Below are 144,179 nucleotides of genomic sequence, written 5' to 3' on the forward strand. Positions count from 1 at the left end.
CTATTTCTGTATTTCTCAAAATCAACAACATTACCCATTGATCCATTTACCAGACCTCTTTCTACATGTAAATTCCTTCTCAAAATGATTCGGCAATTTAAACACACATTCAAAGTCTTTTCAAAACCCGCTGTTTTAGATATAGTCTTCTCTAATGAATCCAATTTTGATTTCAAATTGTCTGACAAAATAATTGTTGATCCCATATGCTCTAATTTGTCGATAGCTTCAAGTTTCACAATCTCTTGCTTTTCTAAATTCAACATTTTGTTGTTGAAGATGGCACATTCTGCAAGAGTTGGCATGAGACATATCCCGGATTTCTTCTCAGTAATTTTCTGAAAAATATTCTCAGGCACAATCTCTTGTTTGGGATATAAATTTGACAGTAATCGTGCATTTAAAGCTTCTTTCCCATGCTCGGTCACTTTTCCAATTCTAATATCTTGTAGAATATTCTTGTAATCTTCATCCTTTGCCTGACGCATATTTTGATGCAGTTCAGCATAATTGAAGTTTAACCATATATTGACGTTGCCAATGCTCCCTAGGCACTTCCTGGTATCTTCATGCGTGAGTATTTTGAACACAGGTTGACCTTTTACTGGTGTCAGCTGCAGAAGATCTCCGAAAACAATGATGTGTTTGCCACCAAATAACACATCATATTCAGTTTTAAGTACTTCTTGCATTCTCAAATGCACAAAGGCAAGCATGACATTGGAAACCATGCTTACTTCGTCAATGATAAGTAGTTTCATTTTCCTCCAGACTCTTGAAACTTCACAGCAAGCATCTCCAGATAACTTGTTGTATTGTAATTTGTTGTCATGCTCCACCGGCAGCATCAGTAGACGATGCAAAGTAATACCTTTAATGTTATGTGCTGCCAGTCCAGTAGGAGCGGTGACAACACAAGACAGCGATGACTCAGTCCTTTCCTGCAAATAACAAGAAATTGCTTTAATGAGGAAACTCTTTCCAGTTCCCGCTTCTCCACTCACGTACAGTCGGACAGGCTTCAACGACGTACATGAGCACTCTTTCATCTCATGACTTAATCCGTGCTCAATTTCCTTGGTAACTTCATCATATATTTTCCTCTGCTCAACGTTCAGTTGTTTTTCCAAGTCTTCTAAGTTAACTGAATCCTCCTGAGCATGTGCCATGGCTCTTTCCACTTCATTCATAGCAGTGGCAGCTTCATTTTCGATAATAGGTCCTCCAAGTGGATCTTGACTCAATGAAACAGAACTCTGACTGTCCTGAGAACTGTCTCTGGCAATCTCGGCTGCAATCGTTGCTTCCTGCTCAATTTCCAAAGTTAGCATTTCTTGATATTTAGGAAAAGCAGGACATGCTATGGACTCCTTGGCTGCATTAAAAGAGTCTTCGTAACAGAGGAAATCTCCAAGCAGTTCCTCTTCTGCACGCCAAGGCTTGAAAAGTTGCAAAAGTGCTAAATAGAAAAACTCCTTTTTTTCTCGAGATTCACCACTCAATTTTCGATGGTTTACTAATTGGCATTTTCTTTGCTTGACCAGGCATCCCTCACTTCCAATTACAGCATACACTCCTTTCTCAATATTTTCTTTGATGTTCCTCTTGAATATATAATTTTGGAGAACCTCATATAGACAAACATTCTCAAGGTGACTGCTTCGATTTGGATAATATGTATCCAACATGTTGGTCTTCAAAATGTCGGTACTGTTTGGCTCCTTTTCCGCCAAATACTCAATTTCCCGGACAGGTTTAAGAACTCGATTTCGCGTTGCAGCAAGACCAAGACTCGCCCAAACGATACTCCTAGATTTGGCATAGAGACTTGCTGAAGACAATCGATCTGAACATTCGTAAGCTCCGATTTCTCGATGCGACAACATCTTCAGACTAAAACTGTACAACTTCTTGCTGAGGCTCTTTTCATGGGAAATGTCCTCCCACATATCCTTCAGTTCTGTCTTTTCTTTTTTGGTGATGTAAGATGTCACATACCGAGCCACAGCCATGCAGTTGTCACCCACAAACTGTATATCCATGTTAGCATTCCACATGGACAAAATCACTGGGTTGTAGTCGTTGATGTACTTGGACTCTTCGTTCCTTTTCAAATTGTATGTATTTTTGGGTGATTTCCTCGTCACATTATGTCGTAGTGAAGACATCAAACTGTTCACTTTTCCTTTAGAAATCACCGGCCGTGGAAAGTTGAAACGACATTTGGTGTAGAACTTGTCCTTGTTTCTGAATTTACGACGACAGTACTTTCCACAACGATGGCTTTGGAAACGTAGAACTTGTTCTCTTAGGCTTTTCTTCTCCGTTGCATTTGGAACAGCACACGTAGAATACTGTTCTATGAAATTCATCACTAAGTGATCGGGATCTGTTCCAAATTTAGGTGCATCCTTGATCCACAACAACATATGTATATGAGGAGCACCTCTTGCTTGGTACTCCTTTCTCCAGAAGAAATCCAACACCTCTCCAAGAGGTGGATTCTTCTTATTTGTGATGAAAGACATCATAGCTTCAAATTTATGATTGAAGTACCTGCATACATTCACAGGATCCAAAGAACACAGTTCTCCAGGTGTCTTGAATTCAATGTTTTCAATATTTCCATTTGCTTCTCGTAGAAATTCAAGTAAGTCTTCCCAGCCATACTCGGCACAGCTCAGAGTGAGGAACCATGTCGGAGTTCCTAAGTTTCTCAGCATACATTTTAAATCACCATGACGATGATACCAGTACTCATTAGTACCACGCTGACACGCCATGAGATTAATTAAGTGAGAATCCAAAATACTATCTTGGACATTGACTTTATGCATAAAGTCCCTTGCCGAGATGTTTCGCAGCTGTATACCACTTTTTAAGATGTGGTTCACTGCATATGACAGTCCAGACAGATCGCTTTCAAACAGGAGATGAAACAAATAGGGAATGCATTGACGAAACCTAGGATCTTCTCCATACAATCGTAAAGTCCGGTATTCAGACGCAGGAATTTGATGAGATCGCTCATCATATCTTCCTCCTCGACCTGTGGGAAATAGCTGTGGAAAACACCGAGCTTCCAAACTTTCCTCCCAAACACTAATGGGACTCCCTTTGGCTTGTTTCATTTGAAACAACTCAATAGCATTCCCCATGACTTCCTTGGAATGCAAAGGATGAACACTATAATGTTCATATATTTCTTCACTTTTAGAGGCCTCTACTTTCTCAATTTGGCCAGCACACAAATCGCTATCCTCTTCATCACTTACTTCCTCTTCTGCAACATACACATTCTTATAATACTTATTATTTTTCTTCAAATACACTGTTGCCTTTTTGACTTTCCTAACATCCACTAAATCTTGCCATATTTTCTTATTCTTTGTCGGAACCCCATTAACCAAGATAACCAGAGGTTCCTCTTCCACTTCCTCTACTCCAATTGTGTTAATGTTTTTATTCAAATCTAAAGGCAAATAAACAACTCTTCCCTTTAATCCTCTCTGTAAATCTGCTGGAGGCAACTTCCCTGTCTTTGGCTCCATTCTTACAATAGCCTGAAAGGGATGGATACTTTGAATCAAAATAGATTCATAAGTATTTAAATCCTTCAATTCAGAAGGAATCTCAACCAATTCAAGATTATTATGAACTGCCCTAGCAGGCATCTGGTTTTGGTTTAATTTATTACAACAATAAGTACACACCTGTTGATCCGATCCCAAATCAAAATAATTTTCTACCATCAAGTATGTGGCCAAATCCTTCCATTCACTATTATTTTCCCTTTCAGTTTTTGCATATAAATCCACTACCTTAGTCTGATTCTTATAATAAGTGCGTCGACAACAAACACAAGTGAAATTAGGCCTCTCACTTGATTTCATCTGAAACGTGGCAATTTCCTTCTGAAAATTATCTGTACTGTAAACCTGTACATTATCTTCCACATTACTCTCTACTTCAGGGTCAATTTGAACATTCTCATCTTTACTACTAAAGTAACAAAACTCAATTTCTTCACAAATATTCTTCACATCTATTTCAGAACCATGCAAAAGAGCAGCACATAATTGTTTAAGCATAATTGCTGGACTCTTTGCATAATACAACATTCTCACTAATTTTCTCACTTTATTATGATGCACTGCTAGCATCCTGAAGTGATGAAAAACACTCTGGCATACTCTCCTGGAAAGACAAGCCAGTGAATGACCACGCAAACCTGTTATTTGTCTCACTCTGCAAGGATCTAAATCTTGCAACAACTTCATTTTCTGCTTCAAACTTTTCTTATTAAATGTCCGTATAAAATCACAAAGCAAATTGATGGAAACCTGTCTCACACTGCAAATAGAACTACACTTCCAAATGAACACAGGAACCTTAGGACGTCTTCCTAAAACCTCATCACTTAGCGCCTCTTCTGTCTCTGTTGTCACAAGTTTTTCTTTTTCAACTGGACAACCATCCTTCACTTCATAAGCTCGACCACTGATGTCAACTGCATGCACCAAATCATTATCCTGAAAATAAGTCTCCTCATTAAAAAATGCCTCAGAACTTGTACTATGCATCCATTCTCCGGAAAAAACTTCACAAAAGTTAGTACGATTTACTACTCTCTTCCATCTACTGTTTGTTTTGAAATCAGAAATTACCTTGCTTAGTTTCCTAATTCTATTGATTACCAAAATAAACAACTTTCGCTTAATTTCAAAAGCATGATCAATAATTTTCTCGACATTTTTCTTCTTCTTATAAAATGCCGCTTTCTGTTTGCATTTCTTAATATTTTTCATTAAATTAACTATTATCCTATTACGGAACATTCGTTGTCGAATGTCCCTAAACTGTTCTTTCCTTCTACTATCATGCACAGAGTTATCTCTTCCTCTACCAGTAACATTTTTCATGGGTCTTTGCTTTCCATTTAAATTACTCTTGTTTTTCTGAACTGAAACATTTTGGCGAGAAATACTTTTTGTACTACAAATATTTTTTAAGAAAGATTTTGTGCTCTTACCCGGAGCTTTCTTGGTGTTTTGATAAGTATTTAGGGAAGAGGACTGCTGCAATAATTATTATTATTATTATTATAGGAGCTTATAGAGCGCCTGGTGACGTCTCTCGACGTGTCCCCGCGCTATGGAGAAGAGTGTTGCTTAGATGGAACAAAGCATCAGACTGTTTAGGTGGTGAAAAGATATGTTTTTAGATGTTTCCTAAAGGATGTTTCACTTTTTTCCTGTCTGATATTCATAGGAAGGGTATTCCACTCCTTAGCTGCGAGAATGCGGAAGGATCTACCTCCAAGTCTGGCTTTTTTTGGGCGCATGATCTTAAGCAAACCTGTTCCCTTCGAGCGTAGGGATCTGGAAGGTTCATAGGGTGAGGCTAAGTCAGACAGATAGGAGGGGGCTCTATGGTGAATGATTCTGTGGCACCAGAGAAGGGCCTTGAATATTATTCTCTTTTTTATGGGCAGCCAATGCAGAGTATCCAAGGAAGGTTTAGAAGGAGCTCTTCGCGGGAGTCGTAGCACAAGGCGTGCTGCTGAATTTTGTAGGACCTGTAACTTCCTAATGTTTTTTTCTGAGGTGCCCAAAAGAAGCACATTCCCATAATCAATACGGGATGTGATGAGAGCCTGCGTCATGGTGCGCCTGGAACTCAGAGGAAGAAGATCCAGGGTGCGACGGAGCGTCTTCATCACTCCGAAGCATTTTCCAGCTGTTTTTTTGACATGACTGTCAAATGAAAGTTTGGTGTCAATCCAGACACCCAAGTTCTTGGCCTCCTGACTGGGGGTGGGTAATGATCCCAGACATGAGGGCCACCAATCCTTGGTCCAGTTGGTGTTGTTCCCACCTATGACGAGTACCTCTGTTTTTGTTCCGTTTAATTTGAGGCAATGCTCGTTCATCCATGTAGCCACCTTGCACATACATGAGTTGAAGTTATCTGCCTCAGAGGAGGGGGATTGAGACAAGGAGATCAAGAGTTGAGTGTCGTCGGCGTAAGAGACAAGCTCTACGCCGAACGATTGGACCACCTCTGCCAAAGGAGACATATATAAGTTGAACAGGGTGGGACTCAGGGCAGAGCCCTGAGGTACCCCCTGTTCTAAGATCAAACTGTCAGAGAGATAGATCCCTCTTTGGACCTGAAAGCTTCTGTTGGTTAAAAAAGCCTTCAGCCAGCCTAGAGCCTCTTTAGTGACTCCCGCTCTGTTTAGACACTGTAGCAGTATGGAATGAGCTACAGTGTCAAACGCGGCACTGAGGTCCAGCATGATCAAGGCCATAGTTTTGCCTTTGTCAGCTCCCTCCCGCAGAGTTTCAGTAGCTCTTAGAAGTGCAGTCTCTGTGGAGAAGCCTGTTCTGAAACCCGATTGTGATGGGTGAAAGGTTTTTTGGGTTTCGAGATGGGTCATTAGTTGGGCGTTGACCACTTTCTCGGCCAGTTTGGCAAGGTAGGGGAGTAGGGAAATTGGACGGAGATTCTCCAGTATGTCTTGACTTAGATTCGGTTTTTTCTTAATGGGAAACACTATGGCTTGTTTCCAGTCAGCAGGGAGGGTGGCTGTGGAGAAAGATGTTTCCAACATAAATCTAAAGTGCGGCTCCAGGACCGGGAGGCTAGCATTTAGTATTTTCGGAGGTGCGGGGTCGCGGGGTGATCCAGATTTAATCCCCTTACAGATTTTTTTCAAGATTTCAGTTGGAGGTACAGAGAAGGCACACAGGTGGATAGAAGTGCTGATGTAATCTTCATTCTCTGAAAAATCATTGCCAGATTTTATATTGCCAGAAAAATTAGCGTATATGTTGGTGATTTTGTCAGAAAAGTATTTTGCAATTTTATTACAGGTATCCACTGAGTCTTTCTGAGAGGTAGGGTTGGACTCGACTGTGGAGATCTCTTTATAGATTTGAAAGAGCTCTTTAGAGGAGTTCTCAGCTTCCAAAATGCGTGTGTTATAGTAGGAGGCTTTGGACGTGCGCACCAATTTGTAGTAGTTTTTTTGAGCTGTTTTATATCTGATTTTTGTTTCGGGACAGAAATTTACACGCCAATCTCTTTCGAGTTTTTTGCATGCTGTTTTAGCGATCTGGAGCTCTTGACTATACCAAGGGGCAGTTTTTTTGGTTCTAGTGGCATTGGTAATAGTGCGGTTGGGGGCGGTCGTATCCAGTGCTTTAGCGATATTATTTTGTAAATGAGCATATACAGTCTCACTATCATATCCTTTTGGGGGGCCGGCAGCCTGGATTATGTGAGAGAAGGAATCTATGGAAAAATTTTTCCAGCTTCTACGCTTAAAGCGTTGAGAGCTTTGGTTATATAGCTCCGCCTTTTCTAGTTGGATGACTATCGGCACTATGTGATGATCAGACCAGGGGATTGGCTGAGGATCTAAGGTCTCAATTCCCTTCCAATTTCCAAAAACAGGATCTAATAAATGTCCATGTTGGTGTGTGGGGGCAGTGTTTTTTAACTCTAGTTCTAAGGTGCGTAGCTCAGATTTGATGTCCGCCGCCTCTTTATTAAACGAATCGTCAAAATGGACGTTTAGGTCACCGAGTACTAGGATACGTGATTTTTTAATCGCCAGATGAGTGATGGCTTCAACCAGAGTAGGGGTGAAGTCATACAATTGTCCAGGGGGCCGATACACCAGGATGCCAGAAAAGGAATGATTCGGACCAGTGGTGATTGTAAAAGTGGCCGCCTCACTGTGATCAATCAAGATAGAGGAGAGGGTGCATTCTAATGGAGTCTTAGTGGCTATCGCAATGCCTCCCCCTCTACCATCTTTCCTATCCAACCTGGTAAGAGTAAAACCAGGTGGAAGAGCCTGTACGATATCGGGCTCTGAATGTTCATCCAACCATGTTTCAGTCAGAAACAGGATTTGAATATTGTCTTCCTCGAGCAGATGGAAAATTTCTAAGCTGTGTTTGCGAAGAGATCTGCAATTAAGCAGAGCTGCCTTAAGTGTATTAATGTTACTGGGCAAGATCTGATTGGTGACAGGGGCAAATGTGCAGGTGGGGCAGTTTACTAGTGATAGGGCGTGCATCGAGTGTTTATTACATGTCGGAGAGGTTGGACAGATATCCAGCAAGTCTTGTCTGCCATACCTTATAATTGTCGATATGGATGAGCCAGGGGTTGTGGCCCCGGGCCCCGTCCGGCCGCGGACGGGCGCAGACGGGCTTGACTTTGGCTCGACTTCGGCGCGCTTCCGGCGCGCCCGCTGCACGCGTCCGCTGCGCGGTCGCTGGCCCATACACATTTATAAGCCGTAGGGGCCACTAGAGCGCTGACCTGTCCGCCTGAGCCCGGAAGTGCTAGGCTCCTCCTCACCCTCCGCAAACAAACGCCCAGCAATGGACGCGGCGGACCGGGGCGGGAGTCGGCAATCAGGTAAGCAAACAAAAGATTTTGTACACACCGATGTATTTTAAAAATTAGCTATCAGTTGCCAGAGTAAAATTAGCACTATGGATCAGCACTAACAGTAAAACAACGTTAAAACACTCAGCGCAAGCGGATGGAGCCTGCCACTGCCACCGGCAAGACTCCTCTCCACAGCGCGAGTGAAAGAAACAGTGGGTTAAATACACAGCCGCCTACAGCGCCACTAGAGCGCTGACCTGTCCGCCCGAGCCCGGAAGTGCTAGGCTCCTCCTCACCCTCCGCAAACAAACGCCCAGCAATGGACGCGGCGGACCGGGGCGGGAGTCGGCAATCAGGTAAGCAAACAAAAGATTTTGTACACACCGATGTATTTTAAAAATTAGCTATCAGTTGCCAGAGTAAAATTAGCACTATGGATCAGCACTAACAGTAAAACAACGTTAAAACACTCAGCGCAAGCGGATGGAGCCTGCCACTGCCACCGGCAAGACTCCTCTCCACAGCGCGAGTGAAAGAAACAGCGGGTTAAATACACAGCCGCCTACAGCGCCACTAGAGCGCTGACCTGTCCGCCCGAGCCCGGAAGTGCTAGGCTCCTCCTCACCCTCCGCAAACAAACGCCCAGCAATGGACGCGGCGGACCGGGGCGGGAGTCGGCAATCAGGTAAGCAAACAAAAGATTTTGTACACACCGATGTATTTTAAAAATTAGCTATCAGTTGCCAGAGTAAAATTAGCACTATGGATCAGCACTAACAGTAAAACAACGTTAAAACACTCAGCGCAAGCGGATGGAGCCTGCCACTGCCACCGGCAAGACTCCTCTCCACCATAAAACATCACCGTGCTGTCTTTGACGTTTTCGAGCCTTTCTAATTCTATTTCTGGTAGGCATTTTCCAAACTATGAAAGAATCTGCAGTTGAATCTGTTGAAAAATTTAATAAAAAATGTTAATAACCACTATTACCAAACAGTAAATGAATAACAGTCATCAAAAACTTAATGCCCTACTTATTATTTAACATAGCAAATCAAGGCATATGACTGTGTATGATGTTATTTTTCTTTTTTAAATGGAAAACGTTCTTCATGGTGCAAGTTTCTTGTAAATACGCTCCCACCTGCGAAACGGAACTTTGCGTGCAGAAAGCTGATTGGCTCTCCGGTGTCTGTCAACATTCTAAACAGTCCGGAGCGGCCGCCATTTTATCTCTCGGTAGGATCGAGAGAGAAGTAGAGGTGAAAAACGAAGGGGAAATTTAATGAAAGGGGGCAAGGTATACCCCAGTTGACCTCCTAGGAATGTTGTTGGGATTTTTAAAGGGTCCCCTGGGGAAAATAAAAAAATATATATTTTTCACGATAGAACCGCTTCCCAAACACCGAACTAGGCCGCAAACTGCACGAGAATACGCCATTTTGTGCTTCGTTTTAATTAAATTACTAGGAATAAGAAGGTGCGGGAGACGTATCCTAATCCCTTATATTTTCTGAGGGTGGCTGAGGAGTCTCATATATGTTGATACATGTGTTCCAGCGGCTGTGCGTGAGCTTCTTTTTATTTTTGCTGCGCGACGTCTGTTAACATTCGATTCGAAGGAAATCAGGAAGTGTTGACCACCAATTTCTCAGTGCGATAAAATATTTTGGGGCATATTATCAAGCCTACGCGCTAAAATTATCGCCGATAAAGCGGCGACAATGGGCTTGATAATATGCTCTGTGGAATTCCAATCGAAGCCCATTTTAGATGTCTTCACATCTAGCATGTGCTTCGATTTGAAATCCATAGAGCATATTATCAAGCCCATTATCGCCGCTTTATCGGTCGTTTTCGGCCGATAAAGCGGCGATAATTGAAGCACACAGGCTTGATAAAATACCACATTGTTATAAATGAATCCTTATTGAGGCACAATGTCTGCGCCAACTTGCCTTTTTTACAATGCCACAATTTTGTCGTGCACGGTAGCCATTTTACATGCCAGGCTGGTCTCAGCCTATCACCTAGCCCTGCGAATGTAGGGAAATATTATCAAACCTGTACACTAAAATTATCGTCGCATTATCGGCCGAAAACGGCTGATAAAGCGGCGATAATGGGCTTCATAATATGCTCTGTGGAAATCCAATCGAAGCCCATGTTGGATAACATGGCTAAAAACTACTTAGCACCATTGTTTGGACATTATTAACATGGCTATGTAACTCCCATAATCAAAATTTAAATTTGCCAAGAACACTTGTGTTACTGCATGCCAGAATGCTACACCGAATATGCAATTACAATTTCGCAAAGTAACAAAATCTATTTCTATATCACTACAGACAAAGCCACAATTTAAAAACACAGCTTTCTTCATCATTTTCTCCTTAGCGATAAAAAGCGGTAGCAATGCATGAATATCACGCTGAAAAGTCAGCGATATTCATGCATTATCCTGCAAATGCTCTTAGCCATGTTATCCACCTCCCATTGGATAACATGGCTAAGAACTGCTCGCAAATGCGAAAAAAAACGGCCGCAATGCATGAATAACGGTGAAAAGTCAACGATATTCATGCATTATTCAGCAAATGCTCTTAGCCATGTTATCCACCTCCCATTGGATAACATGACTAAGAACTGCTCAGAGCCCCATGAGGAACGCTTTCCATTTAAAAGAGAAAAAATAACATCATAGAAAAGAATCGTTTTTAAACACAGCATATAAATCAATTGTATACCTGCATTGTATACCACATTTTAAAAACACAGCTTTCTTCATCATTTTCTCCTTAAATCATACTATTCTCTTTCTAAATTAAATAAATCTTTTCTCACCTTAGCAAATACTTTTTGAGTTTCAAAACAGTCTCAGAAATACACCAAATTGTCTTGAGCAGATCAAACAGGATGCACTCCAGAGGCTGCAGCTATTGAAAGCACAGAAATACAGATATTCTTTTCACATATCTCTCATATTAGCCAATCATAACTCTTCCCTCACTTTTTTCAAATCAAAACCCTTCCCCCCTCTGCCCTCTCTGCCTTTTTTCCATAGCAACCACCTCCTGGAAGACCTCTCATGTTTGCAAATTCACACAACAATGTTTCAATTGAACTCTGAACTCTCAGTGCACCTGCGTATCCAGTGCAATCTTTCATTAAAAGTTTCTTCCTTGACCATTGAAATTACATCTTTCAAAGAACACATCCATGCACCCTAACTTTCTGTTTTCAGAAATGGAAATGCACCAATCACTGCTAATGAATCATTAGCATTGGAAATCCACAGTTTTTTTTCTTTACAAACTCCTACTGTTTCAACTGCCCTTTTATTACCACACTTCATCTGACTGCAGCACAACCTCCTCCCACCATGTTTAACGTCTGGATTGTTGGACATAGTTACATCCACTGGGCTCAAAGGTATGCTGACAACAGAAATTTACACAACCTCAATTTACAAGATGTGGAAATTAAATGGTTGGGCCTAAGAGGATTAAAATGTCACCAATTGATACCATTGGTGAAAACCTTTATGCATTTGCCAAAACCTGACCTGTTAATAGTGCATTGTGGAGGTAATGATTTGGGCACTTTAACAGGAGTAGGTCTGGAAATGCTTTTAAAGGACACCTTTGAGCAATTAATGGCACTTTTTCCTCAAACTGCCTTGGTATATTCCAATATATGCCAAAGACAGAAATGGAGGTGGTCCAACCAATTTGGTCCACAAATTGAGAAAGCGAGGAAGCATGTAAGTAAGTAAGTAAAATATCTTTATTCGATTGTTTACATGTAACAATCATAAAAGTGCATATCATAAACATTAGTCACAAAGTACAGTTTGTGCAAAAAATAAAATATGTTACCACATCAACATAAGCATGAGCACAAGCGGAAATTTCAATATTATAGTTTAAAAACAGTAGAAAATTTACAATATAAAAAAGAAGAGACACACCGGGAATAGAGTTGATTAGCCTTCCATGCTTTTCCTGTGTTTAAGTGCAAGTTTTAAGAAACTACATAAAAACAGGGTGCTGTCGCTATTTAGCATTTGAAGGTAATAAAGTGCCGGTCTGTATTGTGCAAATTGGAGCCGTTGTAGTAAGGGTTTTAAAAACAATTTACGAGGGACTATATAATATGAGCAGAAGAATAAAAAGTGTGCCAGATCTTGTGGAGACTTATTGTCGCAGCCACAAGCTGGCAACACTTGGCCCCTGTGTGCCCCACTTGGTACAGCTAGCAAAAGATGGAACATGTCAAATCGGAACCTTGTGAGCAAAAAGCGTTCGTGTCCCGACAAGGGCCAGACTAGGTAGGGTTCTATATGGAGGGTCGTTTTGGTGAGGGCGTGCAGTCTCACACTGTTTTTCGCATACTCTCTTTCCTCCCTTGCTAAGTACCTAGATGTCATAAAGGTATTCTTCACGAAGATGACATCGTATTTGGTTATATTCTCTGGGGCTAGAAAGAGGTCGGGCCGGCCTAATTCAGAGAGGCATCTTTTAATATATTTTAACCATGGGATCTTGTACTTTCCTTCCCACTCTAAAGCCTCTTGCAGGATGTTTCTAGTGAGGGGTATATCTGGATTTAGCCAGCTGTTTAGCCAGCATAGCAGGGGGTTTACCGCAATCCTGTCACTTAGATAAGGCATACCTAATTCTGTGTGGACAGAGAAGTTTGCCGCGCCCCTAGGGAGCCTTAGAACTCGCTTTAAACAAATCTGTTTCAGCTTTCATGAGAGACCATGGAATGGGCTCCCTGTACAATAATAACTTGCGTTACTACATGCAAGATATCTACAGAGGAGATGGAGTTCACTTCTCAGATGAGGGCAACAGAATTTTCATTCTGAATTTAAGACTGTGCATTGGTACCTACTTATAAGTACCTAAATGGAACATAAACCCAAAAGCTCTTCTCAGAGCTACCCTTCATCTGATCACGCACAATTAATACTTTTCTCTAACTTATTTCTGTAATTTTCAACAAACTACGCTCAAAGAGCGCTACCCGGTACGCGAACTGGAAGCTAACCGCCGAAAATTATTTTTAAAATGTTTTTTCTACGCACATATGGTCCTCCTCAGCCACCCTCAGAAAACCTGGGGGGTCAAAATACTTGTACCGTGTCCCCTTCTACCCTTTCTGAACATTATTTAACCTCCATTTTATATGTTAATTCGACCGAAACACAAAATGGTGGACTCTCGTTACGCTTCTAGTTCGCGGACTAAACTGCTTCCCGGGAAGCGGCCCAAAGAAAAGGTGGGAAAGTAATTCACAAAAAAAAAGAACTGGAGACACTCTCACCAAATATAGATTAGCTCATACTACATAACAATCCCTTTCATTTTCACAAATTTGATTGAAATTCCATTTAGCCATTAAGCCTGTAGAACTGTCTAAATACCTTGAGGTAAATTACTTCACAAAACACATCTGAAGTGTTGGAATTGACAACCAATAAAAATCTTACTTTCATTTTCTACTTTTATTACCTGATATTTGATTGGTTATATACCTGTATATATATAAAGGAACAGAAGAAAACACAGCCATTTTGACTGCTACTTCTTGTTGTACATCACATTACAAAACTTACCTAAGACTTCAACTTGTTTCTGAAGGTAAGTTGTTATTTTTAAAAATGAAGTATATTGTGCACTATAACTTGATATGGTACACTTTTTCTTAAACATATACACTATCCCTCTGTAGTAGTTATGGATTTAGATAGACTTCTCTGTTATAGTTAGGAATGGAGTTAGGCTTCTCTTCGTTAAATCACATACACTTTTTTATAGTCCTATTTCCACTCTGATACTATACACTGCCAAAAGACAAATTCACTGATAAAAACTACCTATCTAAAATTAATCCCAACAGTGCCCAATCTCTACTAATATATATTTTTTTATTCAAAATTTCAGGCAAAATGGAAGGCGAACAACAAGTTACATTTTCAATTGAACTGAAGGAGAACAGCCAAGACAAAATTGATGACTTTATGGATGACAGTAGAGACCACGAACTTCTACAATGTGTTGAAGCAGTGGACAACCTGCTTCAAAATGAAAAAAAATTACACCCTATAATAAATTATGACATTTCTGACAATGAAATGTTAGAAAATTTAATAAAGTATGAAACACAATCATAATAAAAAAAAAAATAAAATAAAGAAAACAAAAAAAACCCAACAAAAACAACAAATAATTAACATACAGTATTAGAAAAGTCTATCATTCCTTTATCCTTATAGTACGCTGCCCAGAGCGCTTCCCGGTTCGCGTACTAGGAGCTCACCACGCATAAATAATTTTTTTTTTTTTTTTTTTTTTGCCCTGCAGAAACCTTTTACAACCTCCACATAAAACCTAGGGGGTCAGGGAGGATCTACTATGCCCCCTTATCAAAATTTCCCCCTTTGTTTTGGCCTCCTCTTATCTCTCGATCCTACCGAGAGACAAGATGGCGGCCGCACCGGACTGTTTAGAATGTTGACAGACACCAGAGAGCCAATCAGCTTCGCTTCGCATAGTTCCGATAAGCGAAAAGTACGCGAACCGGATCGCTGCCCGGAGCGCTGTTACAGATATATATCTTGATTTAAACGTTAATTTCTCAAAATCCACTGAAGCACATATATTGAGACCTAGCAAAGGCACATCGGGCTAACAGTCCCTACAATTTTGCCAAGTTTCGTGCAAATCCATTCAGCAGTTCGAGCTAAAAGTGAGTCCAACCGCCCTATGGAAAACTCAATGCAAAAAACGCGTTTTGGGACCCCCCTTTTTTCTCGGCCCCCCCTTGACGAAACCCCCCCAAATTGTCAGGAGCTGCTCAGAAACAAAATGTGCCATTTTCCTGAAAATTTCAGCCGATTCCGTCCACAAACGCCAAAGTTATTAGACATAGAATTTTCAGAAATCCAATAGGGAAAAAATCCTAACTATATATACCTACTGGCGACCGCCAGTAGGTAATATATATATATATATCTATATATCTATATATATATATATATATATATATATATATATATATATATATATATATATATGAGGTACGTATAGTTCCCAGTGCAGCACAGCGCAGCGCAGTAAGCCACACCGTCAATCAGGAACAGGCAAGACCCAAACGTGGTGCAAATAGATTTATTTAGATGTTAGCCCAGCACCAATCCGCCATGACGCGTTTCGGCTAGAGATAGCCTTGATCACATGACAAACGTCACGGGGGATGACCACCCCTTTTAAAGTGCAATACGTGTCATCACATGTGATAGAAAGCGAAAACATACTCAACTTTCTAAGATAATACAAGATAGTTTGTACAATAACTGCATAAATGCATAAGTCGCACAAAAGGCAATATCAACATTCATTTGATTCATATTGTTGGGATTCATGGCATGGCTCATACACAAATAAATAAATAAACTTATTAATAGTGCAAAAAGTTAAAAGCCTATAAATAATTTTAAATAATTATATTGCCATAAAAACTGTCCCTCTGCAAATTATGTACTTGTCGGGAGAACTATTTTCACCATTGATTATTAACAAGTACTGCAGTATACATAGTACATGCCACAAATCGTATGGTACTAGGGTATCAAACAAGCTGATAATTCAAGTAGAAATACTGCCCATGTGAGCTGCTACAAGATAAAAGTTTTTTAACCGCCTTTCAATCAGTTGTGCAACATAGCTTTTTCAGAACTGTCACATGACACGATGACAAAAGTGCTACCATAAAGTGAAAAATGTGCATAAAGTAATGTTAATTCATTAATTTTTCAGAAAGTTAGATTAAAAACATAGGTCAAACAATGTGAGGGTCCAGGGCTCATGTTGAATAATAGCCTCAATTCTTATTCCATCTTAGATTCAAAATACAGGACACATAAACTTAATTCAGGTTAAACTGGAAGACATTGACAGTATGGGTATGAACATGTTATAGATGTGTGTAGCAATCCTCTCCCATATTGAGACCCTGAGGTGTCTTGGTGTCGAGGGAGATAATATAGCGGGTCTCCAGCTTTCTTAATTGAGACTCCCTATCACCACCTCTCCTTTGTGGGGGGATGCAGTCTATAACAAAGTAGCGCAACATCGAAGCATCTTTACCGTGCGCTAGTTCAAAATGCCTGGCTACTGGGTATGTAGGATCAGCATGTGCAATTGCACGAAGATGTTGTAATATACGCTTGTGGACCTGAGGTCGAGTGCTGCCTACATACCGAAGCCCGCATGGGCATTCTAAAACATAGATCGCAAACTCTGTTTTGCAATTTAGTTTTTGTTGGATCTTAATTGGTGTGGGAGATAGAGGTGTAACTACCTCGGTTTTACTCACACCATGCTTACATGCTTTGCAGCTAGAACATCGTAAGAACCTTTTGCTGTCGTCTAACCAGGAGCCAGTTACGACTTCTGGGCTACTTGTTACCAGACTATCTTTCATTGCTCTTGCTTTTCGGTATGTGATGCTGGGATATTTAGGCAGTGTAGTGCCCAGTATAGGATCCGTTGAGATTAAAGACCAATTGTTTTGATTATTTTTTCAATTGATCTATGCTGGTTGCTATACCCAATAATCAATCTGGTTTCATTGTCGCCCACACTAGCAGGGACAGTTGGCTGGCTATCTTCTCCTAAACCAAGGAGTTCTAACCTATTCGCCCTGTTGGCCCTAGTAATGGCCAGGGTCCGACTAATTTGCATATAGCCAAGTTCTGAGCTGGGATGGTGCAGTGAGCTAAAAAACGGTGATGGATCAAGCCCTGATCTTTGGACTGGGTAAGAGTGGTCTGCTTAATTCAGACACTCTGTTCATCACCACCCCCTTTTCTGAATCATTTTGTCCACCATAAGCGTGGAAGGGTATACTCAGATGTGAGTCCCTTGCTCATTGCACCATCAGGATTCAAGCAAGCCGGGCCGAAGACGGCTGAAATGCCAGAAACCGGTCCCCGGTAGCTTGTTTCCTTCCCAGTATAAGAATTGGCTTGGTAGTTTGGTCTGCCCTGTTCCCATGATGCACTGGGCCAGGGTCCGACTAATTTGCATATAGCCAAGTTCTGAGCTGGGATGGTGCAGTGAGCTAAAAAACGGTGATGGATCAAGCCCTGATCTTTGGACTGGGTAAGAGTGGTCTGCTTAATTCAGACACTCTGTTCATCACCACCCCCTTTTCTGAATCATTTTGTCCACCATAAGCGTGGAAGGGTATACTCAGATGTGAGTCCCTTGCTCATTGCACCATCAGGATTCAAGCAAGCCGGGCCGAAGACGGCTGAAATGCCAGAAACCGGTCCCCGGTAGCTTGTTTCCTTCCCAGTATAAGAATTGGCTTGGTAGTTTGGTCTGCCCTGTTCCCATGATGCACTGGGCCAGGGTCCGACTAATTTGCATATAGCCAAGTTCTGAGCTGGGATGGTGCAGTGAGCTATAAAACGGTGATGGATCAAGCCCTGATCTTTGGACTGGGTAAGAGTGGTCTGCTTAATTCAGACACTCTGTTCATCACCACCCCCTTTTCTGAATCATTTTGTCCACCATAAGCGTGGAAGGGTATACTCAGATGTGAGTCCCTTGCTCATTGCACCATCAGGATTCAAGCAAGCCGGGCCGAAGACGGCTGAAATGCCAGAAACCGGTCCTCGGTAGCTTGTTTCCTTCCCAGTATAAGAATTGGCTTGGTAGTTTGGTCTGCCCTGTTCCCATGATGCACTGGGCCAGGGTCCGACTAATTTGCATATAGCCAAGTTCTGAGCTGGGATGGTGCAGTGAGCTAAAAAACGGTGATGGATCAAGCCCTGATCTTTGGACTGGGTAAGAGTGGTCTGCTTAATTCAGACACTCTGTTCATCACCACCCCCTTTTCTGAATCATTTTGTCCACCATAAGCGTGGAAGGGTATACTCAGATGTGAGTCCCTTGCTCATTGCACCATCAGGATTCAAGCAAGCCGGGCCGAAGACGGCTGAAATGCCAGAAACCGGTCCCCGGTAGCTTGTTTCCTTCCCAGTATAAGAATTGGCTTGGTAGTTTGGTCTGCCCTGTTCCCATGATGCACTGGGCCAGGGTCCGACTAATTTGCATATAGCCAAGTTCTGAGCTGGGATGGTGCAGTGAGCTAAAAAACGGTGATGGATCAAGCCCTGATCTTTGGACTGGGTAAGAGTGGTCTGCTTAATTCAGACACTCTGTTCATCACCACCCCCTTTTCTGAATCATTTTGTCCACCATAAGCGTGGAAGGGTATACTCAGATGTGAGTCCCTTGCTCATTGCACCATCAGGATTCAAGCAAGCCGGGCCGAAGACGGCTGAAATGCCAGAAACCGGTCCCCGGTAGCTTGTTTCCTTCCCAGTATAAGAATTGGCTTGGTAGTTTGGTCTGCCCTGTTCCCATGATGCACTGGGCCAGGGTCCGACTAATTTGCATATAGCCAAGTTCTGAGCTGGGATGGTGCAGTGAGCTAAAAAACGGTGATGGATCAAGCCCTGATCTTTGGACTGGGTAAGAGTGGTCTGCTTAATTCAGACACTCTGTTCATCACCACCCCCTTTTCTGAATCATTTTGTCCACCATAAGTGTGGAAGGGTATACTCAGATGTGAGTCCCTTGCTCATTGCACCATCAGGATTTAAGCAAGCCGGGCCGAAGACGGCTGAAATGCCAGAAACCGGTCCCCGGTAGCTTGTTTCCTTCCCAGTATAAGAATTGGCTTGGTAGTTTGGTCTGCCCTGTTCCCATGATGCACTGGGCCAGGGTCCGACTAATTTGCATATAGCCAAGTTCTGAGCTGGGATGGTGCAGTGAGCTAAAAAACGGTGATGGATCAAGCCCTGATCTTTGGACTGGGTAAGAGTGGTCTGCTTAATTCAGACACTCTGTTCATCACCACCCCCTTTTCTGAATCATCGGCCCTAGTCATGGCATCATCTAAGATAGCTGGTTTGTAGCCACGCTGCAAAAAACGCTCCCTACACTGCAATTGTGCTACACGGCACTGATTCTCACTGCTGCAGATTCGTCTGACACGCAGCATCTCCCCATAGGGGATGCTGCGAATTAAGTGGGCGGGATGATGGCTGTCCGCATGCAGCAGCGTGTTACCAGCCGTAGGCTTTCGGTACAACTTAGTACTATATTCACTGAAAAAACCATAGGTTTTAGCCCATATATAGTTAGGGATTAGCATTTTCAAAACCTTAATTTACTCGCACAAAACCATAGAAATTCGCACATATAGTTAGATGCAATAACTATATATCGCGCACCCGCAACCCACTGCTGATGATGTCACATATTACATCATTCATGACATGGTCAGTGACATCACTGATGACATCACTGATGACATCTCAAATTACATCACTGATGACATCACTGATGACAACATCCAGTGACTGTAAGTTTCTGTAAAGTTAAAATATGTCTTAGATATTGAAGAATGAGTGGATGTATAAGTGTTTGGATGAAGGATTTAGTAGGTGCATGACTGACTGTATGAGTGAGTGATTACATGTGTCTCACTGAGTGCATGGGTTAGTGACTAAACTGTCTAAATTTGTGCATCATTATGTCTGTTGTTCTGTAAACTGCTGCATGTGTTGATCAGTAGCTATATGAGTAACTATATGGGTTATTGAATGGTTGCCCAAATATTTGTATGGGAGAGTGAGTGTGTGAGTGGGGGTGGCTGGGAGGTGTGTGACTCTGTGCATAGATGTGTGAGCAGTTGATTCACTAGATGTATGGGTTCAAAAGTGCATGTGAAAACAGCTGTATGGGCGGTTGACTATCAGCATGAGTGCATTGGTGAGTAATTGGATTTATCAGTGCTATATGTCAAAGTAACTACATATGTAAAACACAGTACATGTAAGAGTTGACATATATAAATAACTGTGCATACGAGCCACTGAATGTGTGAGTGGCTGTATGGATCATTCTGAACTTGTATCAGGGATTGTATAAGAGAGTAAATATGTGTTAGTATATGTTTGATTAAGTAAGGTGTGTATAACTGTATAGTTGAGGAAATAGAGGTGTGATTGATTCTTTGCATGACTGACTAGGTGTGTGAGTAACTCCATGGATGAGTGACAGTCTGTAAGAGTCTGTTTACACTGATTGTATCTAAGGTTATATTAGAGTCTGAAGAGGTTGATCGTATTATCACATGAATGATATCATCAGTGATTTGATCAGTAATGACAAATGAAATGTTATCAGTGATGTCATTAGAGATGTCATCAGTGATGTCATCAGTGATGTCACTGACCATGTCATGAATGATGTCATTTGAGATGTCATCAGTGATGTCATCAGTGATGTCACTGACCATGTCATGAATGATGTAATATGTGACATCATCAGCAGTGGGTTGCGGGTGCGCGATATATAGTTATTGCATCTAACTATATATGCGAATTTCTATGGTTTTGTGCGAGTAAATTAAGGTTTTGAAAATGCTAATCCCTAACTATATATGGGCTAAAACCTATGGTTTTTTCAGTGAATTTCAATGGTTTTTTAATAGCAAATATCAAAAGCTGTAAAATGTCAAGTACGTGATAGGTAAAAACTTTTTCGTGTTTATGCATGCTGATGTGCTTTGAACGCTGCCCCCCCTCCCCTCTTTTCTCTTAGTAGTACTCTCTCTTTGCAGATAGTGAAGGGTAGTTAACGCAGGCCTTTACCCCCGTTGTAATCCGTCGTGCCTGCTTGTCTCTCCATTTGATTGATTGTTATCCAAGCATTTACTGTTTTACAATTGGTTCTCTTTGGTTCATTCTCTATTTACAAACAAGCACAAAGTCACAATACTCTGTTTAGTCTTTGCAGATTGTGAAAAATATTGTAAAAAAATAAAAGTAATCGAGCAAAATCAGTAGGCCACTAATGGAATCTCTTTTTGACCTCGCTAAAATAGAAACATTAGGAACAACCCTTCTGAGAAATACGAAAATAGTGAGATGAACTGAGCTCCACACCATGAGAACTGCAAGACAACTCGGCTCCGCCACCCACCCCGCCCAAAATAACGATAAACTCTATGCAAATATTATAAATATATACAACACACCAGCAAAGTAACAGGGTAAAACATTTTATTAAATAACTATTTACATAACTATTTTATACTTTTTGTTGCCTGATCCGGCTAGCTCAATCGATCGAGTATGAAACTCATAAACTCTGATAGCAAGCGTTGCTGCTGATGCTAAGCAGACAAAAACTGGTTTTCAGTTTGTACATTCATCAAGATTTTTCCATCCAAGGCTGGTTGAGAGTTTGTAGAACGATAGCTTCAGATTTTCAACATACGGTGTGGTGGCGCGGACTGGGAGGGGGTGCTTGGCTCCTGCCCCCTCCCTAAGTCGTGTTGCCCTGATGTGGCCTAAGATCGCCCCCGACATAGGCGGCCGGCTCCCGGGGTCCGGCGGAACTTTTTGCCTTTTGATGACTCATCCATTCTGGACCTTGTCCCACAATCCGTTTGACCTGAAGACACGCTGTAGTGGGGCGCCCCTTTACCGTTTCAGTTGCCATTCCGCTCGCTTTTGCTACACTGTGCCTCTTCCGCCATTCAGCTGTTTACCGCCCGCTCTTGCGACTACAGCGTCTCGCTCACCATGTAGTTGAGTTGCGCCCACTCTTGCGGTGCAGCGATAGGCGGCTGCCACAAGACTCTCAAAATGGCGGCCGGCTCTTCAGATTTGGGCGTGATCCACTAAAATGGCCCTGGGACACCTTGGAACTCGGACGCTTGTCTGCTAGGGCTTGGGCCCCCTTCTCAAAAGCGTCCCCTGAGCCTTGAAGATTCTACAAAAGTCTTGGGGGCCCCCGACTCCCGCAGGCTTCTGGTGGGGAGCGGCTGCCATGATTACTCGTGGAATGGCCACGACTAAGCTACGAGATGGTGGTGCTCTCATGCTGACGCCAGCTTCAGTCTGAAACATCCAGAAACACTGTAGACTACCAATTCGATCAGTTCCGGTAGCGCCCCAACGTGACCCGGTAGGGAAGAACTTGCCCTCCCCTCTTTGACTGATGGTTCTTGTTGCCTGTCCCTTCTGTTGTCATTTAACAGAACTTTTTAGACTACTGAAAGGGGTTGTGTTCCGACCGCTGATTGGTGGAGACATTTTGACTATATTCTGAACCTACGTTGTCGCGTAATGCGTTATATGACACGCCGCGTTAGCGCACCCGGAAGTGCTCCGGTGCGCGAAGCGCGGCTTCCCGGAAGCGATCCGGGGCGCGGCGCGTAACGTAAGCATAACAGGTTATGTGACTTGTTTATAAAACTTTTCATTGGTTCATTTTACTTTTGTTATTCTAACGATGAAAGGCTAGGTCATATGACCTAAAAATTATGCTTTTCATTGCTTTCGGACATTATTTTTTCTTAAACATATATGTTATAATGTTCCAGGCTAATGTACTTTCCCGGAAAATTTACAACTGTCCTGCAAGTAAAATATATTCCTTTTTTAGCAAAAGGGCGTTTCTTCGTCCCATGACGGAGCCGTTGAGCAAAAGATGCTTGGCCTGCTGTCTTAGTCGCCGATACGCCTGAATATCAGATTCTTATCGATCACTTTATGTTGCAGGAGTAAAAAACACAACAGCCCTTGACCATTTATCTTAACTGCGTTCCTGCGTATTATACCTTTTATCCGTCATATAATTGGACTGCTTTATTTCACTTGCCTTTTACTAATTCGAAAACAGTGACTAAAATTAAAAACGTTACCAATGTAAATACTACTACCATGTTTTGTTTTAAAAACCTTTATTGTGAAAATGTCAGTATACAAATACGACCTATAACCACGTGGGCCGGCCACGGAGCAAACTGGAATCGTATATGATGAGGAAACATTTACACTTACATTTACAACAGGGCCACTTACAATAAAATTTTCAAGATATACATTTGCGGGCAAGTACCATGAGTGACGTTAATTCGAACTTACAATAGTACAGTAATCTTTAACACATCAGAACTTAATATCAATAGGGATGTCCAAATGTTCAATCAGTACTCGTCCCCGCCCGCCATGTGCTTCAAAACTGCATACGTATCTCGTGATCTCAAGGTTGTTCAACCAGTACACAACAAGGAGTTACGAGTCCCATTTATACCGGCGCCATTTTGGGCGAGGCCGGGCAGGTCCAGGATATAGTCAAAATGTCTCCACCAACCAGCGGTCGGACCAGAACCCCTTTCGGCAGTCAAAAAAGGTTCAGTTAAATGACAACAGAAGAGATAGGCAACAAGAACCAACAGTCAAAAGAGGGGAGGGCAAGATCTAAAGCCATTGTTCTACAAACTCTCAAGCAGACTTGGATGGAAAAATCCTGAAGAATGTACAAACTGAAAACCATTTTTTGTCTGTATAGCATCACCAGCAACGCTTGAGTCAGCTTTGTGTGAAGCCGCCATTTTGATTCAATCAATAGCGTCCCCCTGCACACATTCAGGGACCTGGTCGTGTCTAAAGGTCAAACGGATTGTGGGACAAGATGCAGAAAAGAAAAGGAAAAAAGTTCCGCCGGACCATGGGAGCCGGCCGCCTATGTCATGGGCGATCTTTGACCACACCAGGGCAATAGTGAAGATGCAGCAGGTGCAAATAAGCTTCAGACAGTGTTACAAGCACTGCTCAGAACTCTCAACTATGACACCCAACATCCAGGACTTGCCATCCGGATCTTGGCTCTCAACTATGGCACCCAACATCCAGGACTTGCCATCCGGATCTTGGCGCCTTGTGCTGAATCCGACCTATTCACACATCGGTCCGCTACTGACACCACCTCATAAGCCAACGGGACACCCCACGCCGACTTTCGGCGCAGCATTGTAGGATGGCCACACCAGTGCGGCAACTTGCTGGACACCACCTCGGTGCCATCCAGATCTCGGCGCGTTGTGCTGCCTTCGGTCTACTGTAGCCGCAAGTGCGGACGCAACTCAGCTGGATAGCGAGTGAAACACCAAGGGGCGCCCCACTGCAGCCAAGGAGCCTCCATCTTGGGGGCGACGCACAGCATCACATTGCTTTCTCAAACAGCCCCCACTGACTGACGCGACCTCACAGGCCAACGGGGCGCCCCACGCCGACTTTCGGCGCAGCATTGTAGGATGGCCACACCAGTGCGGCAACTTGCTGAACACCACCTCGGTGCCATCCGGATCTTGGCGCGTTGTGCTGCCTTTGGCCTATTCGCACATCGGTCCGCTACTGACGCCGCCTCACGTGCCAACGGATTTTCTACGCTTTTTATACCAGCGCGTAACGTAAGCATAACAGGTCATGTGACTTGTTTATAAAACTTTTCATTGGTTCATTTTACTTTTGGTTTCCTAATGATAGAAGGCTTGATCATATGACCTAAAAATAACACTTTTCATTGGATTAAAACATTTTTTTTTTCCCAAACGATGAAAGCCCCACCTTGTTTCTGGATGTTTCAGACTGAAGCTGGCGTCAGCATGAGAGCACCACCATCTCGTGGCTCAGTCGTGGTCATTCCGCGAGCAATCATGGCAGCCGCTCCCCACCGGAAGCCTGCAGGAGTCGGGGGCCCTCAAGACTTTTGTAAAATCTTCAAGGCTCAGGGGACATCTGAGTTCCAAGGTGTCCCAGGGCCATTTTAGTGGACCAGGCCCAAATCTGAAGAGCCGTCTGCCATTTTAAGAGTCCTGTAGCAGCCGCCTATCGCTGCACCGCAAGAGTGGGCGCAACTCGACTACATGGTGAGCGAGACGCTGTAGCCGCAAGAGCGGGCGATAACCAGCTGAATGGAGGATGAGGCACAGTGTAGCAAAAGCGGGCGGAATGAAACGGTAAAGGGGCGCCCCAGTACAGCAGACGAGCCTCCACCTGGGGAGGCCCGTTCACGCCGCCTCCCCCCCCTCACCCCTGCCGGGGCGCCCCACGCCGTTTTTCCGAGAAGCATTGTAGGATGCCAAAACCAGTGCGGCAACTTACTGGACATCACCTGGTTGCCATCCACATCTCAGCGCGTTCTGCTGCCTTGGGACTATTCGCACAACAGACCGCTACTGACGAGGCCTCCCCCCGCACCACCCGGGACGCCCCACGCCGTTTTTCGGAGCTGCATTGTAGGATACCAAAAACCAGTGCGGCACCCAGGTAACATCACCTGGGTGCCGTCCAGAACTCAGCACGTTGTGCTGCCTTGGGACTATTCGCACAAAACACAGCTACTGACCATTGTTGCTTCTTTTTTAAAAAAAATTTAAATGTATTTACTGTTTTTGTTGAGTTGTATATATTTATAAGTTATTAAAGTGTTATAATCCTACAACTTTGTTGGAGTGCTATATATTTATAATGTGACACATAATTGTAAAAACTTTGATGTACAAAGAGGCATCCCTGGAATCTTCCGCTTCAGGCTCGGACCCACACACCCTCACAGTGAGAATCCCCTCCCCAAGCACAATACAGGATGGTTATCAGATAGTAGAAACGCGTGTGGTGTGACGGATCTCATTGGGTGGGGGCCTTGATCTACTGTAACTCCTTTGAAGAGGGGTGATTCTCCACAGCTGGGGCCATAAACTACATCTGCAGGACTAGGTGATAGCCTGAGACCGGCCTGGACAATCGGACACAGAGGAAGAGGAGTGTCAGAGGGTGCGGTAGTGAATAGGGTGAAAGGGAGGTGTCAGGCGGGCACAGGGTGTGATTCTCAGAGAAGAACAGCGCAGATGGGAGGAGGTTTCTGGGCCATGCATGAGAGAGAGAGCGGGGGTGACCAGTGCGTGGGGGAGATGCTAGCGAGGGTGGGGAGCCATGCTGAGGATCAGCGGCGTGCAGAGAGTGGGTCTGGTCAAGGCATCTAAAATGGCTGCCGTGCTCAACAAAAGTGTGGCATTGCAAAAAAGGCAAGATGGGGCAGACAATGTTTATCAATAAGGATTAATTTATAACAATTATTTTTAACAAAATATTTAATCGCAGTGACAAAATAGCGGTCAACAGTTCCTGATTTCCATCGAATCGAACGTTAACAGATGTCACGCAGCAAAAAAAAAAAAACGCTCACGAACAGCGCAGATGGGAGGAGGTTTCTGGCCCATGCATGAGAGAGAAAGCGGGGGTACACGCAGCAAAAAAAAAAAAAACGCGCACGAACAGCGCAGATGGGAGGAGGTTTCTGGCCCATGCATGAGAGAGAGAGCGGGGGTGACCAGAGCGTGGGGGAGATGCTTGCGAGGGTGGGGAGCCATGCTGAGGATCGGCGGCGTGCAGAGAGTGGGTCTGGTCAAGGCATCTAAAATGGCTGCCGTGCTCGACAAAAGTGTGGCATTGCAAAAAAGGCAAGATGGCGCAGACAATGTTTATCAATAAGGATTAATTTATAACAATTATTTTTAACAAAATATTTACTTGCAGTGACAAAATGGCGGTCAACAGTTCCTGATTTCCATCGAATCGAACGTTAACAGACGTCACGCAGCAAAAAAAAAAAAAAGCTCACGCACAGCCGCTGGAAGACATGTATCAACATATATGAGCCTCCTCAGCCACCCTCAGAAAACATAAGGAGTCAGGATACGTCTCCCGTACCCCCTTATACCTAGTAATTTAATTAAATCAAAACACAAAATGGCGAATTCCCGTTTCGCTACCAGTTTGCGGCCCGGTTCGCGAACCGAGAAGCGCTCCTACCGTGAAAAATCAAATTTTAATTATTTGCCCCACGGGACCCTTTAATAACCCCAACATCATTCCTAGGGGGTCAAGAGGGGTCTACCTTGCCCCCTTTCATTAAATTCCCCCTTCGTTTTTCTCCTCCTCTTGTCTCTCGATCCTACCGAGAGACAAGATGGCGGCCGCACCGGACTGTTTAGAATGTTGACAGACACCGGAGAGCCAATCAGCTTCGCTACGCAAATCTCCGTTACGCGAAAAGTACGCGATCTGGTGCGCTATCTGAGACGCTGTCACAGATATATCTGTTTTTTTAAACGTTAATTTCTCAAAATCCACTGGAGCACATATATTGAGACCCAGCAAAGGCACATTGGGCAAACAGTCCCGACAATTTTGCCAAGTTTCGGGTAAATCCATTCAGCCCTTCGAGCTAAAAGTGAGGCCAAAGGCCCTATGAAAAATGAATGGGAAAAATGCGTTTTGGGACCCCCCTTTTTTCTCGGCCCCCCCTTGACGGAACCCCCCCAAATTTTCAGGGGCTGCTCAGAAACAAAATATGCCATTTTCCTGAAGATTTCAGCCGATTCCGTCCACAAACGCCAAAGTTATTAGACATAGAATTTTCAAAAGTTCCATAGAGAAAAAATCCTAACTATATATACCTACTGGCGACCGCCAGTAGGTAATATATATATATATATATATATCGCAGCACTCGAGGCGTGGTTTGGACGCCGATCGGGATGGCGGCGTGAGCTTGCAGCTCCGCGCAGGGTCCCGCTATTTCTCCTGAAAACCGCACCTGGGGCGACCCCTGGTCGATGCACTTTGTCTGCGAAGTGTTGGGGAACCACTGGTGAGCGGAGGAGACCTCTTTGGGGTTCGCTAGTCCCATGGAGACCTGGTCAGACGACGTCTGAGGTGTTGCCCGGAGTGCGAAGAAAATGGCGGCGACGAGGGTCGATGGTCTCTGAACCGAAACTGAGTGGAATTGGCATCGGCTGGCGGGGTGGCCCGCCTGTGCAAGATCGGAGTTGCAGGATCTGCTGGTACGGACCCGAGGAGCGAGAGAGATTGGTGGTCACCATTGGATTGGAATACTGGGGGCACGTACTTGTCTCTACTTTCCCCCTCCCCCTCCACCCCGGTTCTGGCGACAGTGGGGCGGACGGCGCTAGAACTTTTGGTCCCTGGCGTGACGGGCACTGCAGAGGCTCTCTATCACGTTCGTTGCTGAAGCGCACGTCTCCAGGGTGGAGATTTTCGGGACCTGGTGGGGTCCGGGCCTGCCCGTGTAGCTGCGACAGAGACACCTAAGATGGCGGCTGAGGGTGGAGCGGCCATCACGGAGCGGAGCCGGGAGGATGCGGCCGCGCTGTCCCAGGTTGGCGAGGCCCCCCAGCCGATGTTGGACCAGGAGCAGAGACTGAATCGGTGCCTGGATGCTATTCTGGATGCCATCACCTCGACCAAGGAGGCATTGCAGCAGGACATTGCGCAGGTCGCTACGGGGCTGGGGCTCCTAAGAGCGGATCATGCCAAGTTGGCGGATAAGGTTGAGGACCATGAGCAGCTATTATTGGACCTGAAACCGGCAGTGGTGACCGCGGAACATAAGATAACGGACATTCTGGCGCGGCTGGACTCGTTGGAGCGGCGAGCGGAGGATGCTGAAGGCCGCAATAGGCGGAAAAACGTGCGGGTCTTCGGCCTGCCGGAAAGAATTGAAGGGGAGGATGCGGTGGCCTACATGGAGGACTGGTTCCGGACAGTGGTGGCACCGGAGGGACTCACTCCCTTCTTTACGTTGGAGCGGGCACACAGGGTGCCGGCTCGCCCTCCAGCGCTTGGCCGCCCCCCCCGACCGATGGTGGTGAGGCTCCTTCATTACAAGGATCGGGACCTCCTCATCCAGAAAGCTCGGGCCTCGGGCCCGTATAAGGTGGAAAACAGCAGAGTCACGATCTTCCCGGACTACACTCAGGCGGTCCAGAAGAACAGGGCATCCTTTCTGGCGGTGAAAAAGGAGCTAAGGGAGGAGGGAATCCAATACTCCCTGCTCTTCCCAGCCAAGCTGCGGATCATCCTGGATGGGACCAACCACTTTTTTCAAACTCCGGATGAAGCATGGATGTGGTTGGAATCTTACCGAGCTGGTACGGACAGGAATAACAAAAGTAGGCGAGAGAAGTCTAAACCGCCTCAGGTCCGGAAATCTCAAAGGATACGCTCCCGCACTAGGCGTCAGCGAGAGAAACGGGAGGCCCAAATGGCTGCGGACAGAAGAGAGGCGCTGGCAGCGACGGCGGCCATCACGAGATCACAGCAGGAGAGTGACTTGGCGGTTACGGACTCTGGAGAAGATGGTGGCAGGACGGTAGAGGAACTTTCTGAGGCGGAGAGCTTGAAGGGGCCGGTGGTCACCCCCCAAACGTCTGATGAGATTTTTCATGGCTGATTCTTCTGTGGGACTAGGGACACTGTTTCTGGTAGGGTGGCATCCTGTTGGCGCTGGGTGGGTCGCATGGTAGGGTGCAGCATCAGCATTGCGGGATGGAAGGCGCGGGGTGCGGGCTCCGCCTGCCCGGGGTCGGCGGTAACTCACCCCCTCAGGGCCCTTAAGGCCTTCTGTGGTGGTGACCACAGGTTAGTCGGATGTGTGTGTTGTTTAAGGTTTGGATCGGGGCTCACACTGGGTTTGTAGGCTCTGTCCTGGGGAGTGGGGTTTGGGGAGTTTTTCTTCTGGTTTGTTTTGGGGAGGGCAACCGCTGTGATGTGGGCATTGAATGGCTATACCTGAACTGGATTGCTCAATGTTGGTATGGGGACGTTACCTAACTTGAAATGCCTAACGTGAAATGTCTGAGGACTGCGAACTATGGTCAAACGCCACAAAGTACATGCTTATTTGGTACGGCGGGGGGTTCAGGTAGCCATGCTGCAGGAGATTCATCTAACGAAACAGGAATGCAACGCGCTACAGAAGAGGTGGCGGGGTCAGGTCTTTGGCACCACTTACTCCGCGTTTGCTAGAGGGGTACTGATATGGGTGCGGGCGGGGATACCGTTCCAGGTGTTGAATCAATTGGTGGATCCTGAGGGCAGATATGTGGCGGTGGAGGGGAGGTTGTATGGCCGGGATGTGGTTTTCAGCTGCGTATACGCTCCCAATGTTGATCAGGCCCGCTTCTTTGATGGCCTGTCTGGCTCCTTGGCCTCTTTCTTAGCGGGGCCTTTGATACTGGGGGGGGGCTTCAATTCGATCACAGATGTGGCCTTAGATAGATCCCACCCACCACTCGTTGATTCCCCTGTACGTAAGTTGGCCGCACACAGGAAGGATTGGCAGGAAAGATGGGGATTGCTGGATGTGTGGCGGGAACAGCACCGGGATGGTAGGGACTATTCCTTTTTTTCGGCCCTCCACGCCCTGCATGTTAGGATTGACTCGGTACTATGCAGCGGGTCCTTAGCCCCATTGGTTTCCCATACGGAGTATCTGGCCAGGACCATATCGGATCATAATCCTTTGCTGGTGCATGTCCAATGGCAGAGAGCGCGCTCCTTAATTCCAACATGGCGGCTCAGGCCCGACACCCTGGAGGACTCGGTGTTTAGTGAAGCAGTCCAATGGGGCATAGATCAGTATTTTGGTGAGAATGAGGGGACAGCTTCTTGTAGGCCCACTGAATGGGACGCGATGAAAGTGGTGGTGAGAGGAGTATGCTTGGGGAGGTTCTCGAATGCTCGAATGTCTGTGTTGAATGCGCTTGCCAGTGCGGAGGTGAAATTGAGGGACTTGGAGCGGCGTAGGCCGGACCGACCGGATCTACAGACCCGGCTGCTGGAAGCTAAAGAGGTGGTGGCCACCGGAACGGCTACGGAGCTATGACTACAGACTATATGCCATTAGAGCGCATGCTGAGAGAGATAAGGTGGGCACGTTACTGGCTAGACTCGCTAATCCTGAACTCAGGGGCTGCCCGGTCTTGAGCATCAAAAATGGTCTGGGGGAGACGGTCTACTCGCAAACGGCGGTACTGGAGTGTTTTAGGGCCTACTACGCTGAGTTGTACGAGAGTCAGTTAGGAGTGGAGGCGTGCGAAATAGTGGAATATCTGGAGTCAGTGCAGCTTCGGGTGCTTGATGACGACGATGCAAAGGACTTAGGTGGACCTGTCACGCTGGCCGAGATTAGGGCGGCCATTAAACATATGGCGAGGAATAAAACACCCGGGGTGGATGGCCTGCCAATAGAATTTTACCAGAAGTATGCTGATAGCTTGGCGCCCAGACTACTGGTGGTATATGAGGAGGCTCATAGGTTGGGAAGTCTGCCTGGATCGATGAGGGAGGCATTGATAGTACCGTTGCTAAAACCCGGCAGGGAAGCGACTGATGTGAGGTCTTACAGGCTCCTGTCCATGCTGACGGTGGACTATAAGATACTAAGCCGGATCTTGGCCACCAGGTTGGCTCCACATATGACCAGCCTGGTGCACAGGGACCAAGGGGGGTTTATCCCAACGAGGAGTACGGCATTAAATATTCGCCGTCTGATAGGGATACTGGATGGCATAGTAGATACGGACGGTACCCAGGCGGTGTTGTCTGTGGACATTGAGAAGGCTTTTGATAGTTTGGAATGGGTCTATCTGGATGAAGTCCTAGTGAGGTTCAGCATTGGTGAAGGGTTCCGCAGATGGACGAAGGTGTTGTATTCCTCGGCGACGGCGCGAGTACGACTGGGCAATCTGGTGTCAGCGGCTTACCCTGTTGGTAGGGGGACGAGACAGGGGTGCTCCCTTTCCCCTCTTCTGTTTGCACTGGCGATGGAACCACTGGCGGTACGAGCCAGGTCGGGAGACATGTACGCAGGGATTGCAAGAGGTGGGCAGTTGCACTACATATCATTGTACGCGGACGATCTGCTACTGTACATGGAGGATACAGAACGGGCTCTGGAAGGGGCGATAGCGATGTTGTCTGAGTTTGGCCGGTTGTTGGGCCTCAGGGTTAACTGGACGAAGATGTGTGTCTTCCCGCTTCGGGCGGCCACGCCCTGCCCCGCCCGTGATATAGGGGTGGTCTGGGAGCCATCTTGCTTCACTTATCTGGGAGTCCGTATCTACCACGAGGTCGCGGACTTATTGGAGGGCAATATTGGGCGGTGCGTACGGGCGCTGAGAGGTTGCATGTCTTTCTGGGCGTCCCTCCCCCTGTCGGTGTTGGGTAGGGTGGCTCTGCTGAAGATGGTGGCGCTTCCGCGGCTCTTGTACTATTTCCGCACGCTGCCCATTTGGATTCCCCAGAGGGTCTTCAGGGATCTGCGGACAATGGTCATTGACTTCCTTTGGGGGCACGGCCGCCGTAGAGTGGCACTAAACACGTTGCTCCGTCCTAAGCTTGAGGGGGGATGGCCGTCCCGGACTTTGAGTTGTATTATCTGGCCGCGCAGCTACAGGTTCTCACACAGCATGTGGCTAGGGTGTTTAGAGGACCGGAAGGCGACCGAGAGCGGGGGATACAGCGCCATGTCTTGGCCTATATCGTTATGCAGCAGAAACTGGAGTTGCGAGGTCTTTCTATGGAGGAGCGGACGCTCAGGTTATGCTGGCAGAGGAGTCTGAGGAGGGCGAAGGCGGCCCGGCCATATGCCCCGGAGATACCAATAGGCATGCTGACTGCGCTGCCGCATGGGGCGAATGGTCCCCATTATTGAAGTGGGAGGAGCTGGGACTGCAAGTAGTGGGGGACTTGTACATTGATGGGACGTTGGTGCCCTTCCAGACGCTACAAGAACAGTTTGGGCTGCCGGAGGGGAGCTTCCTATTGCATGCGGCTGTGTGGCGGCCAAGCAAAAGCATTGGAGAGAGGGGCTCATTGTACCGGGCACGACTATGGCCTGCCAGTATGTAGTGATGGCCGCCGGCACCTTTAAAGCGGTGACTTGCCTCCATAATAGGATGTTGCATGAGGGGTTGGAGCCGCTCCTGGGCCTGAAAGCAAAGTGGGAGGTGAGCATAGGCAGGCCCATTCCGGACACGGTGTGGGGTCATATCCTTAAGCGCACGTGGAAGGGCACGAGGAACGCACGCTTTCAGCAGGTGCACTTTTATGTTTTGCATAGGGCCTACTTGACGCCGGAGAAGATCAAACGATACTTTCAGGTACAGGAGGCGCGGTGTCCGAGGTGCTTGGCGTTGGAGGCGGATCTGGATCATCTGTTATGGGGCTGCCCGAAACTGGTGGACTACTGGGAGGAGGTTGGGGGACTCCTCAATGCAGTGACCGACAGGGAGGTGGAGTTTGACATGGCGGCGTGCTTGTTGCTCTGGTTCCCACACACAAAAAACACTAAGGTGACAAGCAAATTTATTGACCTGGGGCTGATACTGGTGCAGAGGGAGATCACCTGGCACTGGAAGTCCAGGGAGGGGCCGTCGGTGAGGAGGTGGATGAATGAATTGCTGAGGTGGTCTGAATGCGAGAGTGTGCTCCGTATGAGACAAGCAGTCAAGCTTGATAACGAAAAGAGCCTGGAATCAGCGCGGGCGTGGGAGTTGATAGTGCAAGCTCTGCGTGACTCCCTGGTGGACGATGAGGATTGAATGGATGGAGCATGAGGACACTGCGAGGCACACGAGTGTGGAGGTATAAGTAGATCTGTAGCTGGACCCATACCGGAGTCAGGGGCACGGCACACATCATTAGCGGTTGCTGGGGGGGAGGGCACGGGTGTTGTTCTAAGGCTGGTGAGGGGTGGGTTGGACACCGGGATCCAGGTTGGGAGCGGAGGCACTACCGGGCCTGTGACTGCCTTACGGTTGTAGAGCATGAACGGATAGCGGAGCAGGGGCAGGGGCACGTGGCACTGTTGTGGCAGGACTCACAGGGTCTGGGGGGCGGGATTGCAGTATCGCCATGAGACCGGGCTGTTAGCTTATGATGGACGGTGTTGGGGTTGGGTTAAGGGTTGGTGGGGTAAAATGCAGATACATGAAAAGATTTCGACCATTGTCCCTCAGGGATGCTCACTGTGATGTCTTCTGGCAATCTGGAACATTATGCCGCCCGGCCTCCGGGATACGGGCTGAATGGCTGTGTATACACTGTGTTACTCGAACTATGCAGGGGGACACCATGAGTGTGCTGGTTGATTTATTGTATGCAATGGTTTCTAATTCTGCAATAAAAACAAATTAAAAAAAATATATATATATATATATCGCAGCACTCCGTCATTCACCAGCATCCATGGATAGACGGAGAAGGCCACTTAAATTGTGCCAGAAAAGAAAATTTTTATTTGCCTGCTCGGTCCTGCCGCGTTTCGGCTCGGGGTGAGCCTTGATCACATGACGTTGATATGTATATATATATATTTAATTTATATATATATTATTTTTTATTAACACAAATGTGATTTTTTTGTTTTGATTATTCACTTTCAGTTTTTTTGAAAATCATTTTAACAATATGTTCTGTATTTGAGGAGAAATATTTTATATATTTTATCAATGTATGTGCATATATTAGATTGGAGTGTTAATGGTAGATCTACCCCACTGAAAGTCAAAAGCTTTCCACATTATGGCGTATGTTGTAATAGGAATAGTAAAGCTACACCCTTAAAAAATCAACTCTTTCCACGAATGCGACATAGGGCCTTATTGCGACTTTGGCTGGCTGGCAGCGAGCCACCATGCCAGCGCTCCACTACCACACCGCCAAAGTTGATCACCGGCCACCTGCCAGATTGCAAGTTTTCACTCGTGTTCTGGTGGGTGGTGCTTTGGCGGTCCCACAGCTTTTGTGTTCCTTACCTGAGATTGCTGCCGTTGAGGAAACTCGTAATCGACTTGGTGGTGCAACATCGGCCCAGCCAGCATATTGTGGCCTCAGATCACCGAGCCACCACCAGGGATCAGGTATTCCCAGCTGTTGCAGTGGTCCTATGGTGGTCTGCTATTCATACCTATAATATGTCAATCAGACCACCAGTGCAGTGATCACGACCGCCACTGCACATCCACCATGGGTTTGGCGGTCCAATGGACTGCCAAACTCATAATTAGGCCTTAGACTGGACTGGGAATATTAAAAGTAACCCCTTCATAGTACCACATTTTCTCCAATATGGCTTAGATTGGAGTGGAATTACTTAATTTACACCCCTCAAAGTCCAACACTTTCCCCAATGTGTCTTAGATTGAGGTGTAAGATAGTAAGTCTATACCTCTTGAAGAGTAGCATATTCCTCAATGTGGCTTAGATTGGAGTGGGAATAGTAAGTTTACCGCTTCAAAGTCTAACACTTACCCTAATGTGGCTTAAACTGGAGTGGGAATAGTATATCTACCCCCTCAAAGTTCAGCATACTCCAGAATGTGTTTAGAATAGTAAACACAAACTCCTCATAGTCCAACACTTTCCCCACTGTAGCTTATATTGGAGTGTGAATAATATATCTACACCTTTTATTCTCTAAAATGTTCTCCAATGTATTTTAGTTTGGAATTGGAATATTTCATTTACACCTTTGTAGGTTGAGAACTTCGTGAACCATATTTAACTTTTGATAGCAAGAACTCTTCCCTTAATAAGCATTGGTGTTTTATTGTTATTTGTATTTTATTAGTTAAAGTAGTTTTTTTGAGTGTAGGTATACTCTGTAATATGATACTTTGTTTTACAGTATAGGTTATGAAGTTAAAACTAAGAAATGACACAGTGGTTTTTTAAGCTAAGTTTTATTTATTAGTTTCAGCCATTTTACAAAAAAATTGGGGGGCTTGCAACCTCTAAAATTGTACACCACGAAATAGTACCTCACAGCACATCCACGGTTGGATGAATCACAGTTGGTGTTAAAACATCAATTTCATGAGCAATGTGTCCCTGAAATAAGGCACCTTACACATTGTCCAAATCCAGTCAATTAAGTAAGTGAATACTCAATACTGAGTTCAGGGCAGAGATAGATCATGTAAAGTTTTATTACAAAATTATTAAAGATATACTACAGAGATTATAACATGCAGATATGTAAAGAATCAATAGTAATAGGGCAATACAGAAATATGAGCAGAATGACGAAATAACCCAAGTTTCAACAGGCAGCGAATCATTATTAAATTGGACAGCATCCCGAGTAGCATCTGAAAGACTTCATGAAAGCACTGTCTCACCCCCAAAATCTGGGGTTTATATAAATATTTTTTGCATTGGAAAGTATTAATTTTGCAGAATCATCATGAAGTGAGCAGACAAAGTACACTTTTAGCAAACCACAGCAAAGGCGTAGTAAACGTCAAATTGCCTTTCCAACCAAGCACCATCCCACTACTTGAATATTGATTATTTCCACTCTAAGCTCATGTCAGCCAGAGATGCCAGGAGAGACTATATACTAGAACAATAGAAAACTATTGTGAATGAATGCAGTACAGTGAGCTAGCAGAGAGTCCTTGAGAAACAGCAACATCGCTTGAACAAGGTCAATGTAAATAAACAAACATTACTCTGTATGAATGCATGCTTCATAAATGATGAACAGTAAACATGTAGGAAATAGACATACATTTTACTAGGCCTGGGTGGTAAATTCCGTTCTGCTTGCTGCGGCGTGGAATTTTTCCCTTGTTTGTGCTTTCAAAATGCGTGTTTGCGTGTTCTCGGGCGTGGCAGTGACTTACTGGGATCCCTGCGTTCACCGGCGAGTTTTCCTATCCATTCGCGTATGCCACGAGATTTTGGAAGCTGGCCCGCGATCCCGCGAGAGTGTGCAATTGTGAACACGTCATTCGGACGCGCCGGCAAACAGGAAACACGCAACATGAGCGGGCAGGATAAGTGGAAAAAGATGGCTGCACCAATTGGCGACCGCATTGGCAAGTTTGCAAGATATTTCCCCTGAGCACGCAAATAGCGTCCGCGAACAGGAAAAACCCATCACAAGCAAGCGGAACAAGCAGTTCCGCATTTTCGTGGAAATCTGCCTGCTCACAGAGATTTTTTACCATTTTGTGGAGCTTTGCATAGCACATCTACGCAAATTCTGCCCACCTGCATTTTACACAAGATGACTTTGAGGCTCAACCAAAGCCTTGAGGCTGATTGCGATTTTGGGCGGAGTTGCCTCCACCCAACATCGTCTCAGTCATGGGACCAACCGACACCCAGCCAGTGGTCCCGACTGGCCCATTAGGATGCGTTTGGTCACATTCCTATATTTTACAATGGGAGCATGTATTCACCTTAAACCGTCTGGAATGCATGCTCCTATTGTAAGATGGGAGGTCAGTTCGTCCCTGTGGCAGGCACCTCAAGGTGCCTGCACCTCAGCCCCCAACTGGAGTCTGTGAACCAAAGGAGGCCCTGCTGTGTACCCCCAAAGTCGAGTTCCGACACCCTTTCTGTATCAGAAAGGCCAGCAAGGAAAGGCTGCTGAAACTCAACATCGTAATCTCACGGGTAAAAAGACCGCCCTTGGGATTACTGGCCACTTCCGACTGGCCGACGGGCTCTCCGAGCCCATCAGAAGCCAGTCGGAATGTCTGTTTGGATTCTGACCAGCATATTACGATGCGGTCGGAAAGCCGTAATCGGCCTCCTAGTTCTCATAACCAAGAAAAACACACTTTAACAAGACATGACAAATTTCTTTCAAATGCAGTAGCAGTATGTCAGTATGTTCATGTAAATTCGAGAGTAGATTCACATTCTACACATTGTTCCTAATGCCCAAACATATAAACTGCACACAAAAATGAACGACCTACTATTGTCTCTTTACTATTTCTTATGTATTTTAAATATAATGCATTTAAACATAAATTGTTACACCTTTTCCAAAACATAACTGTTATATGCATACATTTTATAACAACATTAATATTAACATAATTTTTAAAAATAGATTTTACTAAATTGTTTTAACATTCATGTGGAATGTTTTGAGTCTTTTTTACATATATACATTTTTCAGAAATGTAATACATTTTTATTTAACCATACCTTTTATTGTATACAGTGCATATTTAGAAATGTTTTTATATATTAAAATGTGCCATAAGTAATGTTTTAGTTTGTATCTCTTTTAAATATAAGTATTTGGGTTTTGATTCCATTCTTTCTTTTACACGGGATTTCTTTCCAACTAATGGAGTCTAATTAGGTACTTTAAGATAGTAATGTTTGGATATGGGATTTTACATACTGTTTATTTATTTAATTGCAGCCCTGACGAAGTCTAAGTGCTTTACCCAGCATGACGAAACACGTGTTGGCTGCTGTATACATATGTGAATTTGGAAAAGACTATGGCTGCATTTTTGAAGTGAACATGGAAAAATAAACCTGTTTCAAGAACAACAGGATCTGGCATATTGGATCTATATATGAACTGATATACTTTGTGACTGTGCCTTTTTGATTGTCTAACCTTAACAGCTATAATTCATAGTACATTTGAGTGCTCGGGTGGAACCAGGCAATGTATTGAGATCTGCCTAGGTGGGTCATATTGGGGTGTGTAGGGTAGCCGCACCCTCTTCTCTGGTAGCACCATTATAATAGGATTCCCTTGTATAACTTTCTCCGTAATTTTGCTGAGCGCCCTATTGCTGTTGACTACCAACCTTCAGTATATTCTTTTAAATATATGTTTGGTACAGTAGCATTTTTTTTAAATTTTGTTAATTTTTTCAAAATGCATCTTTATTAAAATAAAGTATGAAGAAAAATATCATTTTATTTAGCACTGTGCTCTATAGGGTTAAGTCTTTTTTATGTTTATTTAGTGGTCATGTTTTCCACTTTATTAATTTTGAAGTCTATCTTTGTGATTTTGGGCTGTTCCTGGTTGGATTTGGTCACAGCTCCCTTTCCATTTCTACACCTTGGGTAAGATGACTGTTTGAATAACTTTAGCGGTAAATGGGACCTTTTGTAGAATTTTCTCCACTGCCTCTCCAGCCTATCTCTAAGTGGAGATCTCCTTCATGAGTGCAGAGTATCTGCACACTTAACTATACATTTTAGTGCAATTGTGAAGGAACAGGATGCAGTGGCTGAAAAATAGGGAATACTTACTACTAAAGGAAAGCGGTTAAGGGAGCAGTAAGGAGGGGCTTAGTGAGTCTCAGGGATGGGATTAGGAAGGACATGTACTCACCCACAAAAAAGTAAGCCCATTGCTAATCAACAAACTGCACTTCTTAAGTTACTACAACCAAAATGGAACCCAATTCAATAGTAAATCACTCCAGCTGAGAGAAGAAATAAGTCAAGTGCCACATATTGCCAATCAATGGTACAACATCACCCTCCCATAAAAAATAGTGGAGGTAAGGCCTTAAAAAAAACGATTTAAAATAATGGTATATTAACCATGTGCCATACACAGCATGGTGAAGGTGACACGGCCCATGGATGTGCAATAGGTGCTCTATACCACAGCAACTCTTGCTGCAGCCCTTTTCGTTCGCCACAGCACAAGCAGCAGTGGTATGGAGTGCTTTCTTACTGCCAGCATGGTGGTAAACTCATATTGCAGGGGGCAGACCACTGCATGCTTGCCGGGCGGTCTCCTGACCACCGCAAAAGTGTTCAACGGTCCGACCGACCACCATTGTAATATGACCCTAAGATGGGAGTGGGAGCAGTAAATCAGACCCCAACAAAGTCCAACACTTTCCTCAAAGTGCCTATGTTAAGGAGGAAACAGCTAATCTGAAACCCACAAAGTCCAGCGCTTTCCCATTGTGATTGCATTTGGAGTTGGAATAGTAATTCTGAAAGTCTCTAAGTCAACCATTTTACCCAAAGTGCTTAAGTTTACAGTTGGAATAGTAAAACTGACCCTTCCAAATCCCAACTCTTTCACAAACGTGGTTAAGTTTGCTGTGTTGTATACATTTTGTAAATCTCTGTTCTAAAGTACACAATGTTTAGTATAAATTCTTTTTCAATCATTATCACATCTTTTGTTACTTTTCTTTACTTCGATCCCCAAAAATCTAAATCTGAATTATGTTTAACTAGCAGCCCGTCCCGACGTTGTCCGGGTATGAATTGCTGGTATATTGTTTTGTAGGATTTCGTTTTGATAGTATTTCTTATCTGTGACAGGCCTGTGAAACGCTCCGATTCACAGCGCACTGCTGATGCAACTAAGAGTGCGCGTTCAGTAGTGTGTGAACTCGAGTTTCCATAGTTTATTTTTCCTTGCAATATTATATAGCGCAAACTCGACAACATGGCATGAGCACAATTTACATTACAGAAGAACACATTCATTTGTGGTAGGCATGGGGAGACAAAGCGATTTGCCCAGAATCACAGGATGTTGAGCTGATGCCGAGATTCAAACGTAGCTCCCCAGCTCTAAAGTTCGCAATTCTAGAACTTGTGGTGGGAGGTGTGTCTAAAAGTGTATGTCGGTGCTGGCCATCAATGAGAGAGACCTGTGCATTTTTCAAATGGGTGGTGAAAAAATATGAGTATGTTGCTGGAGATGTGGGCCGCCGTGCCACAAATGTACTTACCGGGGGAGGGTAAACACCCATTATTCCGCAACTTTCTTTCCGCATACCATCGCTCCGCATACTTTCATCACGAAAGTACCATGACTCCGCAATACCATTATAAAGCATGGCATTACATTTTATATGCTTTTCCCATGAATACATTTACAACGAAATTCGTTGTAAATGCATGAATGGTAAAAGCATGTTTTTTTAATGTTTGGATAAGGTAAGTATAGGTATAGGGGTATATGTTTTGGGTTACTGAGGTATATGTTTTGGGGTGTTTGGGTATTTTAAGGGTTCAGATATGGTTTTGGGTTATGGGGTACTGGGGTAGTTTTAGGGTTTAGGGATAGGTGTGGGTTTTGGGGTACAGGGGTATTTTTAGGGTTCAGGGCTAGGTTTGAGTTTTGGGGTATAGGGGTATTTTTAGGGTTCAGGGGTAGGTTTGAGTTTTGGGGTACAGGGGTATTTTAAGAATTTAGGGCTAGGTTTGGGTTTTGGGGTACAGGGGTATTTTTAGGGTTCAGGGCTAGATTTGGGTTTTTGGGTACAGGGGTATTTTAGGGTTCAGGGGTAGGTTTGGGTTTTGGGGTACAGGGTTATTCTTAGGGGTCAGGGCTAGGTTTGGGTTTTGGGGTACAGGGGTATTTTTAGGGTTCAGGGGTAGGTTTGGGTTTTGGGGCACAGGGGTATTTTAAGGGTTCAGGGCTAGGTGTGGGTTTTGGGGTACAGGGGTATTTTAGTGTTCAGGGGTAGGTTTGGGTACAGTGGTATTTTTAGGGTTTAGGGCTATGTTTAGGTTTTGGGGTACAGGGGTATTTTTAGGGTTCAGGGGTAGGTTTGGGTTTTGAGGTACAGAGGTATTTATAGGGTTCAGGGCTAGGTTTGGGTTTTGGGGTACAGGGATATTTTTAGGGTTTAGGGATAGGTTTGGGTTTTGGGGTACAGGGTATATTTATAGGGTTAAGATGGGTTAGTGTTTAAGGGTGTTGGGGTATTTTAAGGAGTATGGGTGGGTTATGATTATGGGGTGCAGGGGTATTTAAAGGGAGCAGGGTGGGATTAGCAGACGATATGAGACATGGCATGAAGGGCCAAATGTACCACACGCCCCCAGCGTTTGTCACGCCCCCAGCACACGCCCACAGCACAACGCAAACACCCCCACAGGGGACTACTTTGCTGGCACGGTTCTTTTACCGTTTAAATGTATATGGTGGGCGTCTGCATAGCCTATGTCCTTCTGCTGCAACTGCCCTTTCCAACGCTGTATTGGGTGTTGTCATTGGGGCTGTGGTTGCTGAGATTACCTGCCTCAAAGGTTTGGGCTCTCTCTTTATTTTATTAGTATAGATTATATATAGGATGATGTTGTAGTATACATATATTTTCATTTGTGGTTATGCAAATTTTCTCAACATGCCGTACAGAAAGAATTAACAAAGATGTAAGCTTTTTACCTGATTTATATATTTACAATATTGTTATATCTAAAAAGTACCTGAAAATGTGGTTATATATTTGTTATAAGCATTTTTAATATATATTTATACTTAAGATATTTTTGTACATTTCTTACACATAGGAAAATACAGTACTTGTTCTTTAGTATTATTATTATTATTATTAAAGGCTTTTATAGCGCGCTCTATTACTAAAAAAATAGTATCCTGGCGCGTTGAAGGCTGAGCAGTATGGGAGAGGACAAATATCTGGAAACAGAAAATAGAAAAAATTAGACTATAATATTGAAAAGGTGGGTTTTTAGTCCTTTCTTAAAAGCACTAAGGGTCGATGCAGTTTTTAAGTGGAGGGGAAGAGCATTCCAGGATATTGCTGCTCTCACTGAGATTGATTGGCCGCCAAGTCTGCAATATTTGAATTTGGGAACGGACATTTGGCACAGGTTGGCCGATCGCAGGGGGCGATTAGGGACATACAAACAAAACCTTTTCCTCAGGTAGACAGGGCCAGTTTGATGGATAGCTCGGTAAGCAAGCACTAAAATTTTAAACAAAATCCTGTGGGCAACTGGAAGCCAGTGGAGAGCACATAGCAGAGGACGAGCACTGGAACGCCTAGGGACATTAAACAGGAGTCTGGCAGCGGCGTTCTGAATGACCTGAAGACGGTGAATCAGGTATGCCGGCAATCCACAGAACAGTCCATTCGCGTAGTCCAGCCTAGAGAGTACTAAGGCACGAATAACAGTCTCTTTAGCTTCTTTCGGTAGGAAAGGGAAGAACCTACGTAAAGTTTTTAGGGTAGAAAAACAGACCCCAGTGAGTTTCTTTAAGTGGTCCTCAAACTTAAGGTTCTTACCGAACCAAACCCCTAAGTTTTTCACCGGGCCAGATGTGGCTTTTGGTGGGGGTAGGTCAGCAGGCCAAAGACGCTCACTAAAGTCCTCAGGAAAAGAGCCATACAGCAGGATCTCGGATTTACTTTCATTACATTTTAGCTGGGCATGTGCTAACCATTGAAAAACAGAGGACAAACAAAGTTGGGCCGCCGACGTATCTAAATTATCTTTAGACCAGGTAAACAAAAGTTGAGTGTCGTCGGCGTACGCCATAATTTTTGCCCCCAACTGTTCTGCAAGGTAAATCAAAGGGGTAAGGTAAATGTTAAAAAGTAAAGGGCTTAAAGTGGACCCCTGTGGAACACCAGTAGAAAGTAACTTAGGGGTAGAGGCAAATGGAGGCAGCCAAATTTGTTGTGTGCGGTTATTTAAAAATGAAGTCAGCCAGTCAAATGCGGGGCCAATAACACCAATGTCGGCTAGTCTGGCGAGTAGAAGGGAGTGAGGCACCGTATCGAAGGCAGCAGAGAGGTCTAGTAAGATCAGAGCCGCTCTGCCACCTTCGTCAAGACACTCCCGAATAGCCTCCGATATTTCGACTAAGGCCGTCTCGGTACTATAGGCGGCCCGGAAACCAGACTGAGCTGGATGTAGGGCCTCTGTCGATTCAACAAATTTATCCAGCTGATTGAAAACAATCTTTTCGCAGATTTTTGCAAGAGCTGGGAGCAGAGATATTGGCCGGAAATTGGACGAAGTGGCCGGATCTAATCCATTTTGTTTTAACAATGGGAGCAATTTTGCTTGCTTCCAGCAGGTGGGGACAGTAGCCGTAAGAAGCGAGAGGTTGATGATCTGGGTTACCTCATTTCCCACTGTTTCCGCTAAACCCACAAATACTCTAGCCGGGCAAGGGTCAGAAGGAGATCCTGATTTTAAAGCAGCAACAATAGCAATGATGTCAGAATTTAGTTGTGTGGTGAATTTAGCCAGTTGCTCAGTGCGTGGAGGCATTGAAGGAAGCAGAGTAGTTAAAGACGATGTGGGGCCATTACAAACATTTTGCAGATCCACCTGAATTTTAACAATTTTTTCAATAAAAAACTCAGATAGTTCTTCACACCATTCCTTCGATGCAGGTAGCAGAGGTTGTGACGCACAGGGAGATACAAAACGTTTTACAATCGTAAAGATTTCCTTACTATTGTTGTTCGCTTTGTTAATACGTCCAGCATAGTAGCTGCGTTTGGCAGATCTGATGGCTGCATAACACTTTTTTTGCGCAGCCCGCAGATCCTTTTTCGCCTCGGGAAGATAGGCTTGTCTCCACAACCTCTCTAGCTTTTTACAGCCTGATTTGAGGTCGCGGAGGGCATGAGAAAACCAAGGTTTGGAGGGGGTAGAACGGAGTCTGCAGACCCGGCTGCTATTGATTGATGCAACAGTCGCGCATTCCACCCATGAATTAAATGCGCTGACTGCAGCCTCAATATCAGGAGGAAGCAAAGGGCGAGAAGCGGCAAGGCCATCAGAAAGGGTATTTAGGTTAATCTTCTGTGTATGGGCGGTTTGGGGATGAATCACAGCAGAGGTCAGTAGAGGCCAGGAGAATCTGATAAGCTTATGGTCCGACCAGATTACTGGCTCAGGATGGGCCATAGTGATGTCAAAATTCGAGCATACCAGAAAAAGGTTTAATACATTAAATATATAGTTTTACATTGATTTCTTTTGGATGGAAGTATTTTTTACATGTTTAACTTTTTTTCCCAGTGGATTTGATTTTGTAGTCTTTCTTTGTCATTTTTGGCAGTTCCCATAGCCTGCAATCACGGTTTCCTATTGCTAGTCTCCAGTTCAGGTAAGACAATTTTACATTTATTTTATGAGGTTTTAGTTGTGGGGGTTGGTGTTTAGATGTAGTTAGGCCTGTCTTTGTAACTTGTATTTAGTGTAGCGTGTTTAAATATGTTTAAGCTGTTGCGCAGTAAACTTTAAAGTGAAATGAAATATTTAAATTTATTTTATATCTGTGTTCCTTGTGTTTAAAATAGATTTTTACTGTACTTTGGTTTGTGCCAGTGCTGTAAGTGTTTTTGAGGGGGTTTATATTGGTGGGTTTTTACAGTTTTTATTTTTAGATGTTGGAATTCATTTTAAGTTGGATGCATTCCATTGTTTTTCAAGGAAAAAGACTGGGTGATTTCTTTTTAACCAAAACAAATTTTAACTTTTTCCTCCATTTTGTGGTTTTCTGGGAGCATTTAATTATTTTATTTTTAATTTTTCGTGTTTGTGAAGGTTTGCTTGGATCATTGGACTCACATTGGATGTTCTATTTATCTATGATTAAGTTTTTTTCATGTTTTGGCTCTTTATTCTCAATATTTTCTGGGGTTTTATCTTATGGATGGTTACTTCCCTGACCCCAATTTTTTCAATGAATTTATAAATCTTATCTGATTTTACGTATTTATTCTATTGAATGGGCAATGTTTATTTTATTGATTGTATGTTTCCTTTTCATTCCCTATATGCCTGTTTTTTTGTGCAGTGTTAATAAAGTTTTATAAGTGGTAAAAAAGTATTGTTTTATTGTTACTTGATTTAATAACATTTTGTAGGAAATATTCATAAAGTATGAATGTTTGTGTTTTAGGCAGGTTCTTGTTTTTTATAAATATGGTAGCACTGAGTGGCTAGGAAAGAGTCTTATTTTCAATGCTAGGAGTTCATGCATTTCTATAGTTTGTTTTGAGACTTGTGATGTGAGTTGTGTAACAGATTGTTTTAATCTAAGCTCTGGTGTCTGAACTTCGCACACTGTTATTCATACATCAGGTACCCTCCTAATAAATATATTGTTTGTGTATACCTGAAGGTATTTGTATGATCACTCATCTGGTTCTGTGCATAACCAGCTTCTGCTTTATATATGAACTCCCATTAAATTGTTGGTTGAGTCCGCCCAGGTAGTACCATCATATCTGGGTGTGGATAGATGCCTGTGATGAAGCATGTCACGATAAGTGAGTGAGGCGTCTACTCCAATATCTTTGGATACCCAATCGCCCAAAGATCAGACAAGGGACATCAATATACTACCTAGGGACCTGGCTTACTGCTTTTTCTTCTTCTCCGGGAAAGGCTTGATATCCGGAAGGAAATTCAAGAGGCAGCAGTTGCTTATACGTGACGAGCCCAAATTAAAGTTATCACTTGTTAAATGTAATAGGGTAACCCAAGGTTACCCTATGGGAGAGGTAGTCCTCACAATAGTGAAAAACACAGCTGTGGGGTTTTCACTACTAGGATATGTAAAACTGAAAAGTACATGCACTCTGCCCTATAGGGTGTTTAGAGCATACCCTATGGGGTGAATTATGTGCAGCAAAGAAGGAGTTTTAGGCTTGGCAAAAGTGTTATTTTGCCTAGTCAAAGTGGCAATTCAAACCTGCTTTCAGTCTGCAATGGCAGCTTGCAACATCTTTTAAGTAACTACTAAAGCGGGTGTCACAATAAATGCTGCAGGCCTACTTGTAGCATTTAGCTTACCATCCCTGGGTACATGGGAGACTACTTTACTAGATACTTAGAAGTAAATTAAATATGCCAACCAGGTGTAAGCCAATTTGCCATGTTTAAAAGAGAAGGCACACACACTTCAGCACTGGTTAGCAGTGGTAATGTGCACAGAGTTCTAAGCCTAACAAAAAGATAAATCAGCAAAACAGGAGGGGAGAAGGCAAACTATTTGGGGGCAGACCACCCAAAGGTTGACAGTAATGCAGAAAATGCACCAATTAAATTGGGGTTAAATGGCATATGTTGGCTGCAGAATGTACTTACACCATCCACATCTATGACAACAACATGTGCTACCATGAGCACCACTGTGCTCTTGCTGGACTGTGGTTTAAAGGCACTGCAACAACACATGGTAAGAAAAGGTGCCTTTGCCATGTAGGAAAACCTATATTTAGAAATTAATAGGTCATCCCTAAAGTCTGCATTTTCTTTATTAGTCCATAAGGCAGTGTCTTGTAGTTCCCACTAATCTGTAGGTTCTGCACGTTTGTAGACAACATAAACTGTGGGTGAGGTGCATAGACTGATTCCATGTCCCATGTCGTACATGTTAGCCAAGAGACCAGCTAGCTCACAGTGCCGCCACGCCCCCCAGTAGCCCAGGTTGCCTACTGTTGAGAATTAGCCACATAATATGGCTGGATCAGATCAATGGAGACAAACCTTCGTCTCGAGGACCAGAAAGGGGTGGAAGAAGTACAGTTCTGGTTCATTCAACAGCCTGGGCTCGAACAGGTGTTCTGTAAGATGGCCAGAATTCGTATTTGTCCACCGTCTCTTCCCTGACCAGTGCCCCAATCTTTGGGACCCAGCCGGGTCTTTCTGTGAGAACATTTACTTACCCAGTGGCAGCACGTTTTACTTGCACGTTGCTTTGTCATCCAGGAATTCATTTAGTTCCAGTAAAACAGTCAAACGTTCATTGATGTCAAATGGTATGTCTGCTGCCAGTGTGCCACCATTATCGAGGTCCGGGACCAACATTCTTACCACAAACAGGATTTAATATTGAGTACGAAAACCCAGGGATGTTCGTGGCATGTATGTTGTTAATTGCCCTCTGGACCCCACACAGGTGATGGACCCAACTGTGACCTGAGCCTAATACCCTTGCTGTTAAAGACTGTTTTTAAGTCACAGTTTTTCCTCTTGACCACCAAATTTCCCTCAGGATGATGGAGGGAGGAGTACCGCAAGGCCACACCCAAACTTCACATGGCTTCTTTGTAAGCCTGAGAGCTAAACGCCGGCCCTGGTCAGACTGTAGTGTGCCAATTGCGTATGTACCGATTAAGACTCTCAAGTCTTTGATAACAGTTTGGGCATCACCTGACCACTGTGGCCATAGCCCCAGGAATCTAGAGAATGAATCCACTGCCTACAAGATGCATTTATAAGACCTTCAGATTGTAAGGGACTACAGTGGTCTAAATAGGCACAAGCAATAGCCTTGTTTAAAATAAGTAGAGGTGTCTGTGGTTGACGTGCTGTGGTTGAGCCCTTCATCTGCTGGCAGATATCACATTTGAGGACAAAGTCCTTGGTCTGTTTAATAAGACTTTGCCACCAATAGCGCTGCTATAGTAATGAAACTGTAGCAGTAATCCCTGCATGTGCTGAACCCAGTCCCTCATGTGCAGCTATTTTCAGTCCTAATATGTGATTAGTGTTTGGTATGACTGTATCCCCCACTCCTGGAATCTGAGCATACAGTATTTTCTGTGCATCTAATTTGTAGGAGTACTTGAGTGGAAAACCTTTCGGCAGGTGCGTCAATGCATGCAGCATTGAAAGGCAACATGATGTCTCTGTCTATTCTCATACTGGAACGAGTGATTGCAGCAATGGCAGCAGTACGAACTGTTGCCGTAGCGGCTTTATCAGCCATGGATTCCCCTGCAACGTGAATGCCAACAAGTTGATGACTCAATATGTGTATTACATAAGTCCATGGCATGCAATCTTTCAGCTTTGCCACATGTTCCCAAAGCATCTTGTGCTTGATAGGTGTGGGGAATCCATTATCCATAATATTCAGTGCCCGTATCAGGGCCCTGAGCTCTGCCAGCTGCACTGTGCAATCATCTAGTGACTGTGTGTGTGTTTCTTCAGGATGGAATTTTCCATCATGCATGCAACCTATTACTATTGCGCATTCAGTGGAATATTGGTGTTTTGTCCCTACAGCAGGCTGGGCAGATGCATCAGTATAGATGATATAATCATATTGATCTGGAGGCATTATTTAATCCAGCTGAGGATATTCTTGTTCATATGAGGCACAGGGTCAGAGCTGATTTGCATATAGCCAGTGTCTGACCTAGGGTGGTGTGGAGTGCCAAAAAACGAGGGATTTAGGCCCGGATCTTTGTACTGGGGTGAATGTAAGACATTGTTCTGCATTCTGTCCATCAACTGCGTTTTTTGCAATTTTCACCCCGAGTGGGCTGGGTATGCTCAGATGTGAGTCTCAGGCTCTCCACATCACTGGAGTCAAGCTATCCAGGCTGAAGAAGGCTGATAGCCAGAAACCGGTCCTTGGATGCTTGATTCCGGTCTGGGAAAGACATGGCTTGGTAGTTCATGCTGGACTGTTGCCATGAGGCACATGGTCAAGGCTGATTTGCATATAGCCAGTGTCTGACCTAGGGTGGTGTGGAGTGCAAGAAAACGATGGATTAAGGCCCAGATCTTTGTCCTGGGGTGAATGTAAGACATTGTTCTGCATTCTGTCCATCAACTGTGTTTTTTGCAATTTTCACCCTGAGTGGGCTGGGTATGCTCAGACGAGAGTCCCAGGCTCTCCACATCACTGGAGTCAAGCTATCCAGGCTGATGAAGGCTGATAGCCAAAAACCCGTCCTTGGATGCTTGATTCCCGTCTGGGAAAGACATGGCTTGGTAGTTCGGACTGGACTGTTCCCATGAGGCACAGGGTCAGAGCTGATTTGCATATAGCCAGTGCCTAACCCAGGGTGGTGTGGAGTGCAAAAAAACGATGGATTTAGGCCCAGATCCTTGCTCTGGTGTGAATGTATGACATTGTTCTACATTCTGTCCATCAACTGTGTTTTTTGCAATTTTCACCCCGAGTGTGCTGGGTATACTCAGACGTGAGTCCCAGGCTCCCCACACCACTGGAGTCAAGCTATCCAGGCTGAGGTAGGCTGATAGCCAGAAACCGGTTTTTGGATGCTTGATTCCGGTCTGGGAAAGACATGGCTTGGTAGTTCGGACTGGACTGTTCCCATGAGGCACAGGGTCAGAGCTGATTTGCATATAGCCAATGTCTAACCCAGGGTGGTGTGGAGTGCAAAAAAACGATGGATTTAGGCCCAGATCCTTGTACTGGGGTGAATGTATGACATTGTTCTACATTCTGTCCATCAACTGTGTTTTTTGCAATTTTCACCCCGAGTGTGCTGGGTATACTCAGACGTGAGTCCCAGGCACTCCACACCAATGGAGTCAAGCTATCCAGGCTGATGAAGGCTGATAGCCAGAAGCCGGTCCTTGGATGCTTGATTCCGGTCTGGGAAAGACATGGCTTGGTAGTTCGGACTGGACTGTTCCCATGAGGCACAGGGTCAGAGCTGATTTGCTTATAGCCAGTGTCTAACCCAGGGTGGTGTGGAGTGCAAAAAAATGATGGATTTAGGCCCAGATCCTTGTACTGGGGTGAATGTATGACGTTGTTCTACATTCTGTCCATCAACTGTGTTTTTTGCAATTTTCACCCCGAATGTGCTGGGTATACTCAGACGTGAGTCCCAGGCTCTCCACACCACTGGAGTCAAGCTATCCAGACTGATGAAGGCTGATAGCCAGAAACCGGTCCTTGGATGCTTGATTCCGGTCTGGGAAAGACATGGCTTGGTAGTTCGGACAGGACTGTTACCATGAGGCACAGGGTCAGAGCTAATTTGCATATAGCCAGTGTCTAACCCAGGGTGGTGTGGAGTGCAAAAAAACGATGGATTTAGGCCCAGATCCTTGTACTGGGGTGAATGTATGACATTGTTCTACATTCTGTCCATCAACTGTGTTTTTTGCATCTCTCTCACTACAGCAGTCTCTACCACTGTGAGAATGTTCTTAGTGGGTGCAAAACGCATTTCAGCAGTTGTGTACAAATGTGATTTGTATAAAATAGGTACTGTATCACCTTTGCTAAATGGACATGTGTACCCGGTTGACCTAGCGACAACACGGATCACCAGATTTGTGGCATTTACACGTGTGTGTTAATGTTTGAAAGCTATCATATCAGCTTGTACGGAACGCAACATTTGTGTGTGTTCCTGTGTCCAATGTGTGCTTGAAAAGTCTGATCTAATCAAGTTTTAGAAAGGTGTCACCCATTCTGCCAAATCCAAAATGTATGTTCCGCCAACATTTTAAAAATGTTAAAATCAATTGTTCTCTTTCCAGACTTATTGGAAATTGGTGCAACACACATCTTTCTTAAAAATGTGTTGCCAGGCTTTTGTCTTCACTTGACAATTAATTTCCTAAAAATATGACATTGAGATGGGCAATTTTAGATTTTTTTAATTTAAATTTGTAGCACAGGAAAGCAAATCCCAGAATTATACGGTCTACTCTATCCAAATGTTCCATTAAATCATTGTCCTTTAGATATTTATCATCAATGTAGGACAATGCCTCTTCATAGAAACTTTGAAGTAACTCTGGAAACAGCCCAGGGGTATTCTTATATCCCGGAGGCAAACAACAAAATTGCCGCTGTTAGCCCAGCACTGAAAATGCTGTCAAATATCTGCTTCCAGGAGCTATATTTTGCCAGAAAAATCCACTTGAGATATCAGGTATTGTTTTGTATATTATCCACACAATGTCGTTCATTAATGCAACACTGTGTGCATTTTGTACTGTGAACGTGTGAGTGGATGTGTTTAAATGTCTGTAATTTAATACTAGATGGTTTGAGTTGTCTGGTTTCATTACGGGAAACAAGAGTTTATTCATTGATAAGGTGCAATTTTCTATTACACCCTCATACTCAAGTTGTTCTAGGATTTCCTAACTTGTTTTTAGCTATATGTTTTATTGCGTATTGACTCTAGGATTGAGGAGAGGATTTCAATGGTACCTCATGATGAGGTGACTCATCATCCTACCCACATGATTGCGGAATAATGCAGGAACTAGCAATCACACCCACACCTTGGCATAAGAATGTCTAACTGATTCTGGAATAAGGTCAGAAAAAGCAGGTAAAATCACTGTTTCCCTGTTGGCATTCCATTGTGAACTCAGGTGGCTTGTCTTTGTCAGTCAAAAGAATATTCTAACCGTGTGCCAAGTTGTCCCAAAACAGAGCCTTGATATTTATTGGCATGTCCCCCTCCAATTGGAGTGTAATTTTGTATAAACTATGGGGAATACTAGTATCAGGTGCTTACACCGTAATATGCTCACTGAGCAGTAAAGCTGCAAGATAATCCATCATGTTCCGGTGGGCTATTGTGAAGTCTGCCGCATTTCCCAGCATCATCGCTGCCCATTCCTTGCTCAGAATCAGAGTCCTCAGTATTCTGGGCAGGCCTGATTTTAATTCTGGCTTCCTTTTTCTTTTTGAATGGAGGTTTAGTTTTTTTTTGTTTTTCTTCTTCAATAATGATGTAGTAAAATGAGCATTGTGGTTCCTTCTTTGGCTTCAAATGCTCTTCCAATCTGGCTTCTGACCATCCATCTCTCTCCGACAATGTATCGGATGACTCCCGAAAGGAACAAGATGAATGTGTATCAGTATCCTGATACCTGTCAGGCTTTCTAATATTATCACCGTTTCGGAGAGTATATCTTTTTTTAGGTGGCTTTCTGCTGAGGTGACCCACCCTGTGACATTTGCTAGTCTTTATTTTGTTGTTTATTATCCCACTTCTTCTTCACTGAAGAATCTGGTGCTTGCTTAAAGTGTTCCTTTTCAGAAATACTCTTAACTTATGGTTTAGCAGGTCTGGCTCCCAAATTATCTCTACCTAGCATACCATAGGTTTCTTCGATAATCTTAGGTAATTCCTGCTCCTGCTGTACAGTGGTGAGATCCCTCAGTTGTTGGTGTATAGCCAATGCAGCTGCCTCCCCTTTTATGTTAATTAACATAATGGCCAACACTGCGTCAAAATTGCCCATGAGTTTCATCCCTAAGACCAGGGCATGTGCTGCCCGTACTCCTTCTGTAGATGCTTCAACACATCTGGTAGGACAGCCAGAGAAGGGATACCATATGTTCTGGTATAAACGGCAGTGAAGACTGTACCCCAATTTGCACAGTCTTCCTGTATGGGGTAAACACTGCTTCAAGCTGGCTTGTTTTTTGTGCTATCTAGAAAGAAATTTGCTCCAGACTGTTGGGAATTTTTTACATAACAGCATTCTGTGTTTGTAGGCTGATACTCTTAGTAGCCAATTGTCGTTATGTAGTTTGAGCAGTCCACGCAGAGTTTACTGTAAGTGTTTGCATTACCCCCTCATGGGTCCTCCCCGTCCCAGTCCTTACTACGTGAGGTAGTCCTGCCTCCACCTAGTTAATCACAATGCCAGTATGCTTAAACTGCATAAGCCCCGCCCACCTACTGCCATGCCTGTATTTTTTCACATAGTAAGGACTGGAAAGGGGAGGACCCTAATCGGGGTAATGAAGATTACCGGTAAGTAACAAGACATTATGAACTGTGTGAGATGTACGTATATTTTTTTTTATTTTGTACACATTTATGCTGCAGTTAAATCAGCAGTATCAGGATGTGGTGTGTATGCAGCTAAGACCTGCCATGTCGCTCCTTCTTTCGGGAGCAGACAGAGTCTCATTTGCTTTGTTGTGTGTGGGAAGGCACCTTTAAACCTATTAATATGTTTTCGGTAAGAAAAAGAAACCTCTATGTCTTCATATGGAGTGTATTTATTTGGTGCTTCATCCTCAATATATGTATGAAATAATTGCAGATGGTAATTTAACCCAGGAATAGAATACCTCTGGCCTGAATGCTTTGTGTGCCTCAACCACTAGGGTAACATCTCCACCCATAGCCGGGAGATCAAAGTCTAATTATTTGAGAGTAACTGCATTTCTTCTGTTCTCTGCAATGTTTAATGTGTGGGCAGCTTCTTCCCTAGATATAATTTAAATTAATTAATTACCGAAAGGGTTAATACAAAGTGGAAGGTGTATCCTTCAAGCTTTAATAACCTACAGCCAATACATAGGGTCTACCTACTCAGCTAAGGTGGATTCACTACCGCCACAGAAATCTCTGGTTTGGAGTAGGAATCTCTGAGAAGGCACAACTTAACTACTCAGGTCATCCATAAAAGAAGAACGCAACCAAGGGTAAGGCCACATGTGGTGTAGGTCCCACTAATCTGTAAGAACTGCACTCTTGTGGAGAACATACAATTTGGGTGAGGTGCTCCGACTGATACCATGCACCCCATAGTATTTATTGACCTAGAGACAAGCTAGCTCACAGTGCCACCAAAAGGCCCACCTCTAACCAAACAGGGAGCAAATGGTTTCTGGAAACCACTGAACATGACAACCCTGACCCCTCAGAGATTCTGGTACAAGATCTAGAAACCTTTCACTCAGTCACTCATGCACTCTTGCTTTCAGCGAAATATGCAGAGAATACACCATGTAACGTTTTCAATATATTTATTGAACAAACGTTAATATTGTATAGAATACATTTTCTGCAATAATCAGTAGACAGAAGCATATGGAAGTGATCAAAAAGCACCAAAATAGTGAATAGCAGATATAGTTCCACCACGGTTCTAAAACAGTGTGTATATGCAGGCATATAAAACAAGATAGTAATTAGACCTAATCCCACTACACTTTGATGCCTACTCCATGTGTGTCCAGAGGGTATGTAGGTCCATAGCCAAGAATCCCAACATGGGATGATCCAACATCATTAACTGGTGGGAAAGAATGTAGGACCCTGTCTTGGTCACAATCTAGACACCCCTCATGGAGATGTCAGGCAGCTTCTTTTCGAAACCTCAGCATGTAGGGACCCATCAACGCCAGCTGAAGTGTCTCCTCTGCTAACCCCGGAAATGATTATGTATTTGTAATAAAAAGCATACTTGAAATGTTTATTGCAGATTAGCATTGTTATGAATAATGTATATGTAGATAGCCCTGTATCCTCATGGATGAAGATAGAACAACAATTTTACCGCTTGCGCAAAGGCCTTGTGCTTGGTGTTCGAGGCATCATGATAATGTCGTGCGAAGCCAGTTTTAAAAGCAGAGCCATTTCAGAGACACTAATCCAACTCTGTCACACACGCCAATGTGTTCAAAAGGTTACACTAAAATGTTATTATGTAGAACAAAGAAAATGTAAGAAAATGTGAAGTGTTGCTACATGGGCCTAACATGGGCACATAACAGCAGGGTGTCAAATATATTACAAATTAGCTTATTGCGACTATTTATACTGTGTGACTTTTGATACCTTGAGTAAAAAAGTAACTTTATTAAAATGTCTTGAGAATGACTGACACACAACTGGCTTAAAAACAGTTCTGTGACTCATTGTGCCTCAGAGCTAGGACAAACATACTAAACTGGGACATCTCTGGCTGACCACATAACAGGGATTTGGCAGAACAAATGACAATCTTAATAGAACTGCTTTTGAATATGAGATACAGAGGAGGGTTTATCCCATACAATCACGGGCTCCAGCCACAGTATTGGAGAGAACCAGTATGGATACTTTTTTATGGGAGAAGAGCTAATTTCAATAAGGCAGTGGCTAAGTAGCTAACAATATGCCTGCCTGCTGGTAACAGAAGGGAACTGCCATATTGAAACAGGACCACACAGTAATTTTACTGTATGGCAAAGAAGAGAAAGTGCAGTATAAGAAAAAGGAGGTGAACTGCAAGAAGATTGTTAGGATTGGGTGGCAGCACTTCAATAGGCATTGGCTAGTGCATACAATAAACTTGACACCTCAATCACTACCCCTCAGAGCATTCCTGTACCCGTGAACAATCTACATGAATGGCCTTGCTGGAAAACCACTTCTGACTCCTGTTGAAAGAAAATGACTAATTCAAGGGCTTGTAGTTTTGTTACTCCTGTTGGCATTCATGTTTCTGGAAAAGTGCTCAAAGGTTAAAGTGAACTGTTTACTGCAGGTACACAAAAATCAAAAGGATTCCTGACTCCAAGAATTCCCAGTTAACCACAGAGGACTGCACCCTGCAGGATGCCTGTCTGGAGAGGGACAAAGGACCATATTTATCAAACTTTAATGCAACACAACAAGACACATTGCTGTGCTGCACTGCATGAAAGGGAGAGAGAGAGGGCAGGAATGTGCCATATATAACATTATATGGCGCATTGCTGTCATCTCCCTGTGCTGGTACGCATTATGCTGTCTTGCACCAATGAGGCATCCGTGGGTTGTGGTGAAAGGGTACCTGTTTTGTAAGAAGGATACCTTCCTGCATAAAGACAATCAGAGGCATGAATCAACAAGGAGAAATAAAGATATTTCTGCTCATTGTGCCACTCCTGGCAAGGCGTAGGATTTTGACTCATCCCCAGGTTTACCTATCTCGGTAAATCTGGGAATGCGCCATAATCCATGGGTAAATGCATGGGAACACCACGCTCCACCCATGGAATGACTTCAGAGGACAGAATAATGCAAGGCACTGAATTGCACTTCCTTGTGTAACTCCAGATATATCAATCCATGCAAGGTGGCGGTGCGTGGCTTGGTAAATTTCATTCCCGGTTTTGCTTCACCCTGCGTCACCTTACGTGGCACAAGTGTGACATAAAACCTTGATAAACATGGCCCCTCATGCCTATATTCCTACCCTGAAAAGCTAGGGGCTGTAGGACTGATCAGAAGGAAATCTCCTAGCAGCTATAGAAAAGTGTCACATAGTCATTTATTCCATCCTCTGCTTGCATGACTGGGATTTTATTAGCCTTTCCCAGGAAGGTTGCACCCTAAGCAAGTGAGAAGTTGAACCTTCAGCAGAGTTGAAAACAGATTCAGCGAGACCTCATGATAAAGGTACCGGGCCTTGTGTGGTCCGGTCTGGCTTGCCATGATGGAGGATCTTGACTCCTCAAAAAGTACCTAAGGGTCTGATTTAAAGTTTGCAATCCAGGGTACTTTGTCATAAAATTATGGATATTCTCTTTTTACTAAAAGTGCATTAGAGCCTATGCCACTTGAAATTAGGGAGTAACCAGTTGATTAAACTTTAAATCAGATCCTTAGACTGGCGTGAGGCAGCAAATCGATCCAACAGATAAAGCACTCCCAGCAGCCTAGAAAACCATCAATGTAATAACATTGATTTACCAAACTTTTAAGTACCACCTTACAATCACAGTTGCTCACCATGAAGAAGTCACACTCGAGAGGCACCCACAACATTCCTTGGTTTTAAATCAGAGGGGTGTAGAATGAATTAACCCAAGACAAACATCAGGAGAAGAGCCGGTTGCAAGATCTGTTCTTGGAACGTCAACGGGTTAAGCACAAAGTTGGAGGAAGACGATTTCATAGAGTTCATCACACAACACAACATACCTCTACTTCAGGAAGCCTGGCAGACAAAAAACTTGCCACTCGTGGGATATAAAGAACAATTTATCCCAGCAGAAAAGGAGACATGGCACGGTAGGGCAAAAGGAGGGCTATCATCTTTATATCCATGACTTCCTTTGGAGAGATTGCTGTACTGATTTAGATTCGACATGGATGCAATGCATTAAAGTCAAAATCTCTCCTACCGTGGGTCTATTAATTCTGAATTTATATATGCACCCAGTCGGAAAAGACAAAGGGAAAATAATTAGGCAACTAATAGCTGCAATTACAGCGCTGACAACCACCTGCCCAAGTGATAATATGATAATAACAGGTGACTTCAACATGAACCTAATCCAAGGACAGGATTTAGCGAACTTTATACAGCCACAGCAGGGCAATTGAAGTAGACAAGATGCAATGGGGAAGAAATGTGCAGCAAAATTGGAAGCCCTCTTTCTGCACATGCTAAATGGAAGAGGTCCCTTGGACAGACAAGCAGCCCTAACAAGGGTCACCAGGAACACAGGCTCAACAATAGATTTTACATTAGCAGACCCTGATCTATTTCCTCACATCAAAGATTTCCATATCCTGGAACGGGTTGAAAGTGACCACTATCCCCCGATCTTTACATTATCTATCAATCCAAAAGAATTGGAACAGGCGCATCCCCTAACATTGAACACTCAACTCTTTAACTTACAACAATTAAACTGGAATAAAGACATCTACAATCTAATGAAGACATGTCGCTCATTGCTCTCACTGTCAGTAGAAGCTCAAGATACAGTAAAGGCCTGGGAGTCCTTTGTAGTTAACAACAACAAAAAATACCAAAACAAGTGCAGAGGACACAAAATAACAAGAAACAGAGAAGGGAAGTGGTACACGCCAAAGATGCGTTCCATAAAAACGCGGATGAATACATACCTAAGGTCCTATCGAAAAAAGGACCCCAATTATCACAATAAACTCTCACATCAATAGAACATTTTAAAAAGGAGCTAAAACATGAAACCAAGGTGGCCAAGCAAAAGTATAAGGAAAACCTCGAGACCACCACACTCCATGCCAGCGAGCTGCAAAATTCCAAACAGTTCTGGGCAAAAATAAACCTTATGCTTAACGGTAAACAGCAGCAGTTCAACTCAGACATGACAGATCAAATCTGGAGCTCTCACATTGATGCAACATACAATACCACACTGGACAAGTGCATAGACAATACAACTGATATCCCAACAGAGCTCAATCCGACTCCCAGTTCGAGAACAACCCCAGAAGCTGAGAATCCCAGCAAGCAAAAAGATTCACCTCATACGCTTAGTCTGGTACTGGTGGAAGCTTCAGCTCTGGATCCAATAAAGTCATTCCAAATCAAAGAAAGCAGTAAGCCAGCTTTTCTGGAGCATAAAGGAGGAACAGAGGAGATAACTCCAAAGCAGGTTCTGAAGACTATAAATCACCCAAGAGCAGACGGGGCTGCCGGACCAAATGGCCTACCCAACACTCTATTTAGGCAAGATCCTACGTTTTGGTCTAGCCTCTTATCCCCCTAGTTTTGTAACAGCTTAAGGACCGGGAATATTCCTGACTCATGGACGGGCAGCATCCTTCAACTGATTCATAAATCAGGGACACGCTCAGACCCCAACAACTACAGGTTAATAGCCCAAATAGACGTTGAGGCCAAGATCTACGCATCAAACTTATTGGCAGACCCGGAGACTTGGGTCAGAAGCAAAAACGTGTTCCAATGACACAAACAGGATTCCGTGCCAGCATCGGCACCCTAACAAACTTATCAGCACTAACTCTCCTAGCTAAGAAAGCAATTGATAACTCTAACATCCTATATACATGCATTCTGGACCTCAAAGCTGCTTTTGATAAAGTGCCAAGATCTAAACTATGGGTTAAAATGAAAGCTTGGAGCGCCCCTCCCAACTTATTGGGAGCAATCATCACCCTTTATTCGCATACCTGGGTCCAAATAAAAAAAGGGGACGGTCGGCGCCTAACAAGGACATTTCCAACAATAAACGGGCTGAAGCAAGGATGTGTGCTGGCCCCTAGCCATCTATACCGCCGACCTAGAGAGCGACCTACGCACAATCCATGGTGACCCACCGAAATTGACATACACCCATAGTGAGTCTGCAATATGCGGATGATATTGTGCTCCTCTTTCAAACTCCACTTCGTTTACAACGGCTGATCTCACAACTCGCGCTGTACATCTCAAACGCACAATTAACAATAAACCTAAAAAAATCTAATGTACTATGTTTCTCCATCACACGTAAAAAACAACAAAAATTTGTTTGGAGGATAAATTCTGGTATTCTAACCCTTGGGAATGCAAAATCAAAACAACTTCAATTTGCTTTCAAAACCATACAAAGAAAACTAAGCGGTAGCTCAACCGGACACCTGCTAAGGGTTATAGCAGCAAAATTTCTGCCTTCAATCACATATGGCTCAGAAATGATGGCCAAAAAGGACTCTAGAACGCTAAACCTTGCCCAATCAAGATTGTTTAAAAAACTCTTCTCAATTACGCAACATATTTCCCAAGCGCAAATACGCTTGGTATACGGATTAACAAATCAGATACCGGCCAGACAAGGGGTCGTGGCCAAATATTACTGGTGCATGAGGGATGCTGAAGATAATACGCTTGCCCATCTCTGTTGGGAAAAGGTTGAAAAACAGGCTAAGTAGACCAATTTCACATGCAAGTCTCTTAGGCAAGCGCTTCTATTGCTAAATCTGGAAGAAGCTTGGCATTCACCAATGCTATATCTTGTTTTTAAACAAACCACCAACAAAGCCATCAAACAAGGATCGTGCTAATAGACAAAGCATTAGTGGCTGGCAAAAGTCATGCCTCGATCGTGATGCCAACATATAAACAACTGAAACAACAATTCTATTTACAAGAATGTTTCAGGGATCACTATAAGAGGAAACTAAGCTTATTGAGGTTCGGGCGGTTTCCGAGTAAAGATCTCACCCCAAAATGGTTATGGACCTGGAAAACTCTGGATTGTTGCCTCTGTGATAAGGGAGTAGAGTCATTATTGCATCTATTATGTATCTGCCTGGCCTTACAAAATCAAAGGAAGATCCTCCTGAGGCCACTCCTGAGTGAAAGTCAGGACATGCAGGGCGGCTGTGATGAAATGCCTCAGTGGGTCTTCGATACAAGTTTCCTGCAAAACGATAAAATTCCTGACATTTGCTGCTCAGAAGCTCGAAAAAAAGGAAGGAGCAAAAGAGGAACTGGGACATATGGACACCTTGCAGCCGGACCCAGATCCTCTTTCATTCTCTTTACAGCCGCCCTTCCCCCCTCTTTTTCTCTTTTATTTTAAGACACAGCAAGCATTTTATTTGTGACAAGATGGGACAGTTACATCCAATCAAATATAAGCCCTTATGTGTGCAGTCCCCCTTGTTATAACTGTCATTTGCTGGACTCAATCTTTTAATGAGAGGGCCACCGCCTTATAAAAGTGCTACCCCTTTTTCCTTTTATCTTTGTATATTTAAAAACGCTCTCCCTGTTTTTACCTATCATTTATATCTGTGCAAAGTCACCCAGGACACGGAACATGTTTTATGCTGTTTTACGCTGATTCAATATGTTGATGATTATCACATGGTGGTAAACTCCACCCTTTTACGATTTTAACAAATCAAATAAAAGTATTTATGTGTAAGTACCACCTTTAGTAGGGATCTTTGAAAGTACTGAGGCATAATATAGCCCTGCTTGTAGCCAGTGAGTGAAGAGAGCGAGCAGACCATTTTTAAGGTCTTGGTAGAGGTTCTCCGTCTGAAGAAGAGTTTGAAAAACTCTGGTCAAATAGTACATTTTAAAACACAATTTTCACACAAGTTTTCTAAAGGCCCATAGCCTCGGCAAAGACACGATTTAAATGCGACATGCCAATAAAAGATGACCATTCTCAGGAGGTGAACACAATTCTTTTCTTAAATTGTACTATGGAGGTGCCACCATATGACAAAGATTACAGAAAATATGCTAGTACCATGGATGATCATTATGGCAAAAATTGCTTCAGTATGTCAGAGCCATGGCTGCTCCTTCAAATATTCCAGGGTCAGCAATTTTCCACAGATGCCCACTGTGCCAAGAAGTACCCCCAGTATGTCAGTATCATTAGTTCGTAATGGATGCACGTTGTGCTACAAATGACCCCCTATATGCTGTAAAAAAAAAATTCTTTTTGCCATGGAAACATTTGTAGGACAACATTTACCTTCAGGATGCTACAGTCATCTGCAGAGGTGCAAGCATAACACATTTTCACTCACACTCACTTGCATTTACTCTTACCCATTCTCACTCACATTCATTTTCATTCATTCACTAGCACACATTCATTCTCACTCGCTCTCGGTAGTACTAGAAATGTTTTAGCCCATTTCTCACACTCAACTGCTAGACCTAATAGCAAACATGTAATCTGGCTCTCCCTCTAACTTCTGTCCCCCGCATGTCATAGCCACTCTTTCCACCATTCTTGCACCCAATGTTACATCATTATGTAACCAATCCCTGACTTTAGCAGCTGTTCCTTCAGCATGAAAAGTTGCCCGTGTTAAACCTATTTTTTTTAAAGCCCATGCTGATTCCAAGGAGCCGGCAAACTATGGCCCTATATCTTTACTCCCTCTGATAGGAAAAGCGCTAGAATCCTATGTCAACAAACAGCTTTCCTCCTATCTGGGGAATCATTATCTGCTGGATGCCTCTCAATCCAGCTTTTGACCCTCTCACAGAACTGAGATTGCTTTTATAGCAGAAGTCGACACTCTTAGTTTATCTTTGGATGTTGGGTTTCGAGCTATGCTGGTCCTTCTCGACCTGTCAGCAGCGTTTGACACCATATCACATTCTATTTTGATTCAATGCCTCTATGAGATAGGGATTCAGGGCACTGTCCTTAACTGGTTTATAGATTTTCTTAAAGACAGGGCCCAAACGATCTCCATTGGCCCTTCTCAATCCAAAACCCTTTACCCGGGTAAGGAAGTGACCCAGTGCTCCACTCTGAGCCCTACGCTTTTAAACATCTATGTCACCCCCCCTTACCCAGCTAGTCAAGTCCTGTATTTTTTAAATACTTTCCAATGCATACGATACCCAACTGGTCATATCCTTTGGGCATGAGATTGAGAATGTTAAGTATCGATTGAGCGCCTGCATGAGAAAAATTGCCACCTGGATGTCCCTAACTGTCTTAAGTTGAATGGGGCTAAAACAGAGATTCTTCTGTTTGGCAGAGCTCAACTCTACTGTACAGATGATTAGTGGCCTGCTGAGCTTTGCCCTGCCCGTTCACTCACCGACACAGTCAGAAACTAGGGTATACTGGTAAACAATAAGCTATCAATGAAAGATCAGGTTATGTCCGCGGTAGCACCTGCTGTGAGACAATGCGCTTCCTCAGAAGGCTCTTTCAATGGCTTCCGACGAGTACTCAAAAAACCCTTATCCAAGCATTGATACTGAGCCGCAGTGACTATGGAAATTCTTGTCTTGTAGCATCTAACAAGCCCCTCCTTTCCAAGATGCAGGTGGTTCAAAACACTGCAGCTCACCTGGTTAACACAATGCCACCAGGCACACCTTCAGTACCATTACTTGGAGACCTTCAGTGTCTCCCCATAAGGAGAAGAGCATGGTTCAAATTACTGTCCCATACTAATAAATCATTGTCAAGCAACAAACCCAAGTATTTGCAGGACAAACTCAGTCCCTATTGTCGCAACAAAATCCTTAGATCTAAAAATCAACTTCTTTGCCCTCAGCGTATTTGAACAACCAAGTACGATGGACGAGCCTTCTTTTGTCTTGCTCTCTACCACTGGAACAGGCTTTTCTTGTTCATATGGACATGGACTGACTTCCTGGTTTTACAAAGCATCTTAAGACCTGCAGTGTTTTTTTTCTCGCAGAGCCATCAGTGATAAGTGCTGTTTTAACCCGTTGACCGCAGCGTGAAGTCCGCTGCGGTGCGGACGAAATGATGAGTCGGCGGGTTTGGGATGGCACCCGGCCGTCCTACGCACACACCCACTGTGACAACAGATGGCTGGGGGGCGTCCGACGCATGGAAAGGGTTAATCTTTGCTAATGTAATACAATGCCACGGAGAAGATTATCATACATGCCGAAGAAACAAGGGATGGCCGCGACTGAGGAAAATATTTTTTCACATCTGAAAAAGAAAAGTATAGACCCTTTTGTCAAAAGCTTATTGCTACAGAGGCTTGTGACCTACCTCACAGGTATCAGTCAGTGACTAAGAATGGTAACCAGAGAGGGGCTCGTATGCAGGGACTTGTAGTTGATTTTTTCCTTGAGTATTCTTGATCCAGAGCACAGTGCACAAAAGAGCTTCCCAAATTCCTATTTATAGAAGCAGTTAAAATACATGTCTTTCCTTTAAAATAAACTTTCCAATTGAACTTAAACATTGAATAGTTTTTAACAGTGGCTTACTGCCAGGCTTGTTAAAAGAAACATGCTAAGGTGGAATGCTGAGAAATAAATAAGTGAAACTTGATAGAACATAGCAATATTTTACGTTCTTTGGTAATTGAGTCTAATACCCTTTCTTGTAAAGCAGAGCTTCAAAAAAATAGAAAAACTAAGAAAGTTTTGAAAATTACATTTAACGGCAAGCAAGTGTGAAAAAATGTACATTTATCTCCCGTTTTTCACTAACCACCCTTCATCAAGTTTGCCACAATTAAAATTCAGTGAAGGACATTCGAGAATAACACATTTGACAGGGGTCAGAAGCAATTAAACAATTTTAGGAATAGAGCCTTCCATTGTAGCTCTTTGCTTGCAGAAGTTAACAACCTATCACATACATATTCATTAATTTTGACAAGCCATCTGACATGGAGCATTTTTTTTTAAATGCTAAATATTAATTTAACAATTTCTCCGAAATTGGCAAAAAAGCACTCCAAATTTTTATTCACAAAACATGTATAAATTATTACTCAGGAGACAAAAAAAGTTTTCTTACACAGCATTCCATTACATAAAAAAAGTTAAAAATACTGAACTGCAGTGCACGTATTTGGATATAAGCACTGGCATCAATCAGTACAGATTTGTAGCTTTGTTAACTTATTTATTTCTTTTTACGTACTGTGATATTTATATAGTGCAGCCTTCAACAAATAGGTAGCGAAGCGTTTCACATGAAACAACAACCGAGAGAAAATCACATGAAGGTTAATCCAAAAATGTAGATGAGACTGTATGTGATATATAAGGAATAAAGTGACCCCTGGTGTACATGATAAAGATATTGCAAGTCACAGAGGAGTACCATATCCATATAGAGGAACGTGGCCTATGGCCTTATAATGTTAGGAAACTCCTAGGGGACTTGCAATATCCTTATCATGTAAACCAGAGGGTACATTATCCAACATAATACATGGTCACACCATCACCTTTCCCAAAAACAACTTTAAACCTTGGTGCTAACTCTTTCATATGAAAGAGCAAGCATGCTTGCAAGCATGAATAATAAAACTAAACACACTAGTGCAAAATTAACACATTAAAAACCGGTAAGATATTTGTTTCAAAGAGATATTAGAAAAAGTTCCATACAAGGCAGTTTAAAAAAAAGATAGCTGCATTCGCTAGGAATGTGTTGTCACTGATTATAATAAAATGACAGTTACAAAACAGCGGGGGAACCCAGACAACCACGAGGCCAGGGTAATGTACAGTACACAAAATGGGTTGGTCACTTGTAGCCCAGCAGTAGATTCTTCCTTTCCTTTTTCCTTTTCCCTTTTCCTCTTGTCCCTCTCTTTTCCTTCCCTCCTTGTTCTCTTTTCTATCTTCTCCTTCTTCTTTTCTTACTGTCTTCTCTCTTGCTCTCTTTTCTCTTTTTTGCGGTTTCACTTTTCTCTCTTTATTTTCCTTTTTATGGTGATACTTTTGTTGCTCATTTTGATTCATTGACATACCCCTTATAATATTTTCCATATTATTAATTTATTCCTTGAATATTCTGTTCTATCATTTGACCAACTATTGTACTGCTACTTTTTATTTCTCCCTTCGATTGTATCACCTTATATTGTAGTTAACTATTTATTCTCTTCTTAAAATTTAATAAATCTATTGAACAAAAAAAAATTGGGTTGGCCACAGTGGAATTAAACTCAACAATATATGCAACATCACCTTTCGAAAATCGTATTTTGCAATTTATTCATATTTAGAACATGGTAATATATTCAAATGGCAGTATACATATCTACTTTGGGGCCGATTTTGATTTCGGTAGGAAGGGCTCCGAACCATGTTCGGAGCCCTTCCGCCCAATCGGTCAGTGCCGGCAGGATTTGTTTCCGACCGAGCCATTCCGATTGACTCGGTAGGAAAGGAATCCGACTCGGATTTCCGGATTGCGCACGACAGGCTCGGAGAGCCTGTCCGCAGTCCAGAAATCCCTCAGTACTCGCCCGGTCGCCTCTTTACGACGGAGGAAGTACGATGGCAGCTTTTCACTGCCTTTTCGTGCCGTTGTGTCCCCCACGAAAAGGCAGTAGGAAGCTGTTGCTGGGGGACCCCAGCCTGTCCCCCATGGGTGTGAGGCTGCCGGATGGCAGCCTGGGGTCACCTATGGTGCCCCTCCGTTGATCCCTGCACCCGGTGGCAGGCACCTTGGGGTGCCGGCCACAGGGTGCAGGGATGAACTGCACCCCTGCTTTCAGCAATGCAGGCATGCATTCCGCTCGGAATGCATGCTTGTATTGCAAAGTATACGAATGCGACCAAACCCTGTTCGGGCGCCTCGTACTAGCAGGGCTGTAACTGACGACAGCAGGCCGGTCGGTTACATCTCCTGGCCGATGTCGGACGGACTCAGGTCTATGCAACATCGGAATCGGCCCCATAGTTGTGAAGAGGTGCTCCAAAAGGGAAAGAAAGGGGTGTTACAAGGTGTGCGTTGGTGAGGGTTGATAAAAAAAGGAAGGGCGGTGTGCAATATATACATCAGCAACTGAAAAAAACCTATCCAGCCAATTAAAAGGATAAATATACATGAAAACCATAATATTATAATGATGCAGTCAATCAATCGCTGTTGTTTATATGTAGAAATTGAAAACACCGTTGATGTTTCAACCCCAATGTTTGGGCAGGAAATTTGAAACCTTACATATGTGTCTTCTTCAGGACAAGGGGCGACCCCTTGGGATTGTTTAAACGTAAGGTTGGCTTTATTAATTCAGGTGATGGAAAACAGTAAATAATCGTGCAGCATTTAAACAGAGCAAGAAAATGAAAGTTACACTTTAATCCACTAAGAGAAATCTAGTGGGAATATTCAAAAGTATTGACCCTGAGGTCCCAATGTCAAAGGGACGAGCGTCTAAATCGGAAACATGACTCTATGAGTGCTGAAAGAATAGGATAGAAAACATGCCATTTGGTATTTCAATAACATTCGCTTGTCAAACCCCCAACTTGTGATCATTTTAACCTTCATATATCGTCTTCATCATGGAGTTTAGAAATCAACGTGCACAATTTCCTCCTATACTCCCATTAACGCTATAATTCAGGTTTTGCGCCTCCCACTCGTAATCCCTTGTTCTGGGGTTGCCCCACGCTTGCTCGGCAATCTCGCAGCGAAAACCGGAGCCCCTATTTCTTACCGCATAGGTGCAAAGCCTCTGGCATGTACTCAGCTCATGTTTGTTTTACGAAAAACAGTTCCGGGATATGTGTTACTGTTCTCGCGTAGTCTCGCGATAACAACGCCGCCATCTTGGAACGGGCTGTTATCTTGGGCTCAATGTCCGCGGACTTGATAATTCTCGCCTCGGCGCCTACTCTAATCATGGGTCCCACGCTGCAACTCTGGGCATTAGCTTGCTTAATCTCCACAACGGCCCCTACAACACTGGGATGCCTGACTTCACTTTGGGGGTGCCCACGAGGGGCATCTCACAGGGAGAGCCAGGAAGGGTTCCACAGTGTAATACAGCGCTGGGACGCCCCATTGGGGCAGCTGTGCGCTTTACAAAATACACTACAATACACTACTACATCCATTCGAGACACCGAAAACCACCGCAACGAGGTGTACTCTCGTGGGAATACGGCACTGCATATTAAAATTCAAAATGCAAAGATAACTTTATTAAGCACCAACTAGGTTCTACATCTCCCTCTTCGTATGAAGATCGATTTTTATTAAACATCAGCTAGGTTCATTTTCTTCATCTCCCTTTTCGTGTAAAGATCGAACACAAGTTCAACCACACTATTCTCTAGTGTAATTGAACACACACTCCAGGGGCTTGTTATATGTTCTTATAAGAATGTTTTATTTTTCAACGTGTCACATTGTCCTTTGATCCCTGGCATTACTCTAATAGTGCCACACAGATGTTTATAGAGGGTACTGAATGAAGAACACTCTGGAGGTGACAGCCTCATACATCTACCAAAAGAACATATATTATGAGGAGTCAAAGGGACTAGTTCATGAACCAGCCTCACCGGTCCGAAAACCCACTGTGTGAGGACTTTAAGGAATTGGGTCTCAAATTAATGTGATCAAAGTACAGTGTCCACCCCATGTCCCCAACCAGGCAGACTCCATGATGAAGACGATATATGAAGGTTAAAATGATCACAAGTTGGGGTTTGACAAGCGAATGTTATTGAAATAACAAATTGCATGTTTTCTATCCCCCTAGCACTTGTGTTTGAAAACGGAACTTTTGTCTGTTTGTCTTGCAGCAAATTAATGGGGAAGGTCCTTTTATGAGTGCTGCAGTTACAGCTTCATGAGATACATATATCCCCCGGCCGGTACGAGTGGAAATGGCAGCGAGAGGGTAATTATTGGAAAGGTGTATGCTATTGGGTGTAAGTGGCTTGAGCCCCACACACAAGTTGTTTACGAAGGTGTATGTATTTTTATTTCATTTCAGTTGTGCAGACTAAATTGTCCATATGCAGTGGCTTTAATGTATATGACGCCCTGAAGAAATTGCCAAAATCTTTGTATGGCAATGAAACATGTCAGCAAGTATAGTAGTGGTGGTTGGATAGTTAGTGACCTCACTTACTATTTTTAGATTAAGGGCATTTTTAGTTAAGGGCAAAGCCCTGAAGTGGCTCTCGTCCTTTCTCTCCCGACGCTCCTATCAAGTATGGGAAGGCGAAAGCCGCTCCTCCTCCATCCCCCTCCAGTGCGGTGTGCCACAGGGCTCTTCCCTGAGCCCTACGTTATTCAACGTTTATATGGCCCCACTGGAGGAACTTGTCTCACCCTTCGGAGTCACCATCGTCAGTTACGCTGACGACACGCAACTGGTGGTCACTCTTTCCCACCCCAAACTCGAGCCCTCCAACCTCCACGACTGCCTTACCAGCGTATACCAGTGGATGAGCGACTCTGCCTTGAAGCTTAATGGCTCCAAGACAGAGATCCTGGTCCTCGGACAAAAAACCACTAACATCCCTTCCAACTTCTGGCCCGCCTGCATGGGCGATCCTCCCACTCCCAAAAAGGAGGTCAAGAGCCTTGGCGTGTGGCTGGAGACCGACCTTACCTTCCGAACCCAGGCCAGAAAGACGGCCGGAACCTGCTACGGGTTACTCAAATCCTGCAGGAAAGTAATCCCTCTCCTACCCTTCCAGTCGCGCCTTATGCTGATCCAGGGCTTAATCCTATCCAGGTTGGATTATAGTAACGCCATCTACCTGGGCGCCCCGGAATCCACCTTCCAAACTCTTCAAAAGGCTCAGAACGCCGCCGCCAGACTCCTAACTAGCACCCCGGCCAGATCATCGGCCAAACCCGCTCTTAGGAAGCTACACTGGCTCCCGATCAAAGAAAGGGTCACTTTCAAGGCCCTCTGCCTGGCCCACAAGGCTCTCCATAACACCGGCCCCCCCATACTAAACAACTGGATCACCCCCTACAAACCCACGAGAGCGCTTCGCTCAGAGCACGGAAACCTTATCGCGATCCCCATGGTGAAAAAGGCCCGGATAGGGGGCCGCCGCTTCTCGGTAAACACCGGTCTCAAGTGGAACGCACTCCCTCTGAACCTCAGAACAGAGCCCAATCTACTTCGGTTCAGAAAAACACTCAAAACTCTCCTCTTCCCCTAATCTGATCTTCCTCCCCCTCCTGAGTAATAAGGTTCTAGCGCTGGGATACCCTCGTGGTGACTACGCGCTCTACAAAACTCTAAATAAATAAATAAATAGATTCCCACACCCAACACAAGAGAGTGAATAAAGTTATATATATGTGTTGCTGTGTGATGTGTTTTTACATGTTGTCGGACTCTTTGTAGATCACTGTTTGATCTTTTCTTTTTTCACTGCATATTTCTTGACACAATTTCTTTATGTGTTTTGGACACGTTATTCTATTCTTTTTTGAGCTTGAAAGCACCAATGATGATAACAGGGCAATCCTGGTGAGTGCCTGCCAGATTCCCGTTGGTGGTGCACCCGTGAGGTGCTTTCTCGTTCTCACTCACATTTTTTGTCATTTATGTAGCATTGCTTGACACTAAAGTGTGTAAGTGTATGTCGTCTCACAACTGAACTGATTCTCTTGGAACGGGCGATTGTTTAATAAGGCACCATCCAGGGCTATACCTACTACCCCAACAAACTAATGATAGCGGAGTGGCTTCTTGCAATATTATTGCGAAAAATTGGTATGCTCACAATAGAAGGATAGGTCTATAAGTGCCCAATAAATCTAGGTCTTGTATTTGTATGTTGTATCATGAGTGGAGGGCGACCTATGACTAGCTGTACCCTCTAAGCTCCTGTGTGTTTGAATACTGTGTGTAAATCAGACCATTGTCTATCAGCAAATATGCGTTGGTCATTGACATAATTAGGAGGCACAGAAACAGAGTGAGGAGGAAAAGGGAAATTTAGTCTAACTCGGTCAACAGAAAAAATATCACTGTAGTTACTTACAAAGCCCTTAACAAATGTGTGCATAAGTAGGCAAGCATGCTCGTTATAAAGAAACCTAAAAAAATGAATTAAAAGATGGACTTTGGAGCTAGCCTTAATTGTATGCTTGCACTTTGAGGTGTGGCTGTTTCTAATTTCACTTACTGGGTTTATAATTGTGCTGTCTGCTAATTCTGATGTGTGGCTAGTTCCGCATGCCGCAGTTAATAACGATCAGCTCGCCCATAATGAGGGCCTCGGTGCAAATCCACTGCTTGGGATGCTGAAAGGATTGCTGGATACAATGCCAAATTGAGGCAGGAAACGCCTGCAGCAGGTTGGCTAACAACGGCTATGAAAAAGTGCCCTCTCCCTTATTGCATGTATGCTCTTTATTGCATACTATTACAAGCTAATGGGGTAACCCAAACATGGCCAAAGGACCTGGGTGCAATAGCGATGCTGACAGTTGTTCTGTTACTGAGTGAGGGAAAGGATGTTCAGACTTGTCTACCTTTCAGCGAGTGACCCCTCATTGACAGTATTTAGGGGCGCCTCTGAACCTGGCTCCTTACACAGTAGCCAGTGGTCCATTCTGAATCATTTGTTCGTAGGCTCTTCTATTGTTGATTTTACTGAGAATGGGCAGTAACTTTGGATTCTACTGCATGATCAGATCACCCACCCCACATAAGGCTAAATAAAGAGCCACTAAGCCCATCCATGTACTCAGATTGTGCATGACTCTTCCATACTACTGACGATTGCTCATGATCCTCCTTCTTTTACGTCCTGATGAAGACCTGTCAGTTAGGTCCTTAATTGCCAAGCTCATCATAAGGGTCAAAAAGTCAATGACATAACTATACAAGACTGGATTGTTTTCTTTTCATCCTATAGACAGATGTGCTACAATTGATCGGCCTCTTTCTCTTATATGGATATATTTTGTAAATATGAGAGACCTTTCCTGACAGGCTTACCGCAGTGACATGGTTCTTTGGCACTGCTCTTATTGTTGTCTATAACTTTCAGGTTCATCTTTTCCTCTTTTTTCACATCATTTACGAGCACTTTTTCTCATGCACTTATAGGAGGAATCTAAAAGCATTGATTGTATGCAAATGGGTTTTTTTGATCAGCTACAAAGTCCAACAGTTTTTTTCCCTCTCTCCTGCTTATCAATTTTGTTTGATGTAAATACAATATTGAGTATTGTTTTATCCTTGCCAATAGGACTAATAGTTTTTTGTATCTTTTTTAGCATACAACGCCATGAGACGACTAGTTACTGTACTGTGATTGCAAAATTTTAATAGAGCTTTATACCCATGACAAGGAAGTCCAGTGGACTAGTTTTCACCAGTGTATGGTTGCAAAGATGTTGGTTATAGTTTCTCCTATAGTGGAGAGGTGCACAAGGCTCAAAGACGTGTCAAACATTGATGGTGCTAAATATATTCTGTCCCCTACCTGTTGAGGGAGTTGATGGTCACAATGCCCTTCATAGGGGGCAAGGGTGTAGACCATGAGATGTGGCACCTGCAGTAGTAATTAAGGTAGCTATAGATGCTTGTGGCAGCAGCCGTCGTAGTGCTGCTGCTCACCTGCATCTTCTTACTGGGCAGTGTACAGCCTCTTACTTCTTTTAAGGCTGCTAGCGATTGGCTATATTAAGCAAAGTTTGGGCTGTGTTTCAGAATTATGATCTGATTGGCTTTTAAAACAGTTCTTGTCTCCTGCTCCCTGTTTGAAGGGAAAAGCGCCCTTATGCGGAGATTTTAATGACTTTTACTAAATTCTTGCAAACCTTGGCTGCGCCCCTGCCTTAAGCACAAAGTATATCATATAAACTATCATTATCTACAACTCCAAAATGTATGGTAAGGAAACAAAATGGCCCTTTGTTGCATGCAATGGAGTATTGTCAATGTTTTCATTACTACATCAAAAGGTTTGCCATACTGACAGAATGCACAGCGCATCCTAATTGAAAGGCTAATTTGAAAGAAAACAGGGAGGAAAGCTGAATATCAAGAAATGTTCAGCAATCTGTGAATGGTTTTAACTAAATCTTTAATTTGTTGTATTGCGTTTTCATTTATATATAGCACTTATTATGCTGACGAGTGGTTGAAGCGCTTATCAGCAGAAAATAACCTTGCACTTCAAAAAAAGACAACCAAAAACTATGACTATCACAGGAGCTCAACAGCATAGGAAAGGGCACATATCTTAACATCTGTGGGTTTTCTACAGGCAAACACTGTGAGCAGGGCATTGCCAGGGAACCTATGAAATGTGAGAACACCATTTTGAATTCAGTGAGTTTTATAGTGGTTACAATGTGGTTCCTTTTTTCTTTTGAAATACCATTGGATTACTTCCGCTCTAAAGCAGATGAATTTTGTATAAACAACAGGAGTGAAGACCCATCAACCGCTTTGGGATTGGGGTAAGTAATACAGTATAAACATATGGTATCCCAACTGGTATTATTTGGAGACAATTATAAAGGATATGTTAACAAACATTATCAGAAAAGACAAAGGAGACTCGTTCTTGATCATAAATGTGCTCATGGCGTCATATTTATCCAAAACAGAGAAAAAGGCAAGTAACAGTTGTATCAGCACTGTGAACAGTTCAGTTAAAACAACCCTATTTGTACTTGGTGCTCAAGGGGTGCTAGTGATTGTACACGGTTGCGACGCAAGTGACAAAGTGACCAGCAAAGAACGGCGCAAGGTGACTGGTGCATAAATATATACAGTGATAAAGATAGTCAATATGGTTCCAACTGAATTGTGGTCTTGATTGGTTCTATTTTGGGCTATAGATTTTAGATGAACCACATTGCATGATGCGCCTTGGCTTGCGCTGGGTGGTCGACGGCATATTGATCCTCTTGAATTGTTATCAATTGGTAGTGCTGAAGGCACAGTGAGCGGGATTCTTGAAGAGAGACAAGTTCTCATAGGCCGGGAAACCAAGCCTGGAATCGTTGTGTAACTCAAGGAACTTGAGGCATGGTTGGCGAGCGGGAACTGGGCATCGAACTGGTCATGATCGATGAAAGGAAAGCAAATCTGTCGGTCGGGAGCATGAGAGAAAGCAAGCAGGAGAGGCGTAGAGTAGTTGTCAACTTTGATTGATTCCCATTTAGATGAGCCAGCTTCACCTTCTATCACTCTTGGATCGATGTCCCGCCCAATGTGATTAACCCTGATTTACCAGGGTGCACAAGGGGATTTACAACTACTCTACACCTCTCCTGCTTGCTTGCGCTCACGCTCCCGACCGACAGATTTGCTTTCCTTTCATTGATCGTGACCAGAACGAAATCCCTTTGAGCATTTCCAGGGTTTCAAAACATAGTTAGAGTGAGTTACCAGACAATCCGGTATCTTACAACCTAACATAGAAGAAAGACTCACGAGGTGCCAAAAAACAGTGGCCATTTTTTGTTTCCGCTCCAGATTTTCAGGTAAATCAGTACACTTCTGGGCTCACCAGAAGCAGAACTAGCCCAGATGCTGGCAATTTCGCGGGCTTTTCCATTAAACTAGAAACTATAAATAGCCAATGCCAGTCACTCCGAAGTATTCCAAGGAGCAACACAGAGGCGGAATGGAGAGAAATCGTCATCGGTAAAGTGAGTAAGACTATGGCCAGAGGTCTTTAATATATGGCCATTTCTAAACTTCGCCAAGACTGAATTCAAACCCTTATTCTTCACAGTAACCGTGAGGACATACCTCTGATGCTGAGCTCATGGGGCACGATATTTTGTGAAAAATGTATGTATATTTTATTTAAAAACTTCATTTTCCACCTTGGATAAAATGACATAATCGCGACATAGTTAATACTTTGGTTTACCCCCACTCTTCACCATGTGCAGCATTTTTAAATAACAGTGCCTCATAACCTGCTGTCAGGGTTACTGAACATGGCAACAACGAACAGAACCCTCTATCTTTTTGTGGCAATAATATTTACCGATTCCTTGTCTTGTCTTTACCAAGTTTGAATGATTGATGTGTGAGTGATTGTTTTGGCGCATTTTCTTAACGACAAAGATGGAACCAGGAAATGCCGTATGTTGCTAATTAGAATGAATGAATTACGCCAATAGGAAAGAAGTCTGTGAGAAAAATATATCACGTCTCCAGGTCACATTGAGAAACCACTAACAGAAATGTGTGAATTGAAAGTATGTTTCAGAATAATGCTCTGATTCTGTGTTTTTCCATTTTCTTTATTTCCTTTTTCTTTCAGAGACCATATTAGGTCACCATTTTTTCCTCAAAGGCCAAACTCAAGCCTTGATTTAAATAGACTAGCCTATTTTTGCCAGTCTATTTTAGGAAAGTAGGCATACTATATATTAGATAGCTTATTGAGTACAGTAGGGATTAACAAAGGTCCTGATGAATTTAGCAGTAGGGGACTGCTAACCAAACATGTAGACCAAGTAGGGTGTAATAAATAGCCCTACCACAACCCCTTTTTAAATATTTCCAGCTAGTGAAGCGAATAAATTATTTTTTCTACTAGCCAGGAAATGTTTTAAAACCTTATATTTTGCACTTAAATCCCTACACCCCCTACCACTTACACATTTTTCACACCACACATAGCCTACCTTCAAAATAAAAAGTGCTCCCGCGTAGTTCGTAGATCATAGCATGCCCCGCCCAGTAGAGGGGCGGCAAGACCCCAATGATGAAGCATGACACTATGGGAATCATAGTGTGTGAGGGGTGTTTTAAAAACACATAGTGCTTGCCTTTGTCACCCACAAAGACTAGCGAATAGACACTAGACTTTTTTCACATTATATATTATACACCATAAAACAAATTGAAAATACAAATAGATAGAATCCTATTGTTTGATTAACTAGTTTAGGAGGTTGATTCTATCACAAAAACCTCTACTCTCCCTCTTTTTTTAATTTATTAGTGTGTATCCCATCACGCTTACAGGAATGCAGAATTACACAAAACTGTGTGGAGGAATTTCTCTACCTCCTCTCCATGTTTGACCATGCAGGCCTGGATCTCCCAAAATGGATACCTGGGTCCTCCATGGTTTGTACCATCCACAGGCACACATAAACCTTGTGCATGTATGCAACCTACACAGACTACATAGCACTGGGCACATAGGCACACATTATGAATATATCCAGCACATACATGTAACAGGCACACACTTCACAGGATTGTATCTTTCATGACCTGTACCACTCATAGGCATATTGAGATCCAGCACGTGTATTTACCACGCACACACTGCACAGCACTACGTCCTCCATGTACTGTTACCACTCTTAGGTACACCTACACCCAGGACATGCACTCACTGTGCATGCACTGCTCAATACTGCATTATTCCTGTATTGTACCCTTTCCAGGCACACATAAACCCAGTGAAGATACACTGCCCCATCACTGAGCATCACTTCACCAAACCAATTTAGGCCAAGAATAAGTTAAGCACACAATAGCTGAATAAAATAAGAAATAGTTAGCCTGTAGGCCTCATTCCACTGACACAGGTTAAAAAGGACCTGTTCACTCCTACAGAACAGTACATGGTATGCTGCCACTACTGAGCTTGTGCTGCTTAACTCTTAGTCTTTTGGGTGCTTCTCCTTGAACAACGGAACTGCAATCTGTGAGACAACCCTATGCATGGCACACAAGCACGATCCTTGTTTGACTATGACAACAATAATCAGCATTAGGGATCAAGACATAGGATGTGTATTTCACAAGATCTTAAAACCATTTTACATTGGTACCTAGGGTAATGGCATCATTAGTACCAAATAAGCACGACCAGAACATGTTAAAAGTAGACACCCATGGGGCGTGGCTTCGGCGCTGCTGGTAATGGCTGCATCTCCGAGGAGCTTCGCAGCGGCGTACACGGGACGGGAACCCTTCGAGTGCTCCCATCATCTACGTGGTCTGCTGCTCCATACCATCTTTCTTCGGAACGCTTACTGCGTTCAATGTCATCCTTTCCGGCGCATGGGGTGAGCGGCAGCCTTTATTTTATGTTTTTCTCTGCAGTGACGGCTCGCGTTTAATCGCGGCCGCCATTTTGTAACTCCTTCCGCCCCGTATGTGCTGCAAAGTCTCCCTCACACTCAAGTGCGCAATGGTGTGCAACGCTTCCATTTTACTCAATTTTTCTTCATTTTCCGACCCTTTGCCTTAAATGACATTTCTCTCCGTGGGTTTGGCGTTGTGAACTGTTTCTACCTCCCTCTTTCACCTAAGTGCCCTGCCTCGCCACCATTTTGGATTTATGCTTTACTTCACAGACTTGCAGCTACCCTTTCTTCATATATTTTCATCTCAGATGATAAACGCTCTCCATACAATGCGATTCTCCCACTAAATTCAAGATTACTGTCAGTTTTTCAGTTGTTTTTTTTTAACGCATACTCTGCAGTTTTACGCTTTTCATCGACTATCTTGCTGTTTTTGAGGCTCATGTTTTCGGGGTATTCACTCTTTGAGTTTTATCTCTTCATGGCAATGTCTCATCACAACCGTAACTCCTCTCAGCAAGGTCATTCAACTACTACACCCCTGGAAGATGTCAACCCTTTCATTGTCTTACAAGAGAATTCAGAGGACGCAGCCAGTGACTCTCCTTCCACAAAGTGTTCCTCTCCTCAAATTTCCAGTTCAAACACGAAGGTTACTTCTAAATTACCCTCTGCGTCGGCTTCCGCTTCAGGGAAACAAGTTAAAACGAATCCCCCGTCACCTCCTAATGCAACTTCTTCTATCTCTATGGAGCTTTTTCTAGAAGAAATTCGCTCGCTCAAACCTTACATAGAGGAAATCCGTTCTCTCAAACCTTACAAGGCGGACACTAACGCTCGGCTCCATAAGCTTGAAGATAACTAGTCTCATACGGAACAAAAGGTTGACTAGCTTGAAAAAAACGTCACCTCTGTTCAAGCTCTGACTGATCAAGTTCCGAATATGCAGAAAGAAATTGAAAGTCTCAAGTATCAACTGGAAAATTTGGAAAATTGAAACAGACATAATAACCTACGCATTTACGGACTTGCAGAGGGACTTGAGGGACCGAACCCTATCACTTTTTTCCAATCCTTCTTACCCCAGCTTCTTGGTCTCCCGACCTCTCCAGCTCTAAACATCCAACATGCTCATCGACTAGGTCCACCTACGCGTCTCTCTAATGCCTCTTCCTCTACAGTAAAACCCAGAGGTGTTATCCTGTACTTTTTAGAGTATAATGATCTTCTCAAAGTTCTTCAGTCTGCTAAGCAGAAAGGAAAAATCACTTGGAATAGTTCTAATATTTTCTTTGCACAGGATTACGCCAAATCTACTGCAGACCGTCGCAAAAGATTTCTGGATATGCGGCCTGCTCTTCGTTTCCTGAATGCTCGCTACGGTTTATTCCATCCTTGCTTATTTGAAGTGACATATAACAACAAGACGACGAATTATGAAGATCCGGCGGTGCTACAGCAGTTTCTTGACTCTTGTGCAACTGATTCGATGGAAATTCCTCGTTCATATTATTATACTTATTTTCTCTTATTTCTGTAAATGCACCCAGTGTTGTGCAATTACAAGTTAAACTCTATGGAATGGCTAGATACTCTGTGGGGCTATTTTTCTTTATTTGAGATGGAGGGTGAGTGAGGGGGAAATAGAAAAAAAAATTGAAGCAGAGGAAAGCATTGCACTATTCGCCTGTTAGACAAAAAACTGGAATGAGATTAGCATGCTGCAGCAGACAAAGTGGTGTTTGATTTTTCCATCTAGTTTTACCAGCTGAAAAAAATGTAGTCAGGTTCTTCCACACCCGGAAAAACCAGGTGCTGAAAACTTAACAACTAATAATTAGTTGTAATGAAATTAACACACAAAAACATGTTAATTATGTTCTGCCTGATTAGTGACAGTGCTCTAAGAGTGTACTGCAGATAGGTAGGAAGGGCCACACAGTCATAGATGTCCTAGCATGCCCTTAACCCTTGTATGATGTGTCAAACTTCATTCTCAAGCTAGGCCCACTCTTGGTAAAGTGCAGATTTCCCTAATTCCTGGGTATTTTTCCTCCTAAATTAATTCTTTATACAGGTTGCAATCAACTGAGCCTTGTCTGTGTGATCGAAATAGGGGCAGGGGCTGATCAGGCAATCAGCTATTAATCTTTCAGGCAGGCCACAAAAGCAGGTATGCTTCCATTGAGCTTATGTCTCTTCAATTCTCGCAGGGACCACACATAGGGGGACCCTGTCCGGTGTGTCATCCTTCCAAGCACTGTGTTAATAATTTGAAAGGAAAGTACCACCAACTATTTAATAAATTCAATCTGGTTACGGCAAAACACTGTTTAATGAGAAACTCTGCACAACTCTGAAACTCATGAAGAAACTACAGCTGGTGCAGAATGCTGAATCAGGGCTCCTTTTAACCCTACCCAGGAGAGCCCATATCCAACCAGGACTAAAACAACTTCACTGGTTGACTATAAAAGAATGGGTGAGATTTACAGATTTAGTCCTGGCACAGAGAGCGTTCTACCTTAAAGGCCCTCAATATCTGTCCAATAGATTCACTTCTTACCAACCAGCACAATCCCTGCATTCTTCGAACGCCTTGGTGGTAGCCACTTCACATTCTAGATGAAAAAAGTGGGGAAGTAGTTCCTTTATATTCCAGGTCGGCAGGGAGTGGAATGCCCTTCAAGTTCAGCTTGGCGCTTGAAGAGAAATCGCAACATTAACATGTTCCGTACTCGCGTCGGTCAAAGGCCGACACGAGCCCTACCTCGGGGGTGTTGCGAACGACCGTTGGCCGACGCAGCCTCACCCACTCTGTTAAACGCCTGCACTGTGGCAGAATGTCCGCCGCAGTAAACGGGTTAAGAGACTCCTCAAGACCTGGCTGTTTAGTTCAGCTTTCTAGTCTCATTGTTATTTAGGGATCAGACTTGCTTTCCAAATACTTAAACGGTTCTTAACAACTCTGCCTTAACTATAGCATTAACTATAGCACAGGCAAGTCCCCAGGGAAGAGAGTGTTACATTCAGACAGTACCAAACAGTGTTAAAGTTAAGAACACAACATAAGAAATTTCCCAAACCTATTGAAAAATAATAACTTAATGAGCAGAAAGGCACAAAAAGCACGAAAAGCAGATGAGGGTAACCAGTGATATGGAGGTTTTTTGTTTAGCCTAAAGCCAGAAAGGGATAAAAAACAGAACAACAATCTAAGTCAATATTAGCGATAGACCCAGACTAAGACTGACTGACAGCTGTGCAACCGGTGTCATGTAATCACAGTGGGTCATATGAATCATTGTTTTCAACTTGGGACTCTGTTATTTTTCTGGTTTTCAAAATAATTCTGTCAGGCAAGGCAGAACGCTGAAGTTGGCAAGTGTCCCTCAATACCAGGTTAGTTGTTGGGGAGCTCTCACAGAAGCCTTCAGTTTTGCCACCAAAGGTCCTTAGTGGTGCGAAGTTGGATTTCATAGCAGCTTTTGTTGCCTCGCTTCTGGCATGGATTCCTTGCCTAATTCCAATGTTTTAACTTTTGTAAATAGGTTTGTTGAGGCAAACGCACAGCTAATTTAGTTCGTGTTTTTGATTTTTGCTTAACTCAGATTTAGGGTGCCGCACAGGAACCGTCCAACGTCCCAGGACGTTAATATATAATGCAAAGTCGTGTTTCTAGTGAATCACTAGACCCATCCCTGTGACGCACACCTTATCTTTCCCTCAGAGCAAAATGAGGGTTCCAACACGGTTTTAGTTCAAATTCTTCAGTGTTTTTATTTCTTCACACTTTAAATTGTTTGATCATTATGTTTAATTTCATCTTGACTCATTTCATTTGTATATATGTAACATTCAACATTGTTATATACTACATCCAATGCATTTTGGGCCTTTTGTTTAGCCCTTCATCAGGGAATAACACTAAAATAAAATGAAACAAGAAATATCTTGAGTATCCTGTTTGAATTGTTACACCGTGTATATAATACTTTTCGTGAGAATTTTAAGCATAACTAGTTAATCACTATGATAACAGATTGGTGATTAGATCATGTGCAGTATCATACAGCTTACATTTGTCAGTTCTAGTACCCATGGGTAAAAGTAAATATGAAGGGCGACCAGCGTCTCACTTACATGTCTGTGTTTGTCAATTGAATGCTCGTGTCTGCTGAATAAGCTATAAAGAAAATGTGAATAATCGGACATTGTCAGAGAGTACTATTCTGGCATAATATGAATGCTGTATATTGTTAATTCTCCGCATTCAATGTAAACTAACCCTATCTATGCAGCTTCCTTTCAGTGTACGTCCATCTGAGTGGTAACGCCTCTGGCGTCTACCAGATCTACTTATCACTCCGCCATTGTGATTATAAAGTCCCAATCATGTGACTTGAGGACTAAACAAAAAGCTAGGTTGATGGCTAGTCTATCTATGATGTGGTTGATATGGGGAAACGGTGTTTATAAAAGCGCTGCTTGGTTAAACGAAAAAAAGTTTGAAAAAATAATTGTCATGAACAGTAGAACTCGGGCTCGAACCCATGGTTTTACAAAATGTAAGTGTGCTGACTGAGTTGAGTGTATTACAATGTGGAGCTGTCATAGGATGTGTGATGAGAGGCAATATTCACACAGGTTAATATAAAATCATGATATACGATTAATCACAGGGTATCACAGTCAACATAAAATTAAATAACTTAAATTAAATTAAATAACTCGCAATTGCTACCGAATAGGCCATAGAACATTTCATCATTGTTCATAAGTAACATGATAGTTCAATCCGGTCATTAAGACCATTTGGTTTCTGCGAAGACAGTTTTTGTATCCAGTAATTCTCCCTCTTAAGGAGATGTTTGGTGTTATCTCTTCCTTCCACTTTTTCAACAGTTTCCAGTATTATAAATTTCAATTGGGATATATTATGTTTTTCTTCATTGAAGTGGACAGCGACGGAAGATTTCATATTTTTGGTTCGGATGTTTGATTTATGTTCTGTAAGTCTAGTCTTCATACATCTCTCAGTTTTTCCCGCAGGGACATTTTAATGCATAAACAACATTGGTGGTATCACAGGTGGCATTAACTTTAAGTTTTACCTCAAATCCTTTCATCGGATGATTGATCCTATTACCTCTGATTATACTGTTACAATTTCCACAATTGAGGCAAGGTTTGGTTTCCATTTTTGGTGTTCTGTGTTGTAACATTTCCCCTAGATTGCGAGCTCTTGTGTATGCGAATAATGGTGGATTTTCAAACGCTTTGTTAAAGTCAGGCTCTAAGTTGAGTATACTCCAATGTTTTGAAATAATTTTTTAAAATTTTGTGCTAGCTGTAGAGAACTTTGAAACTACCACCATCCTGGTTTGTTCCTTTTTCTTTGTTGCTTTTAGTAGTTCTTGTCTGTTTGTAGTATCTATTTTCTTTCTAGATTCTTCAATGATATTATCAGAATAGCCTCTTTTCTTGAATCTGATTGACATTTCATTGAGTCTCATTTGTAGGTTAGTCTCTTCTGAAACTATTCGCTTTACTCTTGCCATTTGATAAAAAGGTAGGTATTTTTTCAGGTTGGGTTCATGAAAGCTAGAGAAATGTAACATGTTGTTACGATCAGTACTTTTGATATGTAAGTCTGTTTCAAAACCTGTGTTGGTAATGGATACTTTTACATCTAGGAAGGTAACCGATGTGTTTGAAATGTCCCACATGAGTTGTATGCGATCATCTGTGTTGTTAAATTCCATGATAACAGTTTGTAATTCTTCTTGCGAACTTTTCCATACAATGAATATGTCGTCTATATATCTAATAAACAATTTGAGGTTGTTTTGCCACGTAGTTTTGGAAAAGATGTGAACTTCCTCAAAGTCTTGCATAAAGATGTTAGCGTATGCCGGTGCTGCTGAATTGCCCATCGCCATTCCCACAAGTTGTGTGTACCATGTTTCTTTGTATCGGAAATAACTTTGGTATAGCGTAAATATCATTAATTCCATTAGAAAAGTTTTAAATTGAAGTTCTAAGTCTGTATTGAGTAGAGCTTTTTCCACTGCTTCTAAGCCTAGAGAGTGGGGTATAGATGTATATAGGGAACATACATCTGCGGTACAGAGTATTAGGTTTTCCTCTGGATCAATCGTTATTTCCTTTAATTTCAGCAGAAAGTCCGTCGTGTCTGTCACATAAGTTTTCATATTTTTGACTGATGTTTGTAAATATTTATCTATCAATTGACCAACAGGTTCGTACAAACTTCCACAAGTGGAGACAATTGGTCGTAGTGGAGGATTTCTAAGATTCTTGTGAATTTTGGGTGTCATGCGTAGGACTGGACTTTTTTGATTGGGTTTGATAAGAAATTTCTTAGTTTTATCATTGATGGCTTCCATCTCATAAGCCTTTTCCACTATGTTTGTTAGGGTTTTCATAAATTCCAAGGTGGGATTGCCCTCCAATCTCATGTAGGTATTAGTATCCATTATGTGTTCCATAACTTTCTTTTCATACATGGAGGTGTTTAAAATAACTAAAGCGCCCCCTTTGTCCGCTTTTGTACATGTTATTTCTGTTTTGGAAGCTAGTTGTTTTAAACTATCCAAGTCCTTTTGGGTGAAATTTTTTGTGCTGTGAGTTTTGTATTTGATATGGGATAGGTCTTGTTTTACAAATTTTTCAAAGATATCCAGTGTCTTGTGGCTGACCGGTGCCTGAAATGTACTGTGTGGTTTTAGTCCTTGCAGTTGGTCATTTTCCTCTTTGTCTTGTTTAAGAAGAACATTGTCAAAAAAATGGCGTAGTCGGAGTTTCCGCATAAGTTTAAAGAAACTGACTTCAAGCTCTAACGGGTCTGTATCCGTAGTGGGTACAAAAGATGTGCCTCGTTGCAATAGTGATTTTTCATGGGAAATTAGTTCATAATCACTAATGTTTATAACTAGTTGTTCTGTGTTGTTGTTTTCTTCCCTTTCTTGTCTTTAGCCGGTACCGACGTGCTTCTCGTGTTGGGGTGATCTTTTTCCTTTTCTTTTGTTTTGTCCCCTCCGGGGTCTCCTTTTTGGGCTTGACCTTGATCTAAAAATGAATTTGGTTCATTGGTGTTGCTTACAGTGGGTTGTTCTTGTAGAGATGTCTCAGAGATATTACTTGTTGGTGTTTTTTGAGTTGGTTGTTCTTGTGTTGATGTATGGGGAGTATTGCTTTTTTGTTGTGGTTTTTGGGTTCTGTAGGAAGTATTACTACCAGATGAAGATGTTTCCGTGTTAGATGTATATGGACGACTCCTTCTTTTTTGGGCATATACTTCAGCCCAGGTGTACACTTCTCCGAGTTTATAATCAAGAGTGTCCCTCTTGAATTTACGAATTTTCCTGTCATTATTATCACAAGTGTGTTTATCCATTTGTTGTTGTATATTATCCAAGGTCTTTTGTAATTCATCTTCAGACATCATATTGGTTAATTCTGTGGATATTTCTGAGATCTCTTTAGTAAGTTCTTCAAGTATTCCCGTTAGTTCTTCTATTATTAAAAGCATAAGGTCAAGCGAACACTTATTTAAAATAGCAAACCATTTGTCTTGAAAGGTTTTAGAGTTTTTGCACAGAGAAGGTTTTAGGGCAATCCTTAGGCCTCTTGGTATACGAAGATTCCGATGATATTTGATTAGAGTGCTCGCATGTAACTTTTGATTGATTTGTCTTTTGGTAAGATATATGAGTTGTCTTATGCTTTGTTCCTTTGACCTTTTGGTAGACTCTTGTGAAAATTCCTCCCTAATGAGAGCGTATATTCGATCTGCTTCATCTGTTTTAAATGCGAATGTGTCCGCTCTTGCATCTGTACTTTTTGAAATGCCATCATAGTTACTCATTTTTGGTTGATTTGCGTGCTGTCGGTCTCACGGGGCGTGAAAAAATTGTAAATAGGTTTGTTGAGGCAAAAGCAGAGCTAATTTAGTTCGTGTTTTTGATTTTTGGTTAACTCAGATTTAGGGTGCCGCACAGGAATAGTCCAACGTCGTGCAAAGTCGTGTTTTTAGTGAATCGCTAGACCCATCCCTGTGACGCACACCATATTTTTCCCTCAGAGCAAAATGAGGGTTCCAACACGGTTTTAGTTCAAATTCTTCAGTGTTTTTATTTCTTCACACTTTAAATTGCTTGATCATTATGTTTAATTTCGTCTTGACTCATTTCATTTGTATATATGTAACATTCGACATTGTTATATACTACATCCAATGCATTTTGGGCCTTTTGTCGAATGTTACATATATACAAATTAAATGAGTCAAGATGAAATTAAACATAATGATCAAACAATTTAAAGTGTGAAGAAATAAAAACACTGAAGAATTTGAACTAAAACCGTGTTGGAACCCTCATTTTGCTCTGAGGGAAAAATAAGGTGTGAGTCACAGGGATGGGTCTAGTGATTCACTAGAAACACGACTTTGCATAATGTTTTAACTTTGTCACTATTTTGGTTCTAATTTTCTTTCAGGGGCATAGCATCAGACTGTAGCAGGTGAGGGTTACGTTGCCCTGGGTGTACCTTAGCAGCGGGTGCATGGTAGCCTTGATTGCTGGGTGACTGAACGGCAAGCGGGACAAACAAGTAATCTCTAGCCTTCTCTGTCTTGCTTTTCTAAGATCAAATGTTTCTTGATGCTGAGAAAATCGCGTGTGGTCTCCACTACAGCCCCCATGTCATCACGGCATACTCATAGGTATCATGTCTCTCTCCATCTAGCATTCTAACCAGGTCCAGCACAGTCCACTCACAACTGGTGAGTTAAATCGTCTTTCCAGATGCACTCCTTTCCGTAGATGAAAAGTCATCAAGGCTTCTTTTGCCAGTAAATTATGCACAGTTCTTTTTTCTTCAGCTGTTGTTTCAGGTCCAGGACTGGCCTGTGCTATTAGGGTGGACGTTTCATTTTTATCCTGTACACTAAACAGTGATTGGAGATTTTTTAAATACAATCCGGATTGCAATCTCAACAAATCTGCCCCCCATTTATCAGTAATTCTTTTATCACTTTAAAGTTCCTCATTCAACATGTCAGAAGTCAGGCTCCTGTCTCAGGAGCTCTGATTTCCCACATCCGCTCCACCGGAAATGAGGCAAAATCTGTCTCCCTGATCTGGCAACAGTGTCCTCACCTGTTGTGATTGCAGCTGAATGACTGAGGGAACTTTCTGGATATATAGGTTTTTTAGGACTTGTTTTCCCATTTTGGGATACTCCAGTGAATAGAAAAGATTTTGCTAAACTCTTTTTTAAATACGGTTTGTTCCTGCTCCTTCCAAATGGCACATCCTGAAGAAGAAGAAATCTAATAAGCATTAAGGGCCAGATGTACGACCCCATTTTTCGGACGCTAACGGAAGATCCTCCCATGTGCGGCTGCAAAAAATGGTAATAGCATGTACAAATGCTATTTTACGAGTCACTGATTCGCAAAATAGCATTTACGACTCGCTATTAGCAAGGGGCGTCCCTTCCTAATAGCGAGTCAACACGCTATGTATTAACGTTTTGCGGCCGCAAAATACTTGAACAGGGGAAGGGTTCACCAAAGAACCACTTCCCCTTCGTGAGTATGTGGGAAAATATTTTTTAAGAGCAGGCAGGTATCCCAGAGACCACTTCCTGCCCTTATAAAAATAAAATTGAAAAGTTTCATTTCTCTTTTTTGAATGCATCCTGTTTAACTTTATGGAAAACGAGCTGCATTTTGCAAAAAAGTACTGCTTTATTAAAAAGCAGTCACAGACATGGTGGTCTGCTGACCCCAGCAGGCCACCATCCCTGTGAATGCTAGCCATTCCTAGTTGGGTCACAAATTAAGTCTGGCTCATTATTATTAAGGAGACATGCAATTTGCGACCCCATTAGGAATTGCAAACAGTTTGTGAGACACTGTTGTGCAGTCCAATTAGCGAGTCGCAAATGCAACGTAATTTGAGACTCTCTAATTGGCGGGTCGTACATCTGACCCTAAGCTTCTTGATTTGATTTGATTTTAGGTTTAATATAGCGCTCTAATGCCAGGGGCATCTTGGCACCGAAGCAGACAGGAGGGGGAAGGGGGGTGATTCTTAGTATTCAGTCAGGGAACAGCCAGGTTTTGACTTGCTGTCGAAATGTCAGGAAGTCAGAACAGTGTTTAATGGCTAAAGGTAGAGAGTTCCAAAGAGTGATTGCCTTCAGAAGGAAACTCCTGCCACCTCAGCCCGTGAGTTTTGATCTAGGATTGGATAATAGCCTTGCTTCTGAGGATCTGAGCTTTCTGCTCGGCACACACCAGGCTAATTTATTAAGTAGATAGCTAGGTCCACAATTATGCAGTGCCTTGCAGGTTATGCATAGGGTTTTAAACTCGAGGCATTTTGCTATAGGTAGTAAATTGCTCAATTTTGGGCCGCTGACTTGTGTTTAGGAATTCCAGCGATAAGACTCGCTGCCGCATTTTGTAATACTTGTAGTTTCTGTAGGGACTTTTTGCGCCCTAAGTTTCGTACTGGGGTGTGCACCTTAGCAAGGAGCTCAACAATGATTGGATTTTTTCTTAACTGAAATAAAATTCAAACTGCTTCTAGCTTGTGGTCTGGCACAAACTCACAGATAAGAAATAACCTAAACAGTGTCTGACTCCGTGCTTGGGCAGACACTATACTCTTTCCTCCCACAACGTGAAATGAGAGGAGGGAACTGTGTCTCAGTCTCAACAATAAGCCAGATGCTGGTTTTTTTTCTTAGCATAAGAATAGACAGATGTTTCCTAATGTTGTGCTTTGTACCTACTTACAGTTTGTGGTAAAAACTGGTGTGAAACCCATTGAAGAATCCACAAAACTACAAATTGGTGAAAAGTAGACAAAATTCCGAACTCAGCATTGAGTAGTTTGTGTAGATTGTTCAAGGATTTCTCAAAGATAGTGACAAAAGAAAAAACATTGGTAGCAGGTTTTGCACAGAAGGTGATCCTCACAAATAATACATCATTAAGGCATAGATTCATCAAGCGAAATGGCGATCGTAATAGCTGCGAAACAGCTATTGCGATCGCAATTTCTGCTCTCGCAATTCATCAACCAAAAAGAATGAAATAGCGAATTCGCAAAAACAAAATTTCAAAACCAATGTGGAACCCCCATTGCGATTCCATAACAGCGATTACACACATTTTATGCGAATTATATTGCGAATTCGCAAATAAATCGCTAATCCAATTCATCATAAATCGCAAATAGCGAAAAACACCAAAATCGCAAAAAGCGAGTCGCAATTTAAGGAGAAGCCAAACCAGGGGGTAACCATGAAGTTCAATTGTAAAAATAAAAAAAAAACATCCAAACAAGAAACAGGTGTAGGGTAAATCAAACACACTTAAGGAGACACAGTAGGAGCATGAGGAAAGTCTCAATGCCAGGTCTCTACATCGTGGCAAGACGGCTGAGGCTCCAGGCTGCAGCCCGGAACCGACGCAGGATCCAGGAGTGCATCTTCCGGCTGCGGATTTCACTCCTGGGCCACACTGAAGAGGAGATCTACTCCAAATACAGGTTGAATGGGGCAATGATAACTAAGCACATCAGAGACCTTGACCCCCTGATGCAGCACCCAACAAGGAGGACCAATGCCGTGCCCACCCATGTCCAGGTCCTGTGCTGCATGCACCTCCTGGCCTCCGGAAGCTTCTGGGGATAGTTGCATATGCAGGGAGGATATCCCAGAGCACACTGTCACGCTGCCTACGGAGTTTCCTGGACACCATGCTGAGCCGGATACACCACTACATAACCTTTCCAACAACCCAACAGGACTTAACCCTAACAAAACTGGACTTCTATCATACCGCCCAATTCCCCCATGTAATTGGCTGCATTGACTGTACCCACATCCACTTCTGTCCACCCGCAGAGACCGAATACATGTACCGGAACCGCAAGTCCTACCACTCAGATGGTCTGCAATGCGAAGACCATCATCACCGACATTGTGGCCCAATACCCGGGGAGCACGCATGATTCGTTCATCTACCGGCACAGCAGCATACACACCCGCTTGGCCAGGAGTGACTTTGGCGAAGACATCTCCTATGTAAGTACACATGCCCACATACAGTATGTCAAGACCATGAAGCTGCGCATAACAGGCACAGACCCTCTGCTCCTATCCTTCAGGTGACAGCGCCTACGGCCTCCGCGAATACCTCCTCACCCCATACCTCAACCCTGCTACACCACAGGAACGGCGTCACAATGCTGTGTACATACACACAAGAAATGTAATTGAGCGGACATTTGGGATGTTAAAGAGCCGATTCTGCATCCTACACAAGACTGGCGGGGCCCTCAAATACCAGCCTGAGGTCTGCTGCCACATTGTGGCTGTGTGTGCCATACTCCGCAATATTGCAACCAAGCAGAGTATACCTGTGGAGGTGTCTGGTAGTGAGTCGGAGGGGGACAACCTGCCACCTGCATATGTGCATCATGCACGTGGGGAGAACCCTGCTGAAGGACACAGGCGCCATAACATCACACTGAACTATTTCTAGTTCACCCATACCCCTCACACAACACTGCACTCATGCCAGCCACATGAATTAATGACATGAGCATGACTTGTGTTCAAAATAAATTCATATTCTTATGTTCAACAAGCTCTAGAAGTGTTTTGAATTATCAAACAATATCACAGATGTATTACATCATACAGGCTCTTGTATGCAGAGCAGGCGTGCGTGGTTACATCACCATGGCACTGCTGGTAATTTTCAGTCAGTCACTGGCGCCTCCTGCCGGACGCACCCTGTCGCCTCTCCAACTCCACGTTTGCAGTGTCTGGCCGGGATGCAGCACTGGGCTTGGAACTGCGGCGCCTTTCTGGTTGCACCAGCACAGACAGGCTGCTCAGGTTCGATGTGCCCTCACTGGCATTATCACCCCCCTCCTTGCATGGCCATGGCCACACACCTGTTGGTTTTCAACTGCGGTGGTAACCTTCTCCAGGGCCCTTGCTACATCTTGGCAGCATTGTACCATTTGAATCTACATTGCCAGTGACCTGCGCGACAGTTGTGATGTGGCATTCCCTATCAGGTGGTTCAACCGGGTATATGCAGATAGCCGGATCAGCAGCTGGTGGTGGCGTCGGCGGGTGATGTCCTGCTGCACCACCATCAGTTGGTTGTTTTCTTTGACTGCAGCCGTTAGCTCCTGCACACTTCCTGTAAGCTGGTTTACATTGCGTGCAGTTTTGTACAGCTGCAGCTGCATGGCTGCCATGTGCTGTGCCAGCTTGCAGTGCACAGCTACCATCCGGGCTTCGATACCTAGCCCTAGATCTTGGGCCTGTTGCTCCCTGTCTGCTCGTGTGGCCACGGTGCACTGCTGCCTCAACCGGCCGCTTGCCTGGGACCGCACAGTGGCTGTGCGACGTGTCTGCCTCCTGGGTGGTGGTGGGGTCTGTTCCACTGTCATGCGTGACGCCTGGGGTGGTTGAACTCCTCCTGTGGCTGCAGGGGTGGCCCTGTGCGTTTGGGAAGGTGCTGGTACTGGTGCAGGTGCATGTGACGGTCCAGGTTCTGGGGCTGGATGGCTCTCTCCCTCCGTCTCCTCTGGAGTCTCCTCGATATGGAGTGCCTCGCTATCTGAGGTCACTGAACAGGAGCATGATTAATGATATGATTCTGGCACCTGGGATGTAGCAACATGCATGCAGCCTTGCATTCCCTGACTGGCTTTAGCGGTATGTTTCACTTGGAAGTTCTGGCCCTGTGTGGATATCAAGGCACATTGTCACACTACAGGTCCCACAATGCAATGGGGCGTTTCTGATGGGCAGGGACTACATTACTGGGGTTTTCAAATGGCTAGCTCTGGGGGCATTGGCATTGTTAGGGGATGGGGTCGCAGTTTCTTGGCTCTTACTTTGTGATTCGGGTGTGAGTCGGGAGGTGTCCAGCTGAGTGACCCCCACCAGGTTGCAGGGCTGATGGTGTCCTCAACCAAGTCCTCCAGTGGTGAGTTTGCGGCAACAATAGGGGTCTCCTTCTCCCGTGGCCACTCTCTACCCCAGGATCTCTGCAATGCACTTCTTGGCACGGCCCCTGAGGTCATACCACCTCTTTTTGAGGTCATCGATTGACCGCTGTGTCACTCCTATGGCGTTGATATTTGCCCTGATGCGCAGCCAGATGCGCCTTTTGTCAGCCTCGGCCACCTTCCTGGAAAGATTTCCAAAAAGCTTGTCATGGTCCTTGCTGACTCTCTCAATCAGGTACTCCAGCTCCTGTTCTGAGAACTTGATTTTCCTCTTCCTGCCAGTTTCACTGGATCCTGCTGCATCCTGGGAGATTATGGTTGCAATGTATGTCCTGTCTTGGGGCTGCAGGGTGTGTCTCCTGGAGCTCAATGCTGTGCCTCCTCCTCTATCCAGCTCTGTGTTCCAAATGAGTAATGGATCTGCCTACTTCCTGGTTGTGATGTCATCATTGTGCTCAAAATGCGACTTCCCGTTTTAGTGATCTCGCAATTTGCGAGATCGCTATTTGCGATTTCGGTAATTGCAAATTCGCAATTTGGGGTTGGGAAACAGCCGATTCTGCGAATTAATTGCGATTTTTAGAAATTTGCATACGGTGTTTGCGGGCGATTGCGATTCGCACTTTTTTTGCGATTTGGATGATGAATCCCATCTGCATATTCTAATTAGCAATTCAGTATTTTTCGCTAATTAGAATTCGCAGAGTGGGTGCTTGATCCATCTGGGGGTAAGGCCATTAGACTCTTCTAGTCTCAAGCACATGAAATGTCTTAAATTTGGTCAAAAGCGGCAACACGCATAGAAAGAAATAGAGCTGTGGTTTACAATGTTTTTCGCTGCACACTAACCATGCAACACTTGATAATGACAATTCTAAACAATATAAACTATATTCGAAATGTTTTAAAAAATCTGAGGTTAGATACATGAGGGTCATTTTTTAGGATACAGTTGTACAATGCAATGTCAAAAATATAGAAACATTCAATAGATAATAGCTTGTCTTGCCATCCTGTATCTGCGAACTTCTCTAAATTACAACTGTACACTCAAGTATGGGTCGGTCAATCATCAGGGCAAGGAAAGCCCAAACATGGGATTTTGGAAGGCATAATAAAAGGAATTTGGAATTAGGTAGAGCTCTGGGATTAGTGTAGCTGCAGTGGGTCAGAGGTCAACTGTCACATATGGAAACCCACCAATCCCCAACATTTCTGTAAACTGCACACCAGAAAGAGTGCTTTTTAGTGCGTCTTGTGTGGATGCCACCACTTTTCCTTATCAAAAATGCTCTGCAAACATTTCAATTTGGCTGCAAATAGGGCTTCCTCACAGTTATATGATGGAAAATTCTCCCATGTGTGGGGAAATTGCTATAGATAAATGGACAGGGACAGGCCAAAACTGGGACAGTGTGAATTTGTAGTACTGTCAGTGTGGTTTTCCCAGGGCTAAAGTTTTGACTTATTCCTGTTCTATGCAAAAGGCCCACTCTCACACAGAGAGCTTTGCCTTTAGCAGGAGAAGTTTAGGAATGTTGGACAGTGAGATGTTTGCTATTTAATCGATGTACTGGAGTTTTATGTTACAGAAACGTAAAGAAATTGTGGTTTTTTTTCTATTTTCTATCCACCCTTTGACATTTGCAGGGCATTCTTGGCAAGCAAACGTAATGGGATTCATAGTAGGCAATTCACACTAGTTTCTCTGTCACTACTTTTAGAAATGTCTAAGGTCTGTAATTTTTTCATGGGTGCTGGCCAAAATCTGACTCAGATACTGCTGACATTTCCTATCAAAGCTCTACCAAGAAAACATTCCCCAGTGCATAGTTTATGTATCCCCGCTCCAATCCATTGAAAACACATGTAGAGACCCCCCCCTCCAACCCCACATAGGAAGCCAAGAGGAGCACAGATGTGGGCCTAGTCTTCCCTTGAATATACTCTTTGAACAGAAAGACTGAATTACGTTATCATGTTTTGGAGATAGACATTGTTGAAAACTAATTTTGTAAGAGAGTGAAGTCTGCCATCCAACAATAGAAACCGTAGGATGTGCAGATGCTAAAAATATATATGCTCAGAGATATTTTGAATAACATGAATATGATACACAAGATCAAATGTCAGGTACCCTGAACAAGTACTTCGGTATATGTTGGTTTCCAAATTTACCAGATTCATCCAAACCAGTTTATAACCAGCGCACACCCTGAACCTATAGAAAACCTGTACATGACTACCACCCTCAAGCTTAGGAAACCTACAGGAACAAAATTGGGTTAACCTTTGACAGAGATATACTCATGTTTGATGGAGACTGGAGAAAGTTAACATGGTTTGGACAAAAAATACTAAAACCCTTAGAAATGTAATGTTTGATGTGCAGCTGTTAAAGATATGTAGCTGTGGCCTGTTTCCATATAGTCCATACAGTCCTGTAACCAAATCAGAGGTTCCTTAAACTGTCATTTTGTGTTCAGTCGCTTTCTGAAATTCCCAGGTGCATTGCTTCCAGTGTAATCACCTTTGGGCATCTTGGACCGATAAAAAGCCCCATATGCCAGTATCTCACATGCTCAGAAGGACCAGAGAAACAAAGCTGGGGATCAAGCCTTAGCAGGGGAATATATATATGGATGTACAAAGAAAGCAAAAAGGTGCATTTGTGTGAACCTCACATCACCTATTTTTCAGAAAAAACACCATCACAAAGATGTACAGCACCCCAGCAATGAAAGAATTAAGGGGCAGATATACAAAGCATTTTACCAGTTGCAAACCGCCCATTCGGCCGTTTTTAACTGATAAAACGGGTTTTGTCATGTGCCAACCCTATTTTGCGGGTTGGGAAACTATTACTAAGTCACAAAAAAGGGTTTGCCAGTTGCTATTGGGAAAGGGTGCGTTAAGGGCGTCCCTTCCAAATAGCGAGTTGCACTCGTATGTCGGAATGTTTTGGGACTGGGAATATGGTCAAAAAAAGATCGCAGTTACCACCAACCCATTTGCAAATGGGAAGGGGGTCCCCTTCTCCTTTCTGAATGTGGGGGCCAACATTTCTAAAGAGCAGACAGTGGTCCCACGAACCACTGCTTACTCTTAAAAATAAATAGTTTTTGAAAAATGCATCCCGTTTTCCTTTAAGGAAAATGAACTGCATTACAAAAACAAATTGCTTTATTTAAAAAGCAATCACATACCATTTTGGATAAATCTGCTTTTACTGCATGTTTACATAATCCTCAAATTGAAGAAGTTCCTAAACCTCCATGACGCAGTTTGATGTCCTATTTAATTTTATTTTATTTAAATTTTCATTGTGTATCACACATTTGTTATATTATTGCTATCATTTAAGTTTTTCTGCTGGTGTTATATTGTATTTCTTTTTTCAAAATTTCCTGATTATGTGCTCAATGATTTTTGTTGTTCATCTAAATGTTATCATTGCAAATTATTTAAATAAACTTTCACTTTAAACTTGAAAGAAAAAAATTATCACAGACATGGTTGTCTGCAGGGGCGTAGCAAGGGGGGGGGGAGGGGCCTGCCCTGGGCAGCACAAGTTTCCCTGCTCTTACCTACAGCCATCGCAGGGCAGCGCCAACAAAAATGGCAACGTCTCTCAGCTCTTAAACACGCCACGGAGCGGCAAATGCAGGGGCTGCCATGGGCGGCCATGGGTCTAGCTATGCCACTGCAACCCTTGTGAGTGCAGCCCATTACCAATAGGTCACAACGTGAGACCTACCTCATGAATATTAATATGGTAGGTCTATTTGCAACCCACTGGAAATCGCAAAACGTGTCTAAATAACATTTGTATATTGGCTTTTGCGATTTCCTAATTGCAAATTGTAAAACAATCACAATTAGGGAATTGCAAGCTGACTTTTTTCCACATCTGGCCCTTAGCAATCTGTAAAAGGGTCACAAATGGACGTGCCTCATCAGTTTTCATGAGGCAGGTCTCAATTTGAGACCCATGGGATGGTGGCCTGGTGGGGTCAGGAGACCACCATGTCTGTGTCTGTGATTATTTTTTAAATAAAGCAATATATTTTTTGTAGTGCTGCCCAATATCCTTAAAGGAAAACGGCTGTATTACAAAAATAAATACGAAAAGTTCTCTTTTAATTTTTTTAAAGTAGGCAGTGGTCCACTACCTGCTCTTAAAGAATGTTTTCACCCACATTCTTAAAGGGGAAGGGGTCCCTTAGGGACCTCTTTTCATTTTCAATTGGGTCACCACCTCCTCTACGGAGTTGGTAAATTATGAATGGTTTGTGATTGTATTCCTGTCGCAAAACATTCACACATACTTGTGCTATTTAGTAATAGGAAGGGACGCCCTAGACACTCCCCTTCCTAATATCAAATCATAAAAGCAAAATGCGATTCTGTAAAAAGTTAGCACATCGCATTTTGCTTTTTGTACACGTCAAAATGCATTTTACTAGTCACAAACCGACAAATGTGGCCATTTGCAACTGGGAAAATGCTTTGTACATCTGGCCCCAGATTCTCTTAGCGGCTGGGAGGGAAAGATCAGTACAGGCAGAACTGCCAGATGTGATGCCCCCAAAAGACTGAGTTTGGGCCCTTTATTTCCCTTTTTGACTACTGGGGCCAGATGTACTAAAGTATTTTGAGGTCGTAAACAGTCCAATTTGCAGAATCAGGATTTTTGGAACCGTATCGTAAATTGGGCATCTTGTCCTAATAATGACTCACAGTGTTATGTGGGGATGTTTTGCGACCGAAATGTGGTTACAAAACATTCGCAGTTTACTACCAACTCCGAGTTGGTGGTAACCAATTCACAAATGGGAAAGGATCCCCAAGAAACCTCTTCCTTTTTGTGAATATTTCTAAAAACATTTTTTAGGAGCAGGTAGTGGTCCACGAACTACTGCCTACTTTTAAAAAACGAAAAGAAATCTTTTTATTTTTATTTTTTAAACACCTCTCATTTTTTCTTTATGGTAAATGGGCTGCCTTTAAAAAAAATGCTTTATTTAAAAGCAATCACAGCCTTGTTGGTCTGCAGACCCCAGCAGGCCACCATCCCTGTAATTTTAGCCATACCCAATGGGTTGCAAAACGAGACCTACCTCATGAATATTAATGAGATACGTCTATTTACGACCCACTGGTAATTCTAAAATGTGTCAAAGACACATTGTACATGGGTGTTTGCGATTCCCAAATAGTGAAATGCAAACATTTGCTATTTGGGAATTGTAAAGAGAAACGTAAGTACATTTGGCCCTAAAAGCTAAATTGAGTGCAAATATCTGAGCTCAGCCTGACGAAATCACGATATGTGCGGCAAAGGTTCTGTACCCAATTTAGTACAAAACTCACTTTGACCACCAAAGACTTCTCCGACATGCTGGTGTCAGTCACCTATTTTTAAGAACATTTATTCTCGTATAGAAAATATATTGGTAGTTGCTGCAGCTCAGAGGAGGTACAGGTAGCAGGACTGCAGAAAAAAAAAAATGAATACAAGTTATATCTTTTTGTGGGTGTTCTACACTTTTTTAACTATACATTTATTCTTTATGATTTTTCTAATTGAACACACCTTTCAAACCGCTGTAGACTACCATTTGCATATACCGTTTTGCTCAACTCAGTTGCAAATCTGAAATAGAATATGAGCACATTTCTAAATGAGCTGTGACCTTGCATTCGATGTTCATCCGCTTTTCCCAATTGCTTCCAAAACACCACAACAAGAATCGCCGACCATATCCATACACCAGAGGAGTACAAAGTTATACGCTTTACGTCCACAAGAGCTTTTATATTAAGCAGTTTTACACTGTTTTACTACTCAACACGCAGACATAGTTCAATTTTATTCAAATCCATAACATCACTTTTGTGCCTGCATGAGGGTCTCCAAAGTATGAGTAAACTACTCTTAAAATCTTCTTTGCAAACTGTAACTTTGCAAGCTCTTCCAAATGTTAAAATTTTAGTTAAAGGGAGAACTCCCAGGGGTGTTAATTAAAATGTGACTTCACTGGCAACAAGGCCATCCTAATCTTCCTCCAAAAATAATTGGAAAGTTGTCTGGAACACAAGGCAGTCTGTTCGCAAACATGGTCTTAATCACTTTTTCAGAGTGGGGAAAATTAGAAGAGCATGCGAAGTGACAGTCCTGTTTACAGACCCAGCCAGGTTAGACGGCTGAAGCCTGACAGTACGACTTGTTCAGCCTTCTAAATACAGTAAACATGCGTCCTATTTCTCAGTCTTTACTGTGGGCGGGACATTAAATATCTTTCACTCACGAAACTCAGAATATTCAACACAAAGTTAACTGTGTTTCCGAGATTTACATATTTCTACTATTTCTGTTTCATTTAAAAACAATCCCGCTATACAGAAGTGTGCGAAATTTGCGTAATTAATTAAATGCGTCTCCTGAATCTCGTATTCAAAACATGATAGGAGGACGCAATGTGTGGCCAAAGTAGCACAAATACACATGATGAGCATGAGAGGCCATGTTTATCAGAGCCTGGTACTCCTCACTCCAGCCTGCTCCTGCCTAGCTGTTCCCTCAGGAAAAAAAACCTTTATGGCTCAATTTTTACCAAGCGTGACCTTTACCACCGGTCTTTACCACACAGGTAAGTACATCACAAGTAAGTACATGGGGGCAGATTTACAAGCCGCTTGCGCCACTTTTGCGTCATTTTTAACATGGGAAAAGTGACGCAAATTTCGCGCAAGGGGCTTGTAAATCTGCCCCATAGTATAGTTTCTTTACCTTTACCACGCATACTTTACGAGGTAGTAGGTTTTAAATAACATATTTTTTATGTAATTTAAAAGAAAGGGGTTATGGTGCTAGTAGCGGTAAATGTAGGTAAGAGTAATTTTAGAGTTCTGAGATGGAAACAGGTAAGAAAAGGTAAAGTTAACTTTAGGGTTTAGGAGAGGTTAGAGGTAAAGGCAGTGGTGTTACGTAAAATGATGCAGAATGTGCCTGGGTCTCCAATATCTCACATATAGACATTAGCTGTTGGCTCGATGAGGGCACCTGATGGGGCTACAGGGGCTACTGCTATGCTCCTACACACAAACAGACATGCACACACAAACACACATACACAGACACACACATACTGACTCCACAAAATACTGGTTACCCACACAGCAAGCAAATCAGGAAGCATGGAGAACAATATGAACAAAAAAAACCTTGCAGCATTGCAGGGAAAGAATTGTACAGAAATACATTTAGGCAAAATGTGAATCGGTACATATATGGCCTTTGCACATCAATAGTTAGTGCTAGACCTGACACCCTTGGTGGCAGTCCTGCATTTGTTTTGTCTGACCCCTCCTGTTCTGCTGAATTCGTTCTTGTTGGCTTTAGAACTCTGTGCACTTTATCACTGCTAACTAGTACTAAAGTGCTTGTGCTGTCTCCCTAAAACATGGTGCAATTGGCCTACCAATAATTAGCACATTACATTTACTTGTAAATCCCTAGTTAATAGGATTCCCCATACCCAGAACCTGTAAACTAAATGCTTCCAGCGGGCCTGCAGCATGTATTGTGCCACCCACTAAAGTAGCCTTTTAAAACATGTCTCAGGCCTACTTCTGCAGTCTGTAGTGCACTGTTAAACTGCCATTTCGACCCGGCAAAATAAACCTTTTGTTGGGCCTAAACCTTCTTTTTTAATGCATATGTCACCACCAAGGTAGCCCCTAAAGGCTCATAGGGCAGAGTACATTGTACCTAAAAAGTAGGATATATGGATTTCAGTTTGACATGTCCTGGAAGTGACAAACTCCTTTGGTTTTTCGATATTGCAAGTCCTATCTCTCCTATAGGATAACGTTGGGTTACCTTATTTCACTTTATAAGTGATAACATAAGTTTTGAAGCAGATAGGAAAATTATGTTTACACTCAAATAAATGGTAATTGTAAACCCTCTTTAAATGTTGGATTTTAAGTGGAAAATTCTGAAAATGTCACTTTTAGAAAGTTGGCATTTTTTGTACTAATCATGTGGTGCCTGGAGCCTGTGTCCTGGATCACATTACTGAATAGCTTGTCAGTTGCCCTTTGTGTATTCATCCCAGACAGTGCAACATGAAGGATTAGAGGTCTCCACCCAGTAGTTATTAGGAGTTGAAAGGATGGGCCATCCTTTCAGGATAGTTGGGGAGGCGCTGTTCCCTGTCACACTTACATTTCAAAGGGCTGCCTCCAGCATACAAACCAAGGGCCTTCACTCCAACCTTTTCTCACCCTAAACTACATGAATGGGTGACTGGTGAAGGGAGAACTTTCCAAAACCAGATGTAGGAATAGTATAGGGAGCCCCCCTACTTCAAAGGTTGGCATCAGGTATAGATGTTAACCCTTCAGAGCCATTCATCACATTACTTCTGGGCCTGTGAAAGACTCAAAAGATGGACTTCTCTGCTTCTGTACTGCTGTAAGGACTGCCCTGCTGCTGGAAGAACTGTCCTGTTGAATTGCTGCCTGGGAAGGAAGCCTGGACTGGTTCCTTGAACCCAGGACTTCCAGAGTGATACCAAGGGCTAGTTGGCTGGAACCCTGAGTGAGCTACAGGGTCATACGAAGCTCCAGAGTACAGCCCTGCATCTGCCCAGCTGACCAGACCCATCCGGACCTTTGAAATGCTGCTGGCCTCTGCTGGAATGAGCTATGATCCCCAAGAGCTGCTCCCCTGGTCCTAGCCATTGGCTAAAATCAAAGTGTATTTCTCCTTGGCCTACTAAGGCTACCATCACAACCAATGCAGTGCAATGTGACTCAATGCAGAACTACACATCACAGAGCCTCATCAGTGGCTTCATCAGAGCTAAGGCCTTTGCCCAGGACCTTGCATATTTTGATAGAAGGCCTCCTCCTTAACTGCTGCAAATTGATGCAGCACTTCATAGCTCCCGATCGGAGGTTCATTAATAACCAGTGCAACTCAACACAATGCAGGACCTTGCACCTCAGCCGAAGTACACTGTCCGTCAAGCCACATTCACTCCTGTACTGGGCTCATGCTACATCACGGTCAGCCTGAACTTGTGACTGTGTCTCATTCCGGCGCAATCAGATAACAACAGTTGACACTTTTTTTCTTGTGACTTTGAAATTGCATATCCCCAGTTCTACTGATTGGAATTGTGTCATTATGGTATAATCGTATTTATTTGCTTCATATTTAGAGATTGGTGTGGGATTTTCTTTAATACTGTTCGTGTGCTGCATAAATACTTTACAAATTGCCTATAAGTCCTGAGAAAGTTCCTCGACATACTACCATCCAGTGCTAGGAAAACCATAGTCCACGCCTTGGTTACCTCTCAATTGGACTATGGTAAAATCCTATATCTGGGTGCGTCTAAAAAAGGGTTGACTAAACTTCAATTGGTACAAAATGTGCAGATCTCTTAGTGCTAAACCTCCCTAATAGAACATCCACAAAGAAAGCCCTCGCAGAATGGCACTGGTTGCCTGTGGAGAAGAGAATCTTGTTCAAGGCAATGTGCTATTGCTAATGAATCTGGTTAAAAAAAAGGTCCACAATATATGCAACCATTGATAACATCCTACACACTGTGCCGGAACCTAAGATCAAAAGGTCGGGCATTGGTGACTGTGCCAAGAATATATAAAGCAAGAATGGGTGAACGCTCCTTAAGATATCTTGCAGCCAAAACGTGGAATACACTGTCGGCGGACCTAAGAGCAGAACCGTGCGAAACCAACTTTCACAAACACTTAAAGACATGGCTGCTCCCAACAGCACGCTAGAGTCACTCTCAGGGACCAGTAGCTTAGCATAAGAATATTTGCTTCCTTACAGAGAGTCTGTTCTAACGCGGTGACACACCGGTGCTGTAACCAAGTGCTTTGTAAATGGAAAAATAAATAAATAAGTCTGACTGCATTTCTGCCAAGAACCTTGAGAAATAAGCACAGGTTAATTTATTGACTGTTGTGGTTCACCCTGAACAAGGATTGTGGTTGTTGCTTGAGAAAAGTCTTCACCCCCTAAATCAAGAACCCAATTTCTCACAGGCAGCAATAAGAATGTAGAAAAACAATTAATAAGATTAAAAATATAATAATAGGACACCATGGAAACAGAAATGAGAATACACACACAGCAATCTGTAACAATTACCCCAGCCAAACACTTCTAAATGTTGCAAAAATGCATATCAATCAGCCACTTGACACACCTACAAAATGTTGGGCAAGCACATGAGGGAGAAGGTGGCTGAGAAATAAGGGATTTTCTTCCTGGAGACACGACTCCATAGCCACCAACAGGCACATGCTGACAAGAAAATAATTTTACTTTGGTATGAATTTAAAACCATCCACAGGCCCCTAAAGTAATAGGAAAGCACCACAGTAAAATTACAAATCTGGAAAATACCACAGTAACAAGACAAATCTGGAAAGCATTCACATAAACAAAAGGAAGTAGGAAGATAAATATAACCCAAGGCATTCACCATCCCAAAGTTTCCTTTGCCCTCACATTCTTATCCTGATTTGTACCCACTACTCCAAACTTGAGGCCATCAAGCAATAAAAACAGAAAAGTAACACAAATATTGGTGTCTGCCAACAAAAAGCATTTTGCAAAGTACAGCAATGAGCTTATTGTATTTTGCCAGGAATGGTGAATGATGTAGCAATGATTCCCTCCAAAATCCAAATTCAAGACAAGGCTGAAGAAAACACAGGGAGCAATTGCAGGAATTATGTGTAATTTCTGCAGTGTGGATTGGTGATGAAAATGCTAAATTACACCCAGGGCTATTGATATCACAGACATTTCTTAAAATACTATTGTCAGGGGTCTATCAGGGAACAAGCAGGGTGACTGGTCAGAGGACTAGCTGGGGGAGAGTGGGACAACAGTGAATGCTGGGTGTGTGTGTGGCCTCTGAAGGAAATACAAACAAAGGTTACCAAAAGGCTGGAAGAGAAGCAGGACAGAAGCAGAGGACTGATGCAGGTTGGAACAGGCTGTGAATAGGGTACTGGAGGTCTTCAGGAAAAACAGAAATACACACAACAGGAATGGAGAGCAGGGAACAATAGACAAACTATCATAAGTGATAGCTTGTCTGTTCCTCTGAAATGATCTCTCTGTGGTGTGAAAAGATCTTATATGAAAGCAAGGAGCATATAAATCTCGCAGATTTCTGGGAGACCGCACCTCCAATGGAGAATATGCACTGGGTGCTTCTCTGTGCCGCAGGCATACGCTTTGAAATCTAACTGGCAACCTTGGAAGCAATTAAACCAGGATAGCAATACAAAACAGAACAACAGGGGACAAAAAATGGAACACCAAAACAGAACCTGGGCTCAAGCAAAGCAGGTTTGGAATCAGGGTCAGGAACAGGATTGTAATTCTGAAAACAAGGCTAAGAAAGAGCTACACTCAAATATAGTAGCACAGATGGTTTAGGGGATTAAGCGAGGGAAGGAAAGGATGGGGACAGCGAGGAGGGAGACCTATAAGTCAAAACACACCATAAGAGTAAACCAAAACAAGTCTTTCTCCTAATATAACTAACACTTCCGTATAGGTCTCTAATTAACTGTAAAGGAAAAAAAGTATGTCCCGAGCTTCACTGGCCTAGAAGAGTGCTTTCCTCCATATCTGAAGGTTCCTCTTCATATAATACACTTTTCAGAAAATGGAAACAATAATTATTACTTTTGTTTGCGAGTCCTTTTTTAGCCATTCACACAACGCACACTTTCTTACCCACCATATATATCATATGGATTCGCATTGAAAGAGCAGGGGGAAAAACAGGTACCATAATGCATCAGGGAGAATGGAACCAAAAAATTGACTAAAAGGTGAAGCAAAACTAAGAATGGAAATGATTGATGTGTATATTTACTTATTCTGATGTAAAGGGAGGTTTGTACAGGGAACTCGTGAGTGACATTTAGTGGCAGGATGGTATAATCCTGACAATTTTACATTTTAGGTAAGTATGACATGCTCTGCAACATTAAATTAAGCTATTAAATGATACGCCTAGCAATCAAACCTAAGTTAAACGGTAAACACCTATTATCACGAATCTTTCTTTCCACATACCATCACTCCGCATACTATTATTACGAATCTACCATGACTCCGCAATGCCATTATAACGCATGGCATTACATTTTATATGCTTTTACCACGCATACATTTACAACGAAATTCGTTGTAAATGCATGAATGGTAAAAGCATGTTTTTTTATATGTTAGGATAAGGTAAGTATGAGCATAGGGGTATATGTTTTGGGGTTCTGAGGTATATGTTTTGGGGTGATTGGGTATTTTAAGGGTTCAGGGATAGGTTTGGGTTTTGGGGTACAGGGGTTCAGGGGTATTTTGAGTGTTCAGGGATAAGTTTGGGTTTTGGGGTACAGGAGTATTTTTAGGGTTCAGGGATAGTTTTGGGTTTTGGGGTGCAGGGTGCATTTTTAGGGTTCAGGGAAAGGTTTGGGTGTTTGGGTACAGGGGTATTTTTAGGGTTCAGGGATAGGTTTGGGGTTTGGGGTACAGGGGTATTTTTAGGGTTCAGGGATAGGTTTGGGTTTTGGGGTGATAAGGTTTGTTGAGGGTTTACAGGGTAATAATGTTTTGTGGTACAGGGGCATTTTTTGGGTTTAGGGTGGGTTTTGGTTATTGGGGTACGGGGGCATTTTTAGGGTTCAGGGATAGTTTGCCGTTTTGGGGTGCATGGTGTATTTTTAGGGTTCAGGGATAGGTTTGGGTTTTGGGGTACAGGGGTATTTGTTGGGTTCAGGGATAGGTTAGGGTTTTGGGGTACAGGGGTATTTTAAGGGTTGAGGGATATGTTTGGGTTTTGGGGTACAGGGGTATTTGTAGGGTTCAGGGATAGTTTTGGGTTTTGGGGTGATAAGGTTTATTGAGGGTTTAGAGGGTATTAAAGTTTTGGGGTATAGGGACATTTTTAGGGTTTAGTGTGGGTGTTGGGTTTTGGGATACAGGGGCATTTTTAGGGTTCAGGGCTAAGTTTGGGTTTTGGGGTGCAAGGTGTACTTTTAGGGTCAGGATGGGTTAGTGTTTAAGGGTGCTGTGGTATTTTAAGGCGTAAGGGTGGGTTATGATTACGGGGTGGAGGGGTATTTAAAGGGAACAGGGTGAGATTAGATGTTAGGGTGTAAAGGGTAATTAAATAAATAAAAAATATATATTAAAATATATATTTAATATCAATAAATATATATATATATAAATATATAATACAATTTTACAGATTTTTTAAAATTTAAATTAAAAACAAATATTTGTGTATATGTTTATGTATGTAAATTATTGTGGCCGGCGACTTCAACTGCACATTTGAGCCACTATGCAGTGAAGATCTCCATGCAGTGAAGAGGATAGCAAATGGGTAGTGCCCCCTAGCCTTGCCACCAGTAAAAAGATGGACTGAGATTGTAATCCAAGGTAATGCTATAATACTAGAATACGGCCACAGTGCTACAAAAGGCAGAACTCTATCTGACTCCAGGGGCAAAATACTTCCAACAAACTTGCATGCCCCTACCGCATTGATTATATCTTGGTGGACTTGCACTTCTGGGCCGATGTCATTGACATGGAAGTGGGCCAAACTATTGATAGTGATCTCAATCCTCTATTGCTAAAATTAAAGAATCGATGGACCCCTCTCAACAAAAATACGAATATCACTGGGAATTCCCTCGTCTCCACAAAGGAGCTAACCCTCTCTAATTGTGGTAGGCGTCTAAGATGGTCCAAGGTTGCAGGGGAGGACCAAAAATGAATGAACATCTCCTCAATACTAGTGTCAAGCACAGCCGAACTCGAGGCAGCCTCATGCAATGTGCAGGGGTGGGAGACGTTCCCCAAAATACATTTCGTGACAATTGCTCAGATTGGTGCCCACTTCCTTGAAAGACGACTCAGTGGCCACACTAGGAGACAAACAAAAATCTCTAATTCATGGTACACTGAGTCTTGCAGGGAGAAAAGGCAAGCTTTAATAACCGCGGTCAAGGGGGAAAATCCCACCATAGCCAAAATAGCGAGGAGGGAGTATAACCTATCACTAAAGCAAGCTAAACATGATTGGGAAGAGGCACATTGGGAGGACCTGAAAGATGCTTGTAATAGGAGGGATTCCGGCTCTTTTTGGGCTCTAATCAAGATGAGAGATAGGAGGGACAACATCTCAATCGCGCACCATATTGGTAATAAGGCTTAGTGGGCTCACTTTGACCAACTGTACACGGAGGAACCTGAGGTCCTATCTACCTTTCGATTGCAGAGAATTCAGGCTCCACTTACACTTGAAGATACCAATCTTTTCCAAATCGAACAGATTCAGAATGCAATTAATTGTATTATCCCTGCAAAGGCGGTAGGCCCAGATGGTATCCCGGGTGATTTGCTCTTATTAGAACCACAGAAGAGGGCTCAATATATCCTGTTTTTATTCAACAATATAATGAAAGGAGCAGAAGCCCCTATATCTTGGAAAGGAGCACAGGCCATAACTATATATAAAAAGGGAGATCGCCAGGACCCTGCCAATTATAGGCCTATTGGCCTAATACATACCATGCAGAGCCCTTCTAAATAGGATCCAAAATTGGATGGAAGAGGAAGACTTTCTTTCCACCTATCAAGCAGGTTTTAGGAAAGCTACCAGTATAATAGACCAGGGGCCACATGTATCAAGGCTTTTGCGAGTCGCAAAGGCCGAAATTCTGCGAATTTCGGCCTTTGCGACTCGCAAATGGCCGATTTGCATTTTTTCATATGTATGAAAAAATCGCAATTTAAGGAATCGCAATTATTTGCAATTCCTTATTTTGCCATAGCATTTAAGGAATCGCAAATTTTGCGATTCCTTAAATGATATGTATGACACATTTTGAAATTGCGATTTTGAGTTAAGAAATCGCAAATTACCACCAACTTGTACTTGGTGTTTATTTGCGATTTCTTTTAAAAATGCCCGATTTTGGCATTTGTGAGGGTGGCATGTGACACACATACATGCCCATAGGGCATGTATTTGTGCCACATGCACACACATGTAAATTTCAGGGGTGCAGCAGGGTGTCTTTGAGACACCCCTGCACCCTTGAAATAAATCTCAAATTGCGATTAGCAAAGTGCGAATTCGCAATTTGAGAATTATTGCACTATCATTCCTATGGGCCTCCTGGCCCATAGGAATGCATTGGAAATTATTCTTTATTTGCGAATTCGAAAATGCGAATTCGCAAATAAAGAATAATAAGGAATCGCTAAAAAATAGCGATTTTGTACATACATTCTGTTTTGCGAATTCTAAATAGCGATTCACAAAAAATCGCTATTTAGGATTCTCAAAACAGAATCTTGATACATCTGGCCCCATGTGTTTAGACTACTGCTTCTCTATTGGAAAGTAGTCATAATTGGCAAGGGAAGTCTTTACCTTGCGTTTATTGACCTTAAAACTGCATTTGATTTAGTGCAGCGAGAGAGGCTTTGGTCAGTGCTCCAGGAATTGGGCATACCCTCCTACCTTTTAAATCTTTTAATACGCCTCCATGACGAAACCTACGCCAGAGTCAGATGGGGGGATCAGGGGCAAACCACAGATAAGATATGGGTTAACAGGGGGGTCCGCCAGGGTTGTGAGATGGCTCCTACCCTTTTTTCACTTTACGTGAATGGAGTGGTTAGTTTCTTGAGCCAATTTCCAGCAGATGCCCCAACCCTGGCAGGGGAAAAAATCCCTACCCTCCTGTTTGCCGACAATACTCTCTTAATCTCAAAAACCCAGATGGGTCTCCAGAAACTCCTCACCCGCTTCCAATTGTTCTGTACACAAACGGCCCTAACGATAAACATCACAAAGACAAGGTTTATGGCTTTCAATGCAGGGAAACATTTTAGAAACAATCTTACTCTTAACAGTTCCCCCTTAGAGAGAGTCCATTCCTTTGATTATTTGGGTATTAGGTTATCCGATAAAATGCACTGGGGGACTCACCTGAATAAAATGCTACTGAACCATAGCGGTTGGTGGGTGCCATAGGTAGGGACCAACGATCAACGTCAACTAGACAGGTAGCTGCAGCCCTAGTAGTTTATGAAGGTAAGGCTGTGAGCTCAGCAATGTATGGCGCTGAACTTTGGGGTTTCGAAAAAAACTGATGAGATTGGACGATCTGAGAGTAAATTCCTTAGAGATCTGGTATCTGTTCCTACCAACACACCACTCAAGCCCCTACTCTCTGACATGGGCAGACGCCCTTTCAGCGAGGTGGCTAGACTTCACTCTCTTCTGTACTGGGTAAGACTAAGACGCACCCCAGAACTCCATAGTTATGCGACGGGTCTTTCTGAGCTCATTACCCTGGATACCAACAAAAGGGTTAAGTGGCTTAGAGATCTGAAGGACTTACTGACCAAGCTGGGCTTAGCCGAAGCTTGGGCCAAGCAGATCCCTCCGACTAAGAGTGAGTTAAAAAAGATCTACTGGAACTGGGTTAACCACCAGGTCTTACATAACCCAAGGCTTGGCAGACTAACTGACAAGTTCCTCCAGTATAAGCCAGTTAGATCCTTGGAACCTTATCTAGATTTTATCAGGACACCTAGAGATAGGGCACTATATATCCAGTTTAGATTTAGATCCCTAATGCTAAATACCACACTGGCAAAATGGGACCCAACAACTTCCATCGTAGCTAACTGCCCTTGCTGCGATGCACAGCAAGAAACTGTAGCCTATTTATTCTTCGCTTGTCCAGCCTACAAGCAAGCAAGGGCCAAATGGCTCAAGCCTATATGTACTCTATTGGGCACTAGAAACCACCTTGATGCTCTACGGATCTTGAGAACGGACTCAACTAGGTCCTTGCTAGTATGCAGTGTTGCCAAGTACCTGGGACGTGCATGAATCATCCGTATAAAAGCACAATCAAGGAAGAATCTCTAAATAAATTCCATCTAATCTGGGGACCATGTGAGTTCATTTATACATAGGAATGATCTGTGAAGCACTAATGATTAACTGTTTTGTGTGGGATATGTGTCTTAGCTAAATCTGTAATTTTAAATCCAATTTTAAATCCAATTGTCGAATATCAACTAAGATATGACGCCTAATTTTAGTGCGGATGGTATAGCAAGGTTTTAAAAATTCGTTTTATTATATGAAATGTTAATTTTATAATTTTTTATACGACTGTGAAATGCTTTCATGATACTTGCTATCGAATAAAGTTTACTTGAAATGAAATATATATATGGCTGCCAGTAGGTAAGTTTAGTTAGGATTGTTTTCTATAGGAAATCGGCAACATTCTATTGGGAATAACTTTGGCGTCGGTTGAGGAATCTGCCTGTAATTTTCCGTAAATTTGCCTCGCTGCGCTTCGCTCCTTCCCTGAAAGTTTGGGGGGGATTCGTCAAGCAGGCCGAGATAAAAGGGGGGTCCCAAAACGTGTTTTCCCCATGTTAATTTCCATAGGGCGGTTGGACTCACTTTTAGCCCGAACGGCTGAATGGATTTCCACAAAACTTGGCAAAATTGTAGGGACTGGTAGCCCGATGTGCCTTTGCTATGTCTCAAGATATGTGCTCCAGTGGATTTTGAGTAATTTAGGTAAAAAAAATATATATATCTGGGCGGAGCCTAACCACACATCTGATCTGATTGGCTGTCAGCACTTCATCCAAGAAGTGTTGGCAGCCATCTTGGGACCAATATACATGATAGCACCTCATTAAAAAGCATCGTAGTTAATAGAGGGTTTTAGGACTTTAGTTACATTATAAATCATTTGTTGATGGTACCATACTCATTTTAGGAATTGTGGTGTGTTCTAAGGTGATTTTACCATGTGAAAAAGCCTTCGGCTGTGATATCATGAATCATGTTTGAAAGAAAACTAATATCTCATGATTTTCCCACAGTGGTTTGGAAGGGGATCTATAAGCTAAACTGAAAGCATATTTTCTGTAAATTCACATTATCTTTCTCAGTCATGTGAGAATGAAGTCTGACATTCTCAGTAAAACATGTACATCCAACAAGGACAGAGACTGCCAGTTGATTCCTTTGTGTTCTACTGCAGCCTCCTAGAGTGTTCTAAAGAACAACTAACAGTCCTACTTATTACAAAGGTATAGCACACCTGAAGCCATCGTGATGGGAATAAAGTGGTAACTCTTAAAACATTTAATTTAAAAAGGAACAAAATGAGGGGGTATATTATGCCATAGAAAGTATTATTAGTGCTGCAGAAAGAAAAATTAGGGCACATTTTGAGTGACTTCTCAAATCCTCTTCTATTTCATTAAAAAATACTGACATGCAGTCTCCCAAGATGGCCACCAGAGACAAAAGAGCCCAAATGTATCCCAAATATCACCCAGAAGAAGCCCAAGTATAGCCCAATGACAGAATGTCCCAGAGTGTTCTAAAGAACAACTAGAGCGCTAACAGTCCTACTTATTACAAAGGTATGGCACACCTGACGCCATCTTGATTGGAATAAAGTGATAACTCTTAAAACATTTAATTTAAAAAGGAACAAAATGAGGGGGTATATTTTATCATAGAAAGTATGATTAGTGCTGCAGAAAGAAAAATTAGGGCACATTTTGAGTGACTTCTCAAATCCTCTTTAATTTCATTAAATAATTCTGACATGCAGTCTCCCAAGATGGCCACCAGAGACAAAAGAGCCTAAATGTAGCCCAAATATTACCCAGATGTAGCCCAAGTATAGCCCAATGACAGAATGTCCAAGAGTGTTCTAAAGAACAACTAGAGCGCAAACAGTCTTACTTATGACAAAAGTATGGCACACCAGAAACCATCTTGATTGGAATGAAGTGGTAAGTCTGAAAACATTTAATTTAAAAAGGATTAAAATGAGGGGGTTAATTTTGCCATAGAAAGTATGATTAGTGCTTCAGAAAGAAAAATTAGGGATCATTTTGAGTGACTTCTCAAATCCTCTTCTATTTCATTAACCACATGGCTGCTGGGCGTTTTCCCCCCCTGTGCTGGAAAATGCCATTTTAGTGGCACCATGACGAGCTCAGCTCGTCATCAGCACACAACACCTTTGGGTGATGACGAGCTGAGCTCGACATCAGCATCGAAAGGGTTAAAAGAATTCCGACATGCAGACTGAAACATGCACTTTGAATACCAGCAGCAGACTTCCCTGGTGAGCAGTAGCTTTACTACAGTGATCTAATGAGCAACTAGAGTGCTAACATTCAGAATTTATGGCAAATGTGTGACACATCTGAATGCCTTCTTGATGGAACCAAAGTAAACAAGCATTGAAAATGCAATAGATCTCGCCCTCGTTTAAGTTAACGCCATTCTGTTTGTAATGAGGTGGCTTTTTAGCTTTGCTTTTATTAGTGTTTTTTAAACTTTCATGTAAATAACATGCATCTGTATGCGTATATGTATATGTATGCATGCATTTATATTTGTATTTATATAGATATTCAGATTATATATGTTTATATATGTATGTGTATGTATATATATATATATATATATATATACATACACATACATATACATAAATGCATATGCATATATATGCATATATATATATGTGTATATGTGTGCGTGTAGAGAGAGGTAGAGAGGTAGAGGTGTAGAGGTAGAGAGGTAGAGGTAGAGAGGTAGCGGTAGAGAGGTAGAGACTAGTAGAGAGAGAAGTAGAGAGAGGTAGAGAGGTAGACAATAGAGAGTGAGTAATAGAGAGTAGAGAGTGAGTAGTAGAGAGTGGTAGAGAGCAGTACAGAGAGTAGCAGAGAGTGAGTAGTAGAGAGTAGTAGAGTGCATAGTAGAGTGAGTAGTAGAGAGTAGTAGAGAGTGAGTAGTAGAGAGTGAGTAGTAGAGAGTAGTAGAGAGTAGGTAGTAGAGTGAGTAGTAGAGAGCAGTAGAGAGGGAGTAGTAAAGAATGAGTAGTAGAGAGTAGTAGAGAGTGAGTAGTAGAGAGTGAGTAGTAGAGAGTAGTAGAGAGTGAGTAGCAGAGAGAGAGAATAGTAGAGAGTAGTAGAGAGTGAGTAGTAGAGTGAGTAGTAGAAACTAGTAGAGAGAGAGTAGTAGAGAGTGAGTAGTAGAGAGTAGTAGAGAGTGAGTAGTAGAGTGAGTATTTGAGAGTAGTGGAGTAGGAGAGAGTAAGTAGTAGAGAGTAGTGGAGAATATTCCAAAGTTTGGCACAGTACCACTTGCACAATAAGTCCAATCAAATCATATCACTTAGAGTCCTTATTGAAGCGCTGAATCTTGGTGTATATTCAAATGCTTTTATTTTCCATAAGTTTATGTACCACAGCCAGCCGAAACGTTTCGTTCTGTACAACAGAACTTCTTTAGGGCATTCTTATTTCCTTCAAGTTATGTCGGTATCCTCTTGTCATATAACTAGATATTTCTTCCAAATGTTAGATGAGACGTAAGTACATTCTTATTCAAAGTGACTAGGTATCAATTTTACCCACACAATTCGGGCAGACTTGAGTAATTTATAGCATCCTCAAAGTCAGTCTTTCAAAAATTCCAAAGTATAGGACATGATAATCCAAATAAAAAATGTTTCTCAAGAAAAGTCATTTTCAATCATTCGGAATATTGGTGTTTGGGCAGATATGACCCAGGGACCCCCAGTATGCAAGGGGAATTAGTCCCCCTTCTGCAAACGCGCCAGTGGCCTGCATTGCAGAGAGGTGTAAAAAGGGGCATAGCCTCATTACACCTCTGTGCAATGCAGCCCCCTGGCGCATACTGGAGGTTCCAGGTGGGCTAGTTGGCCCCCAGGGACCCCTAGTATGCAACGGGAATTAGTTCCCCCTCTGCAAACGCGGCAGGGGGCTGCGTTGCAGAGAGGTGTAACAAGGGGCATAGCCTTATTACACCTCTGCAATGCAGCCCCCTGGCGTATACTGGAGGTTCCAGATGGGCTAGTTGGCCCCCAGGGGCCCCCAGTATGCAAGGGGAATTAGTTCCCCCTCTTCAAACATGCACGGGGGCTGCGTTGCAGAGAGGTGTAAAAGGGGCGTGGCTTCATTACACCTCTCTGCAATGCAGTCCCCTGGCGCATACTGGATATTCCTGGTGGGCTTTCAGGTCTTATATAGTTAGGAATTAGCATTAAAAAAACCTTTGAAATTCACTGAAAAAAACATAGGTTTCAGGCCTTATATAGTTAGGAATTAGCATTTAAAAAACCTTGCAAATTCACTGAAAAAAACATAGGTTTCAGGCCTTATATAGTTAGGAACTAGCATTTAAAAAACCTTTGAAATTCACAAAAAAAAACATAGGTTTCAGGCCTTATATAGTTAGGAATTAGCATTTTAAAAACCTTTAAAATTCACTCAAAAAACTATACGTTTTAGGGGTGTTATAGTTAGCTGGACATTTCACTCATACAAAACCATTGGAATTGCTCCTATATAGTTAGTTGTACTGACTATATTTCGTGCTTATATCGTATGCGCTCGGGTGCTTCTGGGTGCGCTTACGCCATGCGTATCACGCGGACGCGGCAACGCGATACGTCACAATGATGTTTTCGTTCGCTGCAATAGCGCAAATGGGATGCTCACCGGTACGCGCACTGGGGCGCGTCGCAAGACTGCGCTTTCCGGTGCGCACACCGGTACGCGCACCGGGAGCGCTCCAGGACAAAAAAAATAAATAAATGAAGAATATACATAAAAAAAAATAGTATTACATAAATATACAATATAGGATTCATTATAAAAAATATTATATTTGATAGCATTAGAAATTTGCTACTAAAAAACCTTTGAAATTCACTGAAAAAAGCATAGGTTTGAGGCACTATATATAGTTAGGAATTAGCATTTACAAAACCTATGAAATTCACAGAAAAAACCATAGGTTTCACACCAGTTATAGTTAGGAATTTGCATTTACAAAACCTATTAAATTCACTGAAAAAAACATAGGAGGTCTGTCACTCTGTCACAATTTCCAGCTAACTATAACTGGTGTCAAACCTATGTTTTTTTTAGTGAATATATATATATATATATATATATATATATCCACACTCCTGGTACCGAAAGCTCGTGATTTCAGCAGAAAATACCAGAACCGGGGCCCAAATGATGTTCAAAGTGCTGTATTTACTGGCACATGGAAAAAACAAACCCTACGCGTTTCGAAGCCTGGGCTTCTTGCTCACAGGTACATTTGTTTTGGTGGCCATTCTTTTTAAAGTGATACATTCGTGATTATTTCCGTGCACGTGACCACAGAGACATAGAAGAGTTACTGTGTTGCATACACAGTCCAGTATTTACAATTACAAGGCTGCAGTGAAAATGAAATAACACATTGTTGCATGCTTTAAGGATCAAGCAATTCGCTAATTATGTACATTAAGCTTGCAAAATAGCCACGACAATTAAGACATTGTAAACGGCATAGTTATAACGCCCCAGTGGGCAACATCATGATATGTAATACATGAATGACCCCTTAGTTGAAGATATCAAAATGTTGAATGTCTACAGTCACTAGGGGAAAAAGAGTCAATAAAAAGGGCCGTTTTGCCTAAACCAATCTTTCGTGCTTCAAGGTGCCTAGCCCCAGTGGGCAAATTCGATCCAACTGCCATGTGCATCTTCAGCATACCTGAAAATTAAAAGGACAATATGCACAATATTTACTATATGAAGCCCCTGGATCACGGTAATGTACAAATATTATAAACATATAGAATGGAACTTGACTAGAAAGCAGACACATTATAAATCAATTACATTTGTAAATGGACTGATAGCTCTTCCCCCATATTATGTCCTGAGGGCTGTATGGTATTGTACCGAATGATGTAACGGGATTCTAGTTTGCGCAACTCCAGTAGCCTGTTACCACACCTTTCTTTGTTTGCCACACAGTCAATGACGAAGAATTTCAAAAGATTAAGATTCTGTTGATGCTCTGCTAAGAAATGTCTGGCCACAGGATATTGCGGATTCGCATTTTTGATAGCCCGCAGTGTTCAAGTACCCGCAATTTTGCTTTTTTGGTGGTCATGCCAATATAAAACTTCTCACATGGGCATTTCAGAGTATAAACAGCATATTCAGTATTGCAGCCCAAAAGTTTGGTGATTTTATGTTCTGCCTGGTTTCTGCAGATCTTGAGACTATTGCACTTCTGACTATTTTTACACGCCTTACACTTAGTGCAAGGAAAAAATCTCACAATATGAGGAGATTTCCTGGGTTCCTAAATTAAGGCATTGCTAAGAGAGTCTTTAAGGGATTTGGCCTTCCTAAAGGTAAGAGAGGGGTTTTCACTTAATACCTCTTTTAAGTCATGGTCCAATTTGAGGATGCCCCAATGCTTGTTGAGACTTTTCCTCAGATGCCAGGACTGACTGTCAAAGTTAGTTATGAATCTGATTTGCTCCGACTCCTCACGTGTTATGGGTATTAAGAGGTCATTCCTGTGCATTAATTCAACCTTGATTTCAGCTTGCTTAATTACAGTATTGCTATACCCTCTTTCCCTGAACCTTTGGCACATAGTGGTTTTTTCCGCTTCAAAGCCCTCTTTAGAGCTACAATTACGCTTAGCCCTAATTAGTTCCCCCAAGGGGATACTACATATCAAGTTTGGGGGATGGCAGCTTTTTGCGTGCAAAAAGGCTGTTCCCCGCCGTGGGCTTGCGGAAGAGAGAACTAGTGAGTGCCCCATCGATGACTTCCAGACTAACATCTAGAAACTCCAATTTCTTAGTATTCATGTGACTGGTGAATTGTAAAAAGGGAGAAAGTAGAGGAAGAAATAAAAGCGAAAAAACAAAGGAAATTTCTCAGAGATGAGATAGACTATAAAAAAGGCCAGATCCAAACTTTTGCAAAGAAATTTGAAGCATTATGTGTTCCCACCAAGACACCCAAAAAATCTAAGACAAGTAGCAACAAAACAGCTGCACAAGATGAAACTGTGATGGAAGGTATCACTCCACTAGTGCAGTCAGATGGGGAAAATGTAGAAAGTGATGTTTCGGAAATAATAGAACCGCAAAACTCAAAAGACCGTATTTTAAACGAGGTAGTCCTACTGGCCCATGGTCGCCAAACTCCACCAAGAGGTCGTGGAAGAGGCGGCAGAGGAGGCAGAGGAGCAAGAGGAGGATCAACAAACACAACTGGATCAGCAAGCCCTGTGGGAGTTCGAACAAGGGGCAAAAAGGCGCAAAAATGAATGGAAAAGACAACAAAACTGTGGTAAATCTTTCTAATCACACTTTATCACCTGAACAATTATTTGTTTTGTCACGAGGTCTGTCCTTTTGTCCCACAGCTAAATTTAATTTTACAGATGCACGCATTGACTTATTTCAATTCACTAGAAAGCTTAAGCTTAGAAAATGGTTCGCCTCCAAACCACGTTTAAGAAAAGATCCTAATAAAGAAAAAGCCAGCACCCTGTCTATTAATGATGCAGAAACATTACAGTTGGTGCACGAACTAGCTGGATGTGAGGACGTTTTAGACAATCCAGTCCTCAATCTATGGAATAGTGACATGGACATTGGGGCAAGCAGTGCTAGCAATTTGAAACCTAAATCCCTGTTTGTTCCACAGATTAACAGCTGAATGTTTTGAAGCAGGAATGATCAATGAAATGAGAAAAATTGAAAAACGTGTACCATACTTGAATTTTAATTTAAACAAAAAAGAGTATGTAGTGTTACAAGAGATGCAGGACTGGTCTGACGTTGTAATTAAAAACTCCGATAAAGGAGGAAACGTCGTCATTTGGCCTCTAGATATGTACTTGAAAAAGGCCTCATGCAATTAAATAATGGTGGCAATTATAAGATCTCGAATACGCAAGAATACAATGAGTCTAAACAAATGTATTTCTGTAAATTGGTTGATTGGAGAGACAGAGGAGTACTGGAGAATGATGAGTATAATTATTTATTGTGTAAATATCCACAAATTCTGGCGCTCTACTTACTCCCTAAGTTGCATAAAAATATGAAAGTGCCTCCTGGAAGGCCCATTGTGTCTTCTAATGGAAGTATTTTGGAAAATACCTCCAGGTATATCGATTATTTTCTTCAACCACTAGTCCAGTCCCTTCCATCTTTTATCAGGGATACCTCTGACTTTTTGAGGGTGATTAATGAGTTGATTTGGAAAAATGACTATTGGCTCATCAGTTTCGACGTCACAAGTCTTTACACGTGTATACCGCATGACTTGGGCATCGATGCTTGCAAGCATTTTTTCAGAGAAAGGTCAATCTCACACTTACTCCATACACACATGTTATCAGACATGATCGAAATTTGCTTGAAGAATAATTTTTTTATCTTCAACAAACAAATATACCAGCAGACCCGGGGAACTTCGATGGGCAGTTGCTTCGCCCCCAGTTTCGCAGGGTTATACCTGGGCTGGTGGGAGGAGCTAGTGGTGAATAACATCTCCCACTTTGCTGACCATGTAGTTCTCTGGGTCCGCTACATCGACGATATTTTTTGTGTGTGGAATGGGACACTTGAGGAAGCTAAAGAGTTTGAGATTGTCCTCAATGATAATTCGTTGAATTTACAATTCACCAGTCACATGAATACTAAGAAATTGGAGTTTCTAGATGTTAGTCTGGAAGTCATCGATGGGGCACTCACTAGTTCTCTCTTCCGCAAGCCCACGGCGGGGAACAGCCTATTGCACGCAAAAAGCTGCCATCCCCCAAACTTGATACGTAGTATCCCCTTGGGGGAACAAATTAGGGCTAAGCGTAATTGTAGCTCTAAAGAGGGCTTTGAAGCGGAAAAAAACACTATGTGCCAAAGGTTCAGTGAAAGAGGGTACAGCAATATTGTAATTAAGCAAGCTGAAATCAAGGTTGAATTAATGAACAGGAATGACCTCTTAATACCAAAAACACGTGAGGAGTCGGAGCAAATCAGATTCATAACTAACTTTGACAGTCAGTCCTGGCATCTGAGGAAAAGTCTCAACAAGCATTGGGGCATCCTCAAATTGGACCATGACTTAAAAGAGGTATTAAGTGAAAACCCCTCTCTTACCTTTAGGAAGGCCAAATCCCTTAAAGACTCTCTTAGCAATGCCTTAATACAGGAACCCAGGAAATCTCCTCATATTGTGGGATTTTTTCTTTGCACTAAGTGTAAGGCGTGTAAAAATAGTCACAAGTGCGATAGTCTTAAGATCTGCAGAAACCAGGCAGAACATAAAATCACCAAACTTTTGGGCTGCAATACTGAATATGCTGTTTATGCTCTGAAATGCCCATGTGAGAAGTTTTATATTGGCATGACCACCAAAGAAGCAAAATTGCGGGTACTTGAACACTTATGGGCTATCAAAAATGCGAATCCGCAATATCCTGTGGCCAGACATTTCTTAGCAGAGCAACAACAGAATCCTAATCTTTTGAAATTCTTCGTCATTGACTGTGTGGCAAACAAAGAAAGGGGTGGTAACAGGCTACTGGAGTTGCGCAAACTAGAATCCCGCTACATCATTCGGTACAATACCATACAGCCCTCAGGACATAATATGGGGGAAGAGCTATCAGTCCATTTACAAATGTAATTGATTTATAATGTGTCTGCTTTCTAGTCAAGTTCCATTCTATATGTTTTTAATATTTGTACATTACCGTGATCCAGGGGCTTCATATAGTAAATATTGTGCATATTGTCCTTTTAATTTTCAGGTATGCTGAAGATGCACTTGGCAGTTGGATCGAATTTGCCCACTGGGGCTAGGCACCTTGAAGCACGAAAGATTGGTTTAGGCAAAACGGCTCTTTTTATTGACTCTTTTTCCCCTAGTGACTGTACACATTCAACATTTTGATATCTTCAACTAAGGGGTCATTCATGTATTTTTAATCATGATGTTGCCCACTGGGGCGTTATAACTATGCCGTTTACAATGCCTTAATTGTCGTGGCTATTTTGCAAGCTTTTTGTACATAATTGGCGAATTGCTTGATCCTTAAAGCATGCAACAATGTGTTATTTCATTTTCACTGCAACCTTGTAATTGTGAATACTGGACTGTTTATGCAACACAGTAACTCTTCTATGTCTCTGTGGTCACGTGCACGGAAATAATCACGAATGTATCACTTTAAAAAGAATGGCCACCAAAACAAATGTACCCGTGAGCAAGAAGCCCAGGCTTCGAAACGCTTAGGGTTTGTTTTTTCCATGTGCCAATAAATACAGCACTTTGAACATCATTTGGGCCCCAGTTCTGGTATTTGCTGCTGAAATCACGAGCTTTCGGTACCAGGAGAGTGGTGATTTAAAGGAGGTGGCGATCCCGCCGGGAAGCCCGCTGCTAAAAGAGGCTGGAGCACGCCAAACTAGTGTGTGTTTTATATATGTATATATATATATATATATATATATATATATATATATATATATATATATATATATATATATATATATATATATATATATATTATAATTCTATTGTGCAATATCTAGATAAAAGGTTTACAGTATAGAAATACTAGTTTACGAAAGCACTTGCACTTTATGATTGAGGAATGAAGTTGATTTGATTAAACAGCATTACCATCTGCAATAGTCCCATTAGGATCTGTGAGTTAACATGATCAACAGAGCCAGAGGTGAATCCACATAAGACATAACTGTGTTAAGTTGAATACATTGTGGCAAAATACTTAAAAAATATTGAGATGTAAGTAATTAATGATTCCCGTTTACAAATAAGGTCCCATTTGCTGAAAAAGGCACTAGCCCTAAAAAAATGTGAAATACTGCGTTTACGCTTTCAATATGAAAAACTGCACTTGCACTTTAAATATTGAATTTGCCCTCATGAGTGGAACTATTATGTTTTGTTCATTCTCATTTTGGAATTTTAACGTTTATTCACATGTATATCTGTTTTAAAGCAGGAAAACAAATGTTTTTACTTACTTTATATCCTTCTTGAAGGTATTTGAAAGTGTTAAAATGGCCGCAGTATTCGCAAACAATTACATGTCTTGCTGTGAGTCCCTCTACTGTTTCCACTATGTTTACATGCACTAAAGGGAGGGCTCTGGACAACGAAAAAACATCGTGATCAAGGGAGCTTGACTCCCGAAACGCATTGATGACATTGCTACAATTTAAATAAAGAAGCCTATGAAATAATGCTCGTGAGTGCCTGGATGATTTCAGCCAGAGATCAATTGGAATTGAAACCTTATTTTCAATATATATATATATATATATATATATATATATATATATATATATATATATATATATATATATATATATATATATATATATATATATATATATATATATATATATATATATATATATATATATATATATATATATATATATATATATATATATTACCTACCGGCGGTCGCCAGTAGGTAGATATAGTTAGGAGCTAGTTTCCATAGGAAATCCACAATGTTCTATTTGGAATAACTTCGGCGTCGGTGGACGAATCTTAGAGAAATTCTGCAAGAAAATGCCCCGCTCCGCTCCGCCCCTTTACCTGAAAGATTGGGGGTGATTCGTCAAGCGGGGGCTGAGAAAAAAGTGGGTCCCAAAACATGTTTTCCACATGCAATTTTCCATAGGGACCTTTAGCCAGGGCTACAGCCCGAACGGCCGAACGGAATTACACCAAATTTGGCAAAAAGGTAGAGTTCAGTTCGCAGATTGTTAAATGGTGTAAATCCGTTCAGTAGTTCCTGAGAAAATCAAAAGTAAAATCATAGTGATATCTGGAGACGAAGTACTATACACGTACAATTATGGGCACAAGCTGCATGCTGACTGGCTGTCAACCGTCTGTCAAAACTCCAAACAGGAAGTGTTGGCAGCCATCTTGTGCCTCTGTAGAACCAAGTCTCAAGAAAACAGGGAACGTGTAAAAAGAGGACACGCCCCTTTTTACACCTCTCTGCAATGCAGCCCCCTGGCGCATACTGGAGGTTGCTGGTGGGCTAGTTGGCCCCCAGGGACCCCGAGTATTCAAGGGGAATTAGTTCCCCCTCTGCAAATACGCCAGGGGGCTGCCTTGCAGAGTCGTGTAAAGAGGCCACACCCCTTTTTACACCTCTCTACAAGGCAGCCCCCTGCGCATACTGGAGGTTTCTGACCCCCTAGGCCTGCTCAGGTGGTCCCACAAGGACCCCCAAGGCCCAAAATAAATATATATATATATTTTTTTAAATCCCGGGATACGCACAGGGTACGCTACCCTGCCGATCCCAAAAAAAACATTAAGGCACCACTCTGCAAATGCGCCCCCTGGTGCATTTGCAGAGGCGGAAATAATTCCCCTTCAATACTGTGGGTCCCTGGGGGCCAAGTAGCCCACCAGGAACCTCCAGTATACGCTAGGGGGCTGCCTTGCAGAGACATGTAAAGAGTCCACGCCCATTTTTACACCTCTCTTGGAAATTTTTCTAAGTGTGGAGTTTTGGAAATTAAAAAAATTAATCAAAAATCAGCCGATTTACTCACCTGTTATCAGGAGAGACCTCAGTGCTGCTTCTTTCAGCCCACTACTGATCCTGAAAAGTAATTCTAATCGTAGTTACAGTAACTTGAATTACCTTACATAGGCTCGCATTGTCTGGTTTCACTTGAAAATTCTTCTAAGTGTGGAGTTTTGGAACTTTAAAAAATTCTTCTAAAATCAGGCCATTAGGAATTTCAATGGTTTTGTATGAGTGAAATGTCCAGCTAACTATAACACCCCTTAAACCTACAGTTTTTTCAGTGAATTTCTAAAGTTTTTTAAATGCTAATTCCTAACTATATCAGGCATGAAACCTATGGTTTTTTTCAGTGAATTTCAAAGGTTTTTTAAATGCTAATTCCTAACCATATCAAGCTTGAAACTTATGTTTTTTTCAGTAAATTTCAAAGGTTTTTTAAATGCTAATTCCTAACTATATCAGGCCTGACACCTTTGTTTTTTTCAGTGAATATACATATAAAATACTTTTACAAAGTATATGACTTCAGCGCACATGCGTTTGCGTTGTAATGGCATGCATGATAAAGTCATATACGGGGTAAAAGTTTGAGAAATGATGGATTTGCGGAGTAATTGTCCCGCGTTGTAAAAAATGCAGAGTGATGGTATGCAGGATTTTTCTTTGAGGAATATCAGCATTTATTCAAGTTGAACAGCTGGGATCAGCAGATTTCAGGTTTCTTCATCTCTTCACTTTGGTCTGCTTAGACTTAAAAATTCAGACTTGTGCTGTGGCTGATGAATGACTGCAAGTCAACATAGTGGTCATTTAATTGCCCACTGTAATGTTGATAACTCAAACAGCTCATTTGATTCTGAACTGAGTGCCTGACAAAGTAGCTCATGTTAACATGTGTTATTTCCTTCTTAGTTGCTATTAGTTTTGTGTTTTTGATTCCCAAGACTGGAAAGAGTTGAAAACATTGGTTAACACAGTTCACACCTGAGGCAATAATGAACATATTAAAGTGTTTCTCAGTGGGTTTGTACAAATCATTTCTTCTTATGACAACTTTATGAGTAAGTACAGGGTCACTAATTATCATTTCATGAGATAGATGACAACATTTAGTGTATGTTAAAAATTATAGTTCAGAATGACTAGTGGCATAATATAAAAAATGAGCTTATATGTTGTGGATGGAGGGAACCAGAGTCCAAATTAGATTGCGTAGAGCCCTTCAAGTAGCATCACTCACTTACTATAAAGTGGGGACTTTTAGTTAAAAATTCAATGCTTGCATGAGCAAGGTGGTCTTCAGGAGCTTTCTGAACAGCAGGTCCTTTTATTTTAATCTCAAAGGTGGGTTGAGTGCATTCTACACTCAAGGTTCCTGTACTTAAGGGCTCTGCACCCTTTTAATGAAAGTGTGAGCTTGCACCTGAATTTTTGCAAACTATGACGCAAGCTGAGTTTCGAAGTTGATGTATGCTCTAGAAACCCATGGGTACTGGGCAGACAATTTTGAATTACTCCTTTTTAGTGCTTTAAATTGAGCTACATGCTTACTTCATCTTTCACGTCATTAATTGATTAGTTTGTGTTAGAAACTGGGTCTCTAATTGGCAGAGGTATGCACCCAGTCCAAGTAGGGACCACCACTCTTATCAGGGTAAATTGGATACATATCCTAGTTTAACCTGTGATCACTCTCTGGTAGCCTGGCACAGAAAAGTCAGGGGTAACTTAAGAGGCAATGTGTAAAGTATTTGTGCATACTTTAATTACAGTAACACAGTGAAAACACCACAAAAATACACTACACTAATTTTGAAAAATTGAGAATATTTCTCTGTGGAAGAACAAAAACATAACAACAAAAATACAATAGGTAGAACTTGAGATATGAATTTTTAAAAATTAATTGTGAAAACTGTGCTTAGACTTCACTAGTAGTCAAAAGGTTACTTGAGGTCGGAAGGACTGGTGCAAATCCAAAGTTGATGCTGACTGCTATCAATGGCAGGTCAGCTACTGGGCACAGACAGATCCCGCTGATGAAGTACTTTGGGTGGAGCAAATCGGTGATGTGGAGGACCGGAGATGAGGAGTCGAGGAGGTGGCACGTAGTTGTCAATTTGTGGATGGTGGCGAGCGTTGACGCCAATCTGTAGCATCAAGGGATGCTTCGTCAACAAACCCCTGTACAAGGGAGGCAATGGAGGGGACACCTCAGGCAAGGGTAGGACTCACAGAGTGCAGAGTCCAGCAGCACCAGGTGAGTTGCATGAAGTCTTGTGTGCCCCTGAGACTTCAGACATAGGAGGCAAGTCAGCAACCCCTTGGAGAGGAGAAAATTGGGTTCAAGGATGTAGAGAGCAGGTAAGTCCCTCTCACTCCCAGGCAAGAAGCAGTAGGCAGCAGGCCAACACAGCAGAGCACGTTCAAAGTGGCAGTCCCTTCTGTAGAACAGCAACCAGCAGGCAACAGGCCAACACAGCGGAGCAAGTAGTAAAGTAGCAGTCCCCCTTGTAGCACTGCAGCTTTTCTTCCCGGCAGAATGACGTTGGTTTCAGCAAAGTTCGATTTGGTGTTGTCAGGGGTCCACTACTTATAGCCAAATGTGCTGTAGGAGACATCCAAGAGGCATTTTAAGATCACAAGGTTGCTGCCATTCCTTCCATGGCTCCAAACACACTAAAGGGGGCAATGCAGTCCTTTGTGTGGGGACAAGCACAGCCCTATTCAGGTGACAATGTTAGTTTCTCCATCCTAATCTACCTCAGGAAGTCCCACCAGCCAGGTGATGGGCATCATAATGCAAATGTCACACCCCAGCTCACTTTGTGTGACTGTCTAAAGGGAATGCACAAAGCTCAACTGTCACACTAACCCAGACGTGTATTCAGAGACAGGCAGAGGCACAGAATGGTTAAAGTAAGAAAATACCACTTTCGAAAAGGGGTCTTTATTGACTTGCAACTTAAAAAACAACTTCATCATAAGTTATGTTTTGAAATAATTGTTTTTCCGGAGACACTAAACTCCAGACCCCTATCTGCTCCCAATAGGAATTTACAATTAAAAGAGGTGTTAAGGCAATCCCCATGTGAAGCTAATGGAGCGATAGGACTTGCAATAATGAAAACATTTAGCAGTTTTTCACTGCCAGTACATGTAAATCTCAAAAGTATGTGTCGGACCTTTTAAATACATGGCACCCTGCCAATAGGGCTACCTAGGGCCTATCGTAGGTGTGACTTCTATTAAAAAAAGGGAACTTTTGTGCCTGGCAAGAAGTTTAACTTGTCAAAAAACAAAGGTATCCACCCTTATAGGAAAGTATAAAAGTGTTCCTCCAGACTACGTGTGTCTCTTACAATGGCGGAAAGCACACAGCTTTGTTTAAATGCCCCTCACCCACTAAAAGGACCCTTGGTGGCATGCTTTATCATCGGGGTCTTCCCGTCCGCTGCGGGACCGGGAGTGCCACGACCTACGACTACGTGGGAGCACTGGTTATGAAAAACAATACTATGTGTGGTGTGGGAGTGTGAATGGAAGGGTCAGAAGTGAGTGAATGACGAATGGTGAAAAACTAGAAAATACCTGGCTCAGTGGAAAAAATAAATTTTAATGTTCCTTTGAGCTGGTATTCTTAAAAGTGGAGAATGAGATGGAGATACTATGCTTTAATGAGCAGTGTCTCCTGTGTAGACATGTTTCGAAGCCCTCCCCTGGCTTCTCATCAAGACCTAGAAGAGATCCCTTCTACACTCAGATCAAAACAACTGTGTATTTACATATACTCCTTAGTAAGTGGAGCACATACATTTAACATGCACAGTATACTATACCCCAGTAGGTATATTGCTGAATAGGTTTCTTATATCACCTAGATAAAGCCCCGTGAGCCTTCAAAACCGGAGGGAAGGGGTACCTATAGTCAAACAAATATCAAGGTTACCTCCTCACCAGGACACTGCCTTGCCGCGGCTCAGTGGAACCCTTTGTTTTATGACACTATAACTTGAGGAGGACGTATCCACCTCTTCTGCTCCTTTTAAGCATTACCTCTTCTCTCCCTTCTTGTGTTACTTTGAAGAAGTTTAACTTGCCATGTTAAAATGGCAGTTTAAAACTACACACTGAGGCTTTGCAATGTCAATCCTGAGCCATACTTAAAGGGTTACTGGGTGGGTGGGTGTATCAATCAGTGCTGCAGGCCCCCTAGTAGCATTTAATTTACAGGTCCTGGGCACATATAGTTCACTTTACTAGGAACTTACAGGTAAATTATATATGCCAATTGTGGATGAGCTAATGTTACTATGGTTAGAGTACAGATCGTTTGCACTTTAGCACTGCTTATCAATGGTAAACTGTCCAGAATTCTAAAGACAGCAAAACAAATGAAGCCATGGATGCCAGGTCTAACAGTTTGTATAAATGGTGTCAATTACCTTAAATTAGTAGAAAGATCATAAGTGATTTTGTCAGCTCTAACTATAAACACCTGTCCAGAAATGTCCACCATGTGTGGCTCTGACTTGGGATGGCAACCACTTATAACTGAAAGTACAAACATCAAACTGAACTGCATGTACCACAGTCACCTTGGATGATTGGTGGTAAGATGCAATCAGGGTGCTATCACCTATTGAAATGAGTTCAAGCTTCAACAAGAGGACTCTAACAATGGCTTATTAGCCAATGGTATGATCCTGAGGAACTGAATAGAGTTAGGCATCCCAGACCAATGACTGTTCTGAAGAACACCTAATCACGTGAAAGGTGTCTGGCTGGTATGTAAGCCAACAATGAAGAGCCGCCACTTCTGTTTGTCTTGAGCATATTTATCTACAGTGACCCTGCTATAGTGCAGGGCCTTCATTTCTCTTTCTGTGCCAATACTGGAGGGCAAACACTTATGATTATGAGTTCAAACATAGCAATTTAATAAATGCAATCATCCCAATGCAATTAGGAGAACCGCTGCTAATCTGCCAGCAGGTTGCTCCCACCCATAAAAAATTGCCAGCCTTCAGTTTATGCTTAGCTGGGAAAAGACATGTGGTAAGAAATGTGGAAGTTTGGTATGAATAATCATCCCCGTGCCCGAAAACATTTTTGCAAGCCTGTAAGACAAATTGTTTTCATTCAACCAGCAGAAAACAGGATCGAGGGTATTTGTGGATGAATCACTAATCACTAGCACTAGAATATTGCTTATAAAACAGCCTGTCCCAATTATTAAAGCATACACCTAAAATCCTCCTGCTGCCTTGCACTTAAACTGGAACACATCCTAGCAACCAGTAAAGTGTTAAGTGAAAACACTACTTAATTTAAACAAGGTAAAGACTGTGGGCAACAAGTGTGAGGTGCAGATGTATGTTTCATATAGGTACTGGTTTAAATCGAAGGCCACTTACCAAAAATATGTGAGAGGAACTAAAATCTGTCCTTAAAATACAGACTGACTGACATTATAGAGCTTTCATGTAGTGCTCTCGAGAATTTCTCTACATTTATAAGGTGCATATATTTTCAGACATTGTACATTGTTGAATAATGTATGATGTATGAATGACTCAGAAACAATTTAAGTTGTAGTTTGATTGTAACTATTTTTCTAAGGGTTTATGCCATTTTGTTAATTTCAGAAATATGTGTAGTCTAATTTACAAACTACAGAGGCCTATACGGCCTGGGTGTACATGCCTTATCAGATCAGTGGCTACTGTATAGATATAAAGCCATTGACTTAAAATGGTACGTCAGATGAGGTATTTAATAGGTACATTTCATTAAGCTAAATAGTGACAAAAGCTTCTTTTGAACGGTATTCAAGGTTTAATAAACTGATTATCGCATTAATTTGCATTGAAACATTGCCATACTTATGCACCAGAAAAGTAGTCAAAAAGTATATTTTCTACAAAATATGGGTGATTTCACAGATATTTTTTATGTCCTGCATGTGAAAGGTCATGCCCATTAGCACAACAGAGCAAATGGAAAATGTAATCTAAGGTGCATTTAACTGAACGCCATCTAGCATGAAAAGGGTAAAGCAAATTGTCACATTCAGCGGATTCAGTGATGTAAAAAGTGATGTGATGAATGATGTCATTTGAGATTCGTAAGTGATGTCATCACTGATGCCATTTAACTAGGTCTACGAATAAGTCAGCCCCTGCGGGGGAGTCTTGAAACGAGGGTGCCCAGCCTCGAGGTAGCCTCGCTCGAGGTGAGGGGCCCCTCGATGTCTCGGTGGCCCTGTACAACGGAGCCTGAGGGGACCCAGCCCCAGACTGGACTGGGATTCCGACTGACTGCACCAGAGGCGTCCGGAGCTGCCCCTGACCTGTGCTGAAGGAAAGTAAGGCCCTTCCTGCGGGTCACACACAGGAGGCCAATAAGTAGGATTGGGGCTGTGAGGAGAAGTGTGCATGCCTCCATCTCTCTCTACCCCGTGCTCGCTGAGAGGGAGCTCTGGAACTGGGATTTGAGGCGTGCAAGGACAATCACTGATGGCGATTACTCTTTCTATGTGTGTGAAACAGAAAAAATTAGGAGAAATGAATCATTTTCCTTCTTTCCCCAGTTTAGGATCAGGTGTTCCCTGGTCTTATTTTTGGCGCTGCCCCAAATTTATGCCATCCTTCTAAATAGGGGCAGCATCAAAAAGCAATGGGTGTTGCAGCGGAACGCCCACTGCAACACCCATCGCCAGCATGTTTCACGCTAAGTGCTGCTTGAATAGGGTCATTATTTACAAGGCGGCGTTAAGACACCTTAAATGGCTTAACTCGGCCTTGTAAATAAAGCAAAGGGACTATTGCCACCAGAACTTCAAAAAAGTGGTGTTCTGGTGACGATAACCCCTTGTAAATATGTCACCATGTTTCTAATGAAAAAGGTTCAGAGAGGTGTTAAAATCGATATTAGCTATAACTTTCATCCTCCACTGATCAATTAGTGCAAATATGTAAACAATCAAAGAGAAGAGAAATGTGTGTTCAAGTGTGTGGAATTTTGTGTGGATTTGTCAAATGGAGCCATACTTATTATCAATTGCCTTTCGTACTATCTATCCTTTTCAACCACCATAACCACAAAAGTACTATTGTGTGTGTGTGACTATATCTAAACTTCTACACACGCTGTAGTCTTAAATCCAATATTTCATAGTGTGAGCTGACCAGTTCCTCAGTATACTTCTCTAAATTTGAAAAGGAAAATGAATTCTGTGTCTCGACGTTGCATGGACTTAAAAATGTCCTACCTGCAGTACGTTTGCATGATTGACAGAACTGTTTTAAGAGGACTTCTAATATAATTTTAGTCCATGAGTGTCTTCCCTGTATTTCTGGATTAATGGATATGATTCCCAAGGCCATGCTAGAGAGCGGGAAATGGTGCTTTACCACACTAATTTTAGCACAGGATAGGAAAGAAGAAACTCCCTCTACGGTGACAATAATTGTGATGAATAGAAAAGGAATATCTATAAGTCCTTAAATCATTTTGTTAAAGTTCTTTCAAAGGAAATGTTAAGGAGAACGAGAAGGTAAATCACAGTTTTAAAACTGCACTGTATTCCTCTTATGAATCAGCGGATCATAATGGGATTCCCGAATTGTAGGAAACAAATTCAAGCAAGGTTTTTCTAATGCAGCTGAATGAAAGGCATTCAATTACTATTCCACTTCAGACCAGGAACATTTTGTCTTTGTCGATTAAAGTGCTGCCTTTTGTTACTTTATATAGGAGAACAACAGTGTGCACAATGGAAAATGTGAATGTAAAGAAATGTTAGTTGGGGAGGTGAAAGTAGAGGAAGTCTGCTTCATAATTCTTTATTCAACATATTTTATTGTATGTAATCAGGTGCTGTGGTCTATAGGGTTCCACTGTCTAGCTTTTCCTACTCTAGATTTTAATGTATGATTGAAATATGTCTTCCGCAAGATTATGTTTTATAGATTCAACACTTTCAGGCACTCAACGCAAGATTCACCAAAAAGTTCACCATCTACTCATAGACTGTTGTGCTGTTTGGAGGATATTTCTGATTTTCTTGATTCAGAATGCACAAGGGTTTCCAAGAAAGCTTGACTGGAGCTGCAGTTTTCCAGTTTCAGTTTTCTTCTATACTGAGAGGTAACCCTTTTTTAAAGGATTGCTGCTGATGTAATAGATTATTTTCCTTAGAGAGTATGTATTGTGAATGAAACCTTTTCATTGTGTTGCAAATGTAACTTTCTGGAGGACAGTTCTACTGATAGTTGTGATTTAGGCTCACTAGAATCCACTAGTTTATGTGTCTCTGTTTGAAAATGTTTCATATTGAATTTTACACTTCCTGACTGTGTTATTGCTGATAAAGCTAATGATAGATTTCCTTTGCCTAAGAAATGGGTTAGTGTTATAATAATTCATATAATGATAGTGATTCTGATTGGCCCAATATTTGCTATCACTAGTCGTGCAATGTGGAATTTACCGTTTTCTATTATTGCCTACGGGTAAATTGTGTATAAAAGTCCTTCTTTTTGAGGGTTAGCCAAAGGGCCTCTTTACAAGTTTGGTGGTACGGAAGATGGAGCGCCCCGCTCCCACACAGACAAACCCCTAGTTGACCCGCCCGCCAGAACAGAAGTTTTCTCCCGTCTGCGGGCAGTACTTTGGCGTTCCCTCCATGGTGCCTATGAAGCCTATGAAATACGCACCGCAATGGGAACGTCAACATCAGTATATGCACCGCATGAACTGCTGCAGTCCATGCTGTGCAGGTACTGGGGTGCATGCACACAGTGTGGCACAACATGGGCCCCCCTGGATGCCCCCCATGGTCCTGAGGCGCAAGGGGGGGCCTTTGTTTCCTCTCCGCCATGGTTTTGATGGTGGACTCACCCCCATGGAAAACATGGCGGAGAGGAAAATTGTAATATGTTTGACAGGACCACGGTGGTCGCGCAAAGCATATTGCATACTCAAAACGGCTGCAAAACGGCGGTTGCGGTGGTGCCAGGGTGGAATGACCTCCCTGATCATGATTGGGCTGTTGGAAGACTGCCCCATCATGCCTCCATGCGTGTGGTGGTACGTTGACCTCCAGACTTAAAATGAGGCCCATAGACTTATTGTTTTCTTCACAGAACTCTGTCACAGAACTATGTCCAATTATTCTGAAGGCTTTCTTTTTTTCTACTAGAGATGCTGTAAGTGTTCCTTGTGATTCTGACTAAGAGAGACCTTCTCTGATGATTAATAGACTTCCTATTCTATTAAAGAATTAGTTTTATTACTTTTTGTGGTTTATAGGGACTGGGAATTATTCAAATGTCTTACTATGCCTTTTGTAAATGAGCCTTCATGGCATCGAACCTTTTAACTTTCCCTTGGAGTAGAACCCAGGGCCAGATTTAGATCTTGGTGGTCTTACCGCTGTCCTGCCACAGTGGCGTCCCTAGCACTTTGCCAAGTCGACGGTCTTTTGCATTTAGATGCATGCAGGCTGTCTTGCAATCCACGTCGAAAGATTGTGTCCCACTGCGGTCACTGCACACCGCTGCTGACACGGCAGACTTCAATGCTAGTGAATACTACTCCATCACCGCCAGGGCAGCGGTTTCCCGCCAAGCAGCTTTAGATGTCACAGTTGTGCTGGCGGTCTCCTATCAGCGGTTCCCAGATGGAATGTGTCAATGGCGGTACAAGCTCATCAATGCACCATCATTGTGGCTATTGTGTGGATGCTAGTACAACACGCCTGATGTCCATTGACCACATGGAAACATATGCAAACCATACTATAAAACACACCCCATTTCAGACCATGTTCTTTTGCCATTCGACTGCACCATGACACATGTCAGCAGAGCTTTACCCAGTTCAGTCAGGTCTTTTTTGTTTCTTTCCACTGTTACTTCTCACTTCATTTTTTTCATTTGTCACCTTGTGGTCAATTTGCTAATTTGATATTATTTTGTTGCACAATGCCAGACCACAAACATCCCTGATTTACTGAGAGTAATTTGTTGATCACAGTGGATGAAATCAGAAGAGTGAATGCTGTAGCTAACCACCCACACACACAGAAGGAAATTAGGAAGAGGTGGAATGACCCATGGGAGAGGATGAGTTCCCTGGCCTCCAAATGTCACACCGAGTACTGGTGGTGGTTCTCCTAGACCTCCCTTACAACTCATGTTGTGGGAAAAAAGGTCTTGCAGATCCTACTTCCTGAAGGCTTTAAATGAATACCTGGTGGAGTCAAGTCTGGTAAGTTACACTTTAGGCCTTCTTACTAAACCTCAATGTCCTGTTTGCTTGCCTATGTGTGCTGCACTTTGTTTCATAACATATAAAACTCAAACTATCAATTTCAGATAATTTTGATTGTACCTCCAAGTGTTACCACACCAAATAACCCATTAACCATTTGTGTGTCAAATCGTAAATGTCTGGCCCATTTCCACTGCATATTTTCCACGGGTATGTTGCAGTATCCATTGTGCAAGTGTTGTTAAGTTGTCTTTGAAATTACTACAACTACCATGATGCCCTGTTTCTGTATCTCAAAAGAATATTACTTTTTCATGTTTCTTATTCTCTCTTGTCTAACAAAGTTCAACATATGGTAAAGCACCATGTAGTGATCAATCCCTATTCAATACTCTCTTCTAAGCTGGTTTGTGTGGTTTACTGAATGGTGTCCTGTTCTTCTCAAACAATTGAATTGATATCATGAGTTTCACAAATCAAACTGTGTACACACTAAAATTGTAAAGTATGATAATTACTATGCTGAATATTAGTGGTACTTGCAAACATTGACTTTGCACTGTTAACATGATTACTAATGTCAAACATTAATCCAAGCTGTAGAAATGTCTGTTTTGAACTCAGCTAGGCCTTGGAATTGTCTTTTGCACTTTTCACCCCTCCACTGTGTTGGCCTGCATAGTTGGGAGATGTTAAGTATACTTCATAATCACTTCATGAACAATTCAGGACATCCTATTACCTGCTTATTTGAAGTTGTACTGTTTGTATTTCCCACAAGGTAGGGTACTGTGTTCAATACCACTGAAAGCTATCATCGTAATAATCACTACAGATTTTATCTTCTAGATATCTACATTGTTTGTCCCACAAGATTTGATTGTACAATACACAGTTTTAAAAATAAAAATGTTCTCAATTCTCAATAGGTCCAAATGGCAGAGCACATGGCCAGGAATCTGCCACTGAAGAGACCACCACTCCAGCTCTGAGTCAAGCAGTCAGTGAGGACAACACTCCTGGTAATCTGGAGGATGATGAGGAGCCTGGTACATCTGATCAGTCTGGGAAGGCAGCTCAAGTGACACTCACTGCACCCACAATGACAACCCACCCCAGCTACAACACCTCAGTTCAAGTTCAAGTTCAAGTTCAGGCATTTGTATAGCGCACTACTCACCCAGAGGGTCTCAAGGCGCTTGGGGAAGGGGTCCATTATTTGTCGAAAAGCCAGGTTTTAAGTTCTTTTCTGAAGGACACATGGTTTTGAGTAAGGCGAGGTGAGTGGGGAGTGAGTTCCAGGTCTTGGCAGCTAGGAAGGAGAAGGATCTGCCACCCATCCTGGATTTTCGGATGCGCGGGACTGCGGCGAGGGCTTGATTGGACGATCTTAGTTGGCGGGTGGGTTTGTAGAAGGACAGTTGAGTGTTGAGGCATTCGGGTCCTAGATTGTAGAGGGCCTTGTGTGCGTGGGTGAGAAGACGGAACGTAATTCTTTTGTTGAAGGGAAGCCAGTGGAGGTCTTTTAGGTGACCGGAGATGTGATCTCGTCGAGGAATGTCCAATATGAGTCTTGCTGATGCGTTGGAGTTTTTTTTGCAATTTTGCTGAGATTCCTGCGTATAGTGTGTTACAATAGTCCAGTCGACTCGTGACCAGTGTGTGGGTGACAGTCTTTCTAGTCTCGAGGGGGATCCAGCGGAAGATCTTTTTGAGGGTGCGGAGTACGTTGAAACAGGAGGATGAGACTGCGTTGACTTGTCTGGACATCGAGAGAGAGGAGTCTAGGATGAAGCCAAGGTTGCGTGCGTGATCTGTGGGTGTGGGTGCTGTGCCCAGAGCGGAAGGCCACCAAGAGTCGTCCCAGGCAGAGGGGGAAGTTCCAAGGATGAGCACCTCCGTTTTGTCTGAGTTGAGTTTTAGGCGGCTATATTTCATCCATTCGGCTACTTCTTTCATGCCTTCATGAAGATTGGTTTTGGCGGTGTTAGGGTCTTTGGTGAGGGAGAGGATTAACTGGGTGTTGTCGGCGTACGAGATGATGTTGAGGTTGTGTTGACGCGCGATGGAAGCGAGTGGGCTCATGTAAACATTGAAGAGGGTGGGACTGAGTGAAGATCCTTGTGGTATGCCACAGATGACTTCAGTGGACTCTGAGTTGAATGGGGGAAGTCGGACTCTTTGAGTTCTTCCAGTGAGGAATGAGATGATCCAGTCCAGGGCTTTTCCTTGTATGCCGATGTTGCTGAGGCGTTGTATAAGGGTGCTGTGGCAGACTGTGTCGAAAGCGGCAGAGAGGTCGAGTAGAATGAGGGCCACTGTTTCTCCGTTGTCCAGTAGTGTTCGGATATCGTCAGTCGCTGCAATGAGGTCGGTTTCGGTGCTGTGTTTGGCTCGGAACCCGGATTGAGATGGATCGAGGGAGTTGTTGGATTCAAGGAAGGCGGCGAGCTGGTTGTTGACGGCTTTCTCAATGACTTTGGCCGGAAATGGGAGAAAGGATATGGGTCGGTAATTTTTTAGTTCGGGGGGTCTGCTGTGGGTTTCTTCAGAAGGGCGCTGAGTTCGGCGTGTTTCCAGCTTTCTGGAAAGGTGGCAGAGTTGAACGAGCAGTTGATGACATCCCGGAGATGGGGTGCGATGATGGAGTCAGCTTTGTTGAAGATGTGGTGGGGGCAGGGGTCGGTTGGCGAGCCAGAGTGGATGGAGTTCATTAGGTGGATGGTGTCTTCAGTGGTGATTGGGTTCCAGGCGCTAAGGTTGTTAGTTGGCGGAGTGGGATCTGGGGGGGTTGGGGAGCGTTGATCGCTGGTAGTATTCTCGAAGCTGTTGTGGATGTCGGCAATTTTGTTGTAGAAGAAGGAGGATAACGCATCGCAGAAGTCTTGGGAGGGAGTGATGCCGTTAGATGCTGCGGTGGGGTTGGTGAATTCTTTGACGATGTTGAAGAGTTCCTTGCTGTTGTGAGTGTTGTTGTCCAGACGATCTTTGAATGCTGATTTCTTGGCGGATCGAATCAGTTGGTGGTGTTTGCGGGTGGCTGCCTTGAGGGTGGTCATGTTGTCGGCGGTTGGGTTTTTTCTCCATGATTTCTCCAGGGTGCGGCATAGCTTCTTGGATTTTTTAAGGTCATCATTGAACCAGGGAGCCTTAATGCTGGCTGATTTGATTTGGTGCTTTTTCAGGGGTGCTAATTCGTCAGCACTGTGGGTGATCCATTGCTTGAGATTGGTGGCTGCTTGGTTTGCGTCCAGTGGGAGGGTGGGAGGGTTTTGGTTGAGTGAAGTGAGGAGTTGGTCGGAGGTGACTTTGTTCCAGTTTCTCAGAGGAATAGGTTGTGGGCGGTTGTGGTTCAGGGTGGTTTTGTAGCTGAAGTGAACACAGCTGTGGTCCGTCCAATGGAGAGCTGTGGTGCGATCGAAGGAGATATGCTTGCTGGAGGTGAAGATAGGGCTGAGCTTTTGTCCGGCTGTATGGGTGGGGGTGTCAACAAGTTGTTTGAGTCCGAGATTGGCCAGGTTGTCCAGAAGGGTGGTGGTGTTGTTGTCGTGTTTGTTTTCAAGGTGGTAGTTGAGGTCTCCTAAAAGAATGTAGTTCTCGGAGGCGAGGGCATGTGAGCTGACGAAGTCCGTGATGTCATCGTTGAATTGAGTGAGGGTACCTGGAGGCCTGTAGATGAGTGTGCCTCTAAGTGTGGTCCTAGGGTCGGTGTGGATCTGAAAGTGGAGGTGTTCGGCGGTTGCAAGATTATCGTCAGAGCTGGTTGAGATTTTGATGGTGTTCCTGTAGATGATGGCGATGCCTCCTCCTGTTTGATTGGTGCGGTCTTTTCAGATAATCTTGTAAGCGTCCGGTATTGCTATGGCGATGTCGGGTGCTGATGATGTGTTCATCCATGTTTCTGTAAGGAAGGCGATGTCCGGTGACGCAGTGTCGAGTAGGTCCCAGAGTTCAGTTGCGTGTCTGTGGACCGAGCGGGTGTTAATTGAAATTGAAATTGTGTGTGTCTTATAAAGCGCACTTCTACCCGCACCGCAGGCCTCGTAGCGCTATAGACCGCTGGGGAACCCGTCCTGGCTTTCCCTGTGAGATAGTCCCTCCTGGGAGTCTCCAAGGTGAAACCAGGCATCCCCGGCGTTTGTGAGGGGCCGTTGTGGAGATGAGGCAAGCTAATGCCCAGAGTTGCCGAGTGTGATCTCTGGTTGGAGTAGGCACCGATGCGAGAATTATCGAGTCCGCTGATCCTGGTCCAAGACCCTGCCGCGTCGGGAATCGAACCCTGGTCCCGGGCCGTTCTCTGCTCTCGGGTCAGCCGCCTCTAACCAGTGAGCCACACCACTCCACTAGCAGGATGCACTTAAGGCGGTTAGAGTCGGTGCTGTGTTTGGAGGAAGTAGATTTGGTGAGGGTCCTGAAGCAGTTGAACTTGCAGGAGAGGCAGGCGAATGGGTCGTGGGTACGTCCTGGGATGGCTTCGCAGCATTGTGGTGTGCGTCCAGGGTGAAGGGCAAGGAGAGTTCCGGCATCATATGTGACTCTAGTGGGTTGGGTGCGGCGGGGACCAGGGGGACAGGCGCTGGGCGCGGTCCAGGCACGGATGGGCGTAGACGGGCTTACCTTTGGCGCACCTTCGGATCGCATGGGTCGCGACCGCTGCACGTGAAAGCTGCGTGGGAATGCATCAGTCATAAATGGGTGGTGGGGGGAGGGGCGAGGGGCGAGGGAGGCTCAGCTGGGAGGCGGGGCGGGCTCTAGAGGACGGGCTTGCAGGGACAACAATAACAAAATGGCAGCGGATAGTAAAGTAAAATAAACACAGCCACAAATATCAATGCAACAATGGTACAATGAATGCAAATGCGCTATTATGAAATGTATGCTGATCAAATGAGGCCAAACTGCAATAATTAGCGTTACAGCAGCGTTAGTAAAAATTATCGAGCTAAAGATGGCAAAGCGCCCTGAGATTCTGTATGAAAGGGTGCAAAGCTGATCGCGATAGGGCAGTATTAAAAACAGCAGGTTTAGATCAGGAGCGCAGCACTACGATACAAGCCCGAGCAGGGAGCCTGGGGAGCGACCGCTAAAACCGAAGACTCCACTTTCTGTGTTCCTAAGACTGTGACACTGATTGTGTGCCCATCAATCCTGGGTGATGGTGAGACCGCTGCACGACCAGCTCCAGCTCACCCAGGAACCAGCTGGATGGGGTACTCTGGGCCAAGGGGACAGGGTAGTGGAGTTAGTGGTCGTGGGAGACTTTTGGTGGGCCAGAATAATGAGGACACTGAAATCACTGTTACCCAGACCATCATCAACCAAGTCTTAAGAGCCTATCAACAGTCCCAAGACATGATAGGCCGGGTACAGCGAGGTCTGGGAGATGAAGCAGTCGCGAAGGGAGCTCAACTATTAGCAGAAGTCTGACAACTCCACTAAGGGTTCCCTTAATGGGGTGCTGCAGGATATTTTCACCTATATGTGCAGGGCTTTCCCAGCACCATCTACCCCTCCCTGTGGTTCAATAACATCTGGCCCATCTACATATGCCACAGGAAGGGATGCCCTCCCACAGGAAGAACCGCCTGCACACACCCAATGTCCAGCATCTGTCGATCCCCTCCTTACCCACAGGAGGAGACGTCCACCTACATTACCAAGAGGTAACGATGGTAAGAATTCTGACACCATCAGCAAGAAACGCTGATCCTAAATCCTGAGTGTGTGCTTACCGTCTCTCTGTGGAATATAGCTGGACACATTTGCCTTTCTGATGCCAGTTGTATTTTGGACTTTGGATTTCAAACAATTTTGGCTCTCCAACTATGGTTTTTTCGACCATGACTGACTTCTTTGCTTTTTTATCCAATATCTCATTTTCGCCTAGTTTTATTTCTTCACGTTTAGTTCATTAAAATCTCTATTCTAAAACTCACAGACTGATGTGGTATTTCTCAACTCTATCAATGCATTTGTCTTGTTCCATCATAACTTTACAATAACAAAAATTAAAGGAATGAGTGAACATAGATAATTAGCTAGTATGTATGGTATTTCTCAAGTTTCCAACCATGACTCCCAACATATTAATACCACTACATCATCTACTACTCTGTTGATCTCATTTGACCAGAAATTGTCTGTCAATATTTATAATAACATAAAATACATACGTGTCACTGATACTCAGTGACAGTTTTGACATTTCCAGTGTCAAACCTTATCAACATGGAAGAAGGGAATATATTCTGAACAGTCAGGTTGAAAAGGTAAATGATCATTCAGTGATGTCATCAGCTGGAGCCAGATCATCTAGCTCACACAAGGAATCCCACATCAATAGCACCAACAGACAAAAAAAGGGCAGTACTACATTTTGGAGACACAAGTTTATTCCAATTCACTGTTCCAGTATCTGGTGGAATGGCACAACTAAGTGTCATTGGTGTGCCACAAGAAGTATGCCCTACAATGATGACACACAATGACAGCTACATGCACATTACACACAATGAGGATTTTGCCAATGTGAAGTGAGCACTACACATGTGTTTTGAGCAACTGATGACACACATATAGCTTTAGTGCCAATACACAACAGAGAACAAGTCCAATAAATTTATTCAATCACAGTGCGAGTTGCCTCAGTACAGCATTTGTACACCCAAAGTCTGTATTTGTCTTTCCCACGGTCAACCCTGCTTCCCGTTTTACTTGTAAACAACACCATTTACCTGCCAATGTCACAACTCTGAAATGTGCAAATAAAGATGATACAGTGAAACAGATCAAAAAATAAATATTACGAATCACACAGAACATAATGGGCACATTACAAAGTCGCCTTTTGGAGGACACGGTTTTACAAAACAATCAGAGATAAACAATGTAGTTGATCCCAGAAGCCAATGTGCCCAAACTTTGATAAACACAGTTGGCCTGATTTTACATGAACTTGCCCTTCCCAACAAAGTACGACCACATATTTTTCTCCTCACCACTAGGGGTGGGTGACTAACTCTGCTCCGTCGGCGTAGTTCACTGAATTTGGCAGCTTTGCTCTCCCTTTGGTAAAAACTCCACTACCTGCTGCATAGTGGAGTCTACCGGACCCATCCCCATTTTTCCAGACCCTATCATGGTATCTCCTTGGGACAGGCTCAGCCTTAACTCAGTTTGACATGCGCAGTTCTTGCTGTCCTTGCCATCGATGGTTAGCTGCACTTCCCACGCGGGATGAATCTGAGCAGGAGTTCCAATGAGTTAGAGGTGGTGAGAAGAGTGGCAAAGGAGCTAGCCTTTAGGCCGCACCCACTCCCAAAGCTGCCAAGACTCAACATTGACCACCCAGCAAAACCCGCCAAAATCCAGAAGAGCACAGAGGGGCTGGGGCATCGTCCTCCCATCGGGGAGGAAATGAACTCCGCATACAGGGAGAAGTGGGTGGAAACTCCAAGCAGCTGGGTTCCTGCTGCTCGGGCGATGCTGTGTGCAAATCTCGCCAGGCTGGTGATATAATTATTTTACCTTCACTATTTTTTAAGTTCTTTAGCCTCCTTATTTTGATATTGTTCATATTGTGAAAGTGTTACCTAATTCCTTGGATACTTTGGTTTTGAAAGCGCGCTGGGCACTTTGCTCCTAGCGCGACACGCTGACTGTTGATTGGAGTGGGTGAGTGGGGGAATCACGGGCAGGATACCGCCATCTTGGGTTTAGCACCTATAAATCTTCACACTGACTCGACCGCCCAGCGGATGCCTACAGCAGGTGCACCACAGGCACACTGAAGGCGCGCCAAAGGCAAGCCCGTCTGCGCCCGTCCGCACTCGGTTCGGGCTCAGGGCCTGTCCCCCAGGCCCTTTTACGTCAGATTTTTAGTCTTACTCCAGGGAGCAGCTTATGGGCTGGGATCCTGAGTGGGGCAAGGCCTGCTGCCCAAGGGCTATCCCCAAATTAACTATGGAAGCACAGGCTGAGTGCAGTCCCGAGTGCCATTTTGTTTTGACTCGCATTACGGAGAATCCTATTAATCAGCGAGGCAATACATTCGGGGACAGGACCAATGAAATAGTTCAGGCACCACTTAAATGTCTTCTTCTTAATGCCAGGTCCTTGATCAGGCACAGTGTGGAATATGCCTTGTTTATTGAGGATAACAACATTAAATTAGCCCTTATAACAGAATCTTGGTCTGATGAAGCCTCGGAACTTGATCTTGTTAAAGCCATTCCACCTGGCTTCTTTTGTTATAAGCTTGATAGACCCGTTAAGAGAGGTGGTGGGCTGGCAGTTATTTAGCATAGCTCTTTGAAACCCTCTTTTGGCACAGCTTCTAATCAGGCATGTGAGGCATTGTCAATTAACATCCAAACATCCAATCATGACACATTCAACGCTAGTCTCCTCAATAGACCCCCAGGTAGTAGGGGTGCGTTTTTAGATTCCATTGGAATACTTTTAGAGGAAGGGCTGTGCAATATGTTTTTTACGGTTATGGGAGATTTCAACATTCATCTGGAAGATTTTAGTGATACTGACAATGTAAGACTGCAGCAAATTTTTAGCGGAGACGATCTCAAACAGCTTGTGACAGATTTCACTCATTCTGCTTAGTTACACAAATACAGTACCACTTACTTGGACTGATCATGTGGCAATTTTATTTGAACTTAAACAAACCAAGCACCATCAACACAAACCTCTTGCTAAGGCTGTTACAACTATAAGGGCATTGAAAAATATTGACAGTTTAGCATTAGAAAATCTTTTAAAAGCCTCACTACCCGCGCCATCTTCTAATGTAGAAGAAGCTACGACCATCTACACTGATTGGGTGGATTCTGATTTAGTAAATTAGTGCCGGGCACACAGTGAGTTCTCAAGCGGGCATCACCTTCAGCACCATGGTATACAGAAAACTTAAAAACACATAAACTAGTCTGTAAGAAGCTAGAGAGGGCCTGGATGAGAGAGTACAGAAATTCTGATAGAGAGGCCTATAAAGGAAGCCTTTCCAAGTATAAAAAACTGCTCTCTGAAACCAAAAAGATATACTACGGGGAACAAAACAGAAAGGCTGGATCCTCATCCAAAGTTCTGTTTAAAACAATTTCTGCGCTTACTACCTCTTCTAGCCCTAAGACCAAAAATAACTCTGAACTATGTGAGACTCTGGCTGCCTTCTTTCTACAAAAGGTCGAAAACATTTTGTCATCCTTTACTCCTACACCCACTGCCACTAATGAGGCTGTTATATTATGGCTTTTTGAGAATAACAGGTCTACTGCTATACTAGATCATTTGACTTCATTGGATCTACATGGAGTTACCAAACTACTGTCAGAGATTCAATCAGGCTCCCCTCTGGACCCATGTCCAGTCGCGTTGCTGAAACTGGTTCCAGAAGTCATTGGGAAGGTTCTTACCCAATTGTTTGGCTCCATTTTTGGTACCTGTCATTTTCCGGGACCTTGGAAAACAGCATCTATTCTTCCCCTACTTAAGAAATCCAATCTGGATCCAAATGATCCGAGCAATTATAGACCTATTTCTCATCTCCCTTTCCCAGGAAAGATGATTGAGAAGGCTATGAATGGCCAACTCAGATTGTTTCTTCAGACTAACTTTTTGCTTGACACCACAAAGGTTGGTTTCTGTGTGGAACATAGTACTGAGTTGGCACTGATCAAATGCACAGTGGCAATCAGAGAGGCCTTGGACCAGGGTGGTGCCGCAATACTCATCATGCTGGATGAAGTTTTGATGGACCGTTTATCTCCGGTCGAGGTCCAAGGCAAAACTTGGGATCTTTTGAAAACTTTCCTGACCAGTAGATTACAAACTGTGGACCTCGGCTGAGATAGATCAAAGCCCTTCTCTCTCCCTAGTGGAGTGCCGCAAGGGTCCTCGCTTAGTCCTACATTATTCAATGTATATGTTGCACCATTGGCAGATTTGACCAGATCCTTCGGGTTCCAGTTAATCTCTTATGCGGAAGACACGCAAATGGTGTTGTCCAATCAGAAAGAGTCAGAGGCTGAGACTGGTTCTAAATGCCATGACTGTATGCAGGCGATTGCAGCCTGGATGGCATCAAACTGCCTTAAACTTAATGCAGGGAAAACCGAGGTGATTGTATTCGGGAACATCACTAACCTTTGGACACCCGATTGGTGGTCAGCTGCAATGGGCATGCCTCCTGTCCCTGTGGACAGGGCCAAAAATCTGGGAGTGATCCTCGATTCGAAACTTTCCTTCGGTAACCAAATTAGTAAGGTCGTCTCATCCTGTTTCTTCATTGTCAGAATTCTGAGAAAAATGTAATTCCTCTTCCCGGAAGACAGCCTGAAGGTAGCAGTCACAGAGCTCATTCTGTCACGGCTGGATTACTGCAATAGTTTCAATATCAACATCCAGAAGAGACATTTGGGCAGACTCCAGATCGTGCAGAATGAGGCAGCTCGGCTGCTTACAGGTACACCCAGGGTTGACTTGGTGAGGCTGGGACTCAGAACTCTCCATTGGCTCCCTGTTGAACAACGGGTACAGTTTAAGACCTTGTGTATAGTTTTTAAGGCCCTTAATGGCATTGGTCCTGACTTCTTGAAATATTCGATTCAGTGGTATGTTCCAGGAAGAGCTTTGTGCTCTTCCCAAGCCAAACAAGTGATCCTACTCCACTATAACAAGACTAGTTGGGGTGGTAGGGGGTTACGTCACTGTGCTAATAAGCCTTGGAATAGCCAGGCTTTCCATCATAGAAATTTAACTGAGATACTCCCCTTCAGGAAAGAATTAAAAACATGGTTATTTATTTAAATGGTCATCTTAGTTAACAGTCACAGTTTCTTTCTCTCCAGGTTGGTAGGGCATAGCGCCAGGACACCTCATGGTAACAGAGTGCTTTAGAAGTCTCAGTAACATCAACATTAACATTAACAGTGGTGTGGCATGGAAGTGATGGGACAGTGAGCCCAGCAAGAGCACAGAGGGCCTGCTCCAGGAGCCCCCACTTGACACTGCAGGTTGAGAAACTACCTATTTGATTTGCAGTTGCTTAAGAGGAAGGAGACAATGCTATAGTTTGGGGTGGCCCAACTACATGTAAATTGTATTTCTGTAGCGCTAAGTTACTACCCATGACAAGGCATTGAAGCACTTATGCATGTGCTGGGTTTGTCTCAGTAGATGAAATAAGAAGACACAGATTTTGCTCAGTAGTTGACCTGAAGCTCTCTCACAGTGACATGCAGACTACAACCAGTACATCATGGCAACTTTTTCCACCTTTCATTGTGCACTGTCAAGGAAGCAAAAGACACACAATTGATGGATGGAATGGAGATCAATTCAAAACCACAGTCACCCCCCCAGTCAAGAGATCTAGGTTAAATCCATCATTCTTTTGCTCACCATGCCACCCCAGTTTAAACCTGCCACATGCAAATCAGTCTTGACCTTGTGCCTCATGGGAACAGTCCAGCCCGAACTGCCAAGCCAGGTCCTCCGTAGACCGAAAACAAGCATCCTAGGACCTATTTCGGGGTTTCTCCCCTCATCAGCCAGGATAGCTTGAGTCCAGTGGCACAATTAGCCCAGGACCCACATCTGGGCATACACTGGCGCACTTAGGGGAAGAAAGCAAAAGTCCCACAAGTGGAAACAGGGATCATATGTCTTTTAACTAAAAGCAAAAAAAGTTCTGTGCCTTATGTGCAATGTTGAAAATAAAAGCTTCTTGAACAGGCACAACTGACAGATACAGCTAATTTACGGGGGAGCGGAACTCCATGGAATCTCACCTCATTTTCAGTTAACTCAGCGAGTTTAATCCACTCCTAATCACCATATCAATAGTTGGCGAAATGGCGAAAGAGATAACATGTAAAGATACACTTACACTCATAAAAAGAAGTTGTCAGTGACATCTTGATGTAAGCCAGCTCCTTCCTCTTCTCCGCTATCATCTTCATTTGGCATATGAGGTTCCTCACCCAGTGATGTTTCATGGTCTCCATCTTCTGAAATTTAAGGGATGTTCCGTCGCAGGGCGATGTTGTGGAGCATGCAGCAGGACACAGTGATTTGGCACATGCTATTGGGTAAGTAGAAGAGGGCTACACCAGTTTTGTCTAGACTACGAAGTCTGGCCTTTAGGAGCTCGAAAGCCTGTTCCACTGGCCCCCATGTTCTTCGATGGGCCTCATTGAAGCGGACTTCCCCTGGCTTTGTTGGATTCCTCAGCAATGCCAACAACCATGGTGAGTCGGAATAAGCTGAGTCTCCTAGCTGGAAGACATAAAAAGGGCCAAAATAGCGTAACACAATTCCAGGTTATGCAACTAGAAATACCACAAGCAATATAGTGAAAGCTTGTACTGATCCACAAGCCAGGCCCTCTCAGGTCCAAGTTGAGACATTTGCAGAGGTATGGGGCTGCTCCGTAGTACGAAGGAATCATGGGCAAAGCCGGGGAAAGGCACATATATGCTGCAACTTGCATGTTAAATTGAATGGAAGTGTTTCCAATTCCGGTACACTATTCTCTGGTGTGTGGTCACATGAGGCAATTTGTGTGCCATCCATTGCTCCAACGTTATGTAGTAGGCAACCCAAACCACAAAGGTCCCCCTTTACATTAGCAAATAATGTTGCCTTTGAAACTGGATGGAGTTGAAGCTGTCCATGTGTCTAATCACTGAAGAAAGAACTTTTTGTAGCACACCACTGAAAGTTAGTTGTGACATACCACCACAAAATGAAGTACTGCCATGTGTTTGACAATTGGTGTAATAGATGTGAGATTTATGTGGTGAGGCTAAAGACCAGGCTCCCAATGATGACATAAATCCAGTACAGTTTGCCTACTTTACCTGAACTTCTTGATTATATACCTTTTTTCCATGGTGGCAAGGTCTGTAAATGAGAGGTACACCTGAGGCTGTCGTCTCCTCACTCTCCCAGGGTTCATATGTTTGCGTTGGAGAAAAATGTCAACTTTTGTTACATTTTCAACAGCAACATATTTGATAACAACCAGTGAAGTCATGTACTCCTACAAGATATATATATAGCAAGTACATATTTTAATCTTACATATGCTTTTTGTCCTTTATTCTTCAAAATTATATTTATTGCTTAAAATAGTTGAGAAATTTTAGAAATATGTGAATAATACATTTTAAATGTAATTACTCATTTAAAGAAAAATTAGTTCATCACAAAATGCCCTCAACTGAGAGGCAAACAACACTGTGCTAATTTTGCTTTTCAGCACTCTAACGCACTATATATAATTGTTTTTTTTTTCAAAAAGAATGAGAGTCCATCAAAGTGTGTATATGTGAACAAACTAGGCCCCAATTTGAGTTGTGACAATGCATTTAACAGTTACAAACACAATATTTAGAATTTCTGAACTATCGGCTACCTGACCACGCAGATAGGACTTTTGAAATCTGAAGGGCGTGTCAGTTGTCTACGACGGGCACTGCCATGGGCTAACATGGGCTAACATTGAGGATCAGATACATGTCTCAAATGTATATGGGAATCTGTCTAACTGTTTTGTTAGTGTTAGTGATGTGAACTGTCATATATATTGTTCCTTACATAGGACAATGATGGTGGGGATTTCTAAGCACTTTTCTGTGGTTAAAAAAAAAACCTTTCCTGTGTGTTTAAAGCCTAAGAGTGTAATTGGTTTGTACTGAGAAATATAGATGGATGTATATGTTTGATTGATATGTGCTACGTTCTAAACTCACACCATGACACCTTGAGAAGACATTATAGACTCTTTACAACAGTACATAAAAATGTTTTCCGCACACATAAAATGGAAAGGATGTTAGCTATGTGAATCGTCCAATACTCACTCAGCTTATATTTGGCCTTTCTAAACAGTTGTATCGGAGCTACCATCAGCA

The sequence above is a fragment of the Lissotriton vulgaris genome, chromosome 6 (genome assembly GCF_964263255.1).
Source record: "Lissotriton vulgaris chromosome 6, aLisVul1.2, whole genome shotgun sequence".
Lineage (NCBI taxonomy): Eukaryota > Metazoa > Chordata > Amphibia > Caudata > Salamandridae > Lissotriton > Lissotriton vulgaris.